This window comes from Chelon labrosus, assembly GCF_963514085.1.
Source record: "Chelon labrosus genome assembly, contig: SCAFFOLD_35, whole genome shotgun sequence".
NCBI classification, from domain to species: domain Eukaryota; kingdom Metazoa; phylum Chordata; class Actinopteri; order Mugiliformes; family Mugilidae; genus Chelon; species Chelon labrosus.
In genome coordinates, this window is record NW_028181632.1 from 486,934 (window position 1) to 631,112 (window position 144,179).

The 144,179-nt window shown below is 41.7% G+C and overlaps 2 protein-coding genes across 3 annotated transcripts; both read right to left on the minus strand.

The window, feature by feature from the left end:
* Positions 1-56,081: 56,081 nt before the first annotated feature.
* Positions 56,082-61,284, minus strand: LOC311509845 (exostosin-1-like; the record flags this gene model as incomplete). Its single annotated transcript, XM_084575282.1, has 3 exons — positions 56,082-56,520; positions 59,817-60,568; positions 60,979-61,284. The coding sequence occupies 3 exons, from the start codon at positions 61,282-61,284 to the stop codon at positions 56,481-56,483; spliced, it is 1,098 nt and encodes a 365-aa protein (XP_084431408.1). The 3' UTR covers positions 56,082-56,480.
* Positions 61,285-85,402: 24,118 nt separating this feature from the next.
* Positions 85,403-92,857, minus strand: LOC311509848 (uncharacterized protein). 2 transcript variants are annotated; one of them, XM_084575287.1, is made up of 7 exons: positions 91,975-92,857; positions 90,054-91,079; positions 89,805-89,938; positions 88,110-89,339; positions 87,771-87,957; positions 87,313-87,440; positions 85,403-87,042 (listed from the first exon to the last, which is right to left on the minus strand). In XM_084575287.1, exons 4-7 carry the CDS (start codon positions 88,338-88,340, stop codon positions 86,725-86,727), a joined length of 864 nt encoding a protein of 287 aa, XP_084431413.1. In that variant the 5' UTR covers positions 88,341-89,339; positions 89,805-89,938; positions 90,054-91,079; positions 91,975-92,857; the 3' UTR covers positions 85,403-86,724. The 2 variants fall into 2 exon arrangements, with proteins under 2 accessions (XP_084431413.1, XP_084431412.1); XM_084575286.1 differs by lacking the exons at positions 90,054-91,079; positions 91,975-92,857 and having other exon boundaries at positions 89,805-90,003.
* Positions 92,858-144,179: the final 51,322 nt, after the last annotated feature.

Consider the following 144,179-nt stretch of genomic DNA (forward strand, 5'->3'; position numbering starts at 1 on the left):
TACTGGGAACAAAAAAGCTGATGTCAGGTCAATGTAAATCCCTTTCTCCAGTCCCTTTCAGGTAAGTACCATACCTGTGAAGTCAAAGATGGCACAGGACTTCCTCCACACCTGCAAGATGCAGGGCCGATCAACTGTGAAGCTCAGTGCTGCCACCGGTGGCCACAAGTTGTAACTATCTGACTTAATGTCTGCACTAGGTTGTAAAAATAACTAAAAAAGACATGCATTCAAAAAAACACAACTACCAAAGCTTCAAAATATAGGCTAGTTTACAATTAAAAACAAATGAACTACTTGATAAATAAATGTAAATAAATGTAGACTACTGTATAAAATGCATGCAGTAATTAAATAAAACATGTAAGTATTAAATAATGTATAACATCTTTCATAAATTGTGACTTTTATTTTAATTTGCTCGTGTATTTATTTATCATTGTATTGATTATTTCGTTTCTTATTGTCTGTTTAATTAAATTTTTACTTCGAGTTATGTGTTTTGTACGCTCCCTTTCCCCAAAACATATTAATTTCTGTCTTCTTTATGCATTTTTGGAATGATGACAGTTCCCGTCTTAGAAAATGGTGGACATTATCCAGAATAATGCATTGTATTATTGTATTATTAAAACAAAGGTCTTCTTTCTTTTTTCCATCAATAAGTGCGTGTCGATTGTACTTTTATTTTTAGTGAATTATTTGACTTGACACTTTTAGTGTTTGGCCTCAAGTCCCATCCATTAACATGGAGGAAGTGGTGCTTATGACCTATACTGCAGTCAGCCACCAGGGGAAGCTCAACATGCTTTAAAATAAAATAAAAATAGTATAAGCAGTATCAGGCCTTCCCAGCGGGGGCAGGGTGGTGGCACTGTATGCATCCTTTGAATTAGCATACAGTAGATCCAGAGTTCTATTTTCCCAGGTTGTAGAGTGAACAAACTGGTGGAAAGTGGGCAAAACGGTGTCCAAGGTGATATGATTAAAATCCCCAGAAATGACAACGAGGGCCTCCAGGTGTTTGGACAGTTGGCAACAGTGGCGTGGATAGTGTCATGCGCTGCTGCCTTGCCCGCTGAGGGAGGGATGTAAACTCCAACAAATTCCCTCAGTAAATAATACGTAAGCATTCCCACAGCTAAAAGTTCAATTTCCGGTTTACAGACACGCTCCTTCATACGAAAAAAAGCGGCTTAAAAAGACAAAAACAGCCAAAAAACATGGTGATTGATTTTTGGCATAGAAAAGTCAGAAAAAAAAGTCAAAGGAACACACTAAGAAAACTTAAAAAGGTAAGAATCACGGAGCTACTGGTGACCTGCTGCCACTCTTTCAGGCGCCCAGGTCAGAATGAGCTGTCATGGCGTCTACTTTATATACAGTCTATGATATAAACACAGCAGGCAATCACAGTTCCCATAAACCTGCCGCGAGTAGATTTTTTTCCTTCCCTGCCGTCTTTGCTTTGACTTACATATTTATTCCAATCATAATTTATTGCATAGTCCTACTACAACCACAAACATGTTGCCTTGTTTCCATTAGCTTAATTGACGAGTCAAAACCGAAACAAAAAAAACAAAAACAGAAAGTTCATTATATCAGCAAGAAACTAATCTAATGGCTGACAAATTGCTTAGGAGGAAAAGCGTGGATGCTATTTCTGTTATTAATACAATAAATCATTTTTTTTTTTTTTTTTTTGATCAAATTTTTATTTAACAAGAATACAAGTTACAACCAAGAAACATGACTCATTAATGACAATAGAGACACTACAAAAATTGACTGTAACAACTAAATCAAGTAAAGTAAAAAAAAAAAAAAAAAAATAGACAGAAAAAAAAAGGAAAAGGAAAAGGAAAAGGAAAATGGGCACCACCCACCCCCCACCCCAACAGCACACTCACAGTGGTACGCTCTCTAGCACCCTATGGAGTATAGATCTGACGTGACACACACGCAAACAAACCCATTCAGGAAAAACAAGGTTAGAGTCTCATTGAGCTTATCTTATAAGTTCTTTCAGTGCATCAGCTGCTGCACGCCAGTTGTTAATGGAAGCCTCACTAGCGCCATTAATTCTAGCAGTTGACAGTTCTAGATAAATTACATCTAGGAAAGTAAGTGCCCAGTGTCTGATGGTGAGAGAATGGGGAGGTTTCCATCTTAAGGCTATCAACTTCTTGGCAGCTGTTAAGCCAGCTAGTACAATGCGCTTTTTAAGTTTAGTAATATTAACTTGTGACAGATCAATTAGCAAAAGGACAGGTATAGTCACTGGTATGGTCACTGATACTAATTCAGAAAGCTTGGCTGCCACCTTGGACCAGAACTGTGAAACCGGAGGGCAGTTCCACATCATATGCAAAAAAGTTCCAGAGGCCTTCATAGAACATAGGCCACACAAGGGATCAGGTATCAACTTCATACAATGGAGTTTGCGAGGGGTCAAATATGTTCTGTGTACATAGTTAAAGTGGATCTGCTGGTGGTCGGGGTTGCGGGAAGCCTCTCTAATATTTGCCCAGACCTGTGACCAATCAAAATCAGAGTCCAAATTAGGGCAATCATACCTCCATATTCTGTCAAGTGGTAGTTCATTATAGGAGGCCTCCAGGAAGAAATGATAAAGTGCGGATACTAACCCTCTCTTTTTAATTCGAGTGGCAAGTACTTTGTATAGTGGGTGAATGGGCAATGGTTGTTGTACCGGAGCACCATGCGCCTGTAAAGATGATCTAAGTTGCAGATAGAAGAAGAACGAGTTTGCAGGCAAATTGTGCCTGTCTCTAATATCTTGAAAGGTGCGCAGCCCCGTGTCACTATATACCTTGTCTAAAGTGCGAATATTACTGTTATACCAGGCAGCACAAGAGATCGGTCTCCCTCCGATTAATAGGCCATTGTTTTTAAAGATCGGTGTAAGTGTATGCCACTTACAGGAGATTTTACACTGAAGCTCAGCCGCACGCCATGTCTGAATGAGTTGCGAGACTATTGGACCAAAACGTAATTGGCATTGTTTATTGGATATGTTAGCAAAAAGAACCTCCTGCAAGTTCCAGGGTCTCACACAGTTTTCTTCTAGCCTGCGCCAGGAAACTGAGGCATCAGAGTCACGCCACACAAGTAATGGTCTAAGTACGAATGACCAGAAATAAAACTTAAAGTTTGGTACAGATAAGCCACCACTGGCCACTCCTCTTTGTGTGATGGACAGTTTAAGGCGGGGGCGCTTTCTGTTCCAAATAAATTGAGACACACAAGAATGTATTTTGTTCCAATAATTGACAGGAGGAGAGAGGGGAATCATTGAGCTGATAAAATTAATCCTGGGTAAAATGTTCATTTTGACTATAGAGACACGGGCTCTAAGAGAGTTAGGGAGATTCATCCACCTATCCAAGTCTGCTTTAACTTTATTAAATGTTTTTGAGTAGTTGTGCGTTACAATACGGTTCAAGGACGGAAAAATTTGTATTCCGAGGTATTTAAAATCCTGGACAACTGGGATGCCAACTGGAAATTGCAACCCTTTAGCCGAATCATTAAGGGGGAGTAACGCAGATTTGGTCCAGTTGATCTTAAAACCTGAGAGACAGCTAAATTCTTCACAAATGGACAGTAAGTTTGGAATAGATTGTAGTGGCTTCTCCATGAAGACCAACACGTCATCAGCATACAATGATACGTGGTGATCTGAATCCCGAACTGAAATAGGATGCACATTGGGGGACTGACGAATCATCTGAGCTAGTGGCTCGAGAGAAAGTGCAAAAAGTGCCGGTGACAGGGGACAGCCCTGTCGGGACGATCTGGTGACAGGGAACAGCACAGAGGATAGTTGCCCGGTGAGTACCAGAGCTGAGGGATTTGAATACAGGACCTTTATCATATGAATAAAGTTATTTCCGAAACCCATTTTTCCTAAGACCGCCCACAAAAAGGACCACTCCAGCCTATCAAAGGCTTTCATAGCGTCAAGGGATAGCACTGCAGCTGGTGCTGTTTTGTCTACTGCTGCATCGACTATATGGAGAAGTCGTCTGACATTGTCTGCAGCTAGCCTAGACTTTATAAATCCAGTCTGATCACAACTGACTAATGTCGGCATGTGATTCTGAATGCGTCTGGCTAGCACCTTTGCATATATTTTAAGATCTGCGTTTAATAAACTGAGAGGTCTATAACTACTGCAGTCTACAGGGTCCTTATCTTTCTTTAAGAGTAAGGATATTAGAGCTATATTGACATCTCGTGAAAAACTTCCTTTGTCTATAGATGTCATGATCATGTCTAGAAGTAGCGGACTCAGCATGTCCCAGAATTCCACATATACCTCTGGAGGTATTCCATCAAACCCTGGAGATTTGTTTCTTTGCATGTCGAGAGCTGCTGCCTTAAGTTCTTCCAGTGATATGGGTGCGTCCAGATGCGTAGAGTCAGCCACTGCCAATTGTGGTAGATCTAGTTGGCCAAGGAAGTTCTGACACTTATCTCTATCCAACTGTATCTCTGATTGGTATAAATTAGAATAATATGTGCGAAAGGTCTCATTCACCTGCTTAGGATCAGTTAGAATTTGGCCTGTTGTTGACATTAATACAATAAATCATGTGTTCAACATCCACGCTTCCCGAACCTGATGACAAATCTAATCAGGGAAACAAATAACTTCATAACGAGCAGAGTGGGACAGTACAAGCAGATGTTCTTCACGATCTGTCGCTGTAGTCATCATATAGTAGATTTAATGAAGCCGATGCTATGCCGAGGAAAAGTATTATTTTAACAATTCTAAAAAAAGACTCTTACAAAGGTGCGTCTATCCATCATTGGATTCAGCCCATATTTCCCTTTGAGTGTCAAGTTTCTCAGACTTCACACTTATCAAATGAAAGAGACATAATGACTGAGGCAGCTATGTGTTTAAGTATTAAATAGGTATTAATATGTCTGTGTTAAATAACTTCAAGCAGCACGCCAGGGCAGAAGTGGCATGTAGCTCTAAAATCAACGTGATCCCCTTCCTGGAAGAGGTTCTTCTTTCTCTTTTTTCCTGGGTTCAAGTCCCAGCAGGACTCTCTGCGTGCTTCCCCTCATTTGTATCCCTCCATAATCCTCCCCTCAGCTGTTGAAGCCAATAAAAAGAGCTGTCAGGGAGAAAATGTTCCCTCTCGACGAGGAAAAAGACGCTGCCCACGGTAGTTAATGGCCGCTTGAAGTTTTTGTTCGGCCGCAGGACGAGGAGACAGTAACTGCATCCACATGAACACGCGCAGCATTTACAGCAAGACCAACCACGACCAGTAAACACCAGCAGGCCTCAGACTAATACTCACAAACAAAGCCCCCACAAAAATCCCCTCAGTGAAATATGAATTATGAATCACTTTGAATTATAGCCCTGCAGGACTGCGGCGTCTGCTCATTAATCAGTGCGTTTTCAGCGGCGAGAGAGGGAGAAACACACTCGATGCCCGTGTTAACTCAAAGAGCAGGTATAGGCACGTGAACACACATGCACTCACACGCAAACAAGCAAATTAGCTTCAGAATCAGTCATCATTGTGGTAAGTTACGCGCTTGAGGTGTTATTGCAGTTACAGACATTTTTCTTTTCTTTTTCCCTTTCCAGGCAAAGAAAAATTAAAATGATTATGGCATTAGGGACATTTGGAGTTTTGAAAACACTCGATACATAATGGTAATTCATTTTGCGTGACAGCAGTGGTTTTTATTACATCAAGTTTGATGCAATGAATCACCATGAGCTGCCTTTTTACACACTCTATATCCAGGTGAACATTAACATTGGATTGTGCATTACTGCATGTAATCCACCTAGACCAGACCAGGCACCCCCACCCCATAGCAATGACACTCCTTGATGGCAGCAGTCATCCCCAGCAGGATGCAGCCTGACACAGTGACATACACTCAAAAACAGTTTAGGAACAACTAAAAAAAAAAAAAAACATAGAACAGCACAAGGCCCCCACCAACAACATTCTGTTACCAGACACCACAGGACACCCTCAGAAGGCCCATGTCCATTCTCTGATGAGTCACAACTGTTTTGGACTGCTTCAGTCCTTTAAAAAATGTATTTGCCTCAAAAATGCTATACATTAAGTCATTCCTCTTAAATCCTATAAAACTTCCACTCTTATAATTCATTTAATTATTATTTATTAAAGTGGCAGTCTCAAATATTTCATTCCTGTAGCTGCTGGTGGTAAAAACGTATGTTGCTCAGGACTACAGGTCACAGAAAAGCAGCTCACTTTGGCTGCTCATTCTTGTTTCATCAGTCCTTGCGATATTTCAAACTGATCTGATGCTGTTAATGAACAGCAACTCACAACGTGAGGGGCATTTGCTAAAAGTCAACTGGAGTTGTGCTGGTTAAATGACTTTAATGTGAAGCTGCAGTGGCAGGAAATGTTCGGTATGCATGAGCAGAAATCTGGAAACCCATCCACTATCTTCTGATGAGGACTTAGCATTCTGGATTTAAATCCTGATATCTATTAATACTCCCATTAGCAGAACCTCAACACGGTATTTGCCTAAAAAGATGTCGTCACAGCCACCCAGTTATTAATAGTGCAAATATATAACACATATTAACACTTTGTTAATTACATTTTTAGAGTTGCTTTAGGCAGGTTGAGGTCAAACAGAAAAAAACCATCCAAATCTACAAACAGAGCTGTATTTCTCATTAATAATTTGACCTTTAGGGGTGTGTGGATTGTTCACTACAAGATATTTAGTTTTTTTCTGACTATACGGTGCTTTGAGTGTGCACAAAGTGTAATTGACAGTGTCAGGGGGAGCGATCACAGCTGATCAACATGTTTATTTTGGGCGAGTGACAACAAGTAATGAACAGACACAGCTGAGTGCTTTTCAGTGATCTCAAGAAAAGCAATTCTCTTTCCTGATAATGAGAGAAAATTACACATTATCACTAGAAAACTGATTTTAAACTGATTTCTAAGAACAATGAAGTCGTGGCTAAGCAAAAAAAAAGAAATGTTTTATGGACTATTTTCCATTGTGGTGCTTTGTAATTGTGTATAATGTTTAATATTTAGGATTTTCTATTACCTACACTCACGGCCCTATGGGACCACTTCATGGAGCAGTTGTCAGCATTATATTAACTACCTAAATTGAGACAAACCGTCCATGAAAAAAATGTATTTGACGTGTTCTTTAGTGTTTTAGTTTGGCCCAACCACTAACATGGAGGAGGTGGAGCTTATAACCTATACTACAGCCAGACACCAGGGGGAGCTCTAATTGCTTTGGCTTCACTTTTGAGGGTGGTGTCATGGCGTCCACTTCTTTTACAGTCTATGATATAAACCTGCCATCTTTGTTTCTTCTCTCCTGATAATGACTGAAAACAGACATAGTAATAAGAAAAATAACTAACAACTGATTTCAAACAGATTTCACAATGAATTTGTGGCCTGCAAGCCACATAAAAAAGGTTTTATGAGCCAGTCATTATTGTGGTGCTTTGTAATTGTACTTTTGTAACCATTGCTTCAAATGACCAAGCCATTGTTCTGCAGATCCACACTGAATTTTGGAAAATCCCAAACATTCATTTATTCACTTCCCATAGAAATAACATATTTTTTTTTCTGCTGTTCTGCCAAAGAATAACTGACCACAACAAGGAGCCGTTAACACCAGTCTCGTTTCCTGAGTCATGAGTCCTTTGTGCCCCGACATGCACTGAAAGATTCCCCTTTAGCTCGTCTCCTCAGGAGAGTCCCTGGTGTGGTCTTAAGTGCTCTTCCATTACTGCGATAACTCAGGTGAACTTCCTAAAATAGACCCTGCGAGCACAAGGAGGGAGGGAGAGAGAGAGAGGGGAAGGGAGCGAGTCAACAACGATGTAAACTCCCGGAGCCTATTTTGGCCAGAATTCTTTGTGATCGTTCATCATTGAGGAGAACACACTGTGGCAGCACACCCAGTGCATGAAACTATTGGAAACGCTACAAGTTCTTCAGGGGAAGACTCTGTGTCCCCTGGACTCCCTGTGATCAAGTACAGTGAGAAAAACAGGAAAGAGGACGTCATGAAATGAAGTCAAGCTTTCTGCTAAGTTCAGTATTTCACGATAAAAACAGAAACACATCTGTGGGACCTGATCAGTGACAGTTTCAACGATGAAAGCAACATTGTCCAGATTGCATCTCAAGCTCCAATCTCCTGACTAATACTAGCTGTAAATGTCATTACCCACATAACGGTAATACCAGGACCCTTTGAGCTACTTGCATTATTTATGAAACATGCAGTAACCAGGAGCTAGGTTGGATAAGTACAATAAATCTTGAGTTGATGCATTTGAGTCCATCAGCGTCAAACCTAAGATGCACACAGGTCGATTTAAAACCAAGTCCTCTATGCAAAACAGGTTTCATCGACATGTCGGTCAGTCCAAACAGCCAAGACCCAAAATAACCAGACAAAAAAGAAAAAACCTGAAGAACATGAGGTCTTTTACCTTTTAGATATGTTATGTGACATAGTAAGAACAGCAGAGGTACTAATGACATGAAGTGCCTATGAAGTGGCTACGTACCAACTGTTGAAGACGCAACCCTGAATGAGTTTTTCTTCTTCTTTGCATGGATGCAGCAAATCGCTGAAATTAGAATTCTGTGTGGACAGAAATCATTGTGTCCACACAGAAGCTGTTCTCTGCTAAGCTGGTTGCTGTTCACGCAAAATTACAGGAAGTTAAACCGGTAATGTTCAGACTATAGCACAGACAGTGGAGCTAAATGTCTGTAAATGTAAATGTAAACATTGAATCAAACCATCCTGTAAGAGAAGCGTCAACACTAGAATTTTCAGTTAGTTCTTCACAGGGACGTTTCAGACCTTCTAGGGCTCTGGTCACTGAGCCATCTGGAGTAGTGTTGTTTTGGATGAAAGAACACAAGTCTCCATACACTGCACAAACAACTCCTTTGTCTGCCACAAACATTTGTCAATTATCATTCTGTTTTGCCATGCCATAAGAGAGGTTGGGGCCAGATGTACTGCTAATCCCATCATGCCGTCATGAGAGTGATTTATAAAGTGTCGATAGTTGTAGTACAAGTAATTAATCCAATGTAGATTTTTGTTTATCACAGGCCACAGGAAAATGGACTCATAACACACTGGCTTTGAATTCATCTGGGACCCGGCGTGGAACCCTTATGGTACCTATATACCCATATACCCCAACAGATCTACCAAAATTGTTGATCCGTTTGGGAATTAATCAGACCTTTGCGATCCACTGAACCTGCAAACAAGAACCGATCTGGCAGAAAGTTTCCCTAATTCTAAAATCTAATTCTGAATTAAAATGGAACCGACAGCGTCTGCTAGGTTTCAGCTATCATAGAGCAACGGTGCGCCAACATGCAAAATCAGCTAAATTAAATTATGTCCGGTCTAGTATTATGCGTCCATAGACAATGGATGATCTGGCAGGAAACTGAGGGGATGAAAAAAATAGGCTGATTTAGATGCAGGGGAGCTAAATGAAAATGTATGTTAAAATCTGATGTTGACTGAAGGCAAGAAATGAGAAGCATAGCCTGGAGAGGAAGAATGATGCAAAGTGATATGAAGAACTGGTTGGAGCCTTGACGTCTTGTTCTTTGGGTAATTTGTTTGGCGCTGCCCTGAATCTCATTTCCCAGGCTTGTGGAAATTGTCTGACATGATTTTTGGAAAGTACGGTGTGTAAACAAGCAACGGGTGCTTAGTAGTAAAGACAGGAAGATGCCAAACAGATGTTAATTTGTGCAGTAAAGTTATTGAATTCAGTTTTATTAGCTGCTTTACACAGTTTATGACACCTGTAACAAATGTATATGTATTAAATCTATCTGTGTTTCTATTTGACAGCCTCTTTTCCATTAATGCAAATCTGTAGCAGCTCCATTTGAGTCTTTTCTTGTTCCATATCTCCCGCTATAGCTGTGGACATGACTCACAACAAACACAGCAGGTACTTCTAGACAGCAACAGCCGGCTCGATATAACCCTCCTGCTCCATGTGGCACGCGGTTATGGATGGAGGGAACGAGATGAAGGGAAGAACGAGGGGAGGAAGAGAGAGGTGAGAGGTGGACAGGAAGCGTTAGAGGTGGATGGAGGGAAGGCGGGAGAGGGGTTGCGGAGCGGGGAGGGAGGGTTGTTGGGTTGACAGCGCTGCCTGTTCTTCTGCTGCTGCTGCTGCTGCTGTAAGAGGCTCACATCACAGTTCTGCCATCTTCCCCGTGTCTCCTCCTATCTGTCCGGACCGTCTTCGTGCCTGTCACTTCTCATCAGAGAGGGAGAGCGAGCAACGAGAGGAGAGGCAGTGAGGATGGAGAGAGAGAGAGAGAGAGAGAGAGAGAGAGAGAGAGAGAGAGAGAGAGAGCAGGACATGCATCATGGGATGACTGTGGTTTGACCATTAGGTAGGTCCAAAGTTTATGGATGAGAGGAAGGGGTACGCAGTGGTCAAAACTCCAGCAATACTTGCAGTATACAGAACGTCCTCAACGTCTTTCCATGTGCACGTACTAAAAATGTTGCTGGAGCTTTAACCGCTTCAGAATTTCTGCACTTGACTGTACATCGTTTCAATCAAGAATCAAGAATCCTTTATTGTCATTATGTGAGAACATAACAAAATTTTGGGCGGTAGCTCCTGGCTTAAATAGTGCAATATAAAAACAATAGAATAGGCAATCTTTCATACCCAACTCAATTCAGCTTTACAACAACTAGATAAAAGATGTCTTCATCCATATAATTGCACCATACCATTATCCTTTCTATGTATATAATGCATATTTAGTCCTATTTCTTTATCTCTTGTCAGTTTCCCTTATGGATGAATAGTCTAAGTCTAGTCTAAGTCTAATAACGTATGCCATTTGGAAATTTGAAACACACAGCAATATGTTTGGACCTAATTTGCAAAAGGCCTCTTGCAATTATTCTATTTTGGGAACAATGTTTTTTTGGACCAGTGTGCATGATGGGATAACTGTGGTTTGGCTCCTATTCTAAAACTGCTGCAGGAACTCTGGCGCAACTTCACCTTCTTCCGAGGTCTGTGAATGAGGGAAAGGGGCGTGAAGAGGTCAGAACTCCAGCAACACTTGCAGTGTATGGAACATCAGTATTTCCATATACAAACAAATGTTTTTTGCACTGCTTCAGAATTTCTGCACAAAACTTGTTCTAGGGATCCGGTCTGTTCCCCCCCTTTGCTGTGATGATTTGCTGAGGAGGAGTGATGCAAATTAAAGAATCAGATTTAACAAAGGATGATGCTTTTTGCGCCAAAACATCTGGACACAATTCATTTCCCCATGAAGGCCAACGGTGGTGTTACCTTCTGGAGGCACCTGATTAACGGCAGGTCTGACGAACTGTCTACTCCAGGAAAAAAAGAACAACGTTGAGGGAGGAAGAAAATGACTGGTGCGCCCTGACAGAGCTTATAGACGGATGCTGGGTGTGAATGAACTGGCAGCAGCCGCAGCAGCAGCAGCAGCAGCAGAGAGGGGGAGCAGCGAGTCTGACAGCTTAAACAGGCCACCCAATACTAGACGGCAATTACACGAGGTCAGCTGACACACACCAGCTAATCCAGTGCTACTCAGCTGTCTGCCCGGAGCCTCCTTAACAAGCATCACCTCCTAAAAACACTGTAACAGTGATTCAAAAAGTTTCCTAACGAAGGAATTTAAAAAGAAATTAAAGAGGAGTCTCTCGATGAATAAAAAAGTCTGCTGCTGTGGCACTTCTACGTCAGGCCGGCGGAAGGAGCCATTATTAACATGCAGGAGAGGGATAGTTCATGTTGTAATTTATGTGGCGTATTGTGTCGAGGACATCTTTACATCATGAAGCATGTATCTGGAAGAGTTCCTTCCCCCTCCTCCCCCTCCCCGAGTTGACTGCAGGCTTTCAGTCATTCCGACAGCCCGGCCGTAAAGACGCTGCTGACAGCCACAGTTTCAGATAAAATTGCTCTTGGCACAGACAACTTTATCAAGATGTTTTGCCCTTCGGATATATACTCCAAACCAGAATGCCTCCGTTACTGTCAACATCTGTCAGCTCCTCAACACAGAGATTTATTCTAGTGACAGACAGTCAAACCCAACAAGGCCAGCCCATGAATCCCCTCAGATCACGACAGAGAGAGGATTGGGGCATGACAGTTTAATCGGCGGCACTAAAGATGTTGGTAAAGCTCTTTGTCTCCGTCTTCAAACCAACCTCTCCTTCTCATGTGGAAAGTCTTTCCAGCGTGCGTCTGTGCATCTTCATTTCTGTATGCACTAATATGTCTCAGTAAAACCACACGGGTCAGGCACTGGGACAGCAAAATCAACGCGATGCACAACAAAAAGAAATGGAGGTAGATTAATGAGTGAAGAATTGTGGTTTAACTTTTTCTTAGGTATCGCATCAGTAATTATTTCCTGTAATTTCATTTCTAAGTCATTCATTTTGTGTTTCCGAAAATACTTAACATCAACGTAAATAACATTGACCATCTTGTGACAAGTCAGTGTTCTGCTGGGAAACTTTTGGACCTGGCATTCATGTGGATGTTACTTAAACATGTAGCACCCACCTAGACCAGACCAGACACCCCCACCCCATAGCAATGACACTCCTTGATGGCAGCAGCCATCCCCAGCAGGATGCAGCCTGACACAGACACACACTCAAAAACAGTTTAGGAACAACTGAAAGAAATCATGAAGAACAGCACAAGGTGTTGACCTGGCCTCCAAATTCACTAGATCCCAAACTGATCAAGTATCTGTGGGATGATCCACAGAGGCCCCTCCCCTCAACACATAGGACCCAAAGGCCCCACAGACACCACAGGACACCCTCAGAAGGCCCATGTCCATTCTCTGATGAGTCACAACTGTTCTGGAGGCACAAGGGAGACCTACACAATATTAAGACGGTCATAATGTTATGCCTGATTGGTGTATAAGCTTGTGGTTATGACCTGTCGTGAGATCACAGATGCTAGGTAACTGTCGGTCAGTTCAGGAAGCTAACGACAGGAAGAAGCCATGGGAATATCAACATTTTCCTCAGACATGCAATAAAACAACATTTTAATATATTAACTTTCCACCCACCGTCACCGTTTTCAGGAAACACGTCACAACTCATGAACTTAGACCCTAGGCTTTTCTTGAGAGCACTGCCAGTAAGAGAGGAACTGAACAACACAAACAACAACCAAACTAAACAAAATAACAGGAACGCTTTGGGGGAACGTCTTCAACTTTGGCAGAAACGTCCTCTTGGATTACAGAATGAAATGTTTAAAATTTGGTGGTCAAAGGTCAAAGGGCAGTGTGGCAACACAACACCAAAACCCAAGAATCCATACACTAATAATTATTTTTGCACAAATGCAACAGAATAAAATGATTTATTCTCCAAAAAGTCAAGTCTTTACAGCTTTACTGCCTTATATTATTATTAAGAGTATGGACAGAGTTGGATGTAAACTGAAGCTTGACTCCTGCAGCTGGAGGAGGAATATAACAGTAAGGTCGTAATTCCAGTTAAAGATTGTTTATGGTCAGTTTAACATAATAATATATAGTTGATAGAGTTTTAAATGTTATAATGCCCTCTACTCCAGCTTTTGTTGGTACTGGTCAGCCAGGCAGAGCTAAATATTATCTGTATCATGCTAAAAAGTGAGATTAAAATAATCCAGGACGTTTTAAAAGCCCAGTGTTCTTTACCTCGGATAACTTTGTCCATATGGTGGGATATTTCCAGCAGCAGGGACATGCAGGCGGTGACCCAACACAGCCCCAACCCTCTGTCACTAATTCAACATGAAGGCTGGTTAATATTATGGCGTGATGGGCTGGCCATGTAAATAAAACAGTGACTGAGTGCTCTCGGCTGCGTCCGGGGATTTCCGAGTACAGTAAGGCTGTCCTGCTGTCAGTTACATGCCCGCGACATTAGGAAGTGTTCCCCCACAATCCCAGAGCACGCCTGTCCGATCCGATCGCGAGGTAAAGCTCAGGAGGACGTGGTGGGACAGCCAGTCCCTGCTTCACGAGTCCTCAGGCTACATGCTGCCACAGGCTGTCATGTTAGCCCTGTGCATTACGTTATACTTTTTAGGGGTTTTAGGCAAAAAGATGTTACAACTGCATCTGTGTCTGAAGTACACACTACCTCCTAACTCAGATATATACTGTTTTAGTAAATAGTACATGAAAATATCAACATACTGACCCATTAAATATTAATTATACATCATGCATTTATAGCACTGCTCCTCCAGTTAATCTGTGCATTGCATTATGGGAGAATAGTGTGCATCAACAAGACACTTGGAAATCTATTATGTTTAATATCAGTGCTTAGTGTGTATTATCCTGTGTAAACACACTACGGTACTAAAATTGTGATCAATTCTTGCCATTATCCATAAAACTTGTAAAAAGGGGTTTATTTCTGTAACTATAAAAATAAAATAAAAAGCAACAACATAAGAACCGGTGAGCTTCAGCGTCGAAAGTGTTGACGTCTACAGACTTCTCCAGGCATGCCTTCACATTCACACCTTCTCAGCTGTGACAAACAATTTGGACAAACGGGTCCGTGCACCATCCAAAGACGCTATCGATGAAACTGAAGGTGCACAAGGGCGTAACAGTAAGCTAAAAATAAAAAATTAAATCAGGCATAACATTATGACCACCTTCCTAATATTGTGTAGGTCTCCCTTGTGCTTCCAAAACAGTTGTGACTCATCAGACAATGGACATGGGCCTTCTGAGGGTGTCCTGTGGTGTCTGGCAACAGAATGTTGTTAGTGGGAGCCTTGGGTCCTACGGGTTGGGGCCTCTGTGGATCATCCCACAGATACTTGATCATTTTGGGATCTAGGGAATTTGGAGGAGAAGTCAACACCTTGTGCTGTTCTTCATGTGTTTTTTTAGTTGTTCCTAAAGCGTTTTTGTGTGTGTGCCTGTGTCAGGCTGCATCCTGCTGCCATCAAGGAGTGTCGTTGCTATGGGGTGGGGGTGCCTGGTCTGGTCTAGGTGGGTGCTTCATGTCTAAGTAACATCCACATGAATGGCAGGTCCAACAGTTTCCCAGCAGAACATTGAACACTTATTTACTTCTCTCGTCATAATGTTGTGGCTGATCGGTGTAAAGGTGCAGTACAAGTCGACAATTAAAGCAGGATCTGAGACGTTTCTGACTAGCACATTGGCATCTGGTAAAAATCACGATACGTATGAGATTATTTAGTGAAATGCTTCATGTTTAAATCAAACCTTTTTTCCCTGCGATGACAGGGAGTGATAGATGGTTGCTTTTCACCTGAGAGTGAACTTTCCAACAAGTTGCATGGCTGCCGGGAGAGAGCAAAGTTTTGACAGTAGAGATGCAGAAGCAACAGAAGTTTCTCGCGTGTCACAGAGGATTCAGTGTGAAGTGTAACATGCTGTTTCTGGAGTTTCTACTTTATGACCCAGACAATAGCGTAAATCAGGATATTTTTACCAACATTATTCAAGGAAGACAGGCAGATTTGGAGAGAAAACGTTAGGATTATTAAAGACACTCAGGTAGATCAGTCCTAATTCAGTTCCTTCTTTAAGATAATAAGCCGGAAACACATAAATCCAACTACTTTGAATTAATAAGCTTCTGTCTGACCAAATCAGAACTCCCGTTTCTAAGTTTTAAATCACAGAAGCATGTGTTCTGTTCTTCTCTTTTCTATCCTGTGAAGCTGTAGCTTAATATGTCTTCCTGTCAGGCCTCCACTTATCCAGTAAGAAAGAGCCTGAAGCGTCGCCTCATTAGTTGCCATGCAAACGATTTCACTATTGATATCTGTTAACGAACTGCCACCTCGACGGTTCGATTTCGCGTTAACTCGCGGCGGACGACGTAAATCAACATCCAGCAATTAGTCTCGGGGCCGAGGGCTCTGTCTGCAGGGCTTGGACGGGGGTGTAGATATTCATTACGCTAAATGGGGGCCCTCCGTCTCGCTGCTGCTCGCTGGCTCGCCGTTGTCACTCGTCTGATTGGACGTAATGGTGTGAAGATGTCCACAGAGGATTTGGGCCTTGAGGCAGAGTTTCTGATTTGGGTTTGAAACACACAGGAACGCTTATGGAGCTTCAATTTATTTACAGAGAGGTTTAAAGAGATGTTAGAGGTTAACTGGAAAACAGTTCATTTGTTTCAGCATTTTTTCAGTATTACTTGTGTGTGAATTTGAACATGAAATAATAACAATTTCATTAACTTTATTTTTATGTTATCAATCAATGTCAAAAAGAATTATTACCTTTATTTAATTTTAAAGATTTTTGTATTTTCAGTGAACTAATGAATGAACACAATGTAATCAATGGTTCATCAGTGATTTACTATCCTGGCTGTCTTGTCACTAATTTAAAGCAAAAGGAGAGACTTTTTAACTTGTTAGAAGTAATATTGACTTCTACTGCAGCCATTCCATGCTGCTGCATATAGGAATCAGCTCTGTAAATCATTTTAGGATGTGTAAGAATGTATCTCTGCAGTCTCAGATACTTAAACAGGATTTTGCAAGTTCAGAAGGACGCGTGCATGCTGTCGCATGGGTTGCAAATGTATAAAAAAAAAACTGAGTAGAAAGTAATGTTGCTTGCAGCTTGTGTGTTTCAAGCGTTGTGAGTAAAAATACCTACAAGATCCTAAAAAAGTTCCGCTAACAACTGTGGATGAAGATGGACAAACCATTTCATGAAGTCACCCACAATTTTCCTGAAGAGCGGTTTTGAAGCTCAACGCGGTGTCTCTAACCACCGCCATATTGGCAGTGCCTGACTCCACCTAACTGCTGGCTAATTCAGAAATAGTCAAAGAGGAGGTGAAGCGTGAATGGAGCTGAGGAAGGCAGGTAACATATAGGACAGAGGTGTCAAATATACGGCCTAATCTAGGGTCTAATCTGGCCCGCGGGATGAATTTGCAAAGTGCGAAAATTACGTAGACGACTTTAGCGGCAAGTTTTTAATAAAATTAGCACCTATTCCTAATTTGTACACTAATGAGTGCGATGCTTTAGTAAGAGTAGCAGACATAACACAACACTGAGACACACAACGAAGCTGCAGAAGGCGGCAATGCAACAAAATTGGAATTATTTTTCTTAAGAAATAATGTACGTCTTTGCGGTAAAACAAAGGGAAACATTTGGAGTTATTTATAGGTTATTATACTGTTATGTTACTGATTCGGCTCGCTTGAGATCAAATTGGGCTGTATGTGGCCCCCGAACTAAAATGAGTTTGGCACCCCTGGTCTAGGGCCTAGGCAGATAGCTAGCCACCTGTAGCTGCACCTGTTACTCAAATTGACCACGCCAATCAATTATACAATTGAATGAGTTATTGAAAGTAAAAATTAACCACCTTAAAGTTGTCATTAATTGATTAAACAGTTAAATAGACCAAAACGGGCTGTAAACAGTTGGACATTTTAACATGGAGGTATTTGACATCTATTTGGAGCCTCCAGTGGTGATTTGAGGAACTGCAGATTTTTGACACACCAGGAGGTTTGCTGCAGTCTCGGCCCACACAGAACAAAAATCCCTACTCTCCTCCTGTGGTGTGGTGGAAAGTGATTTCTCTGTCTAATGGTGTAATATTCATGGCATGCCTCTACCTTTTGAGTACCACGGCCTCTCTCTGTCATGTCCTATCTCATTACGGCGCTGGCTGCGGTGGAAACGACAAGCTACAAGAGCCGGGACCTTTTTTCAGGCTTATGTATCTTCCCCTTCCTTTTAAAGCAGAAAGAAAAAGAAGGACAAAACACACGCTAACGCAGGAGAGACGTGAACAAATGAACAACATACTGCAGGAACTAATGGAAGTTTAGTCGAGTATGACCTCCTTTTTCTCTTTTAAAGGAGTTTTATTACTCCCTGTATTAAACAACTGTCATCCCGACACCGTAATAACACCAATTTGCTGTTATCATGCTGAAATAGTAATAATAAAAAAAAAAGGCTATTTCACTTCAAGCTTGAGTTGGCATTTCTGTGACCAGCAGATGAAGCAGAATAAAAAAAAGAGAGAGAGGGACCTAAAAGCTGTTTAGCCATTTTCCTTGCTTCTCATTTTTTATTTTCTATCTTCACTCAATCTCTCGGCTGCTCCTTGCCTATAATAATAAAAATTACACCCTCCTTCTTTCACAAATATACTGACCTCTGCAGAGACAGTAACACAGAGGGAGAGAGAAAGCAGCGGACTGGCTTCAAATACAGACTACTGTATTAGTGCATTAATTGGAGGGCCATTATCTTAGCTGCAGCAAAGGTGACTAATTTCTGCATCCCGCCGAACCCGCCGCCATGCTCCTCCTCCTCCTACATGAGTAAACCCACACTCACACACTCTCAGGCATTTCGATTACCGTGGCTGGGCTCGATTGCGTGCTGTGGGTCGATGCAGGAGCGTGGACGCTCGCTGTCTCCGGGCTCAGATACGCTAAAGCAGGCGGGACAGTTTATCAGCCGGGGTTGGGACAAGGGATTGGGGTTTTAGAAACTTTTGAGTAAGAATGTGTTAAACGCCTTTGAAACCTTTGCAGCATTTGTTAACTGTAAAAGTATCAGTAAATAGGTAGAGTTTGCATGGTCATGAGCTGTCGACATTGACGTGTAGAAGCATCTGACCTCTCCAATGCTCTTCTATTTTGCCGGTAAAACCAAAGTTGGATGGGTGATAAGATTAATTATCTATCTATCTGTGGCCATTTTAAATCTCTTCGTGGTGATTTTTGTCTCTTTGCTACAGTAATGCAATTAACTTTTAATGAACTTTTTGTGTCTGTTGGCGGATTTAATCTCTTTGTGGTTGTTTTGTCAATTTGTAGTCATTTTTTTTTTTTTAACCGTGGTCAACTTGTTTGGTGTATTTCATGGTGATATGAAGTTTTTGGGGATGTTTTTTCATTTCTTTGTCATGTCTTTTTCTCCTCTGGCTGTAGTCCCTCTCTGTTATCTGTGGTCTTTTGAACTACAAATATGTCTATTTGTATCTTGTATGTCCATTTTTATCGTTTTCTGTCTTTTTCAATTCTTTGTGGTCGTTTTTACCTGTTTCCTGTTGTTTCTAATGTCTCTCTGTGGATGTTTCACATCTATTTTTTGTGTTTTTCCTCCGTTTCTTTTGTTTTTGTGTTGTTTTGTTATAATTTTTCGTATAACTTATCTTTCAGTGGTTTGCATGTTTTCATTGTCACTTGTTTCACCTCCCAGTACGAAGTGTTAACAGTCTCTTCATACAGAAGCTCTGAAGTCTCTGAAGCCTGTTCAATAATACTAACACTGAATGTATGACCTACCTATCACCTAACTTTGGCTGCTCATTCACTCGTCTAATATCACCCTTTCAGTTTATCCTTCCACTCCTCACTGTCCCTCCTCCGATTTCCTCTCCTCTGCTCTGGCTCTCCTCCTTTGTGTCCAACAACTGCAGAAAAGGAAAACAGAGGAGCTGGAATATTGAAAGAATGAGGGCAGTGTATTTGTCATGGTGGAATAAAATACAGCACAATACCACGGCTGAATAAATCTTTTCACGGGTTGAGAAAAACCTCTCAGAGATGCAAAATGACGCCGAGGCTCAGTGGCCTGGACCGTCTCCTGAAAAACTCTAAACAACGACAAACACACAATGTGTGCAGATCAACTTAGTCTGAGCTGAAATATGTTAATCCCATCGCTGCAGATAATATGGTGCCAAAGTGTAAGGGGATAATTCAAGCCTTCATTTATCAATGCGAAAAATCTCAACTGGCTACAGAACGCTGCTGCAAAAATACTAAATCCAATACAAGAATCCTTCTATCACTAATTTTAGCATCACTGAAGTATTAATTTTTAAATCTGAATTATTACTTCTAAGACATGATTGGAGTCGGGCCCTGATTATATCTTTGACATGTTAATCCCTTACAAGCATGAATGCAGCCTGAGGTCCTGCAGCAGAATTGTGTTTTAACCTCCTATGTAATATTTCTTCTGTATTACTATTTCGCTTCAATTCAGCACAAGTTCTATATAAATACAGCCATTACTGAGATTATTTGGGCCCTTTTCTGACAATCAAGCCATTTGTGCACATGTATTTGTGGCATAACGCTCTCTGTGAGCAGTAGTAGGGCGACTACATTGAGGTTTTGATTGTAGATACTAAAGGAAACAATGCCACGTAATAAGAAGTAATAGTGGAGCTTGAATTACGTAAAAAACGGAACGAATAATAGGCAGTTTGGACTTCTGCATCAATGTGTCACTAACACCGTAGGCCCGACGTACACCTCCCCAGAAATGTAACCACATGAGCTGTGATTGGTCCGCTTGGTAGTAGCGCGTTTCTGGTTGAAGTTTTTACAGTAGCTCCTGGAATGAATCCTTCTTGTGTATGATACCTCTATTTTCTATCTGTATGATCCAAGGACAGCACAGCAGGCTGATATCTAACTCTGGAAAGGGATATGTAGAATTACACAAGCGCTAAGAGTGCAGCGTCGATACAGTCTGTTACCAGGATTCAAATATCTGATACATGTGTAAGCTTAATTTAATTGGTCTAAACTTAGACACTCTTGAAAACCCACTAGTAAAAGGGCCTGAGCAGACGCTACTTCCTGAGGAAGCTCAGCAAAAAGGACATCAGTAGGATCGACAAACTGATCCGAAAGGCTGGACATGTGATCAGCAGAGAGTTGGAGACATTTGTGTCAGTGAGGGACAGGAAGACACTGGACAAACTGCTCTCCATCATGGTCGATCCGTCACATCCACTACAGCAGACTATAGAGGGACAGCAGAGCTCATTCTCCAACAGACTGATCGAGTTCTGCTCCCACAGCGAAAGGCACAGGACGTCATTCACACCCTACTCTATCCAGCTGTACAACACCTAACCTTTCTGTTAGAGATAACCTCACGTTATTCATGTTAATATATATTATTGCATCTTATTAATCCTTCCTATGTATATATTTACTTCTGTTTCTGTTTCTTGTACAATTTTAATATGTATAAGTCTACAAGAAATAGAAATAGAAGCGAAGAGGAGTAAAGTTCAGGGAGAAAATTCTGATTACTGTTTCATCTAAAGACGACATGAAATAGTGGCCAAAATGAATGTAGTCAGTTGCAGTTTGACTAAATGTAATAATTTAAAATTGACAAAAATGCAATGACTTTTTATTGACTGAAACTAGATTGAAACTATAAAAGATAAAAATGACTCCAATGAGACAAAGACAAAAATTATTAAATCAAAAATGGATGTCAAAATTAACACTGGTTAAAGCACAAGATTATTTCCGACATTAAATTTAGTTTACTTAGATTGTATCCCCCTATTGTTTGAGTACAATCCCAATAACAGTAATGCTCCTCAAAATAGGCCTCAGTATCAATCCATTAGCTATTGATCAGTCCACCTCTAACTGAGGACACAATAGAGAATCGTTCACTAACTCAATTACGTCTACAATAGCCGTTCTGAGAATGCGACCTCCATTTTACTCAGCGTGAGCCCATTGTGTATATAGGCTGTAAGTGAAGCTGTAACAAATGTGCCCGTTTCATACGCGAAACATTCATCAAGCCGTAATGAATGACTCGCGTACGGTACTATTACAGCCAGCAGCAGCAGCCGTCTTTATCCTTTTCCTTGCACGAGAATGGGATTCGGCGGTTCCATTTGCAACAATCATTATTTCAGCTATTAGCTACTGTATTAGCTACCGGAGGCCTTTCTAAATCAGCTACATATAGATTTACAAAGACACACACACACTCACATCGACAAGTCCATTAAGGCCCCTTGCTTACGAATCAAAGGGAGGAAATACAAACCCTCCTGCTCCATCACTGAAAATGAATATATGCAAAAACAAATGAGCTGCTCCGGCTTTTAAAACATCAATCACATCATAGTCCTGAATTAAGAAATGGGATACAGGAGACGGGATGCCAACAGGTAAATGGAGACAGCAGCTGAAGACACTCAAGGTCAGGCATCTTCGAATACATCAGCACATGCATGACTGTATTAAAGAGTGAACATGCAGAGGAAATATGTCTTGAGTTCACATTTAATTAATTGTTCCAAAAACACACAAAGGTATTATACAAGTTTCATTCTGTGGAACTCTGAATGCACACATACCTATTTCATTTCAGCTCGGCTTTGCTCTACTCTCAACAGACATTCCTGACACTGTGGTGCTGAGCAATGTTCGGAAACTCCTGCAAGGCATCGGCTTCTCCTTTTGTCTGTCTTCTCATCTCTGTCTCTGTCTCTCCTTTCTCTCTCAGGACATAAAAGTGGTACTTTCGCTCTCAGGCATCTCTTAGAAAGAGCCTGTTAGGTATCTGGCTGCAGACAGCCGAGTCAAACGGAGCAAGAGGAGAAAGAGGGATCCAAATAAATGAACTTCAGAGACATCACAAGTGAGACAGGGGGAAGAAAAGAAAAGCATGGGAGCCAGACATGGAGAGCCTGCAAGAAGGAGCGGGGCTAAAATAAGACGGAGGTGGGGGTGTGAAACGGTGAGAGAAAGACAGCCAGGCAGGAGCTGTCTCATTGTCCAATTCTCACCTTTTAACCTCCTCGAACTTCACTCTTTCTCGCTTCAATATATAGTCTGTTTTTAATGCTTATTGCCTAGAGTGGGTATTTAATCTGAACCAGGCTTCTGTTACAGCAGATTATCTGTTATCATTATTTCTATGTTTGACTCAGACCTGCTACAAGACTGAAAAGCAATATGCTACTCCTGGTGATAACCATAGATTGTACATAAAGATGGTGGACATGACAGCGCCTCTAAAGTGAACCCAAAGCAAATAGAGCTCCCCCTGGTGTCTGGCTGCAGTATAGGTCATAAGCTCCACCTCTCTATGTTAGTTGGACTTGGGTTGAGCTAAAACACTAAAATACAAGTCAAATATATATTTTTTTCAAGGTTTCATGGTTTCAGTCATTTTAGGTAGTTAATAAAATGCTGATGCATATTCAAGTGTCAGTTTTTCTGTTAAGTTTCATTTTACGCTATGGAAACAGGATATGACATCATGATGACTACCAGTTGCCATTCCAACGGGCCGTGAAGGGGCCCAATGAGAGTTGGGGGGAAAAGATGGTGCTGCCCATATCCCCGGAAAATAGCATCAGTTGGGCCATGCAAGGAAGTGGGTTTGCATTGTCCATATTTATATACAGTCTGTGGTGACTGACATAAACTGCTGGACTGCAGAAGTCTCTTTTCTCTTTAAGAGAAATTGTGTGGAGTGCCACACAATTGGCTACATGTTACCTTGATTTTTTTTGCGTTTCTACTCAAGTCTGCTAGGTCAAGCTTTAAATTTGCTTTGTTAGCCTGCTAACGGGCTAAAAACAGCCTAAGATAAAGAAACATGTAGATGCATTTCTGATGTTCCTGTAAGTATAACCTCACTTCATTCACTTTTGTTTTTGCCAAATAACACTGAAAACACCTTAAAAGCCATTGACATGAACGCTTAGTGGAATAATATGCTGCCCTTTAAAGATTTGCCTGCTGTAATCAGCCAATTACTCATCCTCACCTTTTCTTTTATTCATTCAAACAACAAGAACAAACCGCTAATTCTCCCCACAGAACAAAGACGCAAGCAAAAAAATGAATAAATAAAAGTAAACAAGACAAAATAGCACAACAAAGACACAACTTTGATCAGATTTGGATTTTTTTTTAGACTCCAAACTTTCACAAACAAGACAGAGAACAGGTGAAAAGCGTTAAAAGTGCCAACGTATTTGACGCTTCTCCATAATAAATAAATGCTGCTTTTGATTCATAAACAGCACAAAAGCCAATTTCCACTGGTTGTTATGCATTTGATTTGTCACATTGAATATTTATTAGCTGCATTAAAAAGTTATAATCCAGTCAAACCAAAACAGCTGTTGTGTTACAGTGCCGGGGATACAAACAGCCCACCAGGGCAAGCTTATAAAGAACATGTGCATCATAAACTAATGGGGTCCACAGAGGAAAACGGCTCAGATGGCGAGGTGTAAAAACATTACAGATTTTAGCTTCTGGCAGAAAAAAAAAGGGGGAAGAAGAACTGGCACACACATTCACACCTTTGCAGCAGTCTGCACTCACTGAAATCATCCATTTAAACAGTTACTTACAGAGAGCGGCTTCCATTAAAGGATGGTTAATATTCACAGCCACTGTGAGTGTTAATCCTTTTTACTGGAGTGTCCTCTGTCGTGTGAAATTAACAGGCTGCAGGTAGATGGATGTTGGACATTTTACCTGGATTTTCTGCTGGATAGAATTTTTTTCTGTTATCATGTTTTATATAAAGTATTTAAGCAGAAAACTTGGAATCTCTTTCTCTAAACCCATCTGAATTTCATTTAGCTGCCGTTTACCCAAAAGATTCATAAATTGAAGTAGCAGACAAACAAGGCATTAGCAGGAATGATTTCCCATAATCTGAGTAAGCACAGATCACATTTAGTTTGTTAGGTGAAAATGGCTGAGCTAGTCAGGTTAGCATCTGGATTAGATTTATTTTTTTTGCATGAAGAGCTTCCTGCAAATTCCTTAAAATGTATCTCAGATCAGTACATTCTTGTTCTTCTTCGTGCCGGAGTTCTTCAAGTTTAAGACTCAAGATTTAAGAAGCCACTTTCTGGTTTGTTTATAGGACAAAAAGTTAAACTCATGTTAATTTTAACAAATAAAATCAACTACAGCCCTTGAACCAACCTTTGAGACCACAGAGACGCAAAATTAATAAACCTATTGCAGCTATTCAGCTATGCAGCCATTTTACCATTTTATTTAACTTTGTCTGTCACAGTATGAATAGGTACATTAAAAAATAATGGTTTGTTTTGCTACCTTCACAACCATAAGTCCACAGCCCCATTTTAATTAACTGTTTGAACTAATTATCCTGCTGGTGGTTAAGCTAATTAGCTTGCTAACTTTCCTCCATGTTTTTGTCATATCAGAGTTGCTATACTCCCATTGTTTTCCATATTTCCATTTGGGTGGGTCTGGGTGTCAAATTGACGCAGAAGCCTAAATCACCTATTAGTGATAAAAAAAATAAAATAAATCAAAACAGCCTGAAATAGCAAGCAATCATGGACGTCACTCAATAGTCTGTAGCCTTTGTTTAAGCTAATACGATAAAACGTAAGAGAAACTATGTTGCCTTTAAATGGAGTTTATGGGTTTGGAGTTATAAGGACCTTGGGAAGACGTGTAGCCTGCACAAAATGTAGTATTTTTAACCCTCATTGTTTCAACTCTGCAGCTTTATTTTGTCCAAATTAGCCACATACAGTATTTAGCCAACAATTTGCCTGCTATGCACTTTGGATTTCTTTTAATAGCTGAATGCAGTCGGTGTTATTGCCTTCCTGTTGGTTTCGTTAGCGGTTAATGATCAAGAAAGCTGGAATCTCCTGGAATAAGTGAGGAGCAGCAACACATCTAGACCGGCAGCCTGTTTGATGATAAACAATTTTTCACATTATTACCTTCCCTCACACGTGACATGAATGCGGCACAAGCGATTGTTTTCACCTCTATTGTAACTCCTTATCGAATGAACGTGATGCGCAATCCTGAGATCCAGCATGGTGGTAAATGAGAGAAAATGAGACTGAGACTCACTGATAGCATAGCATATATAGCTGCATATTTTAAAGGCCTGGCTATCTCTGCGATTAGTCACGGTTACATCTTGCAGAGATTGTTTTATGAAGATGCTTCAGTGTGCGTTTTGGAGACTGATCGATGAAATCCCAACAACAGAGCACCACGAGGATGTTAAACAATAAAATATTAGACCGAGAAACTAATATACAGGACCTTGCTGACATATTAAAGGCTTCAAATTGACGGGACATGCGGCAAAACCCGTTCTGTTTGCAGAAAAATGTTTCTGTTTCACGCTCTGCATTTATCAGTATTTGTAGTCCCATAAATGTGAGGCAGTGAAGTCGGGAAAACAAGATATTGTCATTTCTCATGTGCAAAAGCGTTGACTAAGCCCTTCTCTGTTCGCGCCACACGCATCCACAAACAGAGACGAAGCACACACACACTCACTCGTGTCGCCGGTCGCTGTTATTAATCACGGGAATCTTCAAATTGTCTACGGTGCAGAGTAAACCTTGAAACAGAGACAGGAACAACGCTGGATTTAAACCCCTGCGCTCTTTATCTATTAGAAGGTGGATGTATGTGAGCCTGCATGAATGTTTTATCATCTCCGAGGCTCGTACACAGCACTCTCTTCCTCGTGGAGCTCTGATTAATTATACAATATCTGACCTCTTAATGTTTGTTAAACTCTCTCCAGCTCTTTCTGTTCCTCTTAATCTCTTTTGATCTCCTCTTCCTCCTCTAAGCTCTGATCTCGTGTTAGATGAAGGAAGATGGTTTGATCTGCTAAATGCTGAATGAAAGCACACAGTGTTTTTTTTATTTTTTTACCGCCTTTAGACTGTATATACCGTGACCTTTTCTCCTCGTTTCAGTAAAGAACAAAGTGACGTTTTTAGTACGAAATGTGGGACATAAATTACGTCTACATGATGTGACAGAAGGTGGAATACCACCAAGTGTTTTCCTCTTTTACTGCTAATGATTTTCTAGGTGACCTCCACTTTCAAACGGCTACTTGCCCCATATTTTGGTGGATCCGTTTTGTGAGGAATGTGTTTGCGACAGCTGGGACATTACAGCCTTATCCTGCACAAATTGCCTATATAACCTACAAAGTCGCATTTTGGATGAAATGTAATTTAAGATGTAACAGTCTTGATTGCTGGTTGATGTTTGAGGCCCTGTTATTAGCATGTGTGCCAGGTGATCCGATCACAAGTGGACAGCTTTGAGTACATCATATCTGTGAAGGTTCTCGGCAATCTAGGTCACGGTATATCCAAGAAAGAAAAAAAAAAGCAAGGGCAACTGGAAGTGAAAGGTTTCTTGAAGAATTCAAGGTGACACTTCTTGGAGACAGGTTTTAAGACTGTTGTAAATTGATGGCAGATTCAATCTCAGTTCAGAGAGAGGTTTTCCAATTTGACACAGACGGATCCTTTTACTGCTCTTTCAAACCGTGTGTCTTCTCTAAATTGTCTATGTTGTTTTCCTCAAAGGAGTGTCCTTTGTCCTTCAGATGCAGGTGAATCCTGGCTGGGTCTCCCGTGTTGAGCCATGTGTTTGTGAATGGGTTTAGAACTGAAGAAGCTAATTGGATAAACGGCCAAATGTCTTTAACAAATCCCACAAGTCCAGTTGCCCTTGTTTTAGCTTGTTTTTTTGTTTTTTTTTGGATACTTTAAATAAATCCATTCACAACTGGCACCAGAATGTGTCTCCACACGTGTCTCCATTGACCACTTGTGATCAGGTCTCAATTCTGAATTCTGAAGTCTACGTACAAATAAACACCTACATCATTTGATCTAAAACAAAGGCTAAGATAAAGACAATGGGACGTTTCATCACTCATCCAAGTGTCTTCTTCAAGTCTAACTTCAAGTCATGTTACTGTTCTTGTAGGAGTTGTGGTCGTGGGGCCTGTTTCCCTCGGTAAGCCTAGGCTGGTTAGTTCAGCTCTATTGTCTTGTATGCAAAGTATGCAGAAATTGCAGTTCATATTTCCATTGTGTGGAAGGTGTTTCCACAAATTCCGGTGTCAAGTTGGCAGATGAGGACAAAACACATGAAACAAATAACTCACAGGAGCTGGAGAAGCTGCTGCATCCATTGGGGCCACCATCTTTGATCCCCAGTTTAGATTTTTGTAAGGGACATCTGCAGGTGGCACCTTACAATATTTTCAGATAAGCCTGAGATGTAACCAGTTTTCCACAATTAGTGGTTCCCTAATGACCCATTTATGTCCAGAAACTCAGCAGAAGCAGAATCAAGGTGTGAACATCAGTAAAACACTCTGGGGACAGATGTTAAGACTGTATTGTAACTTAATATCTTCAACACTATCCTATCTGTCCCCACCAGTTATTGAGAGCTAAAGAAGCCACTTGAATGAGAGGTTAAGTCAAAGTCAGCTTTAATGTTAATTCTGCCATATGTGCAGCACATACAGAGGATTAAAACTGAATTACCCGCGGTGCAACAAGTTAAACACTAAACTAGAAATAGAAATGTCTTCAAGTCTAGTTCCATCTGCTTTTGCTTTGTTTTAGAGAATGTTCACAGAGACTGTTTCTAAATGAGCACTGCCCTTACTTGCACTGAAAAATACACATACAAATCACATACACTGATACCAGCATAGGTGCCTTTGAATCAAGAAACATCAATTTCCTGCGTAGTGTTGCTAAAAGTTATTCAAATTATATGATAATAGTAATGCAAATTGAAGAGACAAAATGAAAACTTAGAAATGTTCACTTCCAATTAGTCATTTTCTTTTTCTTACAGTTTTATCAGGTTTAGTTTTCTTTATAAGGTTAGAACTGAAATCAGAATTCCACAGTCAGAAGTTGAGAGAAGTCCGCTGCAGGTCCTCAGAGTTGTGTAGTAACACATAAAAAGCGTGTCTGCAGTCAGAGTGATCCCTTACGCTCGGTTAATGTTACTCTTGTCCTTGAGCTACAAATGCAAATGACAGCCAGCTCCATTTTCCCCAGCGCACAGCTGGAGAGGCATTTTAAAGCATCACCTCCTTTCGCCTCCTCCTCGGTCGAACACGCACACACAGCACTCACACTGTAGGAGTGCGTCCACTGTGTCGGGCGGTAATGACGTACAACCCACATGCATTAAAACTTTCCACCTCTGCCCCTAACGCTGCAGACGGGCGTCATTTTCACACAGGAAGGCCACAACCTTGACTTGATTTATTTACCTCTGTTCTCTGGCTCCTGATCCTTTTACTGTGGCTTTTTTCTAATTTTTGTGTGTGTGTGTGCGTCAATGTCACTCCGTCTCTCTTTAGGCGTAAGCAAACACGCCTCGCTTTTAGGGGCAAGGGAGGCGAGAGAGGGCCGATCTTTGCTTTGACACCAACAAAACTAAACACAAACCCTGATGGATGATCCCGACCTCGCACTGCCGGAGATGACAGTAACATGTGCGTGTGTGTTCTTGTTCAGCTATCTTTCTGAGGACTAGGTTGAATTACCGTCAGAGTGAGGACATTTGTGCAAAGTGAGGACATTTTGACCAGTGGTTAGGGTTATGCTTGTTACATACTCTGCAAGAATTTTTTTAGTTTTCCCGAGCTGGCATTTTCTACTTCACGAGAAACTCAAATGCTGAACTCCGAGGAGGCCCTCATAGGCCCCTCCCACTGCAGCATACGTCATACGCGCCAAGCACTGTCGGAGATGGTGGGAGATGAAGGAAGAGAGGCACCTTTCTTATTATTTTTGGATGTCGACCAGTCATTTTGACAACCGTGTCCGTCGGATCATGACGTTCATTCAGCATGCACCCACACACAGTATGCTGATCTCTACCCAGGAGAGATTAGCGGTCACACTGCGAATATTAGCATCTGGGAGGTCACAGAGTGGCCACTAGAATTTCTGCTTTTCTGCATTAACTACGCCCACTTCCAATCTCTGACCAATCACAGAATAGTTGTCGGACACCACACGAGAAGAAAGTTCGGCCCAGATGATGTGTCGAGAACAAGCTACGAGAACTCCCAAACGAGGCTTGAGAGAAAAGTTTGAAGGCTGTTACAGGGTTAAGACTCATTTTAGGGTAAAGGTTTCTCTATAACTGACTGGAGGTAAAGCAGGGTAAAGGTTATGGTTAGGATTAGGGTAAGGCTTAGGGTTTGACACTTAGTTGAGATGATATTGCGTCAGTGAATTTTCTCACAAAGATAGCCATACAAATGTGTGTGCATGCATGTGTGTACTCACATAAGCGACCTTTTGCAGCGGCATGACAAGGCCATTGATCGCAGCCTATAATTGGACAGCACCAACGCGGACACATCCAGAGCAGAGCAGTGCGCCTGGATGTGTCATTACTTTTAGAGGAAATGTTTACTGAGCTCTACTCTGCTTCGCAGATACAAAACCTGATGATTCATATTACTACATGTACGTATATTTTGGTTCCAGAAGCATTTAAGAGTTGTCTCGCAGCGTTTCTCAACACATTAACAGAAAAGAGTCTCCTATACCATTTAACGATGGTATGAGGCCAGTCTAGAAGTAAAATCAATCGTTTCGCTCTAGAGATGAACTTGAAAGAAGATATCTGTAAACACTGTACAAACGAGAGAAATATTATTGGGTTCAAACGGTTGTACTTGAAGGTTGTGAACCGTGGGTGGGGCATGACCCGATAATTGACAGAGTGAGGATCTTTTGTCTGTCCTTGAAGTCATTCATGGCGCTGAACTTGCTCGCTTCTAAGAAAAGTGACGAAAATAGTTCTGTGAAAAATTAATAGAGCTTATGAGTGCACTTTCTTACCTCTGCACAGGAGGCCATTCCCGCCATAGAATGACGAGTGTGAATGTTGAATTATCAATTCTGCAAAGTTACAAACATGTTGTGAAATGGAAAAAGCCAGAAAATGACTGCAGCAAATTTAGGCCACATCCTTGCTCCAATCTGAAACAGATCAATCTAGCTGAATCCATCCAAAAAGCTGACCCAGAATCTGAAACTAAAAGAAGTAAATCTTATTAACACTTGACTAATGATTCTTGCCTGTAAGTTGTCCTTGCTTACGCCGGTAAACTAATTCAGTTTATCATATTAATTTACGTCTCAGCCTGCATTAATAGTCTGACATATCTCTTAATTATCTGGGAAAGTAGCCCAGATTTTTGCTCTTCTTTATTATCCCAGAGGGAAATTTGATATACAGCTGAAAAATATAAAATAATTCCCAAACATACAGTAGTCCACATGTGAAAATGGAACACATTTCCAAGAAAAATAAAATAAAAAACAAAGAAATTTGCAATTAGGTTGATTTGACTTGACTCTGGCATATCTATATTTTTATATATCAATATATCCACTTCAAGCTCTGAGTATTTAGGTATAATGACACCACAAAATAACACGTGTTCAGTGCAGTGAGGAGTGAAAAGACTTGTACATTTTGGAAACAAAACAACCCATTTAGAAACACATGTCTCAACACGGGAGAGCCAGCTCATCAGGAAACGATGCAGTGGTTCACACTTCACACCTACACTTGAAGGACAAAGTACACTCCTTTGAAGACACCAACGTCCAAATCTTAGCCAGAGAAGACAGATAGTTTGAAAGGGGAGTAAAGGGAGACATCTATGTCAAAATGGAAAAACCTCTGAACAGAGGAGGTGGACTGAGATTTAATCTGGAGTCCCAACTGAAAACCCCAACAAGTTTCAACCCCCATCACACCTTGATACTGGCCATTAACAGAAGCAAGTCAAGCAAGTTTCTGATGTAAAAAAAAGGTAACTGGACTTGTAGAGTTTTAGAGAAGACGTTTCACCACTCATCCGAGTAGCTTCTTCAGTTCTAGGGGACTGGTGGGAAGTAAGTCCAGTTGCCTTTTTTTGAACCTTTGTTGGATATACCATGACCTGGATGACTGAGAACCTTCACAGACAAGTTTCTGATGGTTTACACCCACAGTTAAACCTCAACTTCCCACCAGTCCCTTAGAACTGAATAAACTACTTGGATGAAACGTCTTCAAGAAACTCTACAAGTCCAGTTGCCTTGCTTCAACATTTTTGGATATAATAACACAGATGCAAATGAGCATATAGGCCAGCGGGCGCCAGTCTGTCAGTCAGTCCTTGTCTACGTTGAACAAAATGTTCAGATTATCAGTCTGTCTCTAACCTTGAAGAGGAATACAATGTGTTTCCAGCAGCTTATATTAAAAACTATAGGCATGAAGTTTTAAAAGTTTAAAATTTATCAGCCAGAAAGATGCTCCCCAGAGAGTCTAGCTCACAGCCTCTGCTTCGTCAGTTTTGACATCCAAACTAATACTAAATCACTGCAGGGCTCTATAAAGGATCACATTTCTACTTTTTGCATTCAAGATTCAGGTAGGGGCTACTAATGCAATGTAATAAGAGTTGTTCAATACTACCAGTGCAATCACAGTCTTCTGCTGGTTGCTGCCGTTAGATAACGCTATATTTGTGTCCTCTGCAGGAAAATATAGATAGAAGGAAAAACCCACCTTCGGGCTGTTTGTGCTGTACGACTGTGTGCATGTAAATATGATCCCAATGCTGACACTGACACTTTCTACACTCCGTTTTACGCCTTCGTACTCGCCTGCAGCGTTTCTCACAATTTTAAGCCGCTAAACTTCGATATCTGTGAAACTGCAGGGTCAGACTGTGTGCTTACAGCTCGTATCAACAGAGGAGGATGAGCAGAGAAATCCTTTAAAAAAAATAATAAAATAAATAACATTCACAGAATTTTTAAAGTTAGCCTGTACACCATCTGATTTCCATTTGGCGGTTTCATAACTTAAGCTGGAGACACACTGGGGGATAGGCGAGGTGATGTAAACATATCAGGGCATTCAGGAGATGTGTAGCTCAAATGCTCTTCCATGTAATGGGGAAAACTTTTCAAATTCAAAAAAGAAAAAAGGATGAAGTCACACACTGATGTGAGTTTCATTGATCATATCAGACACGTTTGATATTTACAACCGTCTGGGCCTGTGTCGGCTGCTGTGATGGATCAACACAACGAAGCTGACACGCATTTCACATACAAGACGTCTGCTCTGTGTATCACATTCACTGGAGGCATGCTGTTTGCACGACGTGTACTGAAGTTTTTGCATGGCGTGTTCACAAAGGTTTTGTGTGTGTATAAAGGAACTGCATTCTTATCAGCACCATTTTTGCTATGCATACAGTGTGTCCCCTCCTTTTCTGCCATGAAACAGTTTTAAAAATTGAGCTTAACACGAATAATTGAGTAAAACACAAATCCCCAAAAATTTGAACAAAACCCCAAATATTAGGTAATAAAGGGGAGATATAACTCCTTGATAGCATTTTACATTTGCTATGTGTGGAAAACTATAGTGTAGGCCCAATTTATTAGCGCTAATGTTCGGATAGAGTTTAATTTTCTTTATATGCTAGTTTAATGTTAGTGCTATGTCCAACCATTTTAACTCTAACTACTTTAATACATAGTAATTTAAAGTAGGCAAGAAATGCAAGTTTCATCTGCATACAGCATTTGGATTTAATTATGGGGTGTGGTTAAACCCAGATAGTGGAAAAAACACCTCTGCATGCAATTGGATAGTCCAACAATCAGTCTGATCCAAATTCAACTCCATGGCAATCTGAAGACATTTATGACTATGCAGCCATTACCCGCCTAGACTTAGGCCCTGTCCACACGCAAACGCCAAAAGGAAAACGATCTTTTTTTTCTCCGTTTTTGACGTCATCGTTTCAAGAAATATCCTGTCCACACGTATCCGTTTTAGCTCGACCTGAAACGCTACTTCATATTCCAGGCCTATAGGTGTCGCTGTTTCAGTTTCAGAAATTCACCCAAAACGGAGAAGAAGAGACGGAGCATGCGCACAAATCTTGAGCGCTGTTTACAAATCTCTTTTTTTGCTCAGCGTGGTGGCACAGGAGCATGATATTTAGCCCTAGTAGCCCTAATAGGCTCAATATCTTCTCCAGCAGGTAAACTAGCATGTAGTCCGCCATTGTTGTTGATGTTGTTATGAGACGTCTCGCGGGAGGTGGAAGGCTGCTGGGGGGGGCGAATACGATGACGTCATCGTTTTCGTTTTAGGCGTCTACACAGAAACGCTAGAGGTGCGTTTTCAAATTTATCCACCCTGGGACCCGTTTTCAGAAAAGTGCGTTTTAGGGTTATGCGTTTACGGGATACGTGTGGACGCTCGGCCAAAACGATGAAAAAAACCTCCGTTTTTGCATTTTTGCGTTTGCGTGTGGACAGGGCCTTAGACTTAGACTTAGATAAATTTTATTGATCCACAAGGGAAATTGCTTATGTCCATTTTGCTGGTGCTGCTCCCCCAACAAACCACAGCAAAGTACAGGGCACTCGCAAGAACAGCCTGTAGTCCATATTTATATACACTCTATGCTCCAAGTCAACTTTCCAATTTTTGTTTTGTGTCCGGAGAAAGTCAGGCTTGTTCATCAGTACCTTTTTCATGGTTGATCTGTATGTAGTGTTTGTTCCAATATCTATCTATACAAACAATGGACTGTTATTTATTCCTGTTGGTTCACAGATCAAGAGTCTTCAAACATGAACTCTGCAGCTGGATCATTGTCCAGGAACACTGAATGCTGTGTTTGGTGCTATATAAAACACGGCTGTAAAGGCTCACTGAGTTATTTCCATATGTGTGAAAAGGCGCCCAATCCCACTGAGAACCAACAGTCTGTGCAGCTTTCAGCCCACTGTTTTGGTCCTCGGTGCCTCTCGCTCCTCACCCCCATGGGGGAAACTCTGGGCAGCAGCTCTCAACGCACAAACTGTGCACCGTGTGCTCAGAGCCAAACGGCAGGGAGCTGAGGTAAACAAGTGTCTGCTGAAGACATGTAAACATGGAACAAAGTAGACGAGTTGGAGGAATAAGCTTGACTGGACAATAGCGGTAAAGGGGGCCAGCCCGGGATGGAGCTGGCCCTCTTTACCGCTGGCCTCAGTGGAGCAGGTGGGTGAGAGGAGGATGTCGGCCAAAAGTCAAACATCCTGAACAGCTCTTCTCAACACCTGAACAAAACTATTGGGACCTTAGGTAGCTCTTTCATCCTGCTGCACCCACAGCACACAGAGAAACATTACCAAAGGTCCTTTGTCCTTACAACAGTCAGACTCTTTATTTTATCATTCCATTCCGTGCTATAATATTAATTCTTTCTCGAGTGTAATACACATAAATCTCGAGTATTCTGACTTATTTACCGGTGGTACCGCAATATTTGTTTTCTTAAGCGCACTACTTCTATGGGAGTAGTCAGTAATCATAATATTCATGGTTTCCATATTGTCTATTCAGCCTCCACCACTTCAACATAACTCTACTTATTTAACTTTGGTTGGCACAGCAACAGCAAATATTACTTTACAATTATATATATTTTTTTATTTCTATTCTTTATCTAACTTTTTCTATTTTTGCGCCGTCTTACCCTGCTGCTGTAAATTTCCCCTCTGAGATCTTTGAAGTCTTATCTTTAAAGACGTGTGAATGTAAAGCAATGCACATTGTTCTGATTTTATCATACAATTCAATTTTTTTCTTCAGTAAGTTGCAGGGGAAAAAAAAAAAAAAAAAAAAAAAACTCTGTCTTACTTACAAATTGATCTGAAAACTTTGCAGCACGTACTGTATTTCCAGAAATCCAAAACACATCCACGCGCTTGTCATTTGACAGCCATCTAAATGCATTTAATAACAGGTCGGCTGCAGCCTTTGATGCCGTTCCCTCCAAGACACATTATGGAAACTAATAAAAATATCATGTGACTGTATTAAATGAGACTGAAAAAGCAAAGGAACCTAACTATATGTTTTTAAAGTGTGAAGAAATGATGCAAGTGTTGTAGTAATAGTGTAATAATTATTATAACATGTACCATAGGTGGCAAATGCATAAAGAATTCATGAAAGGAAGTCCACTGAGTGAAAGTATTTGACAGGAGTGAAGATGAACGCCCCTCTGAGCTCATTTGTGTGTGTGTGAGAGAGAGAGAGAGAGAGAGAGAGAGAGAGAGAGAGAGAGAGAGAGAGAGAAAGAGTTAGAAAGAGAAGTAGGAGGTAATAAGAATGGAGATTAGACTTTCGATTAAACTGCTTTCTTATTCTGAGGCCCTCCAACAGCTTTGACACGCGGCGTCTAAGAAGCAGCCGTGACCAATTCGCCTTCAGCGTTTACAAACAGAAATGACTTTGAACGCTCACTTCTGAAGAGAGTGTCTGAGTTTTTCCAATCGGCAGCTACAGCACTTGAAGGGGAATGTGTCATCTCTGGAGCTGGGGAATTGCAAAATGAATAAATAAATAAATAAAATTAATGCATTAATGTGTGCGTGTGTGCGCTTCCTCATGCATATGCATACGGAACAAATACGCGGCGGCGCGAAATAAACAAAGCAACAAGGAAGCTGTCAGCAGATAGCAGACAGGGTCACAGGAGACGATGGTGATGGAGTGCGCACGTGGACGCGCCCAGACACCCACGCACACAAAGCAGGTCACGAGAACTTAGCAGGAAGACAAACTCCTGTCATCGCATCACCGACACATGAGCCTCGGTGAGATTCCCAAGTTCGCTTTTGAAAAACAGACGACGGAAATTCACCACTACAACCGCTGCCGCGTGTTTTCGCTGACGCGTTTTCGCTGAGAGACTCGTGAAGAAGGGATCTGTGGAAAAACTTCTTCAGGTTGACTTTCCATTCTCAGCAGACGTGTGGGGAAGCTTATGAAGCCTGAGGCTAAAAGTGTTTTATGCTCGGTTTACTGGAGGAATCAGGGGTGGGGGGTGGTCGCAGGGAGTAATGGAACAACAGGGAACAACACCTCTAACTTCTCAACCAGGTTGCAAACGCCTTTCACCGTGGCCTCCTGTTCACAGGCTCATGCCAAAGTCAGATCATGTTTGCAAACAGAATGATGGAAATTATCGTCAGATATCGTCTTTATAAAACCAGCAAGAGTTTGTTTTGCTGCAACCAGAATTATTACAGAATTAGTATTAAACTTCATCTGCTGTTAGCACCAGTGTGTGTCGGCAAATCAAACAGGACTGAAATGCGACAATGATGCTGCATTTCTAATATTTACTTTACAAATGATGCGACAAAGGCTGTGAAACAATCACCACCGTTCCAGCTTTTCAGAGTTTAAAATCTGTTGGACTGTTGGAGCATAATTGTGCAGCATTTTGCATCAAAAAGGCATCAATTGTGTTACTACAACTGGACTTCCTGCATTATATTTCACTGGTCCACTGGTACCTTCATGAGTCCATCCCCTCCAACACAGCCTCCTGTGTTTAGTTTTAACACAGGACTCAGTCTGAATCCCTGCTATGCCTCATTAAGTTCCTGGAGTGGAAAAGGCCAATTAAATGTTGTTGTTTTTTTTAAATACACAAAAGTGCTGTGAACAAGTGACAATAAGTAAGATACATTAGCCTCTTAATGGAACTGGTGAAAGTTTTCTTAAATTACATAAGCTAAAGATTTGTCTCTTTATTTAAAGAGTAGACATTTAAATAGTAGAGGTTAATAATACCTGTGAAGAAAAAAACAATTTCACAGCTGAACTTAAGATACACAACAATCAGGCATAACACTGACTGGAGAAGTAAATAACACTGACCATCTTGTGGCAATTCAGTGTTCTGCTGGGAAACTTCTGGACCTGGCTTTCATGTGAATAATACTTAGACATGTAGCACCCACCTAGACCAGACCAGGCACCCCCACCCCATAGAAATGACACTCCTTGTAGCAGCCATCCCCAGCAGGATGCAGCCTGACACAGGCACACACACAAAAACGCTTTAGGAACAACTCAAAAAACATGAAGAACAGCACAAGGTGTTGACCTGGCCTCCAAATTCACTAGATCCCAAACTGATCAAGTATCTGTGGGACGATCCAGAGGCCCCTCCCCTCAACCCACAGGACTCAAAGGCTCCCACTAACAACATTCAGTTGCCAGACACCACAGGACACCCTCAGCAGGCCCATGTCCATTCTCTGATGAGTCACAACTGTTTTGGAGGCACAAGGGAGACCTACACAAAAATGGTCATAATGTTATGCCTGATCGGTGAAGATAATAACAGACATAAGCCAGAACCAACTTTATACCTACAGGAATAAAATGTGAGCACTTTTATTAGAGTCTTCTTAATGGTAGAATCCAACAAGCAAAGACACACAAAGATACAACCCTGTGTGCATCATCACATAATAAACACTGATGCTCATTAAAATCATTCGTTTTATTTTTCAGTTCCCGTCAGAAATCGTTCTTTCTCGAGCCCCATCTTTTTTCCCGCGAACACTATGGAAAGTGACAGAGAAACAAAAGTTGAGCTGAGAGAACTCCGGTCTGAGAATTAGCCACCAACACAAAATATCCAGAGGAAACCTTGACAAGGTGTCAAACAGCAGCAGCAGCACCGTTAGTGTTTGATGTGTTCGAGTGTGCCGCAGTCAGCAGGAACAACATATGGCCCCATTAAAAATAACACAAGTCAATTACTAGAACAGGTTAGATCTGCCAACACAGCAGCACCGCCACCGACAGGAGTACTTTACTTTTACGAGTGGGCCTACAGAACAAAAGGGAAACGGATTACACAGTAAATCCTGATGCAAATAAAATGAAACGCCTGGTTTTATTCGATTGAAAAAAATAAATAAATACACTGTTATCTATTTTTCACTGAACGGTGCTGTTTTTGGTTTATTCTAAATGTGGAAAATCATGAGTTCACTTAAAAGAGATGTGTTGTTAAGGTTATAAAAGATGTAATAATCCAGATCAAGAGAGAATGTGGAAAATAATCTGATTAACGGGCATTCTGATGCATCGTAGCAGTAAAAGTACAGGTGAAACAAATGTTTGGTGGCCCTCTTAATGCATCAATAAATATAACCCAGCCACATACAGTATATCAAAATGTTCCTTATCATCAATCTTCAGGATTTGACACTTCTGACGGTTTTTAACTTGTGTTCCCTGTCAGTGGCTTTACACACCTTTGATCACGTGGTCTTTTCCATGTGACGCTGTGTCCTGAATGCAGATGAACTACATCCTAGGCGTTTACAGATATGCGTTTCTGTCTATACTAGACTGTTCCAGTTCAAAGTACGGTCCAAAGTGTTCCTGCATTAGTGAGGAGGTCAGGGTGGATGGTCGTGCCAACAAAAAATAATACTCGGTTGTGTTCTTGTCCCCACCCGTTTTATTAAGGGTGCATTAGGAGGTAACAAAGTTTGTGTACTTGGTATTGATAATCGCCTCTGATCACACGGGCATACCTTCATATATTCACACTGATTATACTCATTATTACTGTGGAATGAGTGTGAAACACACTGGCTTGTTTGTATTTCTTTAAACTAGGATGCAGCATGTGTGGTTTTGCACAATAGTGTATGGGGTGGTGAACACGGTCAACTGGGGCAACAAAGTTAATAGGAAAAACTAAAAATCTATTACAAATATTGCAGGGTAAAGGATGAATTCAAACACAACACATATTCATGAGAATACAAACTAGTGTATATCACTCTAAGAAGACCAAATGGTCTGTTACCGTTCTGCTGTCAGGAGTCAAAGGGCCTCATACCGTTTTCACCTCAGCAACCCCGAAGCTATTCCTGCTCTTTATTTATGACTGTGTGTGTGCGCAGCTCTCGCCTTGGGCACATCAAACTCCCGGTGTGTAAGGATAAACTAACAGGCATCGAGCCGACACACACACATTATCATCACAACGGCCTGCTTCGGTCTGATCCCAACCTTGAAATGCCCCGATGTCAACCTGCTGTCACGCAGCAAGATCGACAGCAGACCTCACACTGGGACGGAGAGAGATGGAGAAAAATATCAGATGAACAGGTGAGTAAAAATGAGGAGGGAAACGGAAGGGAAGAGGGAGGAGGACTGGGAGAACAACGGAGAGAAGAAATGACAGGGAGAGGAAATAGGAGACGGGTAGGAAGGGAGGAAGAGTAGAAGCAAGAAAGTGGGTGGGGGGGGGGCAAAATGAGAGAGAGGACAGAGAGAAGAAAAGAAAGTGACAACGCAGAAGACCCAAAGAGGAAAGGAAAGGAAAGGAGAAATGAGATGAGAAGAAGAGAAATGAAATGAGTAAATGACAGAAAAGAGGAGAGGTAAAAGGCAGGTAAAAGAAAATGAGAGAAAGGATGGAAAAAGGGGAAGGGACACCTAGGAAAGGAAAGGAAAATAGGTGATGGGAAATGAGAGGGGGAAAACAAGAGGAAAAGAAGGACAAGATAAGGAAACCAGAAGAGGAGATGAGGAAAGAGAGAAGAAAGAGGAGAAGAAAGGAGAAACAAATAGAAGGTAGCAGATGAAAACGTAAAGGGGGAGAGAGGAGAACTGGGATGGAAGGAAGGAAGGAAAAGGAGGTGATGGGAAATGAGAGGACGGGAAACAAGACAAGAGGAAAAGTAGGAAAGGAAAAGGAAACCGGGAGTGAGTAAGTAATGAGAAGAATAGATGAAGGAGACAAAGTGTAAGTACAGAAGGAAGAAAGAAATGAAAAGGGGGGAAAGGAGAAAATGTGAAGACGAAGGAGACGTAGAAGAGGTGAGGAGAAGCAGACAGCTGGGTTGTTAAGTGTGTAAGCATGTGATAAGCAGCAGCTATCCAGCTCTATCTGCCTGAGGGGAAACGCTGATAAGAGTTAATCTGTTCTGATCATATTTACACTCAGACTCACACTTTAAAGGAACGCTTTGCTGTTTCTCAACTTTACTCCCATGTGTTAGTTGACGTGTCCTCTTTCTCATCAAGGGCTGAAAATGAACAACATGTCCTTTTCAAGCGCACAACATTTCCTGGTTCCAACAAATATGAAGATTTGGCGTTTTTGGTCAGATAATATAAGCCATCTGCAGATGTCACCTTGAGGTCTGGACAATCAATCAGTTCATCAACAACAGAGATTATCATTAGTCGAAGTCGCCCAGTCGACATTTTGGTTTTCAGCATCAACATAGTCCAGCCTGAAGTTTGAATGAATTAAATGGAAGTTATTCACACATGCAGCAGACTCTAGAGGTGTTCATAGAGGTGTAGTGAAGTCCAATAAGCACTCTCTTTTAGCTCCGTTTTTGGTCTCCACCTGCGTCTGCTGCTAAAATCTTTGCTTTGTTCTCCAGCTAGACCCTGACTGCGATTGTCTGCTGGTTCATGCTGGGCAGGTATTAGAGCAGTGATATTGAACAAAAAAACTGTAAATATGTGAATGAGGCAGCTTAACAAAGTAATTATATATCTCCATAAATCCAAGGAGAGTTGCAGATTCAGGTGACTGTTCGCTGAAAGTTGAAAACGTAATTTATTCAAGCAATAGAGTATCCGCCACCTTTAAATGGGGTTGTGTAAGTCTGTATAATTGTGGCCTGTTGCCTGTGGCGTTCACAACCTGGTAAGTGGAATTTTTTTGTCAATGAGTTGGGATGTGTTTACTGTAATTTAGTCGTTTTTTATAATTTTACAATCTGTCTGAAGAAATGTTGATATTCCTCATGGCATCATCCTTTCGTTATGGTTTTATATTTCCTAAATTAAGTTAGCTGTCATTAGCTAGCTAAACCATTAGCCTCTGTGGTTGTCAACGGTTGCCTAGCAGCGGTGTTACCACTTGAACGCCAAAGTTCACACCTTCCATTTGAAAGCAACATTATTTTGTCTTTTTTTTTTTTTTTTACTGAAAGGAGATTGGCTCTTGACTTGCTACATACATGAGACTGACTGCTTGCTAGCTTACAAACCTATTAGCAATCACTGGCGTCCAAGCCTTCCTGTGTTGTAAATGCGAGCTCACTAGTTGCATTGAAGAGAGCGTCATAAGTCCTGCCCCTTTTGGTTCTGATTGGTCAATGAGAGAGTGTGTGGAGAAAAAAAAGCTGGATGCTGAATGTATACAGTACAAACCAGGTTTATTTAATTGACTGAATCACTCCACCTGTACTACTGTTCATCCTTTTCCTCAGTATCAAACTTTTATTATTGCTGCTACTGATGCCTGACTGAATGGTCCAATAGACCTTGCAGCAAGCTGATGTCTCTTCACCTCCGTGCACCTGCAGGACGCGGAGGCCACCGCCCGTGCCTCCCTCCCTCCACGTCTAAACCATGACACTGCAGAAGTCCATAGGCCAAGAATAGCCGCAGGGTTTCAAGTGCAATATCACATTTTCATAATGAGAGCCAATGAGCTGTAAATCCCTGCTGACACAGTTATGGAGCGAGAATAGCTTATGGCAGCGATACTGAAACTATTAAAAACAGTCGCCTCCCTCTGGCTCCAGGTGCTCTATGTGTGTGTGACTATAAACACGCTGTATGTTAATTCAACACATGTGTGTCTGTCAGCAGTAACAAGAAACAGCCGCATGTGTCAGTTCACTGCCGAAGTCCCATAGTGACGCTCAGATTGTCCTGGTTTACAAGCTAGGCTTTTTTTAATTAAGCAAATCTCATGTTTCCAATGTGCGTGCATGTGAGTGTGCATGTTTAAAATCTTTTAATGTTCTTTTAAAATTATTTTTCATGGATGTACCGATTATGCTCTGTAATACCGGAGGGCTTACATTAACACATTCACCATCTCTTGACTTTTTTGCAATCTGGAAGAACCATTAACTGGAAAATATAATAAAATGAATGTCACAGGAAAAGAACTGTATTTGCATGTCATTAGTATTACCTCATGTGATTCAGAAATGACCCCTCTATATCTGTTTTGTGTGTGGTGTCCGTGTTGTACTCAAATCTACCGACATTATCCCCCACATATGATGTCAAGGTTCTGCGTAACGGCCTGGTTTGCCAATGTGGTGAATGCTTTAATGCATCATTAAATATAATCCAGCCAAATACAGCATATCAAAAATGTTCCATACATCATTCTTCAAGATTTGACACTTCTGATGGTTTTGCACATGCATTTTTTTTGTCAGTGGCTTTACAAACCTTTGATCACATGATCTTTTCCATGCGACCCTGTGTCCTGAATTTGCACTGCTGTCCGAAATTTAATTTATAACTGATAACAACCTCCGTAATTCTTTTGCAAGATGGAGGCAGAGGAAAGGTGCGGAGGTAGATGTAATTTACTGTCATTTTTACTACAAATTACAGACATGGCAGATTTGAACAAGATTAGGTTCACAGACGATTGAGATGAGAACTATTGCAAATTACTAATGGTCCCCGGGTAACACTAATCCTGTGTGAATGGGGCCGAAGACAACACAGGCACAAGCATATAGTATAAAGTAAAAGACAAAGAGCATTCAATCAATCATTCATTCATTTCATAATTTCATGAAATTCTTTCTAGTTGTGAAAGACATGATTCACGCTTTATGTCAGAATTAACGCTTTAAAGCATTAATTTTTCAGTACATATATTGTTAGTTTGAGTGTCTGTTGCAATTAGTATGAATTTCAAAGAGATTCTTTCATATTCATCATGTAATTGAGCTTTGAAAGCTGATATTCTAAAAGGTAGAAAGCACTTATTTAAATGTTTTTTGTTCTTTTGTAATCTGTGTCTGACCTTTCATTTATTTTCCAGCTTTTTTATCCCTTGGTTGATTGCATCGTCAACAGTTTGAATTATTTATGTCTGCGTTCATTCTCATGAGAAAAACAGCGGTAAATCTGTGAATAATGATTTTCAATTGATCGGGGGGGGGGGGCAGAGATCAGAGGTCAGCTGTTTACTCTTTCAGACACTCTGAGAGGAATTTTTCCCGCAGGCGTCCTTGTCGCTAAAAAAAAAAAAAAAAAAGACTAATTTGCGAAGAGACTCTCAGCTCTTGATGATTGCTCTTGATGAGGTGGTGTTTTTTGTGTCTGCCCGGCTAATGACAAGTGTTAATACAAACCAGGGCAGGCTGGAGTGGACGCGGCGTCAGGTACCGAGCAAGCTCACACGCTTCATCAAATATTTGTAAATAATTTCATAATAATAAATTCATTTCATAATTTGACATCTCTACTAAAAAAAAAACAAAAAAAAAAAAAAACAGACATTCACTTCACGCTGTTACTTTTGATGTGAACATTAGGAGAAGCTCCTGACTTTTTATGCATGCCGAGAAGCTCTGGTGAGCTTACACTTACAGTATATATACGTACATGCCAAAACATTAGGTACAGCAGTGAAAGTGAATGCAGTCCTGCAGTAAATCTTTGCTGTTATACTGTTCAACTTAATGATCAATTGGGGTTGTCAGGATAATAGGTACAACACAATACAGTTCAATAGTACTGCAAGCCACACAAAAAACACAACGCAGTTCAACTGACAGCTCTCTGTTCTCTCAACAGCTATTTTAAACAAATGCCCAGATTTAGCGCAGGACTGTTAAATTAGAATGCATTTGTTTTCACCAGTGTAACTAATGAATTGGCAAGTAAGTGCATGTGCACCAACAAACAAAATCAAAAAAGGTGGCACAGTAGACATCCATCTAGGAGGGGCCTCTGTGGATCATCCCACAGATACTTGATCAGTTTGGGATCTAGTGAATTTGGAGGCCAGGTCAACACCTTGTGCTGTTCTTCATGTTTTTTAAAGTTGTTCCTAAAGCTGTTGTTTTGTGTGTGTGTCTGTGTCAGGCTGCATCCTGCTGGGGATGGCTGCTGCCATCAAGGAGTGTCATTGCTATGGGGTGGGGGTGTCTGGTCTGGTCTAGGTGGGTGCTACATGTCTAAGTAACATCCACATGAATGCCAGGTCCAAAAGTTTCCCAGCAGAACACTGAATTGTCACAAGATGGTCAATGTTATTCACTTCATCTGTCAGTAGTTATAATGTTATGCCTGATCGGTGTATATGAAAGAATCATTATCATTGTTTAGTACCAACATCTCAGTTTGTAATGAATCGTGAAGGCTGCAGTTATAAACATTGGTTCAATTTGTCTGTAGCCTTTCAGCAATAAGTTGTCTATTGTCCCAAAAAAGCACAGACTTATTAACTATTAATAAATCCATTAGTTGCAACTTAGTCAAGTTTCTGTAAAGAGTGTGTACCTTTCTCTCTCACATTGCAAAGTATCGAGTCAAATGTTTCCCTTTCGGTCGTGTGTCACCGTGCAATAAAGCAGAGCGGAAACGTGCTCGAGGGACTTGCAACACTAAATCAGCAACAACTAAAATTGTCCTACATGGATCTCTGCAGCTGCAAAACGGAACAAGATTGATACGTTTGCTGTTGCGTTCCTGTGTGTGTTCAGGGATCGGTGGCTGCAAATGTTCGAGAAACCCTGCAATAAAGAAAATCACCATGTTTTGTGTTTTTTGGACCATTTGTTTCAGCTCAGACAAACAAATACGTTGACGTGCGGCAAATGAAAAGTCGCCCAGGAACAACACTTGGCCGATTCCTCTCTGATAAACCTCCCTCCGTTTCCTTTCCTTGCAGCGGTGTGTGTGAAATGTGATGGATTCACACGGCAATTCGTCCTGCCACGCGGCTTTTCCACTATTTTACCACCTCTCTAATCCATCCTCTCTGTCTCTCAAAATATCATGCCTGTGAGGACGGATACATTGAACTAATGCACAGAACTAATGCGTAGAGAGGAAGAAAGAAAGACAGCAAAGAGATTAGAGGTGGTAAGAGAGGCTTTTAAATTTATGGTACGGACTCACCAAACCAGCAGCTAAGAACTACCAGCAACAAAGGCCGACTGTGACCCCCCCCTCACAGCTCCTGAGTCTCAACCATAGACTGTAAATGGACGCGTCTCCACTCGCTCCCATTGCATAAAGTGAGGTTAGAACTGTGGGGATATTGGCTCTGCTCTACCTCCATTTACGAACAAATGTTGGATTATACACTGTACTTATTTATTTAAAGTAAGCAGCATCATAGATTCAGACTTTGTAAATGCAAAGTAAATCACTGATTGCTTATTTCTCCCACAGAGCTTACGCTGGGGTGTTGTCTTAGTTAGGTAGTTAATTAATTTCACAAAATAAAAGTTTAATTTACCTAAAAAAAACTGCAAAGATCCCTCAGATCCTTCAGGTTTCATTCAGACAAGCTGTTATTTTGACGTTCCTACTTTGAATACAATTCCGGGACTGCTTCACGGAGCAGTCAGTGGCAACTGTCAATCATCATGATGTCACATCCTGTTTCTGTAGTGTCAAATAACTAAAACCAAACACTACAGAAAAATGGACACTAAAACATGCATCAGCATTATATTAATTACCTAAAATGACAGAAATCATCTTTAAAAAAAATGTATTTGATGTGTACTTTAGTGTTTTAGTTTGGGCCAAGTCCCAGTCACTGACGTGGAGGGTGTGTGGCTTATGACCTATACTGCAGCCAGCCACCAGGGGGAGCTGTACATGCTTACACTTTTTCCAAAGTCTGTGGTCTGGACCAAAAAGTTTCATCTGATCACACCACAAAGACTACCAGCCGATGTGGTACTACAGCCAACTACCAGCTGGCACAAACGTTCTGCACCTGAGTGAAAGGAAAATAAACTTTCATACCAGCAGGTGGCGGTAGTCTGTACTTGTTATTCAAAAGTTGAAACAGGAAGAGCTACTTTTAGCAGGCAGGCTAACTCAGAAGCTAGGAAGAGCTGTTTTACACAGGTGACCACTCCTGAATCATGTTCATCAGTTGGTCTACTGTTTATTAATTCTGATTATTAACTATTTTAATATCTGAATGTTCAAATTAGTTAGAGTCTTCTGTGTGCCCTTTAAACTTGCTCTCGTCACTTCTGTTGCTCTTGCCGTCGACTGATTCACTAAGCTGATCAGCCAATTAGAGTAATTTATCTGGCCGACTCATTCTTCTGCTGATTCAACAAGCTGAATTATCTGAAAACATTGCGGGATACACCCCAAAATTTAGTGTCACATACGTTCACCAATAGTCCAACACCAGAAAACAGCCAACCATTGGCTTTAGGGGGAGAAGTCCTAAAGGTGCTCAGCATTTGATCATCCACAGCTCAATAACTATTTGGTACTAATGGTAGTAATGGTACTAATGGTATTAATGGACATGTAACACTGCCAAGATTAGGATTAGCTGCCATGTTTTCCAGTTAAGGAATTGCTACAGACCATTTTTGTAGCAAACAGAAGTTTTAAGAAGTTGATCACGTTGGCCACGTAAGCAGGTTTACTACTTTTAGTGCAAAATGTAATGCAAATTCAATATAGATTGCAATTTCCTGAATTTACACTTCGATTTATTCTGGGTTATTTTGAGAGCCGGAAAAGTTAATTCACTCAATCTGACAAATGTTTAAACTCGCACTTGGCCTTTGGTACATTAACTTCTTTTTCCCGTTAAGACTGACAGAGGGTCAGATAAAATAAATGCCAAGGCCCCGTCACGCTAAATGCCAATCTATGTTTGGGTTTCACACGGCAAGAAGAACCATTAACCTCTATTCATCTACTGATTGGCTGCCGTGTTGAAGTCAAAGCTGATCAATAGAGCTTCCTTTTACCCTCCAACCAGCCTTGGCAGAAACCTTCGATGCACTGATGGGTGCAGCTACTGTTGTCTGCTGACTGAGAAATCATCGGCTGTTTAAAGGGCCCTAAGACAATCGTAAAGATCCTCTAAAGAATAGTACCTCTACAGCTCTTATTAGTCCGAGTAAGGAGGAAATAAGAAGGGAATACATCTGTTTTCATCAGTACATACAGTATATGGTACACAATGAGGTTTTATATGAATTTCCCATTACTCTAGTCATTGGACAAACATTGTCATTATGTGTGCAGCACATTTACAGCTCATTCAGCTTCTAACAGCTCACTGGTGTTGGATGAAAAAGAAATACACTAGAAGGGAAATACTAAGAAAAATACTCGAGACGTCCGTTACAAAAGTGAGTCACTGATCAGTCTTTCTCCTGACGCACAGGATTAATTTAGCACTACATTCCTCCTCATATATGCTGCTAAAGTCTTTAATCACATAATGGGAAAAAAAAGAACAATAAAATGCCTCGAAGAGAAATGGAAAGAAGCTGAAAATCATACGTTTGAAACTTCTCATCAAGCTCTAAATATTTCATTATGGAGAATCTCAACTACACAAATGAAACTACAAAATATGTTATTCTATTGCCTTTACAGCAACTGTTTATTGGCAGTATGGTAACATCTAATCATTAGCCATTAACAACTTTTAATTGCTTAGTAAAAAATGTTATGATGTGATGTGAAAAGTTTGGTTAGAGTTGAGCATGAACAATCATGGTTTTGGTACTTCACTACGGTTAGGAAAACTTTGTGATGCAGATTGAAAATACAGTTTTATTCAGGTCTTTAGAAAAAGAAAAAGAAAACAAACAAACAAACCACAGACTGTTAAAAACCTAGACTCAAACAAGTCCAATGTTTTACTCACCCGTCCATCCAACTTGACACTCTCTCCATAAGGATTTTGTCATGCAATAATAACAACACTTGACTTCATTGTTTTATAAATTTCACAGCCACTAAAGGGCTTTGTCATTCTTCTTCTTGGGGGAAGTGTGGCTAAGTTTAATTATTTCTTCAAATCAACTGAATTCATTCCGATTCCAAATTAGCTGTTTACATGGACGCTAAATAAAAAGTTTACATATATACATACATGGCTCAAAACATCAGTCACAATAGAACTTTTTTTGATGTATGGACGATGGTTTTGCTCGCTGTGGAGTGTTGCATTTTCTGGAGATTTTTTTTTTTTTCCAACACTGAATTCATCATAAATCATAATTTGTAGAAAAACATGACCAAGATGAAGCCACGCTTTCAACGTTCCTGCCCTCATCATTTGAAGAGATTCCGGATTCATAGAGTTTATTGTCACGTGCGTAGTATGGAAACATTTCCCTGTACAATAAAATTCTTCTTTTGTCGTCCACCCAAATGCCCAACAAAGTAGTGTCACACAGCAGTGAAGGTCTGTCTCGTTTCTGTTCCTTTTTGTCTCGTGATTTCCTGTTTTATTTTGAAAACTAACTCCGCTCGTTTCAGGTCACTTGCTCTTCCCTTGTGTGTCACCGGTCTGATTAGGCGTGTTCGGCTTCATGCAGATCTGTGCAGATCTGACTTGACGTGATGCATGCTGGGTTGAACAAGTTCATTTTAACCAATCATATTCGAGGTCTATGAGCATGAACAACCCAGCATGCATCACGTGAAGTCAGATCTGCACAGATCTGCATGAAGTCGAACACGCCTATTGTCTTCCCTGATTCCTGATTGTTTCCACCTGTTCCCCATTACCCTCATGTGTATATATAGTCTGCGTTTCCCCTTGTCTTGTGTTTCGTCCCTTTGTGCGCTCCAGCCATTTGTTCATGTTTATATCTCAAGCCACAGTTAAGTTGTTTTTTGTAATCCTTTGCTTATTTCTTTTTGTTAGTTTTGTAATCTAGTTTTTGTGTCTTTGTTAACATGTTTTCCATAGTTGTTTTTGTTTGCCTCCTCAGGGACTGATTTTGAGTTCTCTTGTATTTTGTTGCCTGTTTATTTTTCTCTCCTCGTTGAGAGTATTTTTGTTTTTTTGCAATAAAGTAGGATCTGCCGAAATCCTCTGCGTCAGAATCCTGTTCCGAGTCCTGACCTGACAAGTAGAATGTGATAAGATATATATAATACAAAATATAAAATAACTAGTCAGCTGTTTATGGCTTTGTTCATTTTTTTTCAAATACTTGATGGAATATTTTTGTTGGAATACATCTGTGTTTCTATCCCTTCTGGAAACTCCTCATCGGATGTTTTCCCCACATGGAGCAAGCATAAACTGAAAAATTAAAGGTTTTTTTCCAACCATAGAGAAATGATTAGATCGAGTGTTTACATGGTTAATAGGAGCTAATATTTTCCTATTGAACACATTATGAAAGGTTTACACCGCGACCTCTCAATCCGACTTATACTTTTTTTGGACCACACCAGTCTGTTCTGATTGAAGTGGTTAAATAAGGCATTTTGATTCTGATTATTATTGTTGGTGTCCACATAAACATAGCCAGTTTCTCATTTCCTATTTTTGTTTATATGTACAGTATATAGAATTTTGCTAAATTTATGCATGATTTGTATATCCGGACTTTTCCTACTATACATTTCTAATTGTACTGTGTGTAACGCAGCATTTTGTCATATTAAGGGTTTACTTCCTGGTGTATCGTTACTACTTTTAACAAACAGGCTGGTTTAGTCTGTTGCTTTAATTATATTGAATTAGTTTCTCTCTTCCTCTGAACTGTGTGTTATTGGATGGAGATGCAATGAGACAGCAGTACAAGCTTCTCCACAGTTTAGTTTAGCTCGGCGGGAAAGACAGGAAGAGTGGCGGTAAGAGTCAGGAAAGCGAGAGAGAGGACAGATAAGGGACTAAAGAATGGGAGAAGGGGAGAGGACGGAAGAGGGAGGAGAGGATGAGGAGAAGAATGAGCGCGATGAAGGTGAGGAGAGGAGTGTGGGGAGCGAGGGACAGATAAGCAGCAACAAGGAGAGAGGACTTTTGATGTGCTTTAATAGAACATCTCACAACAAGGCCCGGCAAGAAATAACTAAAAAAAATAAATAAATAATAAAATCCCTCACTCTTCTACACGTCGACAGCGCAGGCCGCCCACATGACCACAGCTGACATTCAAAATGTTACAGCCAGACACTCTCCCCCATCATACATATTGGATTCTGCAGCTGCCAAACATTCACAGATTTGACAGCAGCTGTGTTTCCATCCGAGTGTCTATACGCGCACTGGATCACAGAAAGAGCACATTATAATTAATTCATTGAGTTGCTTTTTATGACACAATTAGTGAAGGAAACTCATCTGTTGAAAGATGACAGAGCAGCGCACGTGACGCCTGGGCGTAAAAAAATATCCGTCCACAGCGATCTCTCAGAGACGCTGAATGTGTGTGCATAATGGAGTAAAGAGCGGCAGCAGTGACGCACTCACCTACGCTATCGCGCTTTGTGTCCTGTTTCTCAACAGTGCCTGTTAATGCTGCAGAGAGGGAACAATTTTGAGTGTGTTAATGTACTGTATAAGAATGGGTTGAAAATAACCACTGCGTGTCCACACCAGTTGTTGATGACGTAAAATTCCTCTTTCATCCAACTGGTTCCAAGAAGCAATGAGATTTCAGAACTTTAAAAGACTCACTGGATATTAAAGTTTAAATATATTTTGTTACTTTTGTGTCTATAGAAGATTAATAAATCAAAAAAAAGTTGATATATCTGCAGACTGGTAAGTACGAACATAACCATTCAATTCTAAACACAATGTTCTCTAGTTGAGTTGTCTCAAAACCCTATTGTACCCACTGACTGTATATAAAGATCGACAAAAACCTTTGTCTATTACCACTTGTTGCAGGGGGGCTGGAGCCTCTCCCAGCTGTCATTGGGCGAAAACACAGAGAGACAAACAACCATTCACACTCAAATGCATTCAGTTTAGAATCACCTATTAACTTAACATGTCTTTGGAGTGGAGGAGAAAGCCGGGGGAACCCGCAGAAAACCTACCTAGGCACAGGAAGAACATGGAAACTGTGCACAGAAATGCCCCGGCCTGCACAGCGGTGTTTTGGTAGTGTTATCGGGACCACTACCGCTACCATCTGTATTGGGTTTAGATTGGTATCACATTTTAAAATGATCAAATCAGTATCAGGCTTCAGCCAGTCCCTGTCTTTTATAGTTCTTTATTTTAGGTCTGCCATAAACCAAAACCATTTCTCTGTAGCGTCAAAACGTCTTCTTCTTGTTCACTGGCTAGCGTCAAAGCTGCCAAAAATTTCTTCAACACAAAAAGTAGAAGAAGACCCAAAATCACGTGACTCACCATGTCGGCTGTGTGGAAGACCTTTACTCTGGAAAATTAGATAAGAGTGTAGTAAAATAACAAAAGCCTTTATGAATCTCCAGGGGAGGACATTTCGTTTATTTAAGATCATATCAGCCGATATTAAAAGATCTGTATCAGATCGGCGGGCAAAAAAAATAATCTTGGTCGGGACATCCCTAATTTAAACTGGTGATTTATGTAAATATTAACCCCCCCATACAGCGGTCATGAAGGCTGCAAATATGTTCGTTTCTGCTGTTAAAGGGGAACTACTGTTTTTTACAACCTGGACCTTATTTCTGGCTTAAAATACGATCGTCTACTCACCCATATAACTTTTGTGTAATTTGTAGTCGACCTACAGACCCCCGATGATGTCTTCTGACCTGGATGATGTCATCTTTGAGCGCCGTGTCAGCTTGTTTACCTGTAATTTGCTACTGCTATGGTTCATCCACAACCTCAGAATCTGAAAAATATTCAGCCATGTTGCAAAAAACTAGCAGTAGCAAATTACAGGTAAACAAGCCAGGTCAGAAGACATCATGATGATAACAGGTAACTCCAGACTGAACGGCGAATACCACTAGCGTACGATAACAAAATATTGGTGAAATGAACGAGTTTCGCGGCAGATAATGCGTTATTTAGAGGCTGCGTTTCGGTGCCCCACTCACTCCCACTATGTGGATATACACAGATCTGAATATCTCCCAAACGACTACAAATTACACAAAAGTTATATGAGTGAGTAAATGATCGTATTTCATGCCAGAAATAAGGTCCAGGTTGTAAAAAAACAGTAGTTCCCCTTTAAGTTTTTTTTTTTTTTTTACATGGAGGTCTATGAGGACTGACTAATTTTTTCCAGCTAGCCCCAAGTGGCCATTTGAGGAACTGCAGTTCATTTTTCTAGCCCCAGACGTTTGCCGCTTGGTTAGTACTGTAACCAAGGTGGATACGGTGTAAAGACAAGAGCCTCTGTGTGGTTTGAGATCATTAAAATGAACGTGCTCCTCATTGAGAGCCAAATCTGTGACATTAAGAGACATTTATTAGACTGTATCACAGTAGGGAAAGTCGGTGTGTGCACCCTGTTTAGAGGCTGCCCAGAATAAACAGGATATCTGTCATGGGTACGAATGCAGAGGGCAAATCTGAACAGAGAAAGTGAGAAACATTCAACACACCTAAATCCTGTTTGGCTCATCCAGCTCGGTGCCGCGTGCCAGCACATCACCGCCCTGTTATTGGCTGTTACAGCCAGTTTAGCACCATGAAATAGGCCTTAATGAAGTCTGACACATTTCTGTTACTACCTCAGTTATTATGACTCGATGTGTGCTAGGTGAAAACAAAGCCTACACAATGCTATTTCTTGGCTCCTTTTAAAACCCCTTTCCTTGCTCCAATCGCCTTGATATACTGTGAACGTACCTAATGTGGGCTCTAGTTATGGAAATAGAAAGCTGTCATGTCCCTGTTACAGTCTGTATTTTTATTTCTTTGCAAAAAAAAAAAGAACATCCTGTGGCGGCGTTTAAAGGCTCTCTGCTCTGCCACGAAAAGAAAAGTTAAAGAAAGAAAGATGGAGTTAAAATAGCTTTGCGGTCCGATAGAGACAAAAGAGGAGGTCGATGCGCGAGGAGGAAAAGATGAAGAGAGATGTTTATGGATTAACTGTACAGTCAGCAGGACACCTCTCATCCTGTCTGACCATCCTCTACACCACTCCTTCTCCTCTTTTTCCCTCCTTTGACCATGAAAGCTATCATGAAAGACGTGACAGCGATTTGAATTAAGCATTTTATCTGCCACTCTAGTAAATGAAGCCCTCGGCCTATGATATCAAACCGTCTTTGGGGAGACACTTCTGTACTCCGAGACTCTAATTGGTTCAGCAGGCTGTTATCTATGTACAGTAAAGCAGCCTGAGCTCAATCTGGCGCCGCTCAGAGGGAGGTGAGATCTCTATCTATCCCCTTCATTCACAGCTTAATTCAATTGGAGGGCAATTATCGACCGCCCCGAGGCTTCAGGATCCTCGTCGGTTTCTGTTCCCATCAGGGAGCCTCGCTGTGTAGGACCCCCCCACCCACCCACCCCGACTGCACTGGGTGATGTCTGTATCGATGTGCAGTGTGTAAAACACCAGAGCAGGCGGCGGCAAAGAGGCAGGAAGGCGTCTGGGAAGCTGTGACTGTGAGGCAGCAACAAACTTTTGTCCTTGTGGGAAAAGAATCATCAAGCCGACTCATTCCTTCACTCAGACTGCAGATTGTTTTTCATGTTTTGAGTGATACCGTGGGACCCCCACAGACAAAGATGAGACAACAACGCACTCAATTAAATCTCTCATTGGAAAAAACAAGATTCAATTCAAAGGTTCAAAGATTTTTTTATTGCCAGTTCCGTAAATTTTCAGGACATACAGAAGAATCAAAAGGTTGTTTTTCTCCTCACACTGAAATAAACCATATAGAAAAAAAAATAATAAAAATAAAATATAACCTATATCAACCTATATACAAGAGTGGCTATAGTGCAATTTAGTATGACAAAACAATATTTATACAGCAAACATCATGAAGCATATATGGACCCTGACTACTACTACAGTCTCCATGCTTTAATTTTGAAACTGTGTTAATGGTAAATGGTAAATGGCCTTGCTTTTATATAGCGCTTTTCTACCTATTGGTACTCAAAGCGCTTTACAGTCAGAGACACATCTACCCATTCGCTCACACAAGCACACACACATTCACACACCAGTGCCACGCACTGGGAGCAACTGGGGGTTCAGTGTCTTGCTCAAGGACACTTCGACATGTGGCACATTCTGGGGATCGAACCGCTAACCCTCTGGTTCGTAGACAACCCGCTCTACCTACTGAGCCACAGTCGTGGTGGGGGAAGTACACAGGTTTAATGCTGAAGGTGTGAACATAAATACTCAGAGCCGGCCACTTATGATCAGACTGCTCGCATGTTAATACCAGGTCTGAACCATAGACTGTATATAAATATGGACACCACGTCCCCACTTCCTTGCTTTGGCCAATCCGACGCTATTTTCCCGGGGATACAGGCAGCGGCATCTCGCAAGTTTGGAGTATGGTCTGAGAGTGGAGCTATGCAGAGCTGCGGTATCGATGACCCGACCACACTTCTGCCACACCCACTCACATTTTCATGTAACCAATTTTACACTCTGCCCTACCTCCACCAGTTACAAGGAAATGTCATTTTTTAAAATTATTTTATGTTTTATTTTTACAACTCTCACACATGCATCAACATCATATTAACTACTTAAAATGACAGAAACCATCCTTGAAAATGTTTTATTTGATGCGTATTTTAGTGTTTTAACTTGGCCCAAGTCCCACCCACCAGCACGGAGGGGGTGACCTATACTGCAGCCAGTCACCAGGGGGAGCTCTACTTGCTTTGGCTTTACCTCAGAGGAGCAGTTCCGCTGTCCATCTTTATACTGTCTATGGTCTGAACAGGGTCATAGCCGCATAGATTTATCTGTTGTCATATTCATTTGTTATTCGCTGTATTTTGAGCTTCTTCGTAGCTTTCCAATAGTGAAGAACAATTAAGGTGGGCCTCCCTCCTGGTTTGTCAAGTAAGTTCACCATTACTTACTTTTTTTAAATATTTAAATCAGCTCCAGAAATCGGTTCTATTATAAGCAAGTAAGATCGCAACCTTCAAAGTTTCTTGAAATATGCCATTAAGTAAAAAGTAGTGATAATCAACAAGCATATATGGACACCGACTTCTGTCTTTCTCGATTTTCAGAGATAACCATGCTTTAATTTTGGGAACTCTAGTTCCCATAACATGAACTAGGAAGTCAGAATTTTCAAACAATTTTTCTGTAAAGATGCATTTTAACGCTACAGATGTGAACATGAATACTCAGAGCTGGCCACTCGTGATCAGATCTAGTTTCGACTAGTGACACTGAAAACCTACCTACATTAATCCGAGTTGTTAGTCTGAACGTTTACAGATAATCTGTAAAAGAAGAAGGACCAAAAATGATTCTAATGTATCAAACTTCTAGCTTTCCAACTTGTTTGTCAAGTAAGTTCATTACTTACTTTATAACGTTTTTAATCAGCTCCAGAATTCAGTTTTATTACGATTAAGAAAAGCCTCAACCTTCAAAGTTCCTTGAAATATGCCGTTAAGTAAACGGACTGTTTCAAATGACAAGAGAAGAGAGACACGTTAGAAATGAGCCGCTGAAGGCTAAACATTTGATATCAGGCCAACACCAGACACCGACTCGGAGAAAGGACTAATGTAGGATTTAATTAGTGAAGCAGCCTCTTAAGCACTTTTCCTTTCATTAATGTACTGTATCGATTATCACCCTTTATGTGTTACTCAGCTGGCAGCGCGCTCCGGATTTTTCCTTTTTTCCCGCAAACTCCGACATCCTGTTAATGCACAGGCTGTCTGCAGCCGAATGAAAATGTTTTCTGTTTTCCTGCGACGGAGTCATTAAGAGCATCACCCACACCAAACAAGACTCACGCTGGTCACGGTATAGCGTTCCCAATTTGTTGTTGTCATTCTTATTTTAGTTGCATGAGGGAGAATTTCCTCTGAACCGCAGAGACGTCTGTTCTCAGCATGAGAGCTGCAGCTGATAAAACCTTGGCGTCGGCCTGTGAAGCAAAGAGAAATTTAACTGGGTGCGAGTGATTACAGTCTCTACACTCTCAGAAACGCACTGCAGTCCATTAGCAGTCGGACACTGATGGATTTTTCTTTCGCTGGCCTCGTATTGCAGCGCGTTAGATTAGAAATGATACAGTGACCGTAGGGTGTTACTGCTGACTTTTAATATACAACTCACGAGTTTAGGGATGAATTTCAAGAAACGTCAACAGTGATTATTTTTACAGCAACATGTATAGCACTTGAAAAGTATTGGAGACCATCATTACCTGACTCAGCTGGTCTCAGTCCAAAGTGTTTTAGTGTCTTCTGGCTCATTATTATAGGTTTTTAAAACTTATAACTCAGTACCAAACTACAGTCAGTACAATGTAAAGATAGCTATTGAACACAGAGGTGCATTTAGCAGAGAAAAGACAGATATATCTCTCTAGCGTTTGTGGACATGTATCTGGTGAGGAAAATGGACTCTAAGGAAATTTGTATGTAGTTATGTTCCGCTCAAGTTTTTTTTGTCCTCAGATACGATACCTTGGCTCCAGAAAACCTGTGTTCTTTACTCCAGAAATGTTCTGGTAATCCAACTCTGTAACCGTCTTGGGAATATTTTTCTGCTTGACGCTGTCTCCAGGAAACTTTCTCAACTTTCTCAAATGCAGCGTTCAGTTTTTGGTGTTGTTTGGGTGCAGCCTTTGCCTGAGTTTCTTTTCGGTGGTGAATCAGGTTGGTAGTATTGAATGATGATCTCTTACCACCACGTCACCAAACTTGAACTATTTACACATTTCTTTCCGTCTGGCTGACTTTATTTTCCTGAGTGAAGTTCTTCAATACTGCAGACATGTTTAGATGCTACAATGACGTAGTTTTGGTTTATAGCAGACCTAAAAAAAAATGACTACAAAAGATCAGGCTTGGCTGAAGTCTAATACCGATCCGATCATTTTAAAAACGCCTGGATCGACACTGATACCAAACGGGATATCCCCGTCTGTGAAATCATCTCGTGACAATCCATCTTTCCAGGCTTCACAATATCGGCTTCAGTTCGATCCATAGTTCTGTGGACCAATCAGCATCCTGTGAGGAACTCCTGGCTTGTTGAGATGTGCCGATGATCACTTCTACGAGTCTGTAAACCTTCCCTTCAATACACAGCAAAAATAGTCAACCAACAAACTATATAGCTACGTTAACTGCTTTCTAGCTTCAAAGCCCCTCAGACTGCTGATTGTTGTTTTGTCTCCTATTTAGTTTCTTGACCTGCATGGTTGCCTATGATACACTGATAGACGGTTTGTTTCCTGCAAAGTGTTCTTTTCAAAGTGTCAGGTTCAGATGGATGGATGCTAAAACCAGAGTATAAAACAGTGTGTCTCTTCTTCAGAGATGATTGTTTTCCCATTCAGTTGCAATGTAATCTCTGGCTGAATTACATGTTTTTTTTTAACACAATATCATTGAATTGAACACAAATATCGCACCGCTTCCATCACATGTCACTTTATGCAAAGATTTCGCCACGCAAGACACAGCAAAGGGTTCGGGCTAACGTCAGGGGTACGTCAGCAAGAACAGAGCACGAAATGAAGATGTGTCGTGGTAACACGAATCACCGCTTAGGAACTGCCTCTGAATCGTCAAGAGGTTGTTGCCATTTACGGTGGACACACAAAGAGTTTAGCTCTCACATCAGAGACCTCGCGTCAGGGGTTCACATCCAGACATTTATCCGGTCAGGTTTAGACAACAAAAGCAGTTCAGTTAGAGAACTATCAAGGTGTCTGAAGACACTGTGACTGTGCACCATCTTTCCCCGACTTTAACCCATTGCACTTTTATGAAATGGCTGAGTGTTTTTTTATGCAATGACTGAGTGTGCATGTGTGCGTGTGGTACCTATGCTGCTAAATGTTGTTAACTGTTGTTATGTTTTTTTTTTTTATTTATAATGCACTGATAGGAGAGCACTTTTAATTTCGTTGTTCTTGTGACAATGACAATAAAGACCTATTCTATTCTAACCAAGTTTTCAGAGTGCCTCAAAATAATCATACCTTAACACTGGATATGTGTTACGAATACATTTGGAACATATTTTCAACCGTCTGCACATTAATTAACATTTCCTCATTATGTTGATAGAAAAGGTAATCTAATTGCAATTAGGTTTCCTCCCAAATAAATGTGCTGTTCTGTTTGGATGAAACATGCTTTCTAGGCAACTATATTTCCACCTGGGATGCACCATCAGGCCTGTACTTCAGTCACGTTGCTTGTTTCTGTGACTGGTCCAGTCTGAAACACATTTCCTTTCCTTAACTCTGTATCTGGGACCTTTCGAAAATTCATCAAGTACTCTTTATGGAGCCACTTGCTCAATATATACAAAACTGCACCGCACTGTAAAAAGTTGAGCTGCCGTCTGACAGCACTAAGCGGGTTTCTGTATCCTCTGTGGTTTTCCTTCAAGCAATTTCTCCAACTAAAATATGCAACAGATGACTCTTAGACTAACACATCCAGGAAAAAGCGAGAGAATGTTGTTCCCGTTTCGCTCGATGGTTTCCCCTCCTACAGCTGTCAGCTACCAGCTAAAATTTTCAAAAGCCAAGCATCGCTCCTCGGCTCAGATCACTCTTCTCTCGACCGACTGCTGAGCTGACAAAACCTCCTGTCTTCACAATACTTCTCTGCTCCCTTTCACACGCGTGTGCGCTTCGCACGGAAGAGCACGAGTACCTGTGCATTTCTGTATCATTTTGTCTCTGTAGCAGAGAAACAGTGAAGCTCAACTCCCGTGATATTTGTGAATTCATGAAAGCATCCGACCAGTTCCACTTTAATAAAGAAGAGGAGCTTCCTCACCGGCGCTCTGAAGAGTGCGAGTTTGCCGCCAGTAAACCTCATTTGTAAAGACCTACAGCGGCAGCATGCAAACTCCTGCACGCAAACACAACAAGCACTTGTGAGCAGCTGTAATGATGCTCAAACACGCTGCATTTGGAATAACTAACAGCAAGTAAGAGCTGATAATGAGGTAACTGCCTCTGTGCTAATGCCTGCGAAAACGTGGTCTGGCTGCTCCGTTTGCAGACACAGAAAACACTGAATTAAATCAAATGTCAAGAAACACAAGGGCTTGACAGCAAGTGTGAGAACTCCTGAAACCAGGAAGTAGTGTAAGCAATATCGAGACGAATGGATCCGCTTAATTTATGGCTTTTGGAGCACTGATGTTCAGAAACAGAAGCAGCATAAAGGATCAAAAAGGGAGTCTTACTTTGAGTAGTCTTCATTATCTCTGTCACAGCGAGAGTCCTTGTGTTTCTCCCAGTCTTTGCCATGTTTGCACGTGGTCAGCAGAATAATATCTTCCCCATTGTGGATGTGATACAGAGCATTCCTTGTCTCTGAACCAATACCAGTAAGGTACCGCTTCCCTTTGAACACCAGCTGATACTTCCTGGAAGGCGGCGCGTCGTTGAGCGTCAGGTAACCTATGCCCCCTCCTTTTAGCTGGTGATCTTTGGAGAACAGAGGGATGGAAATATCAAAGTTAGGCCGGAAGTTGACCACATCTGCACTGGCCTTGGCCAGCATGGCCTGGCCCACCTCGAAGCCCAGGTCCTCTGTGTAGTCCGGCCAGGTGCCGGAGTAAAGGTTGAATATGAGGTGGTTCCTGCCATCGCTCCACGTCGGCAGGCTCTGGATTCGGGAGCGGACGTTCTGGACGTACTGAGCTGAGAGCTGATCTCTGTCCAGCGTGTCCACAGCCAGAATGAAGAGGCAGGCCCGCAAGGGGTCTGTGGTGTGGAAGCGAGACTCCCGGATGGAGGACAGGATCTTCTGGTAGGTCTCTGAGATCTCGTCTCCTCTCTGCGGAGGGTAGATGTAAACCCTGAAGCCCGACTGGCAGCGAGCAAAGTCGAAGCAGGTTTCCATGCGGCAGCGCTTGTTCCTGTAGATGTTGTCGCGGATGGCCCGTCGTTCGCGAGGAGAGGTGTGCTGGTGATGGAGCTGAGGACTGTCCTCCTGTGTGGACAGACAAAAGACAGAAACATTTACATCTGTTAACATCACACCAAAAAAAACCACGATCGTCGATCCTCTGCACTCTGTAATACATCTGGTTAGATTTGTAGCCTCAAACTTCATCAGTGCTGATTGTGTGTTGCATTACTCTATTCTTTACAGCGAACCCATGGGTGATTTGTATTGCAAAGCATGAAAATGTATTGTCCTATTTATTTTTGGCATCATTTTAACCGTCACAAAGACAGAAATGAGCCTTCTACTGAATGATTTCTATTTGAAAGGCTGTTTTTTCTGATACAATTAAAGACTTTTTGCATGGAAGCGACCTGAATACTTCTTCCACAGCTGCTTCTCTATTACATTTTTGGGATTCATTTTCTCTCCCTATGAATCAGTGTGCGGGCTACCTCCTGTTCTCCTCCCTCCAGGTATGGCTCCAGCGGCTCGGTCGGCTCCGGCCAGTGCCTGGGCGGCCTGGAAGGGCTCCTCTGGGGCAGCGGCTGGGGCTGTGGCTGGGGCTGATACACGTCCTGGCTCTGGTGGTAGTACTGGTGTTCCTGCTGGTGGTACTGGTGATACTGGGGGTACTGGGGAAACTGGTGATACTGGTACGGCTGCTGCTGGAACTCCCCGATTTGCAGACCCCACAGGTAAACGAGGAAGAGAAGACCGGCCCCCACAGACACGAGCAGGTACCGCTTCTTGGCCTGCATGTGTGCTGCGGAGGGAGGAAAAGGAGGAGGTTTTGGGTACGAGGGGGAAGGGGGGGGCAGGAGGAATGAAGGAGGGAGAGGATGACAATAAGAGAAGGAAGGAAGGAAGGAAGCAAGAATCAGAAAGTGTCGAGGGGCAGAAAAGGAGAGGAAGGAGAAACAAAGTGAAAAGAGGAAACAAATGATGATGAGGAACTAGGTAATAAGGAGAGGGGTCGCAGGGACGTAGACACAGGTCAAGTCTTTATCCACAGCTCGGCATTTTTGGGATTTGGAGTCACTAAAAGAAAAGAAACAGAGTTTTCAATAAAGTGTCTTTAGCAAATCAAGATTTTGTTTTTTTACAGATTATTGAAAGTGAAGTTTTTATGAAACCAAGTGTAAAATTTAGGTCACATCTACACGGCCCATGTCCTTTTTTATTAAGGCTAAAATTTAAGTTTCTCCCTCTGTGGTGTGTTCTAAAGACAGGACAGTAAAAAGTAGAGTAATAAAGAGTTTCATATTTGTCATAATTTAAAGAGGCACAAATAAATAAAAGTGTAGAATGATTATTTACCATCAGTTGTCCAGGTCCAGTAAGGATTTTTGATGCAGTTAGATGCATTTTTGTGCATTTGCCAATGGAACAATTGCATTGTAAAGAACATATTTGCCTATTTTCTTCTAGGCTTTATACATTTTACCTGTAACCATTTAGTTGCAGAACTTTGCGTAGCTGCAAGCAAACTGCAACTTTTCCAGAGTTCCTCTAATAAGTGAATATGATCGTGCATATTGCCTGTTCCAAGATTGCTACGGTGTATGCTGGTTAGAAGACTGCGTGCAAACTGAAAGGTGGTCAGATGGATTATTATTATTTATTTATTTATTTATTTGGATCGTGTTGGATAAGATGTGCAGCTCTAAAATTGCAGGATTTTTGAATGGAGTTTGGCTACAAGGGAAACAACACGTGGGGCATCGTACTAAAAACTGCCCTCTTGTAAAGTGTAGCCTAAAGGGATTTTATTTTTATTTTTTCAAAGCAGTTTTTCTTTCCAGTTAATTCATAATCAGAGAGCTTTCGTGAAGATCTACTCACCTGCTTACAGGGAACACCTGTAGTTCCAGGAACGGATCGAGGTGTCCGCCGCTCTCCCCTGCAGCCGGGGCAGGAACCCACAGTTTGGAAACATGCGCTCCATTAACCTCCGGGTACTGAATCACAAACCCATCAGCAGACGTTAAGTTTACAGTTAAAGCTCTAGTAAGAGGGATTCACTGAGCTCAGCGTCCGCACTGAGACCGATCCAGGTGCGCGTCCTTCATCCTCCGCCGCGTCCCGGCCACAAAGTTTCCTCGAGAAAAGACCACAGAGTGATTTTCACGCGCAAGAGATTCCCACCGCAACGCGCAGCTGACTGTCAGCACGGCAGGTACCCACGGTGTGAATTTAGGCGCGCTCTCATCTGCCACACGAGCCGTGATCACATCCATCCGGAATTAACTGAGTTAAACAAGGCGCGTACGTCTCCAATCAGCGTCCGCCACCATCCCCCCTTTACGGAAAATCCCAGCCAGAGAAGATCCAAACTTAAGAATTTAAATCCACACCTGTGCGCCGCGGCTCACTGGGAGAAATAAGCAGAAATCACCATCCCGTGTAAGTTAAGGAAATGCTGGCGCACCTGATCCGGGGAGACGCGCGTTAATAAAAATCCTTTTAGGCGCGACTTCACGGTCTCCTGAGTGGAAGGCAGCTGCGTTTCTCGCCGGGGGTTAAAGTAATGGATCAAATGAATAAGATCAGTGTATGCCGGTGCTCTTCGGGGTGACTCCCGCTGTTACTCGCGTTCCCATCCTCAAATCCTCAGTTGGATCCGGGCTGTGCCACCGTGCATCATCCAGCAGCAGCAGCAGCACCATCAGCAGCAGCAGCAGCGCTGATAAGCCAGACAGCAGCAGGCTGGCAGACTGGGGGGGATCGGAGTAGGCACTGGGCGTCTGTTGCTCCTGATAAGGTATGGGAGCTCGCCACAATTCAGCATCTCCCAGTCTGCCGTGGAGCTGTGTTTGTATCTGTTTCGCAGAGAGCGTAAAGGAAAGAAATGTCCAAAGACATCAGTGAAATCACACATCACCGAAGTCCCTGGTGAGGCTTTTGGGACTTCTAAAATGACAACAGGCTCACTATTTTCATTTTTCAAACCAAAGTCCATTCATAAATCTGCGAATTTTGGACTGTTTTCGGCAAACGTGAGCCGTAAAATGCACTTTACGCATTTGTTACGCATCTCATCAACTTGCTCCAATTATCTTTCACCAAAGTTAAGATTTTATTGTTATTTCATGCTTCTTGCTGCATGAACAGAAACAAATACGAGTTCCTTAACAGCCAAGTTATCGAGAATAGTTCCATTTATTTCGGATCTCCACTGTCTTAAAGCAGAGTGCAGCTTGAGTTACGTGTAATTTGTCACAAGAGCTAAATACAAATTTTCTCTCATCTGAACTCATTGATGTTGTGGTAAATGATGCAGATGGGATTTGTCATGGCTTAGATATTTATTTTTTTTGTGCTTGAACTCTTCTACCAGCCTGTGAACTTTTAATTAAGTCTTTTAGGAGGATAATAAATAAACGTTGACCACAAATCTTTCCATCTGTCCTGCATCTTCATTCGCGTTTACTTGCACAGATGGAGCTGCCGGAATAAAATCCATTTGCTCGGGATTTAAATCAATGACATTATCTCATAAACAGGAAGGAGAGTTTACAGATGTTGGAGCCGCCTATACAGTGCATGGTGTATCAAACAGCGCCATCTTGTGGTAACGCGCTTCTGACTGCTGAGATTTATAACGGTGAGAAAGCAAAATCACAAGGTGGAAGTTATTCCAGCTCCCCAGAATCAGACAATGGAGGGAAATAAATGCACACACTCTGCGATGCAGGAGTTCCTCCAAAATAATACCATGCACATAAATTATCTCCCTTCAAAGGAGCAACCTCTCAGAGCTGCACTGGGCCCCTTCATGCAAAAAGAGGTGCACGCTGACAAATAATTTAAAGAGAAATCAGCACGGGGCTCATTATTATTAATCCAGGCGGTGTTTATGACTAAATGATGGCACAGACATTTATGTAGGAGGCAAGGCAGACGATTTCTGGTGGAGAAAGAGAACATATCCACTGTAGTAATTTCTGCACCATTGTTACCAGGATTGCATTGCACTAAGTTTATTTGTGTACGTATAATTCTAAATAAGTATTGCAGGTCGTGTATGAGCTGTCCTAGGCCAGAGTCCAGTCAGTATTTCAGTAATTAAACTCTTAGGTTTTAATCTGAGTGCACTCTCTCAGCTGTGCCATTAACCTGGAAGCTCATTGAATAGTTCATGTGAGCCTGCTGTTAACTTTTGACGATCTGACGAGGCTGCAGCATATTTATTTTCAAATCATCTGTTATCTTTGATTTTTTTTTTTTTTCCCCTGATGGTTGTTCCTTAACGTACACCATCCTCTAAACCTTCTGCTCTTCTGGTGCCAAAAGTGGACCTTCCACATGATTTAAGGGGCAGTATAAATGCTGGAAACTTCATCTGAGACGTAACAAATCGATAAATTAAATTGAGCACTTGAAAAACAATACTTAAAAAAAGATTTATCTTGTCTAATTGCAAATCTTTGGATATTTATGTGAACCGCCACCAGTCTCTCTGTGGGGTTTTCTGCTAATTTACTGGGGCCGTTATAACTCTGAAGGATTTGTCGGTGTTGATGGCTTCATGCTCCATTAGTGGATGATAAATCTGAAGGGGGTCCTGTTGGTGCTCACCGAGCAGCAGGGAGAGCCAACTTTGATCTGCTTCCAGTCCCGGTCCATCGCTTCGCTTCCTCCACTTCCTCATTCTCGCTATTAATCTTGGGATAGCTCAGCTGCACCGAGGTCTCTTTCCTCTCCTGTGCCGGCACTTAGGAGGTGAATGTGAACCAGGTTTTGAATAAATTTGTCTTCAGATTGTACGTGATTTTGCAGGACATGACTTTATGTCTCATTTACTCTTTGATTATTTCTGATTGCCTTTTAGAGGAGGGAAAGTGATTTGATCTTCAGTGGGTTTTTTTTGGTACATTTACACCTGAACTTGATCTGATTACCAGGGTCCAATGAGGTCTTATGTTAATGTCACATTTCAGATGGGTGGTACATGTCTAAGTAACATCCACATGAGTGCCAGGTGCAAAAGTTTCTCAGCAGAACATTGACACAAGATGGTCAATGTTATTTACTTCTCCAACCGTACCTTGAAAAACGTAATTGTCCTGTATTTAGAAACAAAAGTGTGTCCCATATTAAGCTGAAACAGGACGCACTTTGTCCCATATTACCGTGAGAATCAATAATAGTGTGTAAAATGTCAATGGAATTAATGAATAGCAGGGCACTTTAAATTTACAGTAAACTTATTCTCCTGCTCTGTGACCAGTGAGCTGACTGCGGGAATCCCGCTCATCTCATTGGTCGAGGTACTGTTGTTTGCGAAGAAGATACCGGAAGACAACAAAGCAACAATTTTTCCTCACACTTTCTGTTTGAACTTTTCTTATTGCACTTTTACAAGAGGAATGCTCTGCTTTCTATTGTTTTATATTAATATATACAGTTTTAAGTTAAGCAGGACAGGTTTCTGTTAATTTTGTTATTTTGTATTAAAAATAAATTCTTGAATTATAATTTGTTTTGCACGTGTTCATATCACTCAAAAATATGCATCTAATTCAATTCAGGTAAAAAATCGTTTCACACACACAAAAAAAGGGCTAAAAAAATTCACCACACCAGGAAGGGTGAAGGCAGTCGGGTCGGCTGGCCCTGCCACTGAGGTGTCCCTTATTCTCTGGCCCCTTAGTTTGCCTCAGTTTCATGAGCTGGCCCCAGTTCCCAATTAACTGAATAGCCCTGGTCTAAATCTTCGTTCAGTATGCCATGTGGAGGAGTCGTCTAAATGCTAACAAAGTGGACTGAGCACATGTACGCCCCCCTCCGCCCTAGCATCCACAAAAATCTAAAATCAATGCCTCTGTCCTGGCTGGTGATTGTTTGTTTCATCTGATGACTCGAGCTAACTCAATGTAACAAGCACACACACATACGCACACATATGCACACACACACACACACACACACACACACACACACACATACATAAGGCCATGAGCACCGCTAGCCGCTGTAATGTAGTCCTGTTCTGCTCAGACACTCAAGCTCAGGATTTGAGGCTGCCGTGCAATTTTCAAACAATCCACATTTTCAGACCATCTGGTGCCGCACGGAACACAAAGTGAGGCTGAGCTGCTGTAATTATTCTCCATATGAGAGTCATGACAAACCAACAGAACAGCTAAAAGCCCGCTCCACCCGGAAAAGTGCATGAAATGACGCTCAGTTGCTCAGAGGCCAGTTACTTTTGCACAGCGGAAGCAAAGACATTGACTTCCACTGAGCTTTGATGACTGGAATTTAAAAGCAACTTCTGACTTTAAGAACACAGACCTTTGATAAGGACACAGAACACATCACAGCAGGTCTTTTACTCACATTTAAGATAACGATGTAAAAGACCTGCTGTGATGTGTTCAGTAGAACCTCATCTGGATGGAATCCCAGAGCTGTACTGTAGCTAGCAGGCAATTAACAATAGCAGTTATAGACACTGAGAAACAGCTAGCATGTCTACATCATAGTCCTACAGGACTCCTTCACTGTTGTCATTGGCTACTGTCAATCATCATGATGTCACATCCTGTTTTTATAGCGTCAAATACTTAAAATACTTAAGACTGGAATGAGCATTTTATTAACTACCTGAAATGAGAGAAACAATCCCTGAAAATAAAATCCCTGATTTGACGTCCCATTCACTAACATCAGTCAGGCGGGGCTTAAGGCCTATACTGCAATCAACAACCATGGGGAGTACCATGTGATTTGCATTTTTCAGGAGCTGTCATGGTGTCCTCTTTTTTTTTACAGTCCGTCTATTATTGACATGTTATAATATACTTCATTGTTCAACATTTATAAAGTAAAACGTAAAGTAAAAACGTGTTCAGAATCAGAATACTTTATTAATCCTTCAAGGAAATTGTTTTGTTGCTGTTGCTCCCATAAAGTGACAGTTGCTAGTTGAATAAAGGTAATACAAAAATATATAAAAAACTAGACAATTCCCCTGCGGGAAATCGCGAGAGTGATGCAGTGGCCGCAGCAGTCTGCGATACCATGCTATATTGCTGTGATAGTACGATGCTACGATGCTATGATGATGCTACTATGCCAAGATGCTACAATGCTATGATGCTAAGATACTAAGATGCTATGATACTAAGATGCTACAAAGCTAAGATACTATGTTGCTACGATGCTAAGATGCTACAATGCAATTATACTAAGATGCTATGATGCTTTAATGATCACCTGTTCATATAGTCATAATATAATCCTGGTGAAAATATTTGCGACTTACGTCGCAAATAATTTCATGTTTGACTACAAAAAGTAATGGTCAGGTCAAGACAGGTATGAAAGTATTCGCGACTTACGTCGCGAATGTCTTTACTAAGTAGCATGTCTTTACTACCATGAGCAGCAGCTATAACAAAAAGCACAACTCAAATAGTCATTTAAGGCCTGGTTCCTTCTGACTGGATGGGTGTGAGTTTGATGTCATGCAGGGTACAACAAACCAAACAGGATGAGGAGGATGCAGTAGGCCTGGCTGAGAGAGAGAGACACTGAGAAGGGTCGTCCTTTATGCTTCGCCTTCTACAAACTGAAGGGCAGGTACAGGCAGCAGAGCCCTCCCAGCTCCACCTGAAAGCCAGCATCAAATAAGGAAGAGAGTGGGAGGGATCTCACTAGGATCCCCAGACAAAGAACGAGCAAATCGTAACAATTGATCGTTAATCATAATAATTTTAACAATAAAACTCATCACTCCTACCTGAGCAATAGTTTAACAGTTTACGGCACAGTCTTACAGTTAGAAAAACAATAATATTAAAGTTAACACATCCAGGCTGTAACAAGGAATCAGCGATGAAGTGAAGACCTTCAAATTGTCCTGCGAGTCCAGCTCTTTGTCTCATGTTGGACGTCACTGCAGTCTGTCTGGATCAGCTGGAGGAAAACTATAGGCAGACAAATAGACATGGCAAATAATGTTATGTAACGGGTCAGGGATGTTGTGTCAGGAGTTTCAGCAAAGCAGCCAGATATAATTTGTGTTTAAAATAAAGGAAAAGGTCATAATGTCAGGTTCTGGCCCCCTACAGTACTGCAGTAATGGTTTGGGGGGTTTTAATGTTTTGGCAGATCATGTTTTCCACTGAGAGCTCTTTTCCCGCCTCTCGTCCCCAGCAGCTGCGTGTGTGAACGTGTGTAAGCTGGTTGGGGTCTGGTTGTCATGGCTACCAGGGTCAACTGCTCCTGTTAGAATGTCAGTTGGAAGACGGGGAAAGAGAGAGAAAATGCTGAAAAATCGCCTCGAACAGGAAGGACTTGTGGCCAAACCGTATTTCCAATCATTGAACCGACTTAACTTTGGGCATCTTGAGGCTTTCCTGAACGTCTAGATGTGTAATTTGTAGGTAAAATGAAGAAATGTGACCTATTCAAAGCGATTCAAAGAAAGGTTACGTCTGCTTTCCTCCAGAAATTTCCCTGCCTTTTTAACATGGCAGTCTATGGAGCTGTGGGTGGGTGTTGCTGGCGCATCTTTGTGCCTGACGCCAAAACTATAAGACTTACAGCTTTAGCAGACGAATTTGAGTGAGAAGACACATTTTCCTACGTTTCTATGTATAAATTATGTCTGTTGTGTGAAATTTGTGGCCACGGGAGCAGTTTCTGTGCAGTTTTTTGACTAACTTTCTTCTCCCCTCCTCACTCTAGCTGATGATGTCATCCACTCTAGCACAAACATTCCGCGCAATACACACCCATTATAAACCCTGAAATTTGAGTAAAAACCTACACAACTCTGAGGCTTCATAGTTTAAAAACGGTAAAAGTTGTCGCTAAGTGAAGTGAATCTCTGAAGAGAAGACAAGAGTACCTACGTTTTAAAGTTTAAATGAAGTCTCTCGGTTAAAGTATGCCAGAGCAGTTCATTGTTGAAAATGTCTGTTGAATTTTTTTTTTTTTCGGGCTTCTCCATTCATTTCAATAGGGAAATTTGTCGCAGTTTTTTCGCGACTAGGTCGCGAAAAAATCTTGTTTGAAAGAACTGTATAGAAGCACACCGAGTCCGATCGAGACGCACGTTTTGATGTATTTTGTGTCTGTGTGCGACGAACGGTATTTGAGTTGAAAGGTTTCGAAAATGCGTAGGAAAAAGTTTAATAATAACTAGACAATTCCCCTGCGGGAAATCGCGAGAGTGATGCAGTGGCCGCAGCAGTCTGCGATATCATGCTATATTGCTGTGATAGTACGATGCTACGATGCTATGATGATGCTACTATGCCAAGATGCTACAATGCTATGATGCTAAGATACTAAGATGCTATGATACTAAGATGCTACAAAGCTAAGATACTATGTTGCTACGATGCTAAGATGTTACAATGCAATTATACGAAGATGCTATGATGCTTTAATGATCACCTGTTCATATAGTCATAATATAATCCTGGTGAAAATATTTGCGACTTACGTTGCAAATAATTTCATGTTTGACTACAAAAAGTAATGGTCAGGTCAAGACAGGTATGAAAGTATTCGCGACTTACGTCGCGAATGTCTTTACTAAGTAGCATGTCTTTACTACCATGAGCAGCAGCTATAACAAAAAGCACAACTCAAATAGTCATTTAAGGCCTGGTTCCTTCTGACTGGATGGGTGTGAGTTTGATGTCATGCAGGGTACAACAAACCAAACAGGATGAGGAGGATGCAGTAGGCCTGGCTGAGAGAGAGAGACACTGAGAAGGGTCGTCCTTTATGACCTTCTACAAACCGAGTCCACAAGGGCAGGTACATGCAGCAGACCCCTCCCAGCTCCACCTGAAAGCCAGCATCAAATAAGGAAGAGAGTGGGAGGGATCTCACTAGGATCCCCAGACAAAGAACGAGCAAATCGTAACAATTGATCGTTAATCATAATAATTTTAACAATAAAACTCATTACTCCTACCTGAGCAATAGTTTAACAGTTTACGGCACAGTCTTACAGTTAGATAAACAATAATATTAAGCTTAACACATCCAGGCTGTAACAAGGAATCAGCGATGAAGTGAAGACCTTCAAATTGTCCTGCGAGTCCAGCTCTTTGTCTCATGTTGGACGTCACTGCAGTCTGTCTGGATCAGCTGGAGGAAAACTATAGGCAGACAAACAGACATGTCAAATAATGTTATGTAACATACTTAATATAACTCTTATGAGTGTTCAACAGCTCATTATTTATTTAATTAAAAACATCATATTATATTAAATTACTCCAATTATATATATATACTGTCATTAATGTTGTTGCAAGCCATAAATGTTTCCTACTTTATGTGGTGGAATAATATATTTTTCAGTTTGACACAGTTTAATTTAAAAATATCTTCCCTTTAAATTGTAAAACTTCAACATTATTACTGTGATAAGCACCCGCTAGCAAGGCGGCGAATTAGCCGGCGGCTAACCCCACTAGCCTCCGCGTTAGCTCACGGCTAACTGCCGCGGCTAATTCGTGTTTAACTCCCGCGGGTCCGCGGTTAAATCCCGGTTAGCTAGCGGTTAGTTAGCGGTTAGCTCGAGGCTAACTCCGCGGTTGAGTCCGCGGCGTTAAGGTAGCGGCTAGCTAGCTCCGTTAGCTCCGCTAGCTTGCTAACATACATGAGCTATGCTGGAAGGCTAGTCGTCGGCTAAATCACTGGGCGGCTAGTCGTTAGCGTCTGTTAGCAGTTTAGCTATTCACTGACCTAATAAGATGAAGGAAACGGGTCAGGGATGTTGTGTCAGGAGTTTCAGCAAAGCAGCCAGATATAATTTGTGTTTAAAATAAAGGAAAAGGTCATAATGTCAGGTTCTGGCCCCCTACAGTACTGCAGTAATGGTTTGGGGGGTTTTAATGTTTTGGCAGATCATGTTTTCCACTGAGAGCTCTTTTCCCGCCTCTCGTCCCCAGCAGCTGCGTGTGTGAACGTGTGTAAGCTGGTTGGGGTCTGGTTGTCATGGCTACCAGGGTCAACTGCTCCTGTTAGAATGTCAGTTGGAAGACGGGGAAAGAGAGAGAAAATGCTGAAAAATCGCCTCGAACAGGAAGGACTTGTGGCCAAACCGTATTTCCAATCATTGAACCGACTTAACTTTGGGCATCTTGAGGCTTTCCTGAACGTCTACATATGCAGTTTGTGGGTAAAATGACGAAATGTGACCTATTCTAAGCGATTCAAAGAAAGGTTACGTCTGCTTTCCTCCAGAAATTTCCCTGCCTTTTTAACATGGCAGTCTATGGAGCTGTGGGTGGGTGTTGCTGGCGCATCTTTGTGTCTGACGCCAAAACTATAAGACTTACAGCTTTAGCAGACGAATTTGAGTGAGAAGACACATTTTCCTACGTTTCTATGTATAAATTATGTCTGTCGTGTGAAATTTGTGGCCACGGGAGCAGTTTCTGTGCAGTTTTTTGACTAACTTTCTTCTCCCCTCCTCACTCTAGCTGATGATGTCATCCACTCTAGCACAAACATTCCGCGCAATACACACCCATTATAAACCCTGAAATTTGAGTAAAAACCTACACAACTCTGAGGCTTCATAGTTTAAAAACGGTAAAAGTTGTCGATAAGTGAAGTGAATCTCTGAAGAGAAGGCAAGAGTACCTACGTTTTAAAGTTTAAATGAAGTCTCTCGGTTAAAGTATGCCAGAGCAGTTCATTGTTGAAAATGTCTGTTGAATTTTTTTTTTTTTCGGGCTTCTCCATTCATTTCAATTGGGAAATTTGTCGCAGTTTTTTCGCGACTACGTCGCGAAAAAATCTTGTTTGAAAGAACTGTATAGAAGCACACCGAGTCCGATCGAGACGCACGTTTTGATGTATTTTGTGTCTGTGTGCGACGAACGGTATTTGAGTTGAAAGGTTTCGAAAATGCGTAGGAAAAAGTTTAATAATAACTAGACAATTCCCCTGCGGGAAATCGCGAGAGTGATGCAGTGGCCGCAGCAGTCTGCGATACCATGCTATATTGCTGTGATAGTACGATGCTACGATGATGCTACTATGCCAAGATGCTACTACAATGCTATGATGCTAAGATACTAAGATGCTATGATACTAAGATGCTACAAAGCTAAGATACTATGTTGCTACGATGCTAAGATGTTACAATGCAATTATACTAAGATGCTATGATGCTTTAATGATCACCTATTCATATAGTCATAATATAATCCTGGTGAAAATATTTGCGACTTACGTTGCAAATAATTTCATGTTTGACTACAAAAAGTAATGGTCAGGTCAAGACAGGTATGAAAGTATTCGTATACTTAAGTCGCGAATGTCTTTACTAAGTAGCATGTCTTTACTACCATGAGCAGCAGCTATAACAAAAAGCACAACTCAAATAGTCATTTAAGGCCTGGTTCCTTCTGACTGGATGGGTGTGAGTTTGATGTCATGCAGGGTACAACAAACCAAACAGGATGAGGAGGATGCAGTAGGCCTGGCTGAGAGAGAGAGACACTGAGAAGGGTCGTCCTTTACGCCCTTCTACAAACTGAAGGGCAGGTACAGGCAGCAGACCCCTCCCAGCTCCACCTGAAAGCCAGCATCAAATAAGGAAGAGAGTGGGAGGGATCTCACTAGGATCCCCAGACAAAGAACGAGCAAATCGTAACAATTGATCGTTAATCATAATAATTTTAACAATAAAACTCATTACTCCTACCTGAGCAATGGTTTAACAGTTTACGGCACAGTCTTACAGTTAGATAAACAATAATATTAAACTTAACACATCCAGGCTGTAACAAGGAATCAGCGATGAAGTTAAGACCTTCAAATTGTCCTGCGAGTCCAGCTCTTTGTCTCATGTTGGACGTCACTGCAGTCTGTCTGGATCAGCTGGAGGAAAACTATAGGCAGACAAACAGACATGTCAAATAATGTTATGTAACATACTTAATATAACTCTTATGAGTGTTCAACAGCTCATTATTTATTTAATTAAAAACATCATATTATATTAAATTACTCCAATTATATATATACTGTCATTAATGTTGTTGCAAGCCATAAATGTTTCCTACTTTATGTGGTGGAATAATATATTTTTCAGTTTGACACAGTTTAATTTAAAAATATCTTCCCTTTAAATTGTAAAACTTCAACATTATTACTGTGATAAGCACCCGCTAGCAAGGCGGCGAATTAGCCGGCGGCTAACCCCACTAGCCTCCGCGTTAGCTCACGGCGAACTGCCGCGGCTAATTCGTGTTTAACTCCCGCGGGTCCGCGGTTAAATCCCGGTTAGCTAGCGGTTAGTTAGCGGTTAGCTCGAGGCTAACTCCGCGGTTGAGTCCGCGGCGTTAAGCTAGCGGCTAGCTAGCTCCGTTAGCTCCGCTAGCTTGCTAACATACATGAGCTATGCTGGAAGGCCAGTCGTCGGCTAAATCACTGGGCGGCTAGTCGTTAGCGTCTGTTAGCAGTTTAGCTATTCACTGACCTAATAAGATGAAGGAAACGGGTCAGGGATGTTGTGTCAGGAGTTTCAGCAAAGCAGCCAGATATAATTTGTGTTTAAAATAAAGAAAAAGGTCATAATGTCAGGTTCTGGCCCCCTACAGTACTGCAGTAATGGTTTGGGGGGTTTTAATGTTTTGGCAGATCATGTTTTCCACTGAGAGCTCTTTTCCCGCCTCTCGTCCCCAGCAGCTGCGTGTGTGAACGTGTGTAAGCTGGTGGGGGTCTGGTTGTCATGGCTACCAGGGTCAACTGCTCCTGTTAGAATGTCAGTTGGAAGACGGGGAAAGAGAGAGAAAATGCTGAAAAATCGCCTCGAACAGGAAGGACTTGTGGCCAAACCGTATTTCCAATCATTGAACCGACTTAACTTTGGGCATCTTGAGGCTTTCCTGAACGTCTAGATGTGTAATTTGTAGGTAAAATGAAGAAATGTGACCTATTCAAAGCGATTCAAAGAAAGGTTACGTCTGCTTTCCTCCAGAAATTTCCCTGCCTTTTTAACATGGCAGTCTATGGAGCTGTGGGTGGGTGTTGCTGGCGCATCTTTGTGTCTGACGCCAAAACTATAAGACTTACAGCTTTAGCAGACGAATTTGAGTGAGAAGACACATTTTCCTACGTTTCTATGTATAAATTATGTCTGTCGTGTGAAATTTGTGGCCACGGGAGCAGTTTCGGTGCAGTTTTTTGACTAACTTTCTTCTCCCCTCCTCACTCTAGCTGATGATGTCATCCACTCTAGCACAAACATTCCGCGCAATACACACCCATTATAAACCCTGAAATTTGAGTAAAAACCTACACAACTCTGAGGCTTCATAGTTTAAAAACGGTAAAAGTTGTCGCTAAGTGAAGTGAATCTCTGAAGAGAAGGCAAGAGTACCTACGTTTTAAAGTTTAAATGAAGTCTCTCGGTTAAAGTATGCCAGAGCAGTTCATTGTTGAAAATGTCTGTTGAATTTTTTTTTTTTTCGGGCTTCTCCATTCATTTCAATAGGGAAATTTGTCGCAGTTTTTTCGCGACTACGTCGCGAAAAAATCTTGTTTGAAAGAACTGTATAGAAGCACACCGAGTCCGATCGAGACGCACGTTTTGATGTATTTTGTGTCTGTGTGCGGCGAACGGTATTTGAGTTGAAAGGTTTCGAAAATGCGTAGGAAAAAGTTTAATAATAATAATAATAACTAGACAATTCCCCTGCGGGAAATCGCGAGAGTGATGCAGTGGCCGCAGCAGTCTGCGATACCATGCTATATTGCTGTGATAGTACGATGCTACGATGCTACGATGATGCTACTATGCCAAGATGCTACAATGCTATGATGCTAAGATACTAAGATGCTATGATACTAAGATGCTACAAAGCTAAGATACTATGTTGCTACGATGCTAAGATGCTACAATGCAATTATACTAAGATGCTATGATGCTTTAATGATCACCTGTTCATATAGTCATAATATAATCCTGGTGAAAATATTTGCGACTTACGTTGCAAATAATTTCATGTTTGACTACAAAAAGTAATGGTCAGGTCAAGACAGGTATGAAAGTATTTGCGACTTACGTCGCGAATGTCTTTACTAAGTAGCATGTCTTTACTACCATGAGCAGCAGCTATAACAAAAAGCACAACTCAAATAGTCATTTAAGGCCTGGTTCCTTCTGACTGGATGGGTGTGAGTTTGATGTCATGCAGGGTACAACAAACCAAACAGGATGAGGAGGATGCAGTAGGCCTGGCTGAGAGAGAGAGACACTGAGAAGGGTCGTCCTTTATGCTTCGCCTTCTACAAACTGAAGGGCAGGTACAGGCAGCAGACCCCTCCCAGCTCCACCTGAAAGCCAGCATCAAATAAGGAAGAGAGTGGGAGGGATCTCACTAGGATCCCCAGACAAAGAACGAGCAAATCGTAACAATTGATCGTTAATCATAATAATTTTAACAATAAAACTCATTACTCCTACCTGAGCAATAGTTTAACAGTTTACGGCACAGTCTTACAGTTAGATAAACAATAATATTAAACTTAACACATACAGGCTGTAACAAGGAATCAGCGATGAAGTGAAGACCTTCAAATTGTCCTGCGAGTCCAGCTCTTTGTCTCATGTTGGACGTCACTGCAGTCTGTCTGGATCAGCTGGAGGAAAACTATAGGCAGACAAATAGACATGTCAAATAATGTTATGTAACATACTTAATATAACTCTTATGAGTGTTCAACAGCTCATTATTTATTTAATTAAAAACATCATATTATATTAAATTACTCCAATTATATATATATACTGTCATTAATGTTGTTGCAAGCCATAAATGTTTCCTACTTTATGTGGTGGAATAATATATTTTTCAGTTTGACACAGTTTCATTTAAAAATATCTTCCCTTTAAATTGTAAAACTTCAACATTATTACTGTGATAAGCACCCGCTAGCAAGGCGGCGAATTAGCCGGCGGCTAACCCCACTAGCCTCCGCGTTAGCTCACGGCGAACTGCCGCGGCTAATTCGTGTTTAACTCCCGCGGGTCCGCGGTTAAATCCCGGTTAGCTAGCGGTTAGTTAGCGGTTAGCTCGAGGCTAACTCCGCGGTTGAGTCCGCGGCGTTAAGCTAGCGGCTAGCTAGCTCCGTTAGCTCCGCTAGCTTGCTAACATACATGAGCTATGCTGGAAGGCTAGTCGTCGGCTAAATCACTGGGCGGCTAGTCGTTAGCGTCTGTTAGCAGTTTAGCTATTCACTGACCTAATAAGATGAAGGAAACGGGTCAGGGATGTTGTGTCAGGAGTTTCAGCAAAGCAGCCAGATATAATTTGTGTTTAAAATAAAGGAAAAGGTCATAATGTCAGGTTCTGGCCCCCTACAGTACTGCAGTAATGGTTTGGGGGGTTTTAATGTTTTGGCAGATCATGTTTTCCACTGAGAGCTCTTTTCCCGCCTCTCGTCCCCAGCAGCTGCGTGTGTGAACGTGTGTAAGCTGGTTGGGGTCTGGTTGTCATGGCTACCAGGGTCAACTGCTCCTGTTAGAATGTCAGTTGGAAGACGGGGAAAGAGAGAGAAAATGCTGAAAAATCGCCTCGAACAGGAAGGACTTGTGGCCAAACCGTATTTCCAATCATTGAACCGACTTAACTTTGGGCATCTTGAGGCTTTCCTGAACGTCTAGATGTGTAATTTGTAGGTAAAATGAAGAAATGTGACCTATTCAAAGCGATTCAAAGAAAGGTTACGTCTGCTTTCCTCCAGAAATTTCCCTGCCTTTTTAACATGGCAGTCTATGGAGCTGTGGGTGGGTGTTGCTGGCGCATCTTTGTGTCTGACGCCAAAACTATAAGACTTACAGCTTTAGCAGACGAATTTGAGTGAGAAGACACATTTTCCTACGTTTCTATGTATAAATTATGTCTGTCGTGTGAAATTTGTGGCCACGGGAGCAGTTTCTGTGCAGTTTTTTGACTAACTTTCTTCTCCCCTCCTCACTCTAGCTGATGATGTCATCCACTCTAGCACAAACATTCCGCGCAATACACACCCATTATAAACCCTGAAATTTGAGTAAAAACCTACACAACTCTGAGGCTTCATAGTTTAAAAACGGTAAAAGTTGTCGACAAGTGAAGTGAATCTCTGAAGAGAAGGCAAGAGTACCTACGTTTTAAAGTTTAAATGAAGTCTCTCGGTTAAAGTATGCCAGAGCAGTTCATTGTTGAAAATGTCTGTTGAAATATATTTTTTTTCGGGCTTCTCCATTCATTTCAATTGGGAAATTTGTCGCAGTTTTTTCGCGACTACGTCGCGAAAAAATCTTGTTTGAAAGAACTGTATAGAAGCACACCGAGTCCGATCGAGACGCACGTTTTGATGTATTTTGTGTCTGTGTGCGACGAACGGTATTTGAGTTGAAAGGTTTCGAAAATCGGCCGTAGGAAAAAGTTTAATAATAATAATAATAACTAGACAATTCCCCTGCGGGAAATCGCGAGAGTGATGCAGTGGCCGCAGCAGTCTGCGATACCATGCTATATTGCTGTGATAGTACGATGCTACGATGCTACGATGATGCTACTATGCCAAGATGCTACAATGCTGAATGAATGAATTAATTTATTGATCATTGAGAGATACTCACGAGCACGAACGGGGGGACGAGCTTGAGAGCAGGGTCGGTGGGAAGGCTCCTCTCCGGCCGGGGGGGACGTCTGATGAAACATTAAGACCAAACACATACAGAACTCAGCAGTTAAGGAGAAAACAATAGATGTAACATTTCTAGAGCCATTTTCACGCAGACAGATGTCATTGTGGCACAGAAGCTTATCTACTGTGTAAATACCTCCAGGGGGGAAGGGGTGGACCTCAGCTCCTCCAGGTCGAGCCTCCTCCAGCGCTGCTTCACCGCCATGGAACGTCTGGACTTCCTAGGCATCCTGCTGACAAAAAATAGACAGAAAAAAAAACAAGACAAAATACTTTTCAAAGCTTAACAGGCTATCAAACCTATCAAACTAACCTAAACCCTAACCTTTACCTAAACTCTAACTACCTAATGTAAAATAATCTAATCTAAGACAAATTAATGTAATATGTTATACTTAAATTAAATCTGTGTAGATGAAGGTGTGGTGAATGTATGTGTGTGGGTGAGGTGGCGATACTGCTCTGCGATGGATGAGGGCGATGAATCAACGATGATCACTCTCAGCTGTCGAAGCACAGGAACCCTTTAATCCTATCAAAGACAATGCAAAAAAATTGAAATGTCTTTCAAATGTTATAAGTAAATGTAAGCAACAAGCTAATAACAAAGCAGACACATGTTAAACATCTGTAGTTGTCATAAAGTGTGTGTTTTCCTTATACTAAGATGCTATGATGCTAAGATACTACAATGCTAAGATGCTTTAATGATGCTACAATGCTATGATGCTAAGATGCTTTAATGATGCTACCATGCTATGATGCTTTAATGATCACCTGTTCATATAGTCATAATATAATCCTGGTGAAATTATTTGCGACTTACGTCGCAAATAATTTCATGTTTGACTGCAAAAAGTAATGGTCACGTCAAGACAGGTATGAAAGTATTCGCGACTTACGTCGCGAATGTCTTTACTAAGTAGCATGTCTTTACTACCATGAGCAGCAGCTATAACAAAAAGCACAACTCAAATAGTCATTTAAGGCCTGGTTCCTTCTGACTGGATGGGTGTGAGTTTGATGTCATGCAGGGTACAACAAACCAAACAGGATGAGGAGGATGCAGTAGGCCTGGCTGAGAGAGAGAGACACTGAGAAGGGTCGTCCTTTACGCCCTTCTACAAACTGAAGGGCAGGTACAGGCAGCAGACCCCTCCCAGCTCCACCTGAAAGCCAGCATCAAATAAGGAAGAGAGTGGGAGGATCTCACTAGGATCCCCAGACAAAGAACGAGCAAATCGTAACAGTTGATCGTTAATCATAATAATTTTAACAATAAAACTCATTACTCCTACCTGAGCAATAGTTTAACAGTTTACGGCACAGTCTTACAGTTAGAAAAACAATAATATTAAACTTAACACATCCAGGCTGTAACAAGGAATCAGCGATGAAGTGAAGACCTTCAAATTGTCCTGCGAGTCCAGCTCTTTGTCTCATGTTGGACGTCACTGCAGTCTGTCTGGATCAGCTGGAGGAAAACTATAGGCAGACAAATAGACATGTCAAATAATGTTATGTAACATACTTAATATAACTCTTATGAGTGTTCAACAGCTCATTATTTATTTAATTAAAAACATCATATTATATTAAATTACTCCAATTATATATATACTGTCATTAATGTTGTTGCAAGCCATAAATGTTTCCTACTTTATGTGGTGGAATAATATATTTTTCAGTTTGACACAGTTTCATTTAAAAATATCTTCCCTTTAAATTGTAAAACTTCAACATTATTACTGTGATAAGCCCCCGGCTTGCAACGCGGCGAATTAGCCGGCGGCTAACCCCACTAGCCTCCGCGTTAGCTCACGGCTAACTGCCGCGGCTAATTCGTGTTTAACTCCCGCGGGTCCGCGGTTAAATCCCGGTTAGCTAGCGGTTAGCTCGAGGCTAACTCCGCGGTTGAGTCCGCGGCGTTAAGGTAGCGGATAGCTAGCTCCGTTAGCTCCGCTAGCTTGCTAACATACATGCGCTATGCTGGAAGGCTAGTCGTCGGCTAAATCACTGGGCGGCTAGTCGTTAGCGTCTGTTAGCAGTTAAGCTATTCACTGACCTAATAAGATGAAGGAAACGGGTCAGGGATGTTGTGTCAGGAGTTTCAGCAAAGCAGCCAGATATAATTTGTGTTTAAAATAAAGGAAAAGGTCAAACATGACTGAGAAATTGTCATTCAGTCAATGAGAAGAGCTATAGCTAAGAGGCCCAGCAGCTGTGTGAAAGCACCAAGGGAGACAGGGATGGTTTGGGGGGTTTTAATGTTTTGGCAGATCATCTTTTCCACTGAGAGCTCTTTTCCCGCCTCTCGTCCCCAGCAGCTGCGTGTGTGAACGTGTGTAAGCTGGTTGGGGTCTGGTTGTCATGGCTACCAGGGTCAACTGCTCCTGTTAGAATGTCAGTTGGAAGACGGGGAAAGAGAGAGAAAATGCTGAAAAATCGCCTCGAACAGGAAGGACTTGTGGCCAAACCGTATTTCCAATCATTGAACCGACTTAACTTTGGGCATCTTGAGGCTTTCCTGAACGTCTAGATGTGTAATTTGTAGGTAAAATGAAGAAATGTGACCTATTCAAAGCGATTCAAAGAAAGGTTACGTCTGCTTTCCTCCAGAAATTTCCCTGCCTTTTTAACATGGCAGTCTATGGAGCTGTGGGTGGGTGTTGCTGGCGCATCTTTGTGTCTGACGCCAAAACTATAAGACTTACAGCTTTAGCAGACGAATTTGAGTGAGAAGACACATTTTCCTACGTTTCTATGTATAAATTATGTCTGTCGTGTGAAATTTGTGGCCACGGGAGCAGTTTCTGTGCAGTTTTTTGACTAACTTTCTTCTCCCCTCCTCACTCTAGCTGATGATGTCATCCACTCTAGCACAAACATTCCGCGCAATACACACCCATTATAAACCCTGAAATTTGAGTAAAAACCTACACAACTCTGAGGCTTCATAGTTTAAAAACGGTAAAAGTTGTCGACAAGTGAAGTGAATCTCTGAAGAGAAGGCAAGAGTACCTACGTTTTAAAGTTTAAATGAAGTCTCTCGGTTAAAGTATGCCAGAGCAGTTCATTGTTGAAAATGTCTGTTGAATTTTTTTTTTTTTCGGGCTTCTCCATTCATTTCAATAGGGAAATTTGTCGCAGTTTTTTCGCGACTACGTCGCGAAAAAATCTTGTTTGAAAGAACTGTATAGAAGCACACCGAGTCCGATCGAGACGCACGTTTTGATGTATTTTGTGTCTGTGTGCGACGAACGGTATTTGAGTTGAAAGGTTTCGAAAATGCGTAGGAAAAAGTTTAATAATAATAATAATAATAAGAAGAAAAACGTAGTGAAGAACAATAGTTTGCAGTGCTTCGCACTGCAAACTATTGACCCCCATAGCTTTGCTATGAGGGGGGTCAATAGTTTGCATTGCGTAGCACTGCATCACTAATAATAAGAAGAAAAACGTAGTGAAGAACAATAGTTTGCAGTGCTTCGCACTGCAAACTATTGACTCCCATAGCTTTGCTATGAGGGTCAATAGTTTGCATTGCGTAGCACTGCATCACTAACTAGACAATTCCCCTGCGGGAAATCGCGAGAGTGATGCAGTGGCCGCAGCAGTCTGCGATACCATGCTATATTGCTGCGATAGTACGATGCTACGATGCTACGATGATGCTACTATGCCAAGATGCTACAATGCTGAATGAATGAATTAATTTATTGATCATTGAGAGATACTCACGAGCACGAACGGGGGGACGAGCTTGAGAGCAGGGTCGGTGGGAAGGCTCCTCTCCGGCCGGGGGGGACGTCTGATGAAACATTAAGACCAAACACATACAGAACTCAGCAGTTAAGGAGAAAACAATAGATGTAACATTTCTAGAGCCATTTTCACGCAGACAGATGTCATTGTGGCACAGAAGCTTATCTACTGTGTAAATACCTCCAGGGGGGAAGGGGTGGACCTCAGCTCCTCCAGGTCGAGCCTCCTCCAGCGCTGCTTCACCGCCATGGAACATCTGGACTTCCTAGGCATCCTGCTGACAAAAAATAGACAGAAAAAAAAAACAAGACAAAATACTTTTCAAAGCTTAACAGGCTATCAAACCTATCAAACTAACCTAAACCCTAACCTTTACCTAAACTCTAACTACCTAATGTAAAATAATCTAATCTAAGACAAATTAATGTAATATGTTTTACTTAAATTAAATCTGTGTAGATGAAGGTGTGGTGAATGTATGTGTGTGGGTGAGGTGGCGATACTGCTCTGCGATGGTTGAGGGCGATGAATCAACGATGATCACTCTCAGCTGTCGAAGCACAGGAACCCTTTAATCCTATCAAAGACAATGCAAAAAAATTGAAATGTCTTTCAAATGTTATAAGTAAATGTAAGCAACAAGCTAATAACAAAGCAGACACATGTTAAACATCTGTAGTTGTCATAAAGTGTGTGTTTTCCTTATACTAAGATGCTATGATGCTAAGATACTACAATGCTAAGATGCTTTAATGATGCTACAATGCTATGATGCTAAGATGCTTTAATGATGCTACCATGATGCTACCATGCTATGATGCTTTAATGATCACCTGTTCATATAGTCATAATATAATCCATGTTTGACTACAAAAAGTAATGGTCACGTCAAGACAGGTATGAAAGTATTCGCGACTTACGTCGCGAATGTCTTTACTAAGTAGCATGTCTTTACTACCATGAGCAGCAGCTATAACAAAAAGCACAACTCAAATAGTCATTTAAGGCCTGGTTCCTTCTGACTGGATGGGTGTGAGTTTGATGTCATGCAGGGTACAACAAACCAAACAGGATGAGGAGGATGCAGTAGGCCTGGCTGAGAGAGAGAGAGACACTGAGAAGGGTCGTCCTTTATGCTTCGCCTTCTACAAACTGAAGGGCAGGTACAGGCAGCAGACCCCTCCCAGCTCCACCTGAAAGCCAGCATCAAATAAGAAAGAGAGTGGGAGGGATCTCACTAGGATCCCCAGACAAAGAACGAGCAAATCGTAACAATTGATCGTTAATCATAATAATTTTAACAATAAAACTCATTACTCCTACCTGAGCAATAGTTTAACAGTTTACGGCACAGTCTTACAGTTAGAAAAACAATAATATTAAACTTAACACATCCAGGCTGTAACAAGGAATCAGCGATGAAGTGAAGACCTTCAAATTGTCCTGCGAGTCCAGCTCTTTGTCTCATGTTGGACGTCACTGCAGTCTGTCTGGATCAGCTGGAGGAAAACTATAGGCAGACAAATAGACATGTCAAATAATGTTATGTAACATACTTAATATAACTCTTATGAGTGTTCAACAGCTCATTATTTATTTAATTAAAAACATCATATTATATTAAATTACTCCAATTACATATATATACTGTTGTTGCAAGCCATAAATGTTTCCTACTTTATGTGGTGGAATAATATATTTTTCAGTTTGACACAGTTTAATTTAAAAATATCTTCCCTTTAAATTGTAAAACTTCAACATTATTACTGTGATAAGCACCCGCTAGCAAGGCGGCGAATTAGCCGGCGGCTAACCCCACTAGCCTCCGCGTTAGCTCACGGCGAACTGCCGCGGCTAATTCGTGTTTAACTCCCGCGGGTCCGCGGTTAAATCCCGGTTAGCTAGCGGTTAGTTAGCGGTTAGCTCGAGGCTAACTCCGCGGTTGAGTCCGCGGCGTTAAGCTAGCGGCTAGCTAGCTCCGTTAGCTCCGCTAGCTTGCTAACATACATGAGCTATGCTGGAAGGCTAGTCGTCGGCTAAATCACTGGGCGGCTAGTCGTTAGCGTCTGTTAGCAGTTTAGCTATTCACTGACCTAATAAGATGAAGGAAACGGGTCAGGGATGTTGTGTCAGGAGTTTCAGCAAAGCAGCCAGATATAATTTGTGTTTAAAATAAAGGAAAAGGTCATAATGTCAGGTTCTGGCCCCCTACAGTACTGCAGTAATGGTTTGGGGGGTTTTAATGTTTTGGCAGATCATGTTTTCCACTGAGAGCTCTTTTCCCGCCTCTCGTCCCCAGCAGCTGCGTGTGTGAACGTGTGTAAGCTGGTTGGGGTCTGGTTGTCATGGCTACCAGGGTCAACTGCTCCTGTTAGAATGTCAGTTGGAAGACGGGGAAAGAGAGAGAAAATGCTGAAAAATCGCCTCGAACAGGAAGGACTTGTGGCCAAACCGTATTTCCAATCATTGAACCGACTTAACTTTGGGCATCTTGAGGCTTTCCTGAACGTCTAGATGTGTAATTTGTAGGTAAAATGAAGAAATGTGACCTATTCAAAGCGATTCAAAGAAAGGTTACGTCTGCTTTCCTCCAGAAATTTCCCTGCCTTTTTAACATGGCAGTCTATGGAGCTGTGGGTGGGTGTTGCTGGCGCATCTTTGTGTCTGACGCCAAAACTATAAGACTTACAGCTTTAGCAGACGAATTTGAGTGAGAAGACACATTTTCCTACGTTTCTATGTATAAATTATGTCTGTCGTGTGAAATTTGTGGCCACGGGAGCAGTTTCTGTGCAGTTTTTTGACTAACTTTCTTCTCCCCTCCTCACTCTAGCTGATGATGTCATCCACTCTAGCACAAACATTCCGCGCAATACACACCCATTATAAACCCTGAAATTTGAGTAAAAACCTACACAACTCTGAGGCTTCATAGTTTAAAAACGGTAAAAGTTGTCGACAAGTGAAGTGAATCTCTGAAGAGAAGGCAAGAGTACCTACGTTTTAAAGTTTAAATGAAGTCTCTCGGTTAAAGTATGCCAGAGCAGTTCATTGTTGAAAATGTCTGTTGAAATATATTTTTTTTCGGGCTTCTCCATTCATTTCAATTGGGAAATTTGTCGCAGTTTTTTCGCGACTACGTCGCGAAAAAATCTTGTTTGAAAGAACTGTATAGAAGCACACCGAGTCCGATCGAGACGCACGTTTTGATGTATTTTGTGTCTGTGTGCGACGAACGGTATTTGAGTTGAAAGGTTTCGAAAATGCGTAGGAAAAAGTTTAATAATAATAATAACTAGAAAATTCCCGCAGGAAATTTTGAGAGTGACTCGAGGGCTGCTGCCGGGGTTATTAAAAAAAGAAAAGGAAAAAGATGTTAGCATTACCAATACTAATGTTGGCATTACCATTTGCCACGCTAACGCGCGCCGCTGACGCACTAAACTACACAGTAAATTTTGCAGTGTTAAAGTAACACTTAAAGAGTTAAATTTAACACCATTTCCGAGTGTATTTGGTCCAACTCGGAATTAGTGTTAAATTAACTCTTACCATAGTGTTTAGAATTTAGAGTTAAATTAACTCTAAATAGAGTAAAAATTTAACACTCGCTTACACTGAATAGTGTTATTGAAATTTTACACCAAAGGTTAAATAACACTGAAGAGTGTAAATATTATTCTTGGTAGAGTTGATAATTCACTCTTCTATGGTGTCAAATCAATTCTGATTGAGTTCCATTCCAGTACAGATTAACACTCTAATAAGTGTTGATATTACACACTACTGTGTTGATAATTTACTCTCTTGCAGTGAAAAACAAGCTCTTATAGAGTAAAATTCTAACACTGTATAGTGTGAATGAAATTTGACACCATTTCTGAAAATAAATCTTAGCAGTGTTAATTTTACACTTTTGTAGTGTCAACTTACATGCAACACCATTAAGTGAGTAAAAATCACAAGTTTCCACAAAATAATGCATTTAAGAACTTTATTAGCAGCTCTCAACTATGTCAGGCTGAAATATCATCTCATCAAAACATCTCATGTAGAATACAAATCTACATTTAAAACATTGACCTTAAGTCTGCATAAAATGACAATATGGAACAACATAGAAAGAAGAATCTGTCGTTCCATACTTCAATTGTACATCAAATGGTCTGAAGTAACGCAGCTCATTTATGTTCAACATCTTTAGAACCCTGTCAGGATGCAGCCTGACCTCTGTTTCCTGTGGAGATAAGCACTGTAAAGCTGCATCTTTAGCTTGACTATGAATCTCAGAACACACTTCTTCCATAGAGGAAACAAAACTATTTACAGCAGATTGACTTAATCCGGCTGCCTTGAGTTGTGCAACAGCAGAAGCACACATATCTAGAGTGCTCCTATTGGAGTTTCTCAACAGTTCAGATGTTGTGGTTACCTCATCTTTGTTACCCGTCAGCGATGTTGTGGCTGTCTCATCTACATTAGCTGTCACCACCTCTCCTGTGCTCAAATTAACATCAGTGTCAACCTCCTGGTCAATATACTCAGTGTGTTTGGTGTTTAAATGTTTCCTAAAACCAGAAAATGTACCAAACACACATCCACATCCAGTCTGGGCACATTTAAGCCTGAGATTTTTTCCAGGTAAGTAACCATGAACTAATCGTAAATGCCTAACAAGCATATTTGAACTTGTTAACTCAGCCTGACAAACAAAACACTGCATGATAGAGGAGAAACTTCAAGCACTAATGAAGCAACCTCGCCCTAACTTCAGAGACACGAGGACTTTCCTTGACCTTGCCGACATCAATGTTGTACACTGTGGTTTGGATAAAAGTGTACATGTTGTGGAGCATGCTGTTGTATGATGTGCCAAACACAAAATGAGCCTTAAACAGTTCATCAAAGGCACCAAGAGAAGAGGTTGACCTGCAAGGTATGGCATTCTTGTCAAGAATGATGAAGAACTGATGGATTGCATTCTTCTTAACTCCAACAGCCAGGAGATAGGGTTGAGCTCTGGTGGTGATGGCATCGAGATGCTCTTGAATGTTTGTTCCACTCTGCGAAGACAAACACATGAAGATATGATTACAATTGGACAACTGTAATACATAAAACCAAAACAAAAAGAACAGAAAAACTAAATAATAATACTTTAAGTGAGACATATTCACCACCAACTAGTTGCTTAGAATACACGTTAGCATCATATTGGCTGTCAGTACTCATTACAAAGCACTTTATTAATGCCTTATTGTGCATGACCATATTCTACAACTATTAGGCAATTATATAAGATTTGTCCCTCAATAACCTCCAAAAACACAAACCTTCTTGAAGACCACAAGATGCTTCTCTGCTTGGGATGCCGAAACCTTTCCTGGTCTCTTCCGACCCTGAGCAGAGGGTGGAATCAGGTGTAGCAGCAATAAAACCGACGAAAGGTCACTGTCCCAACCTGTAACAACAATCGTGTGTTCAATCTCAACACACTTCAGTTATGCGGGCTGTCAACAAAATTCAGTGGCTCTGCAATGGCAGTAGCATTTAAATAAAAAAAAAAAAAAACAATAACGGAAAGATAGCAGTTTTATATCATCACAAGAAGTTATCCAAATCAAACCATGGGACAAACACTTCAGTGCTTTTGAAGTTTTGTTCAATATACTGCGTACATAATGTCCTCTTACATTTATCACACATCCAGATATGTAAATGTTTAGATATGATAATTATATATTCCAAGTATATGAGAGCAGCAGAAGAAGAACACGAACAATTATCTTACCAAAGTCAACATCAACTTCAGTGCCATCCTCAGGAGGATCAGCTGCCAGCAAGAGTTCTTCAAGCTCACTTGTGGATAGAAGCTTTCTGCATTGTTGGATGATCTTTTTCTTGAACATGACCGGCCACCTCTCCAGAAGCTTGCTTGAGGTATCCTCTCCAAACATCAGAATGAAATCCTGTTCAACCTGGGGTGGGGTGGTGATGGGTGACAATTTCAATTTCAGGCAACCAAAGTTAACGGGTGATAGTTATTGGGGTATTACTACAACGCCTGTCTACCGTCTTATAAAAACTATTCAACTGTCATAATGTTTTCAAAATAATGATAGATAATTACCAAGCCTTTGACGTCTTTAAAACGTGGAAAGTCAGACAGTATGTTGCTCGACTGCTGGGGGTCAAGGACCATGTTGCGGCGATACACAAACGTCAGTTTCATTTTCTTCTTGACAGTGTCCTCATCAGCTGAATGTTTCATCAATGAGATTGCTTCGTTGCACTCATCTTCAGTCAGGGCAGTCTCTGGATCGAACTCGGACTCTCGTCTGACAGTTGGTCCTCCAGACATGGCTTCACCAGATGATCCTTTGGCTGATTCTACATAACATGGGAAAATACAGTATTATAAATACTGATATCAAAAACAGTTTTAGAAACCTGGCAAACTTTTAAAGAGGTACTCTTTACTCTTTATACCAAAAGTATAAACTTAATTACTGACTGTACTGTGATGAAACATATCAGTGCTGGTGTTAATATTGACATTTTTTTCTTCACAACTTATGATTATTACTATTATTTTGTGCATTGAAAGTGGCTCAAAATGTCTACTGTTTTGAATCACCCTAAAATTTGCCATGCCAGCCTGTAGACAAAGTCAGAGGAATTGAAGGGTGTAGTTAGACTTCAAGAAAAATATTGTATTATTTTAAACATTATGTGCAACAAATGCAATAACTGATCTTGCGACTGTTTTGTTCCATACATTTTTCCAGTATTACCTCCAAACGACGATCGCCTGTCTTTAGCTGTGCCTCTCTGAATAGTTTTAATCCTCCAGGCCAAGTACCCAGTTCCACTCTCACCATCATAATAGTGCTCCTTGGAGGATGAAAGGATAACAAAAAAAAAAGACATTCATTAATAACATTTAAAAGTGAAAACAACAGGCTCCGATAGGATTCAAAATTTTTCAATACAGCATTTAACATTACTACAACCATTACTGTGTGCAACTCACATAGCCACTCTTAGAGAATGGGTCACTGAGGTAGGGGAATAAGGTCACTATTCCTCTGGCGTACATTTCTTTCACTTGTCTGGGTGGGGATGTACTGCAAGGAGAAAGGGGTTTGCGGTTATATTCACTGGATTTAATTTCGATTTCAAATTAATCTCTAAGCAGAACACAAGGACTGTTAACAAATTACCCATTCTTTTCTGTCATGTCAGCTGCTAGTATGTTGACCATTTTTCGTCTGGTTTCATCAGTCAAGGATTTGGTTCGCCTGTATTCATTTATTACACGTTCCCCACCAGGTTTGTTGGTAAGAACGGATTCCACCAACTTGAAACACAATACAAAACAATTCAGCACATTAGGACTATATCCACTGCAAATCAGAGTTCACTTAAATGCTGGAAATAAATTCATATCATGGCTAAAGATGTCCCGATTCAATCTCAAAGATATCGGCGGAACAATCAGCAGACTACAGACAGTTTATTAATTCAGGTAAAGGCTGCACCGAAGTAACAAACACTGAAGAGCTCCATCCAGACAGTGACAAGGTTATAAGGATTACAGAGAGGATTTGTTGATTTATATTTTATTGTTAAAGATAATAATAATAAAAACAAGCATATACATTTAATTGATTTTAATAACTTTGATGTACTTGAAGTGTACACTTTATTATAATAAAATAAAAAACTTTCAGGAGCTAAAAAACAAAAAACTTCAAGACATAATGAGATCAACAATGTCTTCCAACCACGTAAATGTCATAAGAACTTATTTATAAGAACTTACTTGCTCAGCTTCTGCGTCCAACCTCTGGCGTTTTCTGGAGGGACTATCGGAAATGATGTCTGTGTCCTCAGAGTCCAAGGAATTGAGGGATGATGGTTGGGATTGCTCAGGAGAGGCTACCGTGGAAACAGATTCTAATCATGAATTGAGAAATCGAAATAAGAACACATTATATAGAGTTTGCTGTTAACCCTAACCTGTCACTTCTAATAAACATCATAACATAATAGAAATTTAACAGAAACAAACCTGAGTCATATTTGATGGTTAACACCCCAGTTGAGGGATCCGTTACTACATCCTGAAAAACATCTTCATCCAACTCAGTCCCTGAACTGTCGACAACTTTCACACCTTCTGTTACAGCTGGGACACCAAACTTTGCAAATGCTAGGACACAGGAACAAAAGCTAGTGTAAACAAGAAAACCATTGCTTATCTAATGATAACATTTCACTACTCACTTAATATTCACTGAGTCTGGATTACCTTTTACAGTAGGGCTCAAACAAACACTTAATGTGAATTAAAATTATTTTTTATGTTTTTGTACCAACTATACTTTAAGCAATGCATCCAAAGTTAAGGGTGTGGTTAGAAAGGGTAACACAAAACACATATAGACGTTTGTAAGATATTGATTCATTCCAAAATCCAAGAACTTAAAATTTTCCATCATTTTATATTAATATTCCAGTATATCAATTTTAAACAGCTACTATTACTATTAGCATTTAAAGCTCCTTGTGCAAATCTTAATTCCCTGCAGAGAGTATCAGCACAGTTCATGGTTAAAGTTCATGTGCTCATTATTACAATAAACAAAAACTATATGCACTGTATTCCCTCAAATTTGAGAATATACATAACATACATAAGAATATCATGCATTTCAACTGAACAGTCCAGAAGCGAGGCCACCTTTTGAGGTGAATCACGTTCACTTTGAGTATAATAAAGTTTGTTTCAAGCCACCAAACTGCTGGGAAATAATCAGCTATTTTGCAGAAATGACCAGTAAGATTTAATTTAACTTAATCATGTCATCTTCCTGAAGGTGCCCAACTGTCATACGGATTTACTTTACATTGCTGTAGTAACGTTACTTAATCCTACCGTTACAATACAAAAACCACCGGGCGCGTCCGCATTACATGTGCTATTCAATGTTTCAAAACCCACCGGCAGCCGTGGTACGGGAAGCGTCACCAAAGCGGGCCTCCGCTGATCTATTTTTGACGGACACCGCGGGCAGCCCGCTTCAACACAGAGCACCTCCAGAGAACGTCTAATATGGGGAGAAGTTCCACTCTCACTGAACTTCCGGGTTCTGAACTGTTGCAGTTCCACTCTGATTCCATATGAGGGCGCTCTCAGGACGAGTGCAGAATGAATGGCGGTCTATGGAGCAATACCCCTCAAAATCCACTTTTCTCAGGATATAATTTTTTGTGCAGTAATTTGAATATTGAATTTGAAAGGAGATGCAAAGAAATTACACACTGCTGGGTGTTAGATTTTTTAGAGTCACTTATTTGCTTTAAAAAGTATTTTAAAATGTCAATGACGTCATACACATCGTACGACCAGATACTGCTTTACGGCAATCCTTCAGTCACTGCTTTGGTGCTTTCGCGCTCTGCACTTTCTTTTCTCTCGAGGCATGGACAACACAGCTGACACGGGTAAATAATCATGGTAGAAGAGTTTCTGTTTCGTTGTTTTAAAAGACCGGGCCGAAAAAAAATAAACTTGGGCGAAAAAGTCCGTCTTAACATTCTGGTCCCGCTTCGGATGCCACGATGCCGTCAAGCGGGATCTGGTCGTAATCAGTCCTTCACTGACCAATCAGCGTTCATTAGCACAATGCTAGCGTGTTATGGGCAACAACAACTCAACCTGTAAGAAAACGAAAGGACATAAGTTCTCGTTCATTCAACTTTTGACCTGTAACCCATGTTGAACTTGCAAAACCTACAATCAAATCTGAGATTTATCAACGACAATCGGGTGAAAGAGACACATTTAGCCGTTTAGCTCCATAGAGTCCCATTCATGTTGCACTCATGGCGATCGCCCCCAGTGGAAATCTGGTGGAACTGCAACCACAATTCGTTACAATGGGACTTAATAGAGAGTGGGAAGGCTCTCCGTAGACGGGCTCTGGCACCTCGAGCGGGCAGAAGCCGGACACAGAAAAAGCAGAGAGGATCCGGTCGATTTTCAAAATAAAACACCCCGCGCAAACTACCGGTAGTAAAAACAGACAAAAGAGAAACTAATTAACTACGTAGCATATTTACACACGGAGAAGCAGATCTAGAAGCACATAAACGAAAGAAAATGACAAAAATCTGAGCAAGTAAACAAAGTCTGGTGGGCTAATCGCTTCTGAAACGCTCCCGCTAGGGTTTGAAGTCGCGTGCAGGACCGACCAAAACAGCGTCACGTGACAGAGACGTGCGGGTTTCGGGGTTAAATTTAATGTCTCCAACACATTAAAAACGACAACGTCTGTCAGTAACACCTGCGGTAACTTTAAAATACAAAAGACAACGCTTACTCAGTACCCAGAGTTAATGTCTACCCGCTCATGCAAAGGCAACGGATAGTCCAGCTAACATGAACTTTAGCTAGTTTAGCCAACTCCCCACACTAGCAATCTTCGCTATTCCACTATAATATTTGAACGTCACAAAGAACTACACAATCACACATCCACACTGTATTAACAAAGTTAACATAACTCTTGATAATTTGAGTGTTTGCTAGTTAATGTTAATTAGCTAACGTTAGCTACCTTAATGCTGCTCGCACATGGACTTGACATTCACTCGGCCACTACACATTAGCCGTCTGAAATTCGGCATTTGAAGACATAAAACGAGTTAAAGTTCACAGTTAACAGTGATATAAAGTCATTCTAAAATGCTGCTTCTGTTGAAAGGACAAATAATGCGTTTAATAGTCAATTAGGAGACACTTACCGCAGTCCTTCGGCACGAAGAAAATGGCGGCCTGAAATTTCCATTAGACGAGGGGGGTGGGCGGAGCTTTCCAGAGTACGTTTGACCAACACTGGGCGGTATCTTACTCCAGCTGTTGTTGTAATAACTCTGAAGGAGTCAATGTACTTTGACACTGCATATTTAACACTGTAGAATTTACTTTGAGCTAAGGGTAGAGATTAGCACAGTCACGCACACACACAATAGAAAACATTCAGCTCAGATGTACACACAGAGCAAGCAGAGTGACAGTCACCTCAAAAAATGTCTTGCTTTACCTCTCTGTTACTGCCTGTCTGTCTTTTACCCTCTCTCTGTCTCTTTCTTTGTTATTTACTTAAATAAACTGAAATTAACTGCCAAGGACTACAAAAATGGCTGCAGCTGTGGCCCTGGCCTGAGGCTGCCATGGTGACTCTGCTGGTTGCCATGACTACTCACAGACACAGGAGAGGAGAAGGAAGAAATTTTGATTTTTTGCCCTCTGACAGTCCTCGCATTTGGGCTCACTGAGGCAAAACCAAAGCTCACATCAGAAAAAAAAAACAGACAGTGATTGGCAGGAGAAGTTCCCGAACACACTGATGTAATTTTGGTGTCTCTGGAGTAAATATTGTGGAAACTGTGGCGAGTATAAGAAGAGGGTGGATTCAGCTTTCCTCGAAAATCAGCTTCATATTTTGAATGGGAGTTTATTGGCGGTTGGAGCGGGACACTCCTCACTCTGGGGCACGCCATTCAAATTCAGAAAATGTCTCGTCTTAGGCGAGCACATTGTATGAATCAGGACAAGTTCCTCTACAAAAGTGGAAAAAATCTAATGTCTACGATGTAAGATGTGCCCAGGAGCAGCGTGGAAAGAGAAAAATTTCAGTGAATTTCAGACAGCCTCTACCACTCTAGCCTCTGAGGTCTCCCACTCTACGCCGAACATTCCACGCAATACACACCCATTATAAACTCAGAAATTTCACATGATTGATCACGATGATTGACGAGTGATTGATCGAAAAGTATAAAAGATATCAAAAATCTGAATAGAACTTTTATAGAGGACAAATTTACCTACATTTTAAAGTTTAAATGAAGTCTCTAGGTGAAATTTTGCGGGAGGAGTTAGCTTTTGAAAATGCCCCTCAAAAGTGTCAGTTTTTTCGTTTTTTCGCAGTTTCCCATTCATTTCAATGGGACGATTTTCGCAGTTTTTCGCGAATAAATTCGCGAAAACTTCGTGGATTCCTTATAAAAGTAATAGCACACCATTCCCGATAAAGGCGCACGTTTTGATGTAATTTTTGTCGGTGTCGCCCCAAAATTGCGGGGCGAGTTAGAGACCGAAAAAAGGTACGGAAGATGAATAATAATATAGAAGAAACACGCAGAAGAACAATAGTGTCTCGTGGCTTCGCCACGAGACACGACTCCCCATATAGCTTAGAGCTATATGGGGAGTCGTGTCTCGTGCGTAGCCTCGAGTCACTAATAAGAAGAAAAACGTAGTGAAGAACAATAGTTTGCAGTGCTTCGCACTGCAAACTATTGACTCCCATAGCTTTGCTATGAGGGTCAATAGTTTGCATTGCGTAGCACTGCATCACTAATAATAATAATAATAAGAAGAAAAACGTAGTGAAGAACAATAGTTTGCAGTGCTTCGCACTGCAAACTATTGACTCCCATAGCTCTGCTATGAGGGTCAATAGTTTGCATTGCGTAGCACTGCATCACTAACTAGACAATTCCCCTGCGGGAAATCGCGAGAGTGATGCAGTGGCCGCAGCAGTCTGCGATACCATGCTATATTGCTGTGATAGTACGATGCTACGATGCTACGATGATGCTACTATGCCGAGATGCTACTACAATGCTATGATGCTAAGATACTAAGATGCTATGATACTAAGATGCTACAAAGCTAAGATACTATGTTGCTACGATGCTAAGATGCTACAATGCAATTATACTAAGATGCTATGATGCTTTAATGATCACCTGTTCATATAGTCATAATATAATCCTGGTGAAAATATTTGCGACTTACGTTGCAAATAATTTCATGTTTGACTACAAAAAGTAATGGTCACGTCAAGACAGGTATGAAAGTATTCGCGACTTACGTCGCGAATGTCTTTACTAAGTAGCATGTCTTTACTAAGTAGCATGTCTTTACTACCATGAGCAGCAGCTATAACAAAAAGCACAACTCAAATAGTCATTTAAGGCCTGGTTCCTTCTGACTGGATGGGTGTGAGTTTGATGTCATGCAGGGTACAACAAACCAAACAGGATGAGGAGGATGCAGTAGGCCTGGCTGAGAGAGAGAGACACTGAGAAGGGTCGTCCTTTATGCTTCGCCTTCTACAAACTGAAGGGCAGGTACAGGCGGCAGACCCCTCCCAGCTCCACCTGAAAGCCAGCATCAAATAAGGAAGAGAGTGGGAGGGATCGTCACACCCCCACCAGGATTATATTATGACTATATGAACAGGTGAATTATTATGATTAACGATCAATTATTACAATTTGCTCGTTAATCATAATAATTTTAACAATAAAACTCATTACTCCTACCTGAGCAATAGTTTAACAGTTTACGGCACAGTCTTACAGTTAGATAAACAATAATATTAAACTTAACACATCCAGCCTGTAACAAGGAATCAGCGATGAAGTGAAGACCTTCAAATTGTCCTGCGAGTCCAGCTCTTTGTCTCATGTTGGACGTCACTGCAGTCTGTCTGGATCAGCTGGAGGAAAACTATAGGCAGACAAATAGACATGTCAAATAATGTTATGTAACATACTTAATATAACTCTTATGAGTGTTCAACAGCTCATTATTCATTTCATTAAAAACATCATATTATATTAAATTACTCCAATTATATATATATACTGTCATTAATGTTGTTGCAAGCCATAAATGTTTCCTACTTTATGTGGTGGAATAATATATTTATCAGTTTGACACAGTTTTAGTGGCTAACCCCACTAGCCTCCGCGTTAGCTCGCGGCTAACTCCCGCGGCTAACTCGCGGTTAAGTCCCGCTGGTCCGCAGTTAAATCCCGGTTAGCTCGCGGTTAAATCCCGGTTAGCTTGCGGTTAGCTCGAGGCTAGCTCGCGGTTAGCTCGAGGCTAACTCCCCGGTTTAGTCCGCGGCGGTTAGCTAGCTGCTAGCTCCGCTAGCTCGCTAACATACATGAGCTATGCTGGAAGGCTAGCCTAAGGCTAAAACATTGGGCGGCGAGTAGTTAACTTCTATTAACAGTTCAGCTATGTTGGGCACAAACACTTAACATATAAATAATTCTAGAAATTCACTTACCTAATAAAGTGATAGCACCAACAGAGGAGGGAGGGAGAGAGAGAGGGAAGGAGGGAGAGAGGGGGGGGGGGGGGGTCATGGAGTGTTCTGTCTCCCCATTGTAACAGTCTGAGAGTCCCTAATGTTTTGTCAGTCTGTGTCTGTAATGCTATAGTGGGAGGGGAGGTGGGGGGGTTGGAGTGGGGGGGTCATAGTGTCAGGTTCTGGCTCCCTGCTATAGTCCTGTAATGGGTTGAGGGGTCATTATGTTTTGGCAGTCTGTGTCTGTAATGCTATAGTGGGAGGGGGGTGGGGGGGTTGGAGTGGGGGGGTCATAATGTCAGGTTCTGGCCCCCTACAGTACTGCAGTAATGGTTTGGGGGGTTTTAATGTTTTGGCAGATACTGTTATCCACTGAGAACTGTTTTCCCGCCTCGGGTCTGGTTGTCATGGCTACCAGGGTCAACTGCTGCTCCTTCTCCTTCTCCCTCTCACCTCTGCCTGAGTCAGAGGGAAAGTGCAAACTGGGATTTGCCCTCCGAACAAATGCTCATAAATCAAAAACTACAAGTCCTATCGGGAAAACGAACACATCGTGAGCGTCAGCCGAGGGTTTTCTACAATTTAGTGTTGTTCCCACGCGCCTACTGCGAAAATTGTGGCCGTAGTCGTTTTAGGAAAAAAGTATGCGACGTGAAAAATCGTCGAAAAATCGCTCTCGCTTTCCACATACACACACATGGGGAAAAATTCGAAAACTGGTCGGCGCACTCCTCGCTCGGAGGAGCCTGCAGCCCAAACCGTACGTCCTACACAAATAAAACCCACACCATCTGAAAGCCAACAAAAATCCCTACGTTTTTACATATTTTTTATCTCTGTACCTCAAAAACTGTGGCCACCACGTGAGATTGAACCTTCTTTTTTCAGAATATCACCGAAACTCTGAAGTTAGAGTGTCGGTCAGAGTGGGCCCATAGAGCCCCATTATAAACGCTGATTTTTAATTTTTTTCCCCAAATTTCACCAAAACGTAAACTGCGACCCTGACCAAACCGTAAAAGGTATCGAAACGCCGTTTTCAGGAAGAGAAAGCTACACTTCCCGTGCCTCGTACAAACTTCCAAGCAAGTTTCTACAACAAAGCATGGCCGAGTAATCGCTCGACAAAGCCAAGCTGTAAATTTTGGAATGTTGCCGCTTTTTTCGGGCTTCTCCATTCATTTCAATGGGAAATTTATCGCGGTTTTTCGCGAATAAATTCGCGAAAAAATCTTGTTTGAAAAAACTGTATAGAAGCACACCGAGTCCGATCGAGACGCACGTTTTGATGTATTTTGTGTCTGTGTGCGACGAACGGTATTTGAGTTGAAAAGTTTCGAAAAATCGGGTGTGGAAAAAGTTTAATAAGAAGAAAAAACGTAGTGAAGAACAATAGTTTGCAGTGCTTCGCACTGCAAACTATTGACTCCCATAGCTTTGCTATGAGGGTCAATAGTTTGCATTGCGTAGCACTGCATCACTAATAATAATAAGAAGAAGAAAAAACGTAGTGAAGAACAATAGTTTGCAGTGCTTCGCACTGCAAACTATTGACTCCCATAGCTTTGCTATGAGGGTCAATAGTTTGCATTGCGTAGCACTGCATCACTAATAAGAAGAAAAAACGTAGTGAAGAACAATAGTTTGCAGTGCTTCGCACTGCAAACTATTGACTCCCATAGCTTTGCTATGAGGGTCAATAGTTTGCATTGCGTAGCACTGCATCACTAATAATAATAAGAAGAAGAAAAAACGTAGTGAAGAACAATAGTTTGCAGTGCTTCGCACTGCAAACTATTGACTCCCATAGCTTTGCTATGAGGGTCAATAGTTTGCATTGCGTAGCTCTGCATCACTAACTAGACAATTCCCCTGCGGGAAATCGCGAGAGTGATGCAGTGGCCGCAGCAGTCTGCGATACCATGCTATATTGCTGTGATAGTACGATGCTACGATGCTATGATGATGCTACTATGCCAAGATGCTACAATGCTATGATGCTAAGATACTAAGATGCTATGATACTAAGATGCTACAAAGCTAAGATACTATGTTGCTACGATGCTAAGATGTTACAATGCAATTATACTAAGATGCTATGATGCTTTAATGATCACCTGTTCATATAGTCATAATATAATCCTGGTGAAAATATTTGCGACTTACGTTGCAAATAATTTCATGTTTGACTACAAAAAGTAATGGTCAGGTCAAGACAGGTATGAAAGTATTCGCGACTTACGTCGCGAATGTCTTTACTAAGTAGCATGTCTTTACTACCATGAGCAGCAGCTATAACAAAAAGCACAACTCAAATAGTCATTTAAGGCCTGGTTCCTTCTGACTGGATGGGTGTGAGTTTGATGTCATGCAGGGTACAACAAACCAAACAGGATGAGGAGGATGCAGTAGGCCTGGCTGAGAGAGAGAGACACTGAGAAGGGTCGTCCTTTACGCCCTTCTACAAACTGAAGGGCAGGTACAGGCAGCAGACCCCTCCCAGCTCCACCTGAAAGCCAGCATCAAATAAGGAAGAGAGTGGGAGGGATCGTCACACCCCCACCAGGATTATATTATGACTATATGAACAGGTGAATTATTATGATTAACGATCAATTATTACAATTTGCTCGTTAATCATAATAATTTTAACAATAAAACTCATTACTCCTACCTGAGCAATAGTTGAACAGTTTACGGCACAGTCTTACAGTTAGAAAAACAATAATATTAAACTTAACACATCCAGGCTGTAACAAGGAATCAGCGATGAAGTGAAGACCTTCAAATTGTCCTGCGAGTCCAGCTCTTTGTCTCATGTTGGACGTCACTGCAGTCTGTCTGGATCAGCTGGAGGAAAACTATAGGCAGACAAATAGACATGTCAAATAATGTTATGTAACATACTTAATATAACTCTTATGAGTGTTCAACAGCTCATTATTTATTTAATTAAAAACATTATATTAAATTACTCCAATTATATATATACTGTAATTAATGTTGTTGCAAGCCATAAATGTTTCCTACTTTATGTGGTGGAATAATATATTTTTCAGTTTGACACAGTTTCATTTAAAAATATCTTCCCTTTAAATTGTAAAACTTCAACATTATTACTGTGATAAGCCCCCGGCTTGCAACGCGGCGAATTAGCCGGCGGCTAACCCCACTAGCCTCCGCGTTAGCTCACGGCTAACTGCCGCGGCTAATTCGTGTTTAACTCCCGCGGGTCCGCGGTTAAATCCCGGTTAGCTAGCGGTTAGCTAGCGGTTAGCTCGAGGCTAACTCCGCGGTTGAGTCCGCGGCGTTAAGGTAGCGGCTAGCTAGCTCCGTTAGCTCCGCTAGCTTGCTAACATACATGCGCTATGCTGGAAGGCTAGTCGTCGGCTAAATCACTGGGCGGCTAGTCGTTAGCGTCTGTTAGCAGTTGAGCTATTCACTGACCTAATAAGATGAAGGAAACGGGTCCGGGATGTTGTGTCAGGAGTTTCATCAAAGCAGCCAGATATAATTTGTGTTTAAAATAAAGGAAAAGGTCAAACATGAAGTTGTCATTCAGTCAATGAGAAGAGCTATAGCTAAGAGGCCCAGCAGCTGTGTGAAAGGGGGGTTTTAATGTTTTGGCAGATCACGTTTTCCACTGAGAGCTCTTTTCCCGCCTCTCGTCCTCAGCAGCTGCGTGTGTGAACGTGTGTAAGCTGGTTGGGGTCTGGTTGTCATGGCTACCAGGGTCAACTGCTCCTGTTCGAATGTCAGTTGGAAGACGGGGAGAGAGAGAGAAAATGCTGAAAAATCGCCTCGAACAGGAAGGACTTGTGGCCAAACCGTATTTCCAATCATTGAACCGACTTAACTTTGGGCATCTTGAGGCTTTCCTGAACGTCTACATATGCAGTTTGTGGGTAAAATGAAGAAATGTGACCTATTTAAAGCGATTCAAAGAAAGGTTACGTCTGCTTTCCTCCAGAAATTTCCCTGCCTTTTTAACATGGCAGCCTATGGAGCTGTGGATGGGTGTTGCTGGCGCATCTTTGTGTCTGACGCCAAAACTATAAGACTTACAGCTTTAGCAGACGAATTTGAGTGAGAAGACAAATTTTCCTACGTTTCTATGTATAAATTATGTCTGTCGTGTGAAATTTGTGGCCACGGGAGCAGTTTCTGTACAGTTTTTTGACTAATTTTCGTCTCCCCTCCTCACTCTAGCTGATGATGTCATCCACTCTAGCACAAACATTCCGCGCAATACACACCCATTATAAACCCTGAAATTTGAGTAAAAACCTACACAACTCTGAGGCTTCATAGTTTAAAAACGGTAAAAGTTGTCGATAAGTGAAGTGAATCTCTGAAGAGAAGGCAAGAGTACCTACGTTTTAAAGTTGAAATGAAGTCTCTCGGTTAAAGTATGCCAGAGCAGTTCATTGTTGAAAATGTCTGTTGAATTTTTTTTTTTTTTCGTGCTTCTCCATTCATTTCAATTGGGAAATTTGTCGCAGTTTTGGCCGCCAATCTTGTTTGGAAGAACTGTATAGAAGCACACCGAGTCCGATCGAGACGCACGTTTTGATGTATTTTGACCTGTGTGCGACGAACGGTATTTGAGTTGAAAAGTTTTGAAAATCCGTAGGAAAAAGTTTAATAATAAGAAGAAAAAACGTAGTGAAGAACAATAGTTTGCATTGCAGGCACTGCATCACTAATAAGTAAGTTGAGAAATGAAGCGCAAGCTAAACTAACCAGTTGATTGCTGTAGCTTTGTATTTATTATACAGACACAAGAGAAGTATCAGTCTTCTCATCTAACTGTCAAGTATAGTAAGCTGTAGTATTTCTTTAAGGATAAATTAAAATATTGTTGAAAGTGTCCAAAAATCCATAAGTGCAGTAATATCTGACGACACAAGTGTCTATCTATTAATCTATCCATCTGTCAATCATAGGTTAAACACAACAAGGCAAAGGCTGAGGAAGTTTCTAAGGAAGCGATCTAGCTAGCTATGTTGTTAACATGTCATGATAAATTCCTTTATTTTTAAACTAATACTGCTTTCAAATGGAACGTGGGCATTTGTGGTTACGACATGGAAAGTCATGCCCACAAAATGCTTGGCATTCAAGTGGTAACACTGAATTTAAATTGTGAAATCACCGCGGTTTGGCAACAGTTGAAGTGCTTAGAAATCACTGAGGCTAACACTTAGCAAGCTAACGACCAGGTAAGTTAATGAAGGAAATGCAAAGGGATAACGAAGGGATGAAGCTGTTGTAAATATTAACACTTTCTTCTGATGTATTGTAAAATTACTAAGAAAACTTTGAACACACACGATACACTATACAATATATTGTCTCACCATTCACTTCTGTCATTTCTGAAAATGTAAACAAACACGTCACAACACAGGCTTGAACTCGGATGTTTCCTTTGAACACAGTAAACATAAAATCATTTAAATTTAGCATCATAGTCACTTCTCACAATTGTCAGAATCAAGCTAACTAATAACTGTAGTTACCTCTAACCTACGTTGTAGAAGGAGGTTATTGCAGTGAGACCTAGGATCTTTGCCGTCTACTAACAGTTCCGAGACTCAGGGTAGACTGACTCAGCTAAAGTATAGATTATAATGCAACTTTGTCAGCTGTCATAGGAGAGTGATATTTCAGTAGCTAGCATACTATTTGTAGAGCAGAACTAAGAAAGAAAGAAACATTTGTTTAGCTCAGGTAGGACACTTCTGGCAAATCAACTTGGGTTCTTGCACCAGCTCTATGCTGTAATTTGTGTGTGAGGGGACATTTATTTATTTGACACAATGTACTATAAATTGTTAGTCTATAGCGAATGTGATTTTATTCTACACTTAATCTTGACAGTTCATTCCTGATGTTCTGAAATACCCAAAAGCTGTGGTGCTGGGCCTATAGTTATATTATGGGCTGTTGAGTGGTAGTAAATCAGGTTTAAAATGTTGACTCTCCCCATTGACAGTAGTTTTATGTGCACAAGGTTAAAACTTTATTGCATTAATGGCCGTAACAGATGGAGAGAGACAGAGAGACAGCGTAATTACATCTTGTCAAATAGTCCAACACTCTGGAGACAGCAGCAAAACAACACTTCATTCAGGCAGTGAGCTTTGTAACAAAGGGCAACAAAACTGTCAGATGGAGTGAACAGTGCTGAAGGCAAAGACAGTAACCAAACTGGAGGGAGCGTTTCTTAAGTCTGAAATTATCTGCAACAATCAGCTGTCCCAAACTAGAGAAGCATTTCATCTAAGAGATGATCTATAAAAGTTGTATAATTAACAGTTTTTCTAGATTTTTCTTATGAGGAACTGGTTGCAGTTTAAAGTGTTTTTCTGCCAAAGTCTGAGCATTATCCAAAATAACTAGGACACAGTCTAAGGAAAAACATATTGCTTATAAATTGTCTTGTATAAAGGTAAGTTCATTCATTCATTCATCTTCTATACCCGCTTATTCCTGTTAAGGGTCGCGGGGGTCTGCTGGAGCCTATCCCAGCTGTCATCGGGCGAGAGGCAGGGGTACACCCTGGACAGGTCGCCAGTCCATCGCAGGGCTATAAAGGTAAGTTTTTAGAATTTTGACCACCAAAAAATGAAGTTCCATTCACCTCTTGGACAGATAACAGTAACTATAATTTGATCTTGACTAGTGTCCTCTCTTAGCCTGGGGTAACCATACTCAATTCTTAATTCTGGAGTTTGGTAACACACCATTTGGATTCTCCATGGTGCTCGGATTATGTGTATGACTACATAGCTGTTACTCCCGACCAAACAATTTGATTGGTGTGGTAGATCTTGCTCCCTACTGTGGGAATAATCAGCTCCAGACCAACTTTTGGCTGCAAAGTTTTTGTGAGCGGGGGTCAGGTTGGTCAGGCTAGCTGACCAAAAACCAAAATCATGCAGATTAACAACAAAAGCATGAATTCGATAACACTTGAGGGCCACTCTCGAAGAAGAAGTCAACAAATTTACCTAGTTGGGAAGCGTGATAGCTGTGGACGGAGGGCCAGAGGAAGACGTAAAGGCAAGAATTGGAAAAGCTAGAGCAGCATTCAACATTCTAACCAAGATCTGGAAAACAAAAAACATCTCTCTCAATACTAAGTGCAAAATCTTCAGCTCCAACGGTTTGATTGGCGTGGCAGATCTTTGCCCCTACTGGGGCATAATCAGTCCAACTCCAGATCAACTTTCATCTGCAGAGATTTTGTGGGTGGGGGTCAGGTTGATCAGGCTGGCTTCCAGGAACAGTGTTTCAATCCAGTGTTTTGTAGTCCCGCCTAGCCACCCCAACCCCCTCCCCACATGACCTTTGTAGAACTATAACTCTTCCTGCAAAGCTAGATTCCATCAGTTTTACCTGCCGGTGCCTAGTAATTTGACCACTGAGTAGATTTCTTAGCTGCTCTACACTGATCTTGACTAGTGCCCTTTCTTATCCTGCGGCAGCCATACTCAATTCTCATTTCTGGAGTCTGGTAACACACCATTTGGATTCTTTATTCAACCCCATGGTGCTTGGACTACATAGCTGTTACTCCTGACCAAACGATTGGATTGGCATGGCAGATCTTGGCCCCTACTGGGGGCATAATCAGTTGCCAACACCGCAACTCTAGACCAACTTTCGGCAACAAAGATTTTGTGGGCGGGGGTCAGTTTGCTCAGGCTACCTCACAGGAACAGTGTTTTGTAGTCCAGTCCATCAACACCAACCTCCTCTCCACATGGACTTTGTGGAACTATAACTCTTCCTACTACGTTAGATTCCATCAGTTGGGTGTACCTAATAATTTGACCATTGAGAATATGTTTCCTAATAATACAACCCCCTAGGTTTTTCTTTATAGCGTAACCTTGCATCAGTCAGTTTAAGCGGCATAGTAAAAGCTGTGAGGTGAACGCTTTGCTCTGCCTCCTTACATCTGCAGTGCAAATTGATTTTTCGTGTCACAGCTGCTCACTGGCAGTGTGTGTGTGTGTGCATATATGGGTGTGTTTGTGCATAGAGGGTGCATGTAAAGGACTAACAAACACATTAGGGTCAATCGATAAAAGGGAGCGCGTCCTGGACTCAGGACGAGGAGAAGCAGGACTCCTCTCTGACCTGTTCTCCTCTCTCTCTCTCTCTCTCTCTCTCTCTCTCTCTCTCTCTCTCGTCACTTTTTCTTAAGACCAGAAGCTGGGACCTTTTGCCCAAGCTGTGAAATGTCAGAGGATGCATGTAATGTCACAACAACTCATTGGGCAAGGGTGGGCTGTTGTTGTTATGGAGGCTGCATCACATCTTCAAGTTTAGTGAGACTTTACCTGGTCACTGAGAAACGCCAGTTCAACCCCTTTATTTCTGAGGTGTTCATGCAGTTAATCCCAAAGAGGGTGGTCTGAAATCTTTTTATTTCATTTTTAAATTTTTATATTTTTGATTTCATGCTTTCATGGGATTTTTAAGGCTAAAACGTAACATTGAACCATTACATAGGTTTAAGTTCCAGATGGAATACAGAATCCATGCCTGACATCTCATCTGTGTTTGACTTTTGCCCTTAAAAATCAACATAACGGGATAAATCTGAACAACAGAAACACAATTAAAACAACTAAATTAAATCTATTAAGTATTTTAAGCTGAGAATGGAAGTGAAAATGTCCACACCAATATGCTGAATTAAAATAAAACGTGTTTGGTTAGTGGACACTTTCCACTTACACAGATCTTGATTTGTAATCCTGACTGACATGATTTAGTATCATTTTTAAGGCCTGTTGGCTGCTCTGCTTCTTCTTCTTCTTCTAAAAAATAAAAGGACAGAGTTACTCTGAGCTTATCTCAAATTGAAGTTCTTATTATGTTCTATCAAATAAAGGGGAATCCTTTTTGACCACTGGAAAGAGATGACACGTAATACACTAAAGAGATGGAAGTCTGCTACAAGGATTCATTTCAACATCCTCTCCCACTGCAAGTCATTTTTTAACATGGTGCTCTGTGGAGATGGTGTAAGTCATATGAGCGATAAGAGCAGGTCCGTTGAGTTCCCTGGAAAAATGATATAAAATGTGTTTGAATGGTAGATGGATGTTGTTCAGGAAGGAACATGAGAGCTGTACGTCTGTGGCTAAGCTGTTTCTTTTGTGACATTACTTTTAGTTTGATGTGTTTTTTTCTTTGAATTCTTTGTTATTTGTCCCTTCTTTTACAGTTTTACTTCTCTCCGCATCACCCATGTCATAAAAATGAGTTCCATTTAAGCTGCAGGACCGGAGACTCTCTCAAACTCTGCATGACCTAAACCTGTGTGGGAGTCCCCATTTTGGATGTTTCAACACCGCTTCATCCACAAAGAGAGCAGCGAGTCTTCAACTCATTCCCAATCAACACCTTTAGGATGAACTGGAACACCGACTGGGAGTAAGGCCAACATCAGTGCTGGACCTCATCCATGCACTTGTGTTTGAATTTGAGCAGATTAAAGTCAGCTTGATATCCCTAGGAATCACACCCATATTAGATGATTGTGCAGCTTGAAGTCTGCATGCAAACACAGCAATCGGTGACATGCAAATGAGATTTCAGTCATGCCTGATGCAAATGAGCCATGCACCATGCAAGAACACCCAACCCTCATTGGCCTAGATGCTGGTGGTGGTGGAGAAAGAGTGAATAATGATACTGAAGATCTGGCCTTTGATAACATTTGTCATAACTACAATGCATGTATTATTACCATATCTATATCTACCCATTCAATATACACTGCCTGGTCAAAAGAAAGTCGCCACCAAAAAAAAAAAAGGTTACACACACTCTGGACAGCGTAAATCTGGACTCATCAGACCACATGACCTTCTTCCATTGCTCCAGAGTCCAATCTTTATGCTCCCTAGCAAATTGAAGCCTTTTTTCCAGTTAGAAGGTTTTCTTAAGGCTACACAGCTGTTCAGTCCCAATCCCTTGAGCTCCCTTCACATTGTACGCGTAGAAATGCTCTTACCTTCACTATTAAACACTTCTTCCTAAAAGACGATGGCTCCCTACTATCCTTCCAGTTTTTAAAAATGCGTTGGACAGTTCTAAACCCAATTTTAGTAGTTTCTGAAATCTCCTTAGATCAGGGGTCTTCAGTGTTTTCCAGGCCAAGGACCCTCAAACTGATGGAAAGATGGAGGTGGAGGTCTTCAACAGACCCCCTGTTGAAGACCCCTGCCTTAGATGTTTGTTGTTGTTGATGAATGCAAATGATTTGACATTTCTTGCCATCTTTGTTATAAAACTGTGCACACAAAAGTGACTCTTAGGATTTAAGGTCAAGATAAAACCTGCCGAAGGCTGCCAGCAGTTCCTCACAGGATGCTAACTAGTCTGCACATCGTGAATTAGCCATAAACACATAACTTGAAGGCTGCCAAGCTCTAGAAGCCACAGCCTTGAAAAGATTTTTAAAAGAACTTTTATGAGTATTTTCCATACCTCAGAACAGCATTGGTTTAAGCAGAGTGGGTACAGGTGACATTAACACCTCACATTCTCTGCTGCCTCTCTCTACTTTATCTGGGTAAAAGCAGTGAGACTCTGTTAACTGTCAACTTCGAGGTGAGTGGTTAAGTTAAATATTCGCTTGGATAAATGAATCCCCTTGCAGCGCCCTCATAAAATATTTTCAACATTAATGGCTTGTGATGGAAGTTGTAAATTTGCGTTAAAATGATGCAGCCATCTTGAGGTTTTGGCATTTCAATTATCCACAACACCCTCCGCAGTACACTCTGTCATTCTGTCAACTTTAATGTTTTAATATTCTGTTTTAAAAGCCTGCTCACAAACACACACACACACAAACACATACAGCGCTAACACACAAATTTAGATTTATAGTCAGAGCTATGCCTCAGCGACTAACTAGACTGAAATATTTATGTGAAGCCAAATGAATGACGGTCTCATACATTTTCGAGTGAGTCTGAGTAGAGGGATAATTCAGGAGGTAATCCGTTTGAGGAGCAAGCAGGCGTTCAGGAAAGCGTGCATCGTGACACGGATGTTGACTGTAATATGTGATTATCTTGATCTGCACCGCGTCGGCATTCACACTGCTTACATTTCACATTAGTGGCATTTTGTTCTTGTTTTGTTATTCTAACTGTGGATAGCGAGACACACGTAACGACTCAAATGCAGACATCAGGCGAGAAAGTCTGTACACAGGCGCTCGGTTCGTAGGGCAACCGATATCCAGAGAGAGGCTGGCAAGAGGCAAAATCTGAAATGCACAAAACACCAGGAGGCACACTTAATAAGGGCTTCAGCAAAGATCTGAGTTAGGTACAGGCCAAGAGGTTTCAACACAAAGAGTAATTGATGCAAAGGAAAGCCTGGAATACTAGACAAGGAAAATGTGTCAATTGTACAATGAACAACAAGAAGTATAGTATATCCAGGTACTTGACTAGTACGTGATTGGCTGATAGAACCCTAATCCTAACCTTAACCCCAAACAAAGACAGGAAGTAAATGTGGGAGGTATAAATACAACGCATAACAAAACAGGCAGTCATTAGAGACTCCCCAAGTGGCCTGTATAGTTTTTAAATATTTTTGTTTGTGTAGCTATCAGTAGTTAAATTAGTAGTAATGAGAGTGATGTGCTGTGTTTATAAGAATATAAATGCAATGCAATGCAATGTGAACATATTCAACCTAAGTATTTTCTAATATTCGATTAAAGTTAGGGCGGCATAGTGGTGAGGTGGTTAGCACTGATGCCTCACAGCAAGAAGGTTCTGGGTTTGAATCCATCAGCCGACTGGGCCTTTCTGTGTGGAGTTTGCATGTTCTCCCTGTGTCTGCGTGGGTTCTCTCCGGGTACTCCGGCTTCCTCCCATCGTCCAAAGACATGCTTGTTAGGTTAATTGGTGATTCTAAATTGGTCGTGGATGTGAGTGTGAATGGTTGTCTGTTAGCCCTGTGATAGACTAGTGACCTGTCCAGTGTGTACCCCACCTCTTGCCCAGTGACAGCTGAGATAGGCTCCAGCCCCCCCGCAACCCTCCAGAGGACAAAGGTTACAGGACCGTGGAATTGCGACGGCAAGCCACTCTCTCTTATTCTCTCTCCTAACCACAGGGGTTCGTAATTGTAAATCTGTGCCTCACCAGCCACGAACCTCACCGCACCACGCTGACTTGGACTAAGTTTCTCCACTGCTTGTCACATACAAAAAAAAAACATGCATTTATTCTTGTGAAAAGCAAACCTCACATATGACGAGAAAAGGAGAGAAAGTATTGATCGAACAAAGCAACGTTGAGAAACGGGCATAAACACAATATATCTCCTCCTCCAGCCCCCTCCAACTATAAATTAGTCTCAGAAACAAACGAGCATAACTACTGGCCCAGAAACTCTCATTTAACTAAAACCCACCACAATAGGCTTCCTCTCTCCGTCTCCGTCTTACCACTTCACCTTGCAGTAGAGGAAAACTGTCAACCTAAGTTTTTGGGTGACTTTATGTAGCTTCTTTCTTCCAGGAGTGACTTTGGAAAGCTTTACTAATTAAGGGAGGTTTGTGCTTCAGATTGCAAGCAAAATATGTTTGTTAGTTAAAATATAATACAATCTTACTTCTTTGGTTCTTAAAATGATATTGAAATGAAACTGAAAATGAGGCTTAGAGGCAAAACTGCAGACATCTGAAATGTGACACCAGGCCCCCCAAAAAGCCCAAAATATATGTAGGGCAAATGTAAATGTAAATATCGAAATAAATACTCAGTCTGTACAATTTAGTTGAATGATTTCTGTTTGAATTCACGAACACCTCCAAAAAGTCATAATAACTGAACCGCATGCTTTCAGAGACATGAGCTGTTCCTCTGTGTTGACCCTGATCTTGCCACTTCCTCTCTTCACACAAAGTTCACACTGTGGGAAGAAAATTCACAGAAACTAAAATACCAAACCAGCCCAGGGGAGAAAGAAACAAAAAAACTGTTTTCAAGATATCTGAAACATCCGCTGCCTGGAGAACAAAGCCTGTGTTTTTTTTTCTGGATTTCTATTAAGCGCTACATGATTAGATCTTTTCCTAATCAGAGGTTCACCCTCATGTAATGCCAATTCTGTGAAACAGGGTCTGGGGTCTTTTTTGCAGTTATTCTCACAAGACTAAAAGGCAGCAGGAGCCCATCCTCCACACCTTTACCGCCCTCCCTCCCCTTTTCACTCCATTGCTTCCAATCCAGCAAAGATAAATCAAGTGCCATGAGTCCATTGATGTGAGGGGAAATAGATGGGCCATTTGTTGACAAAACTCATTTTCCACAGTGTACTTTATTCCAGGTAATAAAGTACACTGTGTTGTTTTTTTCTTCTTCTTCTTTTTTCTTCTGGCTGTAGCTGGAGGTTTGCCGCCCAATCCACCAACCATCTATCCTTCCTTCCTTCCTTCCTTTGTCACTCGTTTGTCTTGACAAATGGTTGTGCTCAGGAGCAGGCAGTCACAGTGACTGGTCTAGTGCACATACACATACACACATAGCCACACATACATGCTCAGTCTGGCCTTGGGAGACACCAGAGACACCTGCTGTGGCTGGTGAACAGGTGCGCTCTGCTAATAAGTTCGGCAGGTGCACTGAATCTGCTTTTATTTTTTGCCTCCATTTTCCCATCCACCCATTTGCATTCACTTTCTCTCTGTTTATTCCAAACCAGAGGCAGCAGTTCCCCAAACTCTAAGCCTAAAGTATGCATCAAATAACATTTAACTGGAATGTGGTGTACAGAATGAACAGAGGATGAGCTTTACTGGTGTAAGCGGTGTATCGCACACATATCCTCCTCTTCCTCTACTCCTCCTGCTGTAGCCTCTTCTTTACCCCATACATATCCATTCTCACCTAGAGGGATGGATTGACTGAATGTGTGGACAGTTTGCTGGTTACGCCTCATTGATCACTGCCAAAATGAAAAGTCTCAGGAGGCAAAAGCTTCGGGGCAGCGGGATGTCTCTCTTTACACTGTAATTCGATTGCTGAGAAGCTCCGTGGCAGAAATCCTGTTGGAAAAGTTGAATCATTATGAGGACCACAGCGGAGGAAAAAAACGAAAATTTTTTAGGGTAAAGATAAAATACAAATACCAATACTGGGAAAAAAAAAAAAAACACAAATATAGAATTTAACATAAGATTGAGAATTCAATTTTAATATAAAATAATATTAATGGCTGGCTTTCTTGACAAGAGTGAGCTGAAAAGATTGATACCGAGCACCATGTATGAAGCTGGAGTCAAACGTGATTACCTTAGCTTAGCATGAAAAGTGGAAGCAAGGGAAAACAGCTTGCATGCTTTGTCCAATGGTCAAACAACAATAACGGCCATGTCTAAAGCTCACTAAGTGTTCATTCGTTTTGCTGAATCCACCGTCAATCTGAAACATAAAGCAGCATTTATTTTACCTTAGGTTTGATGCAGTAACGTATTCGATATACCACAAACAAAACAAATGTAGTGGTAGTTTTAACATTGCAATTTGAGGTAAACTAATGAGAAACGTGTTTGTAATTAGTTAGATTTAGACATAATGGAGGAAGCTGCAAAGGCTTAGCAAGGGTGGATGGTGGGGTGGATGGAGGGGTCAACTAAACATTCTATGTCCTTGTTTCGACAAAGATTGTAATGCTGCATAAAATGTAAATGAAAACAGTTTGCTAATCATTTGACATCAATATGACGTGCTTTAAGAGAAACAAGTTCTTACTTACCTCATGTCCTCCACAGTGAGGTCACCCCTAAAGCTTCATTCTTGGAGCTCGTAGCAATTCAATGTTTTGTTCAGCAACTTTGCATCAGTTTTAGCTGCAGGAGCTGAAACCTCACTTTCTAAACTCTCTCCTCCACCTACACATTCCGCATCCTGACTTGAGAAAAGCAGTGTATAAATATGTGTTTGAAAGCAGATATTTGTCAGGCGCCGTGTTTCACATTTTGTAGCTCTACAGTTGGTTACCTACGGGCTGTGCCGGGGCCAGGACTAATTTCATAAGCAAGCACAGACTCAGGGAAAATGTAATAAATGTGATGTGGTGTTTGGTTGCTCTCAAGTGACAGTTTCACTCGCATTGTAAAATGCTTGCATGAACAGGCAATCTTACACACTCGCGGGAAGATGTGTGAATGTACTGTATGCACAAATGTGAGTTTAACACGCTTGTTCAAAAGCACACGGTGGAGTTTGTGAGCCGTAATGCTGGATGTGGTGTTGCAGATGCTTCTCTTCCAGGTCTCAGCAGAAAAGCAGGGAATCAAAATGTCATGTTATTGCTCATAAATAACCATTCAAATGTCAGTAGTCTCAGTAGTTTCTTTGTGGAAAGTTTTCTCTGAGGGGAAAACAAAACAAAACATAAAATAAACAGTTTTCAATGTGGCTAACATAAAATGTTGTAATAACACTAATAAATTAACTACTTGTCAGTAATCTGTATTTTTAAATATACACTATAATTTCATATCATTACACATCTTAACGATAGCAATATAAGCACAGGAAACCAAATAAACAAGTCACGAAAAATGTATAAAACTAATAGCAGGATCACACTTAAACACCTAAAAGTAATGATCTGTAAAATTGTCATACCTCGAATCACGTTAGCTTATGTGTCTTGTTAGCTTATAGTGAATTGACAGAGCTACCATAGCTACATAAATTCCTACTACCTTATTGTGTCCTCTTTCCTCATTTTTTTTATTAAAATTATTAGTGATAAAGTGTTGATAAAGACTCATGGACTGTTAGCCGATTTTTCATGGAAGCTAGCTCCACAAACAATATGGTGCCCTTGTACTGGGTTAGTTTACCATAGGTTGAACTGTTATAATATTAACAGCTCCATGTTCTGTTAGATTTTAAGTGATTTAGCATAAATATTACATTTGCGCTGTCCTGTGTTAAGTAGTTTCATGTCATGCTATCTGATATTCAACAAATGCTATGGTGGCTTAAATGTTGACTTAATGCTAATGCTATTACTATGTCCTGTTAGCTAACCTTTAATGGTAGCTAGCTCATCAAAATTGTCTACGTTGTCTTGTTAAAGCCTATCTATGTGTTGTGTTAATTAAAGTTGTAAGGGTTGACATAAGCCTGCTAATGCTATTATCTTCACATCATCTTATCAGACGTTTGATGTTGTTAGCGCCAGAAATAATTCATTAGCTGTATGCTGTGTCAGTTGAAGTTGGGCTGTTGTCATTGTTGCCCTGCTAATGCCATTAGCATCATGCCAGTGTTGATGTCATAGTTTTATTAAAGTCAAAATATTTGAAACCTCCAACAGTTGGTAAAGGGAAGGCTGCAAGTGGTTGCAAATCCACTAATGTTAGGGCTAAGGCTTTATCTTTCTTTCTGTTTTACTAATTTTACAATATCTTTGCCTGGTTTATGTCTGTTTTGTGTCCTTCACATTAGTTTGTGATGCAGTTCCAGTCCATCGATCTTAGCTGCTTGTCTTGAATTCTTACATTCGCCAAATAGCAAGCCAAAAATGTGAATAAATCACTTTCTAATCCACTGTCACCGGCAGCTGTTTTCACAGAGAAGCCACCCTACTGATGTTTCAAGGTAATTTCTACACCAACAGCCAATTTTCAAGGTGTAACGGACATATAAAATGACAAATTACCGCTGCCAGGGAATCATAATTAGAGCTGATAATGTTAGTTTTTGAATTACTGCTTTTTGCAGCCTACCACTTCTGTAAAGTGATTCCTGTCATAGCCCTCTGAACTCACAGTGAACTTCTCTCTTTTTCTTTCCATCCAAGCCGTACTCATTTTTCTTTCAGAAAGTATTGATCTTTCTCTCCCTGATGCAGCTGTGAATAAATCACAAGAAAGTGACAAAGAGGCTGTCGTGGGTTGCTGCAGACATTGAAGGACTAAAGGGTTGTGGAGGCAAACAGCTAAGCTTGAAGCAAGGGACACCTGATCACAGATGTGGCATTGACCTGCCAAGACGCAACAATGAAAAACTAGAGTTTGTTTTAGTGTCAATAAGGTTTGTTTCAGTCAATGTGGATTTTATTGTTTCTTGGCCATTTCCTCTAATTGTTAGTCATGTCTATTTCAACATTACCTTCAGCAATTACCTACATTTTCTACCTTCCTGAACGCTATTTTGTATTCTGACTAATGGTGCGTTCACTCTACGAGCGACAAAAGCTACAACCTGGTCAGTATTGTGAGCATTGTACTCTCAGAGAAGCTCTCAGAGATGTCATTGACTGGGTTATTTGGAACGGGGTTTGACTGAATACTTAACAAGGGAACATTGCTTCAGTGGACTGACAAAAAAAAGTTGAAGAAAGCTTAAATTTTTTGTTGCACATTTTGCACATCACGATGTGAAAAGTGTCAGACATCAGCTTGTCTCTACGCATCTCCGGCTTCTATTGAAAATACATTACATCTAGCTGCTCTCTGAGCGCTAGTATGAATATAGGCTGTATAAATATGGACAACGTGTCGCCACTTCCTTGCATTGACTAAACAGACGCTATATTCTCGGGGATATGGGCAGCGCAGTATGGTCCGAGTGTAGCAGTTGTTGTAGTCGCCATTATGTCACATCCTGTTTCTATAGCGTCAAATAACTAACTAAAACGAAACTTATCCAAAAACACTGACACTTGAACATGCATCAACATTATATTAACTACCTAAAATGACAGAAAACATCCTTGAAAAGAAAATTATTTGACATGTATTTTAGTGTATTAGTTTGGCCCAAGTCCAAAGAGGGGGCTTATGATCTATACTGCAGTCAGTCACCAGGGGGAGCTTGCGTCGGCTTAACTTTTGAGGAGCTGTTCCATCATCCATCTTTATACTGTCTATGGTGTGAAGGTGTCATAATGTTCTTACGTTTGAATGGGACGAAATCCTTGCAACCAGTTAGATATCCATGGTTTCCAGGATGTTAGGTGCCCATATACTTTATTTCTGATGTCAATAGACCTAAAAATATATTAACACCTGCTCAATTACTGTAGGCCTACTCCACATTTCGGTGGGTGCTCGGAGTAGAACCGCTGCTCCTTTGCATCAAAACGGGCCAGCTGAGGTGGTTCGGGCATCTTGTTTGGATGCCCCCTGAGCGCCTCCCTTTGGAGGTTCACCGGGAACGGCCAGCCAGGAGGAGACCCTGGGGCAGACCCAGAACATGCTGGAGAGATTATAGATATCGTCTGCCCTGGCAACGCCTCGGGATTCTCTCGGGAATGAGTTGCTGGGGAGAGGGACGTCTGGAGTTCCTTACTTATTCTGTTGCCACCGAGACCTGACCTCGGATAAGCGGACAGCAAATGAATGAATGAATAAAAATATAGATGATCTAAGAATAACGATGTCTCAGTCAGAACAGTCTGATCTAAATGTTCTGATCTTTTCTTGAACTAAATAAATTCATTCTGTTTGCGAATATTGGCCTCATGTGGGGTGAATGTCATGTGACAAGTTTCTAAGAGTGTGGAGGCAGCAAAACAACCAGACACTCAAACAAGTATTTGAAAAATGAAGTAAACAGGAATCAATGTGGACAGCAACGTGGAAAACAGACTCCATCTGACTTCTACTGAATTAATTCAGTGTTGTCAATGAAGTTTGGGAGCAGGGAAACCTTCTTCTTATGGCAGATTTCAACACTCCACAGTGAGCAGAACTCATCAGATCATTTTATTTAGTGTCCATGTAAACAGTCTAATCAGATTGATTTCAGTCAAGTTAAAGATGTATTGTCCATGCAAATGAAGCTAGCGTTTGAAATGTCACTTTGAGGTACACGTGCCGTGCTTTTGCAAATGTGCAGATATTAATGACTAACCTGATACATCATCCAAGTCATTAAAAGCTGCGAGTTGCACTTTAAACGCAACACTCTGGCTGCGTGAGGAGGTGCCTTGGAAAGAGTTTGCATTTGCGTATCTTTGCACCAGACTTCTCATTTCAGTACGCGTGGTCAGGGTCAGCGGTGTTGTTCATCATCCCCTTCAGTCTTGCAGAGAGGTGGATTTACGTTTGTGCTGAGTAAGCGCTGCCCCAGCCACGCGCTGCCACATCAAATGCCACACCATCTCCTGAGGTGTTAATCACACTCAGACACACACTGCAAATTATTTGGTTCTTACCAAGATAAAAAAACTTAGATTTAGAGGTGTTAGATAATTTATCTTGTTTTAAGAGTTAATTTCTTATTTTAAGTGTTCAACTTTACATTATAATCTTAAATCAAGCACAACCTTATCTTTGTTGTCTCAAATAGGCAGGAAATCTTAAAATGAGGTAAATAACTGTTAAAATAAGATACACTATATTACCAAAAGTATTCGCTCACCTGCCTTTACTCATTCTATGAACTGAAGTGCCATCCCATTCCTAACTCATAGAATTCAATATGATGTCGGTCCACCTTTTGCAGCTATTACAGCTTCAACTCTTCTGGGAAGACTGTCCACAAGGTTGAGGAGAGTGTTTATAGGAATTTTTGACCATTCTTCCAAAAGCGCATTGGTGAGGTCACACACTGATGTTGGTCGAGAAGGCCTGGCTCTCAGTCTCCGCTCTAATTCATCCCAAAGGTGTTCTATCGGGTTCAGGTCAGGACTCTGTGCAGGCCAGTCAAGTTCATCCACACCAGACTCTGTCATCCACGTCTTTATGGACCTTGCTTTGTGCACTGGTGCACAGTCATGTTGGAAGAGGAAGGGGCCCGCTCCAAACTGTTCCCACAAGGTTGGGAGCATGGAATTGTCCAAAATGTTTTGGTATCCTGAAGCATTCAATGTTCCTTTCACTGGAACTAAGGGGCCAAGCCCAGCTCCTGGAAAAACAACCCCATACCATAATTCCTCCTCCACCAAATTTCACAGTTGGCACAATGCAATCTGAAATGTACCGTTCTCCTGGCAACCTCCAAACCCAGACTCGTCCATCAGATTGCCAGATGGAAAAGCGTGATTCATCACTCCAGAGAACGCGTCTCCACTGCTCTAGAGGCCAGTGGCGGCGTGCTTTACACCATTGCATCCGACGCCTTGCATTGCACTTGGTGATGTGTGGCTTGGCTGCAGCTGCTCGGCCATGGAAACCCATTCCATGAAGCTCTTTGCGTACTGTACTTGGGCTAATCTGAAGGTCACATGAAGTTTGTAGCTCTGTAGCAATTGACTGTGCAGAAAGTCGGCGACCTCTTTGCACTATGCGCTTCAGCATCCGCTGACCCCTCTCCGTCACTTTACGTGGCCTACCACTTCGTGGCTGAGTTGCTGTTTTTCCCAAACGCTTCCATTTTGTTATAATAGAGCTGACAGTTGACTGTGGAATATTTAGGAGCGAGGAAATTTCACGACTGGATTTGTTGCACAAGTGGCATCCTATGACAGTTCCACGCTGGAATTCACTGAGCTCCTGAGAGCGGCCCATTCTTTCACAAATGTCTTGTTTCACAGTCTGCATGCCTGAGTGCTTGAATTTATACACCTGGGGCCAGGCCAAGTGATTAGAACACCTGATTCTGATCATTTGAATGGGTGAGCGAATACTTTTGGTAATATAGTGTATATTACATCTCTCCCCCAAAGTCTCATCAAAATAAATCTTGTTTTAAGATTCAGTAAGAAACTCAAGTTGCTTGATTCAAGAGTCACACAAAAAGCATACAACCTGATACAATTACATTTTCAGATGCAACAGGCTGATGTTCAACAATTAGATCCTAATCTGGTGTTTTAAAATATTGAGATAGCTGATTCTGTATTATTTTAATTTTTTGTCTGTTTTTCACATGAGCTATGATATTTTATATAGTATGTCGGTGACCGACAAGCAGGCTGCTCCCCCTTTTTGATCAAACCCTTTATGGCAAAGTAGTTGTGTATCAGAGCAAAGGTCATGGGGTCACCACCAACATCATCAGGGTTCATCATCTAGGGGTCATTATTGAAATAATTTAGATGAAAGCTATATTTTAAATAAATAAACAGAGTCGTTCTCCATTCGACCAATTCCATCAATTCCACATTAAACCCAAAAGTCTGGACTACGACTATGAACTGCATTTATGTGGCTAAGGAGCACCTTTACACTCAAAGCAACAAAGACAAGACAGATCAAACATCTCCACACAGCCATGATGAACCCTCTGCACGCTTTCCTCAACAACTTCAAATTCGTATTCTTCTTCTTCTCCTCTGTGTTTAATGGTGGCTGTATGATGGGAAGGTAATTATTTTCTAATTAGTGACTCGAGGCTACGCACGAGACACGACTCCCCATATAGCTCTAAGCTATATGGGGAGTCGTGTTTGTTCTTCTGCGTGTTTCTTCTATATTATTCATCTTCCGTACCTTTTTTCGGTCTCAAACTCGCCCCGCAATTTTGGGGCGACACCGACAAAAATTACATCAAAACGTGCGCCTTTATCGGGATCGGTGTGCTATTACTTTTATAAGGAATCCACGAATTTTTCGCGAATTTATTCGCGAAAAACTGCGAAAATTGTCCCATTGAAATGAATGGGAAACTGCGAAAAAACTGACACTTTTGAGGGGCATTTTCAAAAGCTAACTCCTCCTGCAAAATTTCACCTAGAGACTTCATTTAAACTTTAAAATGTAGGTAAATTTGTCCTCTATAAAAATTCTATTCAGATTTTTGATATCTTTTATACTTTTCGATCAATCACTCGTCAATCATCGTGATCAATCATGTGAAATTTCTGAGTTTATAATGGGTGTGTATTGCGTGGAATGTTCGGCCTAGAGTGGGGGACCTCACAGGCTAGAGTGGTAGAGGCTGTCTGAAATTCACTGAAATTTTTCTCTTTCCACGCTGCTCCTGGGCACATCTTACATCGTAGACATTAGATTTTTTCCACTTTTGTAGAGGAACTTGTCCTGATTCATACAATGTGCTCGCCTAAGACGAGACATTTTCTGAATTTGAATGGCGTGCCCCAGAGTGAAGAGTGTCCCGCTTAGGGTTGCCAACCGTCCCTTGAAAAACGGAATCGTCCCGTATTTAGAAATAAAAGCACCCGTCCCGTATTGAGCTGAAAAGGGACGCACTTTGTCCCGTATTACTGTGAGAGTCAAAAAATAGTCAGTAAAATGCCAATGGAAAATGAATAACAGGACGCTTTATATGAAAATTTACGGTAAACTTGTTCCCAGGCCCTGTCCTTCTCTGTGACCAATGAGCTGACAGCACATTCACACACGAGTATGACGATACAGAATACGCTCCTCCCATTGGTTGAGGTACTGTCGCTCGCGGAGAAGATAGCGGAAGACAACAAAGCAGCATGGGTGACAGTGACACAGACGCCGACACTGATTTAAGGGGCAGTACACCAAGTTCAAGCAACAATGCGATTTGTACTCCAAGAAAAAAGCAGAAAAGAATGCAGAAATACAGAGAGGATTGGGAAAAAGATAACACCTGGGTGGGAAAAGTGCGCGATAACCTCTATAAAGCGCACTTCACAGTGTGCCGGCGCACTTTTTCCATAGCCCATGGTGGACTGACTGATCTAAAGCAACATGCTTCCAGTGGTGGGCACATGCGAAGCATAAGGGACAACAAAACTAGGGGAACCCTAGACCAATTTGTTGCATACAGTTATAGCCTTTGAGGCACAAATATGTTTACGATGTTTATAAGTTTTCTACAGACTCTGTTTGCACTTTCGTTATTGCACTAAAAATTAGCACTATTACTGGATGAATGTTCTGCTTTATATCTATTGTTTTATTATTAATTTATTTTAAGTTAAGCAGGACAGGTTTCTGTTTAAAAGAGATACTTATTTTATTCAGTGAATTTTGTTATTTTGTATTAAAGGGAATTGCTGGATAATAATTAGTTTTCCATGTGTTCATGTCACTCAAAAATATGCATCTAATTCAATTCAGGTTTGAGTCAAATAGTTAAAAAATGCCCTGATGAAGGCCAATATGGCCGCAACGCGTAGGCTCATGTGCTTTTAATCAGTCCTTGCCATGTTAAATTAAAGGCTTTTTTTGATACTCTTTCAACTTCAGAGTGCCTCTGTATTTTCTTTTTTTGAGTTAAAAAAATAGTTTGACTCACAAAAAAAGGGGCTAAAAAGATTCACCACGCCAGGAAGGGTGAAGGCAATCGGGTCGGCCGGACCTGCCATGAGGTGTCCCTTATTTTTTTTTCAGGAAGTTGGCAACCCTAGTCCCGCTCCAACTGCCAATGAACTCCCATTCAAAATTTGAAGCTGATTTTCGAGGAAACCTGAATCCACCCTCTTCTTATACTCGCCACAGTTTCCACAATATTTACTCCAGAGACACCAAAATTACATCACTGTGTTCGGGAACTTCTCCTGCCAATCACTGTCTGGTTTTTTTTCTGATGTGAGCTTTGGTTTTGCCTCAGTGATCCCAAATGCGAGGACTGTCAGAGGGCAAAAAATCAAAATTTCTTCCTTCTCCTCTCCTGTGTCTGTGAGTAGTCATGGCAACCAGCAGAGTCACCATGGCAGCCTCAGGCCAGGGCCACAGCTGCAGCCATTTTTGTAGTCCTTGGCAGTTAATTTCAGTTTATTTAAGTAAATAACAAAGAAAGAGACAGAGAGAGGGTAAAAGACAGACAGGCAGTAACAGAGAGGTAAAGCAAGACATTTTTTGAGGTGACTGTCACTCTGCTTGCTCTGTGTGTACATCTGAGCTGAATGTTTTCTATTGTGTGTGTGCGTGACTGTGCTAATCTCTACCCTTAGCTCACAGTAAATTCTACAGTGTTAAATATGCAGTGTCAAAGTACATTGACTCCTTCAGAGTTATTACAACAACAGCTGGAGTAAGATACCTCCCAGTGTTGGTGAAAATATACGTCGTTAAAATACGCAGTGTCAAACGTACTCTGGAAAGCTCCGCCCACCCCCCTCGTCTAACGGAAATTTCAGGCCGCCATTTTCTTCGTGCCGAAGGACTGCGGTAAGTGTCTCCTAATTGACTATTAAACGCATTATTTGTCCTTTCAACAGAAGCAGCATTTTAGAATGACTTTATATCACTGTTAACTGTGAACTTTAACTCGTTTTATGTCTTCAAATGCCGAATTTCAGACGGCTAATGTGTAGTGGCCGAGTGAATGTCAAGTCCATGTGCGAGCAGCATTAAGGTAGCTAACGTTAGCTAATTAACATTAACTAGCAAACACTCAAATTATCAAGAGTTATGTTAACTTTGTTAATACAGTGTGGATGTGTGATTGTGTAGTTCTTTGTGACGTTCAAATATTATAGTGGAATAGCGAAGATTGCTAGTGTGGGGAGTTGGCTAAACTAGCTAAAGTTCATGTTAGCTGGACTATCCGTTGCCTTTGCATGAGCGGGTAGACATTAACTCTGGGTACTGAGTAAGCGTTGTCTTTTGTATTTTAAAGTTACTGCAGGTGTTACTGGCAGACGTTGTCGTTTTTAATGTGTTGGAGACATTAAATTTAACCCCGAAACCCGCACGTCTCTGTCACGTGACGCTGTTTTGGTCGGTCCTGCACGCGACTTCAAATCCTAGCGGGAGCGTTTCAGAAGCGATTAGCCTTTTTCTGTGTCCGGCTTCTGCCCGCTCGAGGTGCTCTGTGTTGAAGCGGGCTGCCCGCGGTGTCCGTCAAAAATAGATCAGCGGAGGCCCGCTTTTGTGACGCTTCCCGTACCACGGCTGCCGGTGGGTTTTGAAACATTGAATAGCACATGTAATGCGGACGCGCCCGGTGGTTTTTGTATTGTAACGGTAGGATTAAGTAACGTTACTACAGCAATGTAAAGTAAATCCGTATGACAGTTGGGCACCTTCAGGAAGATGACATGATTAAGTTAAATTAAATCTTACTGGTCATTTCTGCAAAATAGCTGATTATTTCCCAGCAGTTTGGTGGCTTGAAACAAACTTTATTATATTCAAAGTGAACGTGATTCACCTCAAAAGGTGGCCTCGCTTCTGGACTGTTCAGTTGAAATGCATGATATTCTTATGTATGTTATGTATATTCTCAAATTTGAGGGAATACAGTGCATATAGTTTTTGTTTATTGTAATAATGAGCACATGAACTTTAACCATGAACTGTGCTGATACTCTCTGCAGGGAGCATGCTGCTTAAAGCAAAACTTGGTGATGACCAAAAATTTGTTAGAATAACAGAGCCAAATCTGAAAGAATTTTTGATTGCAGGTAAGAAATTGACATTTTGGAATTAAGATTTGCACAAGGAGCTTTAAATGCTAATAGTAATAGTAGCTGTTTAAAATTGATATACTGGAATATTAATATAAAATGATGGAAAATTTTAAGTTCTTGGATTTTGGAATTAATCAATATCTTACAAACGTCTATATGTGTTTTGTGTTACCCTTTCTAACCACACCCTTAACTTTGGATGCATTGCTTAAAGTACAGTTGGTACAAAAACATAAAAAATAATTTTAATTCACATTAAGTGTTTGTTTGAGCCCTACTGTAAAAGGTAATACAGATTCAGTGAATATTAAGTGAGTAGTGAAATGTTATCATTAGATAAGCAATGGTTTTCTTGTTTACACAAGCTTTTGTTCCTGTGTCCTAGCATTTGCAAAGTTTGGTGTCCCAGCTGTAACAGAAGGTGTGAAAGTTGTCGACAGTTCAGGGACTGAGTTGGATGAAGATGTTTTTCAGGATGTAGTAACGGATCCCTCAACTGGGGTGTTAACCATCAAATATGACTCAGGTTTGTTTCTGTTAAATTTCTATTATGTTATGATGTTTATTAGAAGTGACAGGTTAGGGTTATCAGCAAACTCTATATAATGTGTTCTTATTTCGATTTCTCAATTCATGATTAGAATCTGTTTCCACGGTAGCCTCTCCTGAGCAATCCCAACCATCATCCCTCAATTCCTTGGACTCTGAGGACACAGACATCATTTCCGATAGTCCCTCCAGAAAACGCCAGAGGTTGGATGCAGAAGCTGAGCAAGTAAGTTCTTATAAATAAGTTCTTATGACATTTACGTGGTTGGAAGACATTGTTGATCTCATTATGTCTTGAAGTTTTTTGTTTTTTAGCTCCTGAAAGTTTTTTATTTTATTATAATAAAGTGTACACTTCAAGTACATCAAAGTTATTAAAATCAATTAAATTTATATGCTTGTTTTTATTATTATTATCTTTAACAATAAAATATAAATTAACAAATCCTCTATGTAATCCTTATAACCTTGTCACTGTCTGGATGGAGCTCTTCAGTGTTTGTTACTTCGGTGCAGCCTTTACCTGAATTAATAAACTGTCTGTAGTCTGCTGATTGTTCCGCCGATATCTTTGAGATTGAATCGGGACATCTTTAGCCATGATATGAATTTATTTCCAGCATTTAAGTGAACTCTGATTTGCAGTGGATATAGTCCTAATGTGCTGAATTGTTTTGTATTGTGTTTCAAGTTGGTGGAATCCGTTCCTACCAACAAACCTGGTGGGGAACGTGTAATAAATGAATACAGGCGAACCAAATCCTTGACTGATGAAACCAGACGAAAAATGGTCAACATACTAGCAGCTGACATGACAGAAAAAGAATGGGTAATTTGTTAACAGTCCTTGTGTTCTGCTTAGAGATTAATTTGAAATCGAAATTAAATCCAGTGAATATAACCGCAAACCCCTTTCTCCTTGCAGTACATCCCCACCCAGACAAGTGAAAGAAATGTACGCCAGAGGAATAGTGACCTTATTCCCCTACCTCAGTGACCCATTCTCTAAGAGTGGCTATGTGAGTTGCACACAGTAATGGTTGTAGTAATGTTAAATGCTGTATTGAAAAGTTTTGAATCCTATCGGAGCCTGTTGTTTTCACTTTTAAATGTTATTAATGAATGTCTTTTTTTTTGTTATCCTTTCATCATCCAAGGAGCACTATTATGATGGTGAGAGTGGAACTGGGTACTTGGCCTGGAGGATTAAAACTATTCAGAGAGGCACAGCTAAAGACAGGCGATCGTCGTTTGGAGGTAATACTGGAAAAATGTATGGAACAAAACAATCGCAAGATCAGTTATTGCATTTGTTGCACATAATGTTTAAAATAATACAATATTTTTCTTGAAGTCTAACTACACCCTTCAATTCCTCTGACTTTGTCTACAGGCTGGCATGGCAAATTTTAGGGTGATTCAAAACAGTAGACATTTTGAGCCACTTTCAATGCACAAAATAATAGTAATAATCATAAGTTGTGAAGAAAAAAATGTCAATATTAACACCAGCACTGATATGTTTCATCACAGTACAGTCAGTAATTAAGTTTATACTTTTGGTATAAAGAGTAGTAAAGAGTACCTCTTTAAAAGTTTGCCAGGTTTCTAAAACTGTTTTTGATATCAGTATTTATAATACTGTATTTTCCCATGTTATGTAGAATCAGCCAAAGGATCATCTGGTGAAGCCATGTCTGGAGGACCAACTGTCAGACGAGAGTCCGAGTTCGATCCAGAGACTGCCCTGACTGAAGATGAGTGCAACGAAGCAATCTCATTGATGAAACATTCAGCTGATGAGGACACTGTCAAGAAGAAAATGAAACTGACGTTTGTGTATCGCCGCAACATGGTCCTTGACCCCCAGCAGTCGAGCAACATACTGTCTGACTTTCCACGTTTTAAAGACGTCAAAGGCTTGGTAATTATCTATCATTATTTTGAAAACATTATGACAGTTGAATAGTTTTTATAAGACGGTAGACAGGCGTTGTAGTAATACCCCAATAACTATCACCCGTTAACTTTGGTTGCCTGTCAGACAATTGAAATTGTCACCCATCACCACGCCACCCCAGGTTGAACAGGATTTCATTCTGATGTTTGGAGAGGATACCTCAAGCAAGCTTCTGGAGAGGTGGCCGGTCATGTTCAAGAAAAAGATCATCCAACAATGCAGAAAACTTCTATCCACAAGTGAGCTTGAAGAACTCTTGCTGGCAGCTGATCCTCCTGAGGATGGCACTGAAGTTGATGTTGACTTTGTTAAGATAATTAGTGCCGAGTGCCTATGACCCGAGGCACTACTCCCAGAGCTAGCAAGCTCTGGGAGTAGTGCCTCGTGCCATAGGCACGAGGCACTATTGTTCTTCTGCGTGTTTCTTTGCAGTTTTATTAGTGACTCGAGGCTACGCACGAGACACGACTCCCCATATAGCTCTAAGCTATATGGGGAGTCGTGTCTCACTATTGTTCTTCTGCGTGTTTCTTCTATATTATTCATCTTCCGTACCTTTTTTCGATTTCAAACTTGCCCCGCAATTTTGGGGCGACTCCGACAAAAATTACATCAAAACGTGCGCCTTTATCGGGATCGGTGTGCTATTACTTTTATAAGGAATCCACGAATTTTTCGCGAATTTTTCGCGAAAAACTGCAAAAATCGTCCCATTGAAATGAATGGGAAACTGCGAAAAAACGAGAAAACTGACACTTTTGAGGGGCATTTTCAAAAGCTAACTCCTCCCGCAAAATTTCACCTACAGACTTCATTTAAACTTTAAAATGTAGGTAAATTTGTCCTCTATAAAAGTTCTATTCAGATTTTTGATATCTTTTATACTTTTCGATCAATCACTCGGCAATCATCGTGATCAATCATGTGAAATTTCTGAGTTTATAATGGGTGTGTATTGCGTGGAATGTTCGGCCTAGAGTGGGGGACCTCAGAGGCTAGAGTGGTAGAGGCTGTCTGAAATTCACTGAAATTTTTCTCTTTCCACGCTGCTCCTGGGCACATCTTACATCGTAGACATTAGATTTTTTCCACTTTTGTAGAGGAACTTGTCCTGATTCATACAATGTGCTCGCCTAAGACGAGACATTTTCTGAATTTGAATGGCGTGCCCCAGAGTGAGGAGTGTCCCGCTCCAACTGCCAATAAACTCCCATTCAAAATATGAAGCTGATTTTCGAGGAAAGCTGAATCCACCCTCTTCTTATACTCGCCACAGTTTCCACAATATTTACTCCAGAGACACCAAAATTACATCAGTGTGTTCGGGAACTTCTCCTGCCAATCACTGTCTGTTTTTTTTTTCTGATGTGAGCTTTGGTTTTGCCTCAGTGAGCCCAAATGCGAGGACTGTCAGAGGGCAAAAAATCAAAATTTCTTCCTTCTCCTCCCCTGTGTCTGTGAGTAGTCATGGCAACCAGCAGAGTCACCATGGCAGCCTCAGACCAGGGCCACAGCTGCAGCCATTTTTGTAGTCCTTGGCAGTTAATTTCAGTTTATTTAAGTAAATAACAAAGAAAGAGACAGAGAGAGGGTAAAAGACAGACAGGCAGTAACAGAGAGGTAAAGCAAGACATTTTTTGAGGTGACTGTCACTCTGCTTGCTCTGTGTGTACATCTGAGCTGAATGTTTTCTATTGATGCGGGTCAATCACGTGACCTTTTTGTTGTGGCCGCCATCTTTAGGACCATAGCGCCACTCAGCGGCGGGAGAAATGGCTAGCGTTAACGTTCAAGAAACGGGCTCTGCTAACGTTACTCAGATGATGTCGCATCTCTCTGACACAGAAAAGCAACGATATTAAAAAAAAAATGATATTTTAGGTTTTGACCCGTATGTACTTCCGAATCAACTACTGACACCGCTGAAATCTGCCGTTAACTTGCCAAACATATCTTTTGGCGACATTTACATTTATCTGATCCACAACCCCTCCCCATACTCCGGCGAGTCCCTCAAGGCATACAAGAGCACGGAAGCCTTCATGTATTTCAAAGCAGGATGGGTGACAGATCCACGAGTTTATCATCTGGACATGAGGGAACTTTTCTTATTTACAGGAAAGGTAAGATATATGTTTACTTAAAGGGGAACTCCGGCGCAAAATGAACCTGGGGTTAATAACACATGTGTACCGAGTTCGACCGTTCTCTGGTATTTGTTTTCATGCATTTGTTTTGTTAGTCATATTTTACCAGTTTTCTTGCGAACCGCTATTTAGCGTATAACGCTAGCCTTCGGGGCACACCGACACATAAAAAGAAATCGCTATTTCTATACCACTAACAAGGCTCACAATATCACCACACTTACACGGTAGCATAACCAGGGTCTCTACATGTAAACCGAAGCATTGAGAACTTTGCAAGTATACAGGTAGTTTATTAAAAAAGGAATACAGTACCGTTCGCGTCCGGCTCGCATATCCAAGCGGGCGCCATCTTGGGGAAACTGATTGTGAGCCTTGTTAGTGGTATAGAAATAGCGATTTCTTTTCATGTGTCGGTGTGCCCCGAAGGCTAGCGTTGTACGCTAATTAGCGGTTTGAAGAAAACTGGTCACATTTGACTAACAAAACAAATACATGAAAACAAATACCAGAGAACGGTCGAACTCGGTACACATGTGTTATTAACCCCAGGTTCATTTTGCGCCGGAGTTCCCCTTTAAGTTTACTACGCTACTAACTTGCTAGGTGGTGGTGCTACTGAGTGCTACAGAGCTGGTAGCCTCCTAGGTCAATGCTAGGATAATAATGGCATCTCGTTTTTTTCACTGACCTTAAATTTGTTAGCGAAAACATAGTAAAGTAAATTTAATTTAGAAAGCACTTTTACAAACAGCATAAGCTGACCAAAGTGCTGTACAGTGAACGACTAAACACAGCCTAAGCTAAGCAACACATACATACAGAGAATAAGCAGAAGTACAGGGTTAAAGAAAAAAAAATGCCAGGGAGTAGAGGTGGGTTTTTATCCTGGCTAACCACTTATGTCTTCTTTCAGCGTTTTTAGGAATGTTATAAAACGTATGTCCTGTTTTTTTTTTTGACTTGCTGTTATCACAGCCCACAGCACAGCAGATAGAAGGCATTTTCTGTTTACTTCCTGTCACTGGCGGTCCCTGGGCGGTCCTAAAGATGGCGCCGGTATTATACAGTGACGTAACAAGATATCCACGTATTGTGTGTGTGCGTGACTGTGCTAATCTCTAGCCTTAGCCAAGTTTAGTGCGTCAGCGCCGCGCGTTAGCGTGGCAAATGGTAATGCCAACATTAGTAATGGTAATGCTAACATCTTTTTCCTTTTCTTTTTTTAATAACCCCGGCAGCAGCCCTCGACTCACTCTCAAAATTTCCTGCGGGAATTTTCTAGTTAGTGCCGAGTGCCTATGACCCGAGGCACTACTCCCAGAGCTAGCAAGCTCTGGGAGTAGTGCCTCGTGCCGCACGAGGCACTATTAATCTTCTGCGTGTTTCTTTGCAGTTTTATTATCTGTGCCGATGCACTAGCTCCCATTGCAGGCAATGGGAGCTAGTGCCTGCCTGTGCATGGCACATATATTACTATTGCTCGCGTTTATTATCTGTGCCGATGCACTAGCTCCCATTGCAGGCAATGGGAGCTAGTGCATGCACAGGCAGGCGCAGCCTGCCTGTGCATGGCACATATATTACTATTGCTTTGCGTTTAATTTTCTTCCGCCTTCTTCCGTAATTTTTCGGTTCGCTACTCCTCCCAGAGTTCTTAAAAAAAATAGACAAATTGTATATCCAGACGTGCGCCTTAATCGGGACAAGTGTGCTATGACTTTTCTAAGCGATCCCTCCAACGGGGCGAGAATAATCGGGCAAAAAGCGGGCGTTTTGGCCCATTGAAATGAATGGAGAAGCCCGAAAAAAGCGCCAACATTCCGAAATGTCCTCCTTCGCTTTGTCCAGTGATTACTCGGCCGTGCTTCGGAGTAGAAAATTGCTTGGAAGTTTGTACGAGGCACGGGAAGTGTAGCTTTATTTTTCTGAAAACGGCATTTCGATACCTTTTATGGTTTGGTCAGGGTCGCAGTTTACGTTTTGGAGAAATTTTGGAAAAAAATTAAAAAATCATCGTTTATAATGGATCTCTATGGACGCACTCTAGCGGTCACTCTAACTTCAGAGTTTCGTCGAAATTCTGAAAAAAAAAAGGTTCAATCTTACGGGGTGGCCACAGTTTTTGAGGTAGAGAGATAAAAAATACGTAAAAACGTAGGGATTTTTGTTGGGTTTCAGATGGTGTGGGTTTTATTTGTGTGGGACGTACGGTTTGGACTACAGGCTCCTCCGAGCGAGGAGTGCGCCGATCAGTTTTCGAATTTTTCCCCATGTGTGTGTATGTGGAAAGCGAGAGGGATTTTTCACCGATTTTTCGTGTCGCATACTTTTTTTTCTAAAATGACTACGGCCACAATTTTGGCAGTACGCGCGTGGGAACAACACTAAATTGTAGAAAACCCTCGGCTGGCGCTCACAATGTGTTCGTTTTCTCGATAGGACTTGTAGTTTTTGATTTATGAGCATTTGTTCGGAGGGCAAATCCTAGGGTACAGGAGAGAAGGGAGTATAACATATAGAATATCATGTGCGCGTTGTCGTCGGCGTGGCAACGGCCCTGACGAGCAGACCCAGCACAGGTGCACACAGAAAGTGGAGGGAAAAGGGTTCTCAGTGGATAACAGGATCTGCCAATACATTAAAACTACCCCTTCCAATACTGTAGGGAGCCAGAACCTGACACTATGACCCCCCCACTCCAACCCCCCCACCTCCCCCCCCACTATAGCATTACAGACACAGACTGACAAAACATTAGGGACTCTCAGTCTATTACAATGGGGAGGCAGAACACTCCATGACCCCCCTCCCCCCTCCCTGCCCCACCTCTCCCTCCTCTCTCTCCCTCACTCCCTCCCTCCTCTCCCCCCCTCCCTTCTCTCCCTCCTCTCTCTCCCTCACTCCCTCCCTCCTCCGTCCCTCCTCTCCCCCCCTTCCCTCCCCCCCTCCCTTCTCTCCCTCCTCTCTCTCCCTCCTCTCTATCCCTCCCTCCCTCCCTCCTCTCTCTCCCTCCTCTCCCTCCTCTCCCCCCTCCCCCCTCTCCCTCCCTCCCTCCTCTCTCTCCCTCCCTCCTCTCCCCCCCTGCCTCCTCTCTCCCTCCCCCCTCTCCCTCCCTCACTCCTCTCTATCCCTCCCTCCCTCCTCTCCCTCCTCTCCCTCCTCTCTCTCCCTCCCTCCTCTCCTTCCTCTCTCCCCAACCCTCCAACATGCATGACATCAAACTCATCCAGTCACTTTGTTGCCGAGTGATGTGATATAATATGATGATTTACCACGCACACTTGAAAGTGGACGTCAGCATCATCGGCACAGTCAAAATTTCCGCAGGAATTTTCTAGTTATCTGTGCCGATGCACTAGCTCCCATTGCAGGCAATGGGAGCTAGTGCCTGCCTGTGCATGGCACATATATTACTATTGCTTTGCGTTTATTATCTGTGCCGATGCACTAGCTCCCATTGCAGGCAATGGGAGCTAGTGCATGCACAGGCAGGCGCCTGCCTGTGCATGGCACATATATTGTTATTGCTCGGGCTTATTATCTGTGCCGATGCACTAGCTCCCATTGCAGGCAATGGGAGCTAGTGCATGCACAGGCAGGCGCAGCCTGCCTGTGCATGGCACATATATTACTATTGCTCGCGTTTATTATTCTTATTTATCTTCCGTAATTTTTCGGTTCGCTACTCCTCCCAGAGTTCTTAAGAAAAATGGACAAATTGTATATCCAGACGTGCGCCTTGATCGGGACAAGTGTGCTATGACTTTTCTAAGCGATTCTTCCAACGGGGCGAGAATAATCGGGCAAAAAGCGGGCGTTTTGGCCCATTGAAATGAATGGAGAAGCCTGAAAAAAGCGCCAACATTCCGAAATGTCAAGGTTTGCTTTGCCGAGCGATTACTCGGCCGTGCTTCAGAGTAGAAAAATGCTTGGAAGTTTGTACGAGGCACGGGAAGTGGGGCTTTCTTTTCCTGAAAACGGCGTTTCGATAGCTTTTACGGTTTGGTCAGGGTCGCAGTTTACGTTTTGGAGAAATTTTGGAAAAAACGTCAGAAATTATCGTTTATAATGGTTGTCTATGGCCACACTCTGGCGCTCACTCTAGCTTCAGAGTTTCGTCGAAATTCTGAAAAAAAAAAGGTTCAGTCCTACGGGGTGGCCACAGTTTTTGAGGTAGAGAGATGAAAAATACATAAAAACGTAGGGATTTTTGTTGGCTTTCAGATGGTGTGGGTGTCATTGGTGTGGGACTTACGGTTTGGACTCGAGGCTCCTCCGAGCGAGGAGTGCGCCGACCAGTTTTCGAATTTTTCCCCATGTGTGTGTATGTGGAAAGCGAGAGGGATTTTTCGACGATTTTTCGAGTCGCATATTTTTTTTCTAAAACGACTACGGCCACAATTTTCGCAGTACGCGCGTGGGAACAACACTAAATTGTAGAAAACCCTCAGCTGACGCTCACAATGTGTTCGTTTTCTCGATAGGACTTGTAGTTTTTGATTTATGAGCATTTGTTCGGAGGACAAATCCTAGGGTCCAGTTTTTTTGGACCTCCTTCTCACTCAGTCAGAGGTGAGAGTCAGAAGGAGACTCCAAACAGCAGGTGACCCTGGTAGCCATGACAACCGGACCCTAACGAGCTTACACACGCTTACACACGCAGCAGAAGAGGAGCACATTCACACAGACACAGAGTGCCAAAACATTATGACCAATCCTGACAAGCAGGCTCAGCACAGGTGCACACAGAAAGTGGAGGGAAAAGGGTTCTCAGTGGATAACAGGATCTGCCAAAACATTAAAACTACCCCTTCCAATACTGTAGGAAGCCAGAACCTGACACTATGACCCCCCCACTCCAACCCCCCCACCTCCCCTCCCACTATAGCATTACAGACACAGACTGCCAAAACATTAGGGACTCTCAGACTGTTACAATGGGGAGGCAGAGCACTTCATGCCCCCCCCTCCTTCCCTAATCTCTCTCCCTCCCTCCCTCCCTCCCCCCCCTCTATCCCTCCCTCCTCTCCCTCCTTTCTCTCTCCCCCTCTCCTCTCTCCCTCCTCTCTCTCCCTCCCTCCCTCCCTCCCTCCCTCCTTCCCCCCTCCTCTCTATCCCTCCCTCCCTCCCTCCTATCCCCCCTCTCCCCCCTCTCCCTCCCTCCCTCCTCTCCCTCCTCTCTTTTCTCCCCCTCCAACATGCATAACATCAAACTCACACCCATCCAGTCACTTTGTTGCCGAGTGATGTGATATAATATGATGATTTAGCACGCACACTTGAAACTGGACGTCAGCATCATCGGCACAGTCAAAATTTCCGCAGGAATTTTCTAGTTATCTGTGCCGATGCACTAGCTCCCATTGCAGGCAATGGGAGCTAGTGCATGCAGAGGCAGGCGCAGCCTGCCTGTGCATGGCACATATATTACTATTGCTCGCGTTTAATATTCTTATAGCTTCTTCCGGCCTTTTTTTCGCCGGATAACTCGTCCCAGAGTTTTGAAGAAAAATAGACAAATTGTATATCCAGACGTGCGCCTTGATCGGGCATCGTGTGCTATGACTTTTCTAAGCGATTCCTCCAACGGGGCGAGAATAATCGGGCAAAAAGCGGGCGTTTTTTCCCATTGAAATGAATGGAGACGCCCGAAAAAATCGCCAACATTCCAAAATGTACTCCTTCGCTTTGGTGAGCGATTACTCGGCCGTGCTTCGGAGTAGGAAATTGCTTGGAAGTTTGTACGAGGCACGGGAAGTGTAGCTTTTTAGTCCTGAAAACGGCGTTTCGATACCTTTTACGGTTTGGTCAGGGTCGCAGTTTACGTTTTGGTGAAATTTTGGAAAAAAAATAAGAAATCATCGTTTATAATGGATGTCTATGAGCACACTCTAACTGTCACACTAACTTCAGAGTTTCGTCGAAATTCTGAAAAAAAAAAGTTTCAATCTTACGGGGTGGCCACAGGTTTTGAGGTGGAGAGATAAAAAATACATAAAAACGTAGGGATTTTTGTTGGCTTTCAGATGGTGTGTGTTTTATTTGTGTGGGACGTACGGTTTGGGCTCGAGGCTCCTCCGAGCGAGGAGTGCGACGATCAGTTTTCGAATTTTTCTCCATGTGTGTGTATGTGGAAAGCGAGGGGGATTTTTCGACGATTTTTCTCGTCGCATGCTTTTTTTCTAAAACGACTACGGCCACAATTTCCGCAGTACGCGCGTGGGAACAACATGAAATTGTAGAAAACCCTCGGCTGACGCTCACAATGTGTTCGTTTTCCCGATAGGACTTTTAGTTTTTGATTTATGAGCATTTGTTCGGAGGGCAAATCCTAGGGTGCAGGAGAGAAGGGAGTATAACATATAGAATATCATGTGCGGCGTGTAGTCGTGGCAACGGGCCCTGACGAGCAGGCCCAGCACAGGTGCACACAGAAAGTGGAGGGAGACAGAGGGAGACGATCTGCCAAAACATTAAAACTACCCCTTCCACTACTGTAGGGGCCAGAACCTGACACTATGACCCCCCCCACTCCAACCCCCACACCCCCACCCCCACTATAGCATTACAGACACAGACTGACAAAACCTTAGGGACTCTCAGACCATTACAATGGGGAGGCAGAACACTCCATGACCCCACCCCCCCCCATCTCTGTTGGTGCTATCACTTTATTAGGTAAGTGAGTTTCTAGAATTATTTATATGTTAAGTGTTTGTGCCCAACATAGCTGAACTGTTAATAGAAGTTAACTACTAGCCGCCCAATGTTTTAGCCTTAGGCTAGCTTTCCAGCATAGCTCATGTATGTTAGCGAGCTAGCGGAGCTAGCAGCTAGCTAACCGCCGCGGACTAAACCGCGGAGTTAGCCTCGAGCTAACCGCGAGCTAGCCTCGAGCTAACAGCGAGCTAACCGGGATTTAACCGCGAGCTAACCGGGACTTAACCGCGAGCTAACCGGGATTTAACCGCGGACCCGCGGGACTTAACCGCGAGTTAGCCGCGGGAGTTAGCCGCGAGCTAACGCGGAGGCTAGTGGGGTTAGCCACTAAAACTGTGTCAAACTGAAAAATATATTATTCCACCACATAAAGTAGGAAACGTTTATGGCTTGCAACAACATTAATGACAGTATATATATATAATTGGAGTAATTTAATATAATATGATGTTTTTAATTAAATAAATAATGAGCTGTTGAACACTCATAAGAGTTATATTAAGTATGTTACCTAACATTATTTGACATGTCTATTTGTCTGCGTATAGTTTTCCTCCAGCTGATCCAGACAGACTGCAGTGACGTCCAACATGAGACAAAGAGCTGGACTAACAGGACAGTTTGAAGGTCATCACTTCATTGCTGATTCCTTGTTACAGCCTGGATGTGTTAAGTAGAATACTGATGTTTTTCTAACTGTAAGACTGTGCCGTAAACTGTTAAACTATTGCTTAGATAGCAGAAATGAGTTTTATTATTAAAATTATTATGATTAATGATCAGTTATTACGATTTGCTCGTTCTTTGTCTGGGGATCCTAGTGAGGACAGCTCTCTTAAAGGTGGGGGTGTGACGATCCCTCCCACTCTCTTCCTTATTTGATGCTGGCTTTCAGGTGGAGCTGGGAGGGGTCTGCTGCCTGTACCTGCCCTTGTTGACTCGGTTTGTAGAAGGGCATAAAGGACGACCCTTCTCAGTGTCTCTCTCTCTCTCAGCCAGGCCTACTGCATCCTCGTCATCCTGTTTGGTTTGTTGTACCCTACATGACATCAAACTCACACCCATCCAGTCACTTTGAGCCTAGCAGCCAGGCCTTTACACCACGCACACTTGAAACTGGACGTCAGCATCATCGGCACAGTCAAAATTTCCGCAGGAATTTTCTAGTTATTCTTCCGCCTTCTTCCGGCCAAAACTTTGCCGGATAACTCGTCCCAGAGTTTTGAAAAAAAATAGACAAATTGTATATCTAGACGTGCGCCTTGATCGGGAATCGTGTGCTATGACTTTTCTAAGCGATTCTTCCAACGGGGCGAGAATAATCGGGCAAAAAGCGGGCGTTTTTTCCCATTGAAATGAATGGAGAAGCCCGAAAAAATCGCCAACATTCCAAAATCTCCTCCTTCGCTTTGTCGAGCGATTACTCGGCCGTGCTTCGGAGTAGAAAATTGCTTGAAAGTTTGTACGAGGCACGGGAAGTGTAGCTTTCTCTTCCTGAAAACGGCGTTTCGATACCTTTTATGGTTTGGTCAGGGTCGCAGTTTACGTTTTGGGGAAATTTTGGAAAAAAATTAAAAAATCATCGTTTATAATGGATCTCTATGGACGCACTCTGGCGCTCACTCTAACTTCAGAGTTTCGTCGAAATTCTGAAAAAAAAAAGGTTCAATCTTACGGGGTGGCCACAGTTTTTGAGGTACAGAGATAAAAAATACATAAAAACGTAGGGATTTTTGTTGGCTTTCACATGGTGTGGCTTTTATTTGTGTGGGACGTACGGTTTGGGCTGCAGGCTCCTCCGAGCGAGGAGTGCGCCGATCAGTTTTCGAATTTTTCTCCATGTGTGTGTATGTGGAAATCGAGAGCGATTTTTCGACGATTTTTCTCGTCGCATGCTTTTTTTCTAAAACGACTACGGCCACAATTTTCGCAGTACGCGCATGGGAACAACACTAAATTGTAGAAAACCCTCGGCTGACGCTCACAATGTGTTCGTTTTCTCGATAGGACTTGTAGTTTTTGATTTATGAGCATTTGTTCGGAGGGCAAATCCTAGGGTGCAGGAGAGAAGGGAGTATAACATATAGAATATCATGTGCGGCGTGTAGTCGTGGCAACGGGCCCTGACGAGCAGACTCAGCACAGGTGCACACAGAAAGTGGAGGGAAAAGGGTTCTCAGTGGATAACAGTATCTGCCAAAACATTAAAACCCCCCAAACCATTACTGCAGTACTGTAGGGGGCCAGAACCTGACACTGTGACCCCCCCACTCCAACCCCCCCACCTCCCCTCCCACTGTAGCGTTACAGACACAGACTGCCAAAACATTAGGGACTCTCAGACCATTACAGTAGCGAGGCTGACCCCTCCCCTCTCCCCTCCCTCCCTCCCCTCTCTCCCCCAAAAACCCCCTCTTCCCCCTCTCTCCCTCACCTCACACACACACACACTCCAACCCCCCCCTCTCTCTCTCCCTCTCCCTCTCCCTCTCTCCCTCCTTCCCTCTCTCTCTCTCCCTCTCTCTCTCCCTCTCTCCCTCCTTCCCTCTCTCTCTCCCTCTCTCTCTTTCCCTCTCTCCCCCCCCCCCCCACTCCTCTCCCTCCTTCTCTTCCTCCCTCCCTCCTCTGTTGGTGCTCTCACACAGCTGCTAGGCCTGGTAGCCATTACATTACATTCACTACAGTAGGGAGGCAGAACACCCCATGACCCCCCCCCCCCCCCCCTCCTCTGTTGGTGCTATCACTTTATTAGGTAAGTGAATTTCTAGAATCATTTATATGTTAAGTGTTTGTGTCCAACATAGCTGAACTGTTAATAGAAGTTAACTACTAGCCGCCCAATGTTTTAGCCTTAGGCTAGCCTTCCAGCATAGCTCATGTATGTTAGCGAGCTAGCGGAGCTAGCCGCTAGCTAACCGCCGCGGACTAAACCGCGGAGTTAGCCTCGAGCTAACCGGGATTAACCGCGAGCTAACCGGGATTTAACCGCGGACCCGCGGGACTTAACCGCGGGACTTAGCCGCGGGAGTTAGCCGCGAGCTAACACGGAGGCTAGTGGGGTTAGCCGCCGGCTAATTCGTTGCGTTGCTAGCAGGAACTTATCACAGTCATCAAACCGGCACTGAAGTTATATATTTATTGAATAAATATATATATATTTTTGAATAAAGTGCATCTGTGTCAAACTGAAAAATATTATTCCACCACATAAAGTAGGAAACGTTTATGGCTTGTAACAACATTAATGACAGTTTATATATAATTGGAGTAATTTAATATAATATGATGTTTTTAATTAAATAAATAATGAGCTGCTGAACACTCATAAGAGTTATATTAAGTATGTTACCTCACATTTAATGGGTATTGTGAAGCTATCTAGTAGCTGTACTGTGTTGTTTGAAGTCTGGAGATCCAAGTGAGGACACCCCTCTTAAAGGTGGGGGTGTGACGATCCCTCCCACTCTCTTCCTTATTTGATGCTGGCTTTCAGGTGGAGCTGGGAGGGGTCTGCTGCATGTACCTGCCCTTCAGTTTGTAGAAGGGCATAAAGGACGACCCTTCTCAGTGTCTCTCACTCAGCCAGGCCTACTGCATCCTCCTCATCCTGTTTGGTTTGTTGTACCCTGCATGACATCAAACTCACACCCATCCAGTCAGAAGGAACCAGGCCTTTAGGGCAGACAGCACGCACACTTGAAACTGGACGTCAGCATCATCGGCACAGTCAAAATTTCTGCAGGAATTTTCTAGTTATCTGTGCCGATGCACTAGCTCCCATTGCAGGCAATGGGAGCTAGCCTGCCTGTGCATGGCACATATATTACTATTGCTTTGCGTTTATTTTTCTTCCGCCTTCCGCCCGTTTTTTCGGTTCGCTTCTCCTCCCAGAGTTCTTAAAAAAAATAGACAAATTGTATATCCAGACGTGCGCCTTAATTGGGACAAGTGTGCTATGACTTTTCTAAGCGATCCTTCCAACGGGGCGAGAATAATCGGGCAAAAAGCGGGCGTTTTGGCCCATTGAAATGAATGGAGAAGCCTGAAAAAATCGCCAACATTCCAAAATCTCCTCCTTCGCTTTGCTGAGCGATTACTCGGCCGTGCTTCGGGGTAGAAAAATGCTTGGAAGTTTGTACGAGGCACGGGAAGTGGGGCTTTCTCTTCCTGAAAACGGCGTTTCGATAGCTTTTACGGTTTGGTCAGGGTCGCAGTTTACGTTTTGGAGAAATTTTGGAAAAAACGTCAGAAATTATCGTTTATAATGGATCCCTATGGCCACACTCTGGCGCTCACTCTAGCTTCAGAGTTTCGTCGAAATTCTGAAAAAAAAAAGGTTCAGTCCTACGGGGTGGCCACAGTTTTTGAGGTAGAGAGATAAAAAATATATAAAAACGTAGGGATTTTTGTTGGCTTTCAGATGGTGTGGGTTTTATTTGTGTGGGACGTACGGTTTGGACTGGAGGTTCCTCCGAGCGAGGAGTGCACCGATCAGTTTTCGAATTTTTCCCCATGTGTGTGTATGTGGAAAGCGAGAGGGATTTTTCGAAGATTTTTCGCGTCGCACATTTTTTTTCTTAAACGACTACGGCCACAATTTTCGCAGTAGGCGCGTGGGAACAACATTAAATTGTAGAAAACCCTCGGCTGACGCTCACAGTGTGTTCGTTTTCCCGATAGGACTTGTAGTTTTTGATTTATGAGCAGTTATTAGGTAAGTGAGTTTCTAGAATTATTTATATGTTAAGTGTTTGTGCCCAACATAGCTGAACTGTTAATAGAAGTTAACTACTAGCCGCCCAATGTTTTAGCCTTAGGCTAGCCTTCCAGCATAGCTCATGTATGTTCAGTGGTGGACGAAGTACACTGATTATGTACTTAAGTGAAAGTATAGATACCTTGTGTCAAATATTACTCAAGTAAAAGTAAAAGTATGCACTTTGAATTTCTACTTAAGTAGAAGTATAAAAGTATTTGCCTTCATATATACTTAAGTATTAAAAGTAAAAGTACCTCATTGCATTATGGCTCTAATGGCTTTTTAAAATCATTTTTACATCAAAGCTCCTGCTCTCTCAACTTGTATAAGGTGAAATACTAATGCCACTTACATTTGTGTATTTAAAGAATATAATCACAAAGCATTAAAATCTATCTATTGCCATAAGGTAAGACCAAGTGGTTATGAAATAACAGCTCTCAAGAACATTTAATTAATTTTACATTTATTTGTAACTTAGTTGCTGTTCCACATTTCATTACAACAAATGTGTAGTAAAACAAGCACCTTTCTTTTGTCACATACATGTATATGTCTGAAATGTGTTACTGTACCTTTCAACTCAAAAATACTGATTTATGCTTCAAAACATTGGGTATACCACTACCTGAGCTGATTAGAAAATCAGAGAATGTGGTGTCATACTAGTTGGTGCTTAAGACTAGTATAATATTTTTGATATTACCTACACCAACCTAGGTACAAAAACAGACAAAAGTCAAAATAAAACCTTTGACCTCAGATCAAATATGAAAAAAAAATAATAATATTGCAAGAACTAGCTTTTGCATAAATTCCAGACAATTACAGTGCATGCCAGTTTGCACAGAAGACAGAAAAAGTAGGCTAGTGAATGACACATACTACAAACACAGGAAGTCAAAACAAAATACTTCCATTCCAGGAACTAGTAAAGCATTTTACGATACCAATTTGTGCTTAAGATTATCGAGGAGGATACTCTAACAAAGTTGTGGCGCACAATAACGAAGTCACAACAAACCAGTTTCCCTGACCTATCCTGAATCACAAGTGGCATGCTAAAACAGCAAGCCTAAAATGGTATGCACAGAAGACATGAAAATGTATGTAGTGAATGATACATACTACAAACACAGGAAGTCAGAACAAAATACTCAGTCAGATATCACAAGTGGGAATAAAACTACCACTCCAGGAACTAGCGCAGCATTATGTTATACCAATTTGTGCTTAAGATTATAGTGGAGGATACTCAACAAAGGTGTGGTACCCTTAATCCCACGTAGCATGCTTAAACAGCAAGCTTAAAATGGCAAAGCTGTTCACCACTTACTAAAGCTTAAAATATTTCTTATTTCGCTTCAGGAGGAGTTGGTTCTCAAAATTTTTTGCGTCCAGCCTTGCCCGCCATGGGGTAAAGATCAGCCCAGCAGTGCTAAATAGGCGCTCGCAAGCGGCTGAGGCTGGTAAAGCGGTGTTAAGTTTAAGAGACAACTTACACACTGCGGGGTATGACTTCAGTATATCCTTGTGGTCTACCTTTGAGGCAAGGTAGCCATCTAATTGTTTAACACTGTCCTGACCATTAGATGTCTTCATGCTTGCGAAGAAGTCCTCATCATCTGATGCACTGGAGCCATTAGCTGGTGATTGATGTGAAGAGTCTTCCTCCAGATGGTCCTTAATGTAGTCCAGGCCTGAAATGGACATTGAAATAAATGCTAGAAATAAAGTCACTGTAATCATGCGTTAAATCAGAATAACAGAATTTAAAGGTGCATAAAATGTAATGCTTACCCATTTGAGTTTGTAAGCATTTTTAAGCATTATTTTGTTTCTGTAAATTTAAGTTTAAATACTCTTCTAACAAATAATACTAGTTAAGTCTCACCAAGTTTTATGAGGTTTTCGTCAGAGGTCCATGATGTTTTAAACTTTGGGACAAGGATGGCAGCAGCGATAAACTCTGGCTCCACAAGCATGTCAGCGAAACGTCGCTGCAGACCCTCTTGGACAGCATCCACCAGAGGTTTGCAGTATCCGCAACCACTGCGGATCTTGTTCAGCTTTGCGATCAGCAGCATCAAAGTAGGCAGGAGCCATCCCATCTGCACGTCTGTTTCAGATTGCAATATGTTGAGGGCCTTGGCGAGTGGTCCCATCGTTTTGGCGTACTCCTCTAGAAAGGAGATCTCAACTGGACTCAGCCTAATAGATTCAAACAACAACAATTTATCAATTAATGTGATCACATGGTTAACTCTGCATGGTTTGGTCATTAACATTATGAATAATTATCAATACTGTTAAATCACAATATATTTCCGTCATGTCACCAGGCCTACTCTGGAGTCATAGATGTGCTCCATTTAGCAGAATAACCATGTAGAATCTGGCATACTAGCTATTTGAAGTACATGAGTTTAAAAACTCAAAAAACAATGCTTACATGGGCAACTTGAGTGAAGTGAAAACAGTTCTGAGAGCTCCTTCTCCCTGCTCTTTTACAATTCGTAGGATTCTCTCAACAGCAAGGAACAAAGAATTCCACCTTGTTGCGTTTGGCCGGATCAGCTGAATTTTGCATACATTCTCTACAAGCTCTGCAGCAGCATCAGATCTCCCACACTTGTTCCATAGTGCTTGGCATTTCGAGAAAGCTGATCTAGACAACCTTTTGAAAGCATCGTTAGATGTTGCTTTTTCTGCATCCACTGTGGAGACAAGATTCAGCAGGTGGCAGGCGCATCGATGATGTTTAGGGAGTTGGAATTGTAAACCATCGTCTTCATTTAAGATAGAAGTGACTTCGACAAAATCCACTCCAAACCCATCCCACTCCTGTTCCTCGTCATCATCCATCTCATCCACATCATCCTCAGATTCATCTGAAGGTGAATTGTTATTTTCATCCTGTTCTCCGTACATGCGGAATGCCTTTAAGAAATTGGAACCGTTGTCCGTAGTAGTTCGGGTTATCTTGTTCTGTATGCCATATTCAGCATGAATCTCATTTAACGCACCACCCAAAACATCAAAAGTGTGTGGACCTTTCAGCTTCTTACATGCTAGTGCCACTGAGCACCTCTCTAGGCTATTGGGATCAACCCAGTGGGCAGTAACTCCAAGAAAACCTCTTCGCCTTGCGCTCCAGCAATCTGTTGTCGTAGCAATAAAACTGATTGGTTCCATATGTTCTTTGATGTTTCTTTTCATCTCAATTGAAGCCTCATCTATCTTGCGTCTCAAGGTGGTCCTGGACATGACAGTGGCATTTGGATGAAGATCTCGCACAAGCTCTTGAAATGATGGCTTCTCTACCACACTAAAGGGCTGGAGGCTCTGGATCACAAAATTAATGACAGCATGATCAACATGTCTTTGGGAAACTACGTTTGTTTCACCTAACTTTAACTGTTTGACAGTTGAGGGACCGTCTTGGTTCTTTGCTTTTCTTTTCCGTGGGGCAGTCAAAGCGTCATACCTATCCACATAACTTGCATGCTTTCTCTGAAAGAAAAAAAACAGTCCATCCATTAACAACATATCCACACAGGCTACTCCAATTAATAAATTAAATACACTTTTTTGCATTTCCTAAATCTAGGCTATGCTGGGCTTTAGAATGTGAACTACAAATTAGTGGATTTCATTTCTATCCATTTAGCAAAAATGCAGTCCATTTATTTGCCAAGCAAATTCCAGCAACCAACTCATTTGGCATCATATCATTAATTTAAAACAAGTAAAATGCATTAAATTTCAATTATGCGAACATCAGTAGTAGGTTATATTTCTAGTGGTCATACTGTAGCCTACATTATCCACTTATGGCTACTTCTCAAAATGACAACAAAACAAACTTCACCTAAAGTGTCTTCAAAAGCTAATTTCTTAGCGACAACCTCACCGTTTTCTAGTTAGAAATGACGGCAGGCTATTTCGCCAAAGACAATTAACTTATGTAGGATGAAAAGACCACTTTACTTGACGGCAATGCAAAGAATTTACCCTCTGAACGAAGGCTTAGTAAGAAGGGAGCATTCAACATCAGTACGATTAGCCGCTAATACGCTATGCTAGCGTATAGTTAATTTAGCCGAACACACATGCAAACAATGTAGTATCCTTTAGGTCAAATTTAAAACAATTCGGTTGCTAGCCGTCAAACACACCAAAGTAAAAATAACTTACCTCGACGTGTTTCTTCAAATTGGAAGGAGAATTCTTAAAGGAGGATATCCTGTTCTGCTTTGGAAGGCAGAGTAGACACTTAAAGTAAAATGAATCTTTCTTTCTGTCCATTAATTCAAAAAATTCGCCTAAGTGAGGCCATGGGTGTTCGAGCAAGTCAGCATCTTCCATCGTTTCTGTCATTTTGTTGATTTAACTTCTAATTCTTCTAAATGCAATGCTTCCAAATTAATTCACCGAGCTCTTCCAAATACCACTCATCAAATGAACGACGAACGGACTGACGAAATCGACAGGACTTCAGAGAGAGCAAATCGCGCACTGAGCCCTGATTGGTGCGTGACTGACTGCACTGTTTTTTGACATCTCAATATTATTGGTTTCGACAAAATGTAACGATAGGGTTTTTTATTCATGTAACGGAGTAAAAGTACGAATTTTCACTTCGAAATGTAGTGGAGTGAAAGTATAAAGTCTCACCAAATATAAATACTTGAGTAAAGTACAGATACATCTATTCCGTACTTAAGTACAGGAACGAATTACATCTACTTCGTTACTGTCCACCACTGTGTATGTTAGCGAGCTAGCGGAGCTAGCCGCTAGCTAACCGCGGCGGACTCAACCGCGGAGTTAGCCTCGAGTTAACCGCGAGCTAACCGGGTATTAACCGCGAGCTAAGCGGGATTTAACCGCGGACCCGCGGGACTTAACCGCGAGTTAGCCGCGGGAGTTAGCCGCGAGCTAACGCGGAGGCTAGTGGGGTTAGCCGCCGGCTAATTCGCCATGTTGCTAGCGGGAGCTTATCACAGTCATCAAACCGGCACTGAAGTTAAAATATAATGTTGAAGTTTTACAATTTAAAGGGAAGATATTTTTAAATTAAACTGTGTCAAACTGAAAAATATTATTCCACCACATGAAGTACGAAACGTTTATGGCTTGCAACAACATTAATGACAGTATATATATAGTTGGAGTAATTTAATATCATATGATGTTTTTAATTAAATACATAATGAGCTGTTGAACACTCATAAGAGTTATATTAATTATGTTACCTAACATTTTCTGGGTATTGTGAAGCTATCTAGTAGCTGTACTGTGTTGTTTGAAGTCTGGGGATCCGAGTGAGGACAGCCCTCTTAAAGGTGGGGGTGTGACGATCCCTCCCACTCTCTTCCTTATTTGATGCTGGCTTTCAGGTGGAGCTGGGAGGGGTCTGCTGCATGTACCTGCCCTTGTGGACTCGTTTGTAGAAGGGCATAAAGGACGACCCTTCTCAGTGTCTCTCTCTCTCAGCCAGGCCTACTGCATCCTCCTCATCCTGTTTGGTTTGTTGTACCCTACATGACATCAAACTCACACCCATCCAGTCACTTTAAGCCTAGCAGCCAGGCCTTTACACCACGCACACTTGAAACTGGACGTCAGCATCATCGGCACAGTCAAAATTTCCGCAGGAATTTTCTAGTTATCTGTGCCGATGCACTAGCTCCCATTGCAGGCAATGGGAGCTAGTGCATCGGCACATATATTGTTATTGCTCGGGCTTATTATTCTTCCGCCTTCTTCCGGCCAAAACTTTGCCGGATAACTCGTCCCAGAGTTTTAAAAAAAAATAGACAAATTGTATATCCAGACGTGCGCCTTGATCGGGAATCGTGTGCTATGACTTTTCTAAGCGATTCTTCCAACGGGGCGAGAATAATCGGGCAAAAAGCGGGCGTTTTTTCCCATTGAAATGAATGGAGAAGCCCGAAAAAATCGCCAACATTCCAAAATGTCCTCCTTCGCTTTGTCGAGCGATTACTCGGCCGTGCTTTGGAGTAGAAAATTGCTTTACGTTTTGGGGAAATTTTGGAAAAAAATTAAAAAATCATCGTTTATAATGGATCCCTATGGACGCACTCTGGCGCTCACTCTAACTTCAGAGTTTCGTCGAAAATCTGAAAAAAAAAAGGGTCAATCTTACGGGGTGGCCACAGTTTTTGAGGTAGAGAGATAAAAAATACATAAAAACGTAGGGATTTTTGTTGGCTTTCAGATGGTGTGAGTTTTATTTGTGTGGGACGTACGGTTTGGGCTGCAGGCTCCTCAGAGCGAGGAGTGCGCCGATCAGTTTTCGAATTTTTCCCCATGTGTGTGTATGTGAAAAGCGAGGGGGATTTTTCGACGATTTTTCGTGTCGCATGCTTTTTTTCTAAAACAACTACGGCCACAATTTTCGCAGTACGTGCGTGGGAACAACACTAAATTGAAGAAAACCCTCGGCTGACGCTCACAATGTGTTCGTTTTCTCTATAGGACTTGTAGTTTTTGATTTATGAGCATTTGTTCGGAGGGCAAATCCTAGGGTGCAGGA

What these genes read in the sequence shown, in the direction of transcription:
- LOC311509848 (XM_084575287.1), bottom strand. Translation starts at nt 88,340, where the DNA reads ATGTCTGGAGGACCAACTGTCAGACGAGAGTCCGAGTTCGATCCAGAG. An exon ending in TTAAAGACGTCAAAGGCTTG is followed by an intron (nt 87,958 to 88,109) that starts GTAATTATCTAT and finishes ACCCCACCCCAG; the next exon opens with GTTGAACAGGATTTCATTCT. An exon ending in ATCTTGTGGTCTTCAAGAAG is followed by an intron (nt 87,043 to 87,312) that starts GTTTGTGTTTTT and finishes TTGTCTTCGCAG; the next exon opens with AGTGGAACAAACATTCAAGA.